Source organism: Prionailurus bengalensis, chromosome B4 (assembly GCF_016509475.1).
Source record: "Prionailurus bengalensis isolate Pbe53 chromosome B4, Fcat_Pben_1.1_paternal_pri, whole genome shotgun sequence".
NCBI lineage: Eukaryota > Metazoa > Chordata > Mammalia > Carnivora > Felidae > Prionailurus > Prionailurus bengalensis.
This window is the reverse complement of record NC_057358.1, coordinates 78462566-78579282: the sequence shown is the minus strand read 5'-3', so window position 1 is coordinate 78579282 and position 116717 is coordinate 78462566. Positions and strand designations below refer to the sequence as shown.

Sequence of the window (116717 nt, the reverse complement as noted above, 5' to 3'; positions counted from 1 at the left end):
CTGTCCTTTCCCCCTTGGGGACCCAAGCCAGTGTGTACTAGAAAATAGCACAGACAGGGGCGTCTGGGTGGCTCAGTCAGTGAAGAGTCCGACTTAGGCTCAGGTTGTGACCTCATGGTTTGTGGGTTCGAGCCCCGCGTCTGGCTCTGTGCTGACAGCCCGGAGCCTGGAGCCTGCTTCAGATTCTGTGTCTCCCTCTCTCTCTGCCCCTACCCTACTCATGCTCTGTCTCTCTCTCTCTCAAAAATGAATAAACATTTAAAAAAAATTTTTTAAGAAAATAGCATGTGGGGCGCCTGGGTGGCTCAGTCGGTTGAGCGGCCGACTTCGGCCCAGGTCACGATCTCACACTCCGTGAGTTCGAGCCCTGTGTCGGGCTCTGTGCTGACCGCTCAGAGCCTGGAGCCTGTTTCAGATTCTGTATCTCCCTCTCTCTCTGACCCTCCCCCCGTTCATGCTCTGTCTCTCTCTGTCTCAAAAATAAATAAACGTTAAAAAAAATAAAAAAAAAAAAAAAGAAAATAGCACAGACAGTGGGATGTACCAGCATGAGGACAAACTATCCTGCACGTCACACTAGCTCCCGTGTGCAGGTCACATTAAACGTGGGTGTGAAACGTCACACTCAGTGACACGCTACCCCAAGGAGCAGGGTCTCTGTTCGGCTGGCGGCTGTGAAAATGAAGCAGGACCTATCAAGGACACAGTGGCAGCCTCACAGCCAGGAGGCAGCCTTCCGGTTCCATCTCCGCCTTGAGCTGGCGGTGGGGCCTGAGGACAGCCCCTTCCCCTCTCTCCGGGCCGTTTCCCAGTAAAAGGAGGGGCTGAGCCATGGTCCCTATAACCCCAAACCGCTGAGTCAGCTTCACCTCACGTCCGATGCACTTTACTGCAGCAGGAACGTCGGTAACAGACTTTAGGAATATTTCCATACACACAGAAGTTTGGGGTCAAACTTCCAGTATTTGAAATTTTACTAAGAGTAACATCTCTTTCCCTCGCAATTCCAGATCAGCAGAAGGTCCTTGCCCGTGGGTCAGATCCCTGCTTCTAAGACGCTTCCAAGCTAAGTGCGAGAAGAGGACAGACAGCCCGGTACAGAGCAAGAGTGTGGGACAGGACAAGAAGGACAGGGACGCAGTTACATCCCGGGCAGGTGGGAGATAGGAGCTGACGTCTGGGACGTGGGTCATCAGGAAAACATGTGCATCACCAAGGAAGATGGTGGGGGACCTGGGGAGAAGAGCTTTAAGTCTCCTACACCTGATGGGGGAGGGAGACACACACAGGCTCTTCTGATTTCCAGGGTGAAGCGGCCGCTAAGAAGCTATGAGGCACATGTCCAGTAAATTAAGATATTCGGAGCCTTATTCTGAGAGGGATGGAGATCCAGCCGATTTCTCCTGTGGTCCCAGAACGGCAGCCAAGTCCCAACGCTGAGCACAAAAGGGCATTAGTCCCCCACGTTCTAAGAAGCTACACACGGACCCGGCCACCACCCTCACGGTCACCAGCTTACCCGGTGGAGAGTGGAGACGGAAGGGTCGGGCCTTGTAAGCACCCAGTAGCATGGAAGGCAAGGTGTGGCCACAGGTCACAAGGCAGCACAGCATCGGGGGACCTCACTGAAAGCCACCCTTGAGCAACAGGCATGTGGGGCCACCACCCACATGGCGGCCATGGAGCCTCCCGCCCCCACCAGCTGTCACCGAGGCAGAGCCCTGTGTGACACTGAGGCAGAGCCCGGCGACACAACACATGTTTGGAAATCTCGAAAAAGAAGGAGGCCATGAAAAGACTGTGCCCCATGAACTGAGCCATTAGAGCCATAAGAGGCTGGCCGGGTGTGGGGGAGGGGCAGGTGGTTTAGGGGCGGGGAGAGAGAGGAGGTTGGAGCAGAGCTTAAAACTGAAATTGTGGGGGCGCCTGGGTGGCTCAGTCGGTTAAGCGTCCGACTTCAGCACAAGTCATGATCTCGCCGTCCGTGAGTTCAAGCCCCGTGTCGGGCTCTGTGCTGACTGCTCAGAGCTTGGAGCCTGTTTCAGATTCTGTGTCTCCCTCCCTCTCTGCCCCTCCCCTGTTCATGCTCTGTCTCTCTAGGTCTCAAAAATAAATAAACGTTAAAAAATTTTTTTAAAAACTGAAATTGTGCCATGACTTTAAAATGTCTTAAATTCTGGAATAAGATGAGTCTCATCATAGGAAGCGGTTACAGACTATGAAATCTAGCCAAGACGTCTGTTCTGGGAACTGTAGCTGTGTACTAAACCACCCCGAAACTCAGCAGCTTTAACAACCAACATTTGTTGGGGTGCCTGGGTGGCTAGGTCGGTTAAGCATCCGACTTTGCCTCAGGTCATGATCTCACAGTTCATGAGTTCAAGCCTTGCGTCGGGCTCTGTGCCGACAGCTTGGAGCCTGGAGCCTGCTTTGGATTCTGTGTCTCCTTCTCTCTGTCTCTCCCCATTTCACACACACACACTCTCTCTCCCTCAAAATTTAAAAAAGTTTGTTTTACTCACGCATCTGCAGCCTGGGCAGTGCTCGGCAGGGACAGCTCACTTTTCTGTCCCAGGGAGATCCCGCACCCTCAGGCGGCACCTACAGACGCACGGTGTCCAGGGCAGCGGCCAGCCCTGCCCTCTGCTGCTCAGACCGCACAAGAGGGAGAGCGACCGGTCACAGCCCCCTCGCTGCTTCTAGGGGGCCAGTGCTGGCCAAGACACTCCCAGGGGTGTCAGGGCTCCGGGGGCCCGAGACCCAGCCCTGTGAGGAGTGTTGAGGAAGAGGAGGATGGTTTGGAGTGGGGGGAAGAGCGGAGGGCACACATGAGGCAGCTGAACCGGCAGGCCCTGAGTGAGGACGGGGCTGATGTCATGGGGTGCCCAAAGAGGACAATCAGTGGGCTGAAGTGACAGGGGGTTCAGCTTTGGGCCCTACTTAAAACCCACTCCCAGGGCTTTCCAACCTGCTCCATGGGACAGGGAAGCAGCTACCTGGCTTGGGGGGTGCGGTGAGGGGGGGGAGGGCACAGTGGGACATCGCCCCCTGCAGGGTTCCCCTAGTCCAACAGCTCAGAAGCCTTGCCAAGAAGGAGGACTTTCAGGAGACAAACAGGAAGAAAACTTGGCCCAGAAACACTTATAATTAGCCCTTTCCTGTCTTCTCCCTGGAGCCCATCCAGCTGCATCACACCTGCATGACGTGCGGTCCATTTCACAAACCAAAACCCTGAGCTCTGAGGCTCAGAGAAGCCCACGGGGCTGTGTGAGTCACCCACCCCACTGCTGCAGAAGCGCCTTAGAAGAGACGCATCTGGACTGCCAGGACTGCCACACTGTTCCACTAGAGGGCGCCCTACCCTGGCGGCAGAAGCCACCCAAAGCCCCTTTCCTCCGGGAAGCCTTCCCAGGTTAATGAGCACAAAGTGTGGCTTCCCCAGCTCTTCTTCCCTGCCTGGATTTTTCACGCTTCCAGCAGCTTCCCTGCAAGTACTCAGCACCCCATGGTGCACCCTCCCTGGCGGCCCGCAGCCACCACCCCCGTGTGTTAACTTCCTAACAGATCTGTGTGCCAGGCTTCCCTCCCCCAGTTTATCCTATGCCTTGACAGTCTTAACTCGCTCAAAATCTGCTTCCAAGACACACGTGCCCGGGCACCAAAGGCCGAGCAGAAAGCATCCGACGGTTCCTCAGCCCAGTCCCCAGGCTGGCACAGCAAAGCCATCTCCTAGGCCCTCCCCCACTTTCTTTATCTTATCTTCAGTTGCGCTTTTGGACCTCTTGGGCAGAGGGGTAAGCCTGTGGCATGCTCCTGCTCTCGGCACGGCGTCCTTGCCGGCCCACAGAAGCCCCTCTCGGTTTTGTTCACCTCTTCCCTTCGTTCTGTACCCACCCCACCCCCTCCGTCCCTCTCCACATCACAGGCAATGCGTGTGATGCCCTCACATACATGCTCACGACTGGAAAGGAAGCAGCAGCACATTCAGAGTGTGTCTGTTTGATCTACTGGAGCAGAATGGTTTTGACATGTTCTAACTCAACCCTGTGTGGTCTGTAAGTACGTCCACTTCTAACTGCCTTAATCTGCCTTTACCCACTGTCCCCATCACTGTCCAGTCTATCATCCAGCTTGGCCCAGCTTCCTTCTGCTGCACACAGGCCACTGCTCCTCTCGTCTTATTATTTCTATAGTTTATCAGTTGATTTTGTTTGGTTTTCTTTTTTTTTTTAATTTTTTTTTTTAAATTTTTTTTCAAAGTTTATTTTATTTTTGAGACAGAGAGAGACAGAGCATGAATGGGGGAGGGGCAGAGAGAGAGGGAGACACAGAATCCGAAACAGGCTCCAGGCTCTGAGCAGTCAGCACAGAGCCCGACGCGGGGCTCGAACTCACGCACCACGAGATCGTGACCTGAGCCGAAGTCGGACGCTTAACCGACTGAGCCACCCAGGCGCCCCTTTTTAATTTTTTTTAATGTTTATTTATTTTTGAGAGACAGAGAGACAGAGACAGAACGCAAGCAAGGGAGGGGCAAAGAGAGAGGGAGACACAGAATGCGAAGCAGGCTCCAGGCTCCGAGCTGTTCAGCACAGAGCCCGACGTGGGGCTCGAACCCACAAACCGTGAGATCATGACCTGAGCCGAAGTCAGACGCTTAACCCACTGAGCCACCCAGGCGCCCCTTGTTTTCCCTGTAGCTGTGCAAACAATGCCAGTTCTCCTCTCATGCTGACACATATTTACTTTCTTGGCCAGGAACTCCCGTACGTTAAGCACGGCCTTGAGAGTAGGCATTCTTGCCCTGCCCCCAGTCTTACGGGAGTGTGCCTGAAGTTCATCCTTTAGCGTGACACCCTCCAAGCTCTCCCCGTACTCATCCGCTGCCCTGACCTTTCCCATAGCCTCCTTGGTTGCACCAGCTCACGGAGAGCTCCTCCCTGGGCCGCTGAGACAAGACACACTCTGTCAACCGACCATCCTTCGTGCACTGACCCGAAAAACTACTCTAAGTACTGTCCATGTAACTTGTGCCTGCTTACAAACCTACCTGACCAAGCAGTCAGCTCCTTAGGACAGGGATGTATATTAAACTCCTCTTTCTACCCTCAGGTACGTAGTACGTGTTTAATAAACACCTGTGGAGCACATAAGGGTGCCACGCTTCGTCAGCTCCAGCTCATGGGCCGGTGTGTTGTGAGTTCAAGGCCAGAAGACAAAACTGGAGGCAGCGAGGTCGGAGAACCAAGGCACAGGAGATCCCCCACACCGGGTAGGAGGCGGGTGCACACTCAGCCCCAGTATCCCGTGTGCCGTCACATGCACCACTTCGTTGCGACTTCACAAGGCCCAGGAGGTCCATATTCCTAAAGAAATTGGCGGCTACGTGCATGAAGATATACCTTACACGTGTTCATCACAGTGTTGTTTATTAAAACTCCATTAAGGGGAGGGGCGCCTGGGTGGCTCAGTCGGTTGAGCGCCCAACTTCGGCTCAGGTCATGATCTCACAGTCTATGGGTTCGAGCCCCGCATCAGGCTCACTGCTGCCAGCACGGAGCCTGCTTCGGATTCTCTGCCCCTCCCCTGCTCATGTTTCCCCACTCTCTCTCTCTCAAAAATAAATAAAACATTTTTTTTTTAAAAATCCATAAAGAAGATACAAAAATGAAAAGGCCCGCTGATATGAAGGCAACAAGAAATGCCAACAGAACCAGTGGGCCAGACAGGCAGGTGACAGCCAGAAAATCCCAGTTATAAATAAGGACAAGGGGTTCTTACAATCCCAGGGAGGGAGGGAGGCCGGAATCAAAGGTCCAGAAGGACAGGGCAAGCAGTCACTCCGGGCAGCAGGGACTAGTCAGCCCCCAGGCCGACCCAGGCCAGCTGTGTGGGGAGCAGGCTCAGGGCACAGGCCTGGGTGACCCAACCAGCCTGGGGCTCGACCAGAGCCTTTATAGCCCACGGTTAGGGCCTGGAGCCCAGGTGGACGGAAGCAACCTGCTGCGCTGCTATCCCTTTGTCGGCTTCCTGTCTAAGTCTGTTTTCAAGGGCTCACCCAGTTCGCAATTCTCTTTGTTCTCAGCCATTTACAAATAGGTGCTCTGATTAAAGCTTTCTGATGTGGCTGTGACTGCCTTGTAAAGCTGTTGGGCTATTTTCTGCTTACCAAGAATGGTACTTCACAGCCGGTATAGACTATGCCTTGCAAGGGCCTGCTTAACCAAGACCAGTCACCTTGTTAGTATGGGGTGAAGGTGCGGGTGGCACCTCCCACCTCCAAGCACCCATTTAGTCCCTCCCAGCCGGGCATGGATCTCCGTTCATATTTTACCAGTAAGGCAACTGGGGAACCATTACTTGCCCGGGGTCACAAAGCTAGTCAGCGGTAGAGCCGGGCTTCAAACCATGCCTTTCTATCTTCAGAGTCCACACTGCCATCATCTCCAGTCAGGACAGGGGTCTGGGCTCACTCATGGCTCCCCCAGCCCAAGGAAGTGGGTGTGTCTACACAGAGACCCTCAGTGAAGCGTGCAACTCGACACCAGCCCAGTGGGTTGTAACAGATGGCATGGGTCAGAGCGCAGAGGTGCAATCACCAGCACGGCAACAGAGAGTGCTTCCTGCGAGATTCAGCGCCTTGCATCCCTCAGCGTTTTACCAAGAATTAAATCCCATGTAACCCTTGGGCATTTGAGACAACAGGAGCGAAAAAGCTGGTCCTTCCTCGGATGTCTGGTAGATGCGTAACCCAGCCAACACCCAGCATGAAAGTACCCACCGGCCACGCCTCCCACAGAAGCACTCCAAAATCCCACCACCGGCCACTCAGCTCCTCCCCAGGCCTTGCCTTCTTGGGTGTCTCTCACCCCAGAAGCCCCTACCCCACAGCCCATACCCGCAGAGCTCCCACTCCACACGCGAGAGTCTACGAAAATTTTTCCATAGGGCCCAAGAGGAGGGGCTGGAAGTAGGATACATTAAGATGTTACCCTGCCCCTGACAGATTTCCATAGCACCATCACCTGCCTTCCCAGAAAAGACGGGCCTTCCTTTACTCTGGGACATAAGTGACCCACCTGCCCTGAGAGGACTAAGGAGGGCAATAGGTGAGGCCCTTTTGCATAGAGGGCTATTTTTAGCCCAGCCTGGGTCAGCATGTGCTTGTGGCTGGTCGGTAAACAGGTCCATCAAAGGAGCCATGCTCAAGTACAAAGGCAGTCAAGAATCTTGCTCTCGGAAGGGTTTATGAGCTCAGATCCACAGGTTTGAGGAACCTCCTGGCTTGGTCCCACTGTCCACCCACCAAAGCCATCAGTGGTCCTAGCCCAAAGCGTTGAGGGGGAAAATCATGAGAAATTGGCCATTGGGACGGCCACATGAGCCCCTCACTTCCTCTCATGGCGTGAGTCCTCGGAGGAGAGGAAGTGATGCCATTTCAGGACGCTGGTGACCTCCGTCCCCCCATCTCCAGCACCTTTCATCCTTCCTGGTGGGGGCTTACCCGCCAGTATTCATCATTTAGCTTCCCTGCTGACAACCTAAAGCATCCCCAGAGCCCCGTATCAGATCCCAACTCACTCTAAGCATCTCAGGACCTTCTCTCCACCTTTGGCTTCTCCTCCTCCCCCACTGGCCAACTGTTGCCACCCCTGTGCGCATGCCGCCCTCTCCCACCTCCAAATACCTCAGGCCTCTGCTGGATTCCCAGGACCTAGCAGGTGCACAGTTGGCACACATAAGAATTTTCTGAATGAATGAGAGAGTGCATGATTACACAGCCTAGCCTCCAAATCCAAGCCAGACTCCTTTCTCATCTCCTCCCAACCCTGCCCCCACCACACCCCAGTCCTGCTTCAACCCACCTCCGGGTGGTCTTCCCTGATCAATCTCTATAGCTCTGGGTAATTCTACACTCCTACTCTTGCCCCCTAATCCCCCAGCAACAAGACCCAGAACTCCGAAGAACAGCCCCGGTTCTCTCGTGAACTCTCTGACTCAGTTTCTCCCATGTCCCAGCTGGTGTCCGGTGGCCCATCTTCCTGGGAATACCCAAAGTGCAGAGACCACGCTCCCTCCCAAACCTGTACCCCCACTGCCCTCCCTGACTAGGCTCTGGGTAGGAACAGGGCGGGAGAGACTGATATTGACAGTGGAGAAAGGGACATGCTTCGGAGAGACAGAAGAACGCAAAGGAGCCTCCTAGAACAAGAAGTTGGGACACAGCCCGCTGCTTGGGGCAGGCTAGCCATCCACCCTGAGGCCAGGTCATAGGTCCGAGGCCCATAGCCCAGTGATGACCCTTCCAGAAACGAGAGCAGGCTCCACCCCAGGTCCCTGCACCCATTCCCCGTAGTCAGAGCGTCGAGTCCAACTGATGCTTCCAGGACCCCTTCCCTTTCTCCGCTTCCAGTAGCAATGGGAGGGGGAGAGGCCATGAGGAAGCTTGTTAATAGCTTTGAAGATGAAACAGGCCTGTGGCTGTGGATTGTTGACACAGCTACACTGAAGAGGCAAGCCTGGTTGGCTCTTAAGAGGCCGGGGTGATGCCAAGCCAATAAAACGCAGCTATTGTCTCTTTGCTGCCCCTTTTAATGCCAGCTGCCCCTGGCGCATAAAAGGGCCTGTCACAGCCCAGGGAGCACAAGCCTTTGGCTCTGTCCTCTGCCAGCTTCTCCACTGCTCCCACACCTTCCTATCTCCAACATGACCTGTGGCTTCAGCTCCGTGGGCTGCGGATTCGGTCCCAGGAACTTCAGCTGCATGTCGGCCTGCGGGCCCCGGCCCGGCCGCTGCTGCATCACCGCCGCCCCCTACCGCGGCGTCTCCTGCTACCGCGGCCTCACCGGCGGCTTCGGAAGCCACAGCGTCTGCGGCGGCTTTCGCGCCGGCTCCTGCGGCCGCAGCTTCGGCTACCGCTCCGGCGGCGTGTGCGGGCCCAGCCCGCCCTGCATCACCACCGTGTCGGTCAACGAGAGCCTCCTCACGCCCCTCAACCTGGAGATCGACCCCAATGCACAGTGCGTGAAGCACGAGGAGAAGGAGCAGATCAAGTGTCTCAACAGCAGGTTCGCTGCCTTCATCGACAAGGTGGGTGTCCTTGATCACACCGTCCCTGAACCCGAACCATGGTCAGGACTCCAGCGGGGCACTGAGGAGGGAGTCCGAGGCAGGCATTTGCCCAGAGAAATCCCCAGCCAAGTCCAAAAGGGGAAGCAGTCACACCCCTAGGACACAGACAGAAAGACTAGATAAACCAGAGTGGTTTATCCAAGCCTTGGGGCTCAGGATCCAGGGGTGAACAACAATCCCCACTCTGTGGGCCTTATAGGGGGGCAGGCAGTATATGGTCTGGACGCAGTTGAGCCCATCAGCAGATGTCAGTGTCTGGCTCAAGTCTGCAGCCATCTTCCCCATGAGGGGACGAGGGAGAACTCTCCAACTAGAAAGCAGTTCTGGGGCTGGGGAGGGCTCTCTGGAGCCAGGCTGGAAAGAAGTCACTCTACAGAGATGCTCACCAGGAAGGACCCAAAAAGTCTGGAACTCCTACCAAGGACAGTACCGGAAAGGACTTAGCAAGGTTGTAGCAGTCTCGAGACAAAGGGATCTGAATGAGGAAATGGACCGGCCGGGCCAGCCTCGTGGCAGGGAGATGGAGGTGAAATTTACCCGAGGCCCAATAGTCTGATTATTCTAGCGAGAGAAGAGCCCTCTGTGGGGCAGAGTTTTGAGTCTTTCCTCTGCCATTGTGAGGTCTCAGGCAGTCAGGTAACATCCCTGGGCCTTCAGTTCTGCACCTGTAAAACGGGAGGGTTGGAGTACAGAGGAGGCCTGCCCTCAAATCCCGGGCGACTATCATTCTAATGGCCTTGTTGTTGTAAGGTTTCAATGATTGGCATATACATTATTTTTCAACTTCTGCAGGCAGCCTTTCTAAAAAGGCCAGCCTGCCCATCTGCATGCCGACAACCACAGCTGCCCTGTGTAGTAGCTGTCCGGCCCGCAGGTGCCCAGGCTCACTAAGCCCTTTAGTGAAGTGAGCATTAGCCTCCCACTCTGCAAAGAGGTTAGCTGCTGGGTCCGAGGACACATCACTAACAAGCAGCAGCAGAGTCTGGGCTCGGCATAGTTTAGCACATTCCGTGACAGCCCGTAATGGCCCAGGAAAGACGGAAGCGGGCTCTCAGGAAGGACTTCCAGACGAGCTGATGAAGCCCTGCTGTGGTTTTGACATTACACCGGCCGGGGAGGACTCTGGGTCTGAGAGTTGGGGGCCTGCAGGTCCTGGTGCTGGGATCCCCGCCCCTTGCCCCCCACCCCCATCCTGTAAGAAGAAATTCTCAGGCTCTGCCTCTGGGCGGCAGGTGCGCTTCCTGGAGCAGCAGAACAAGCTTCTGGAGACCAAGTGGCAGTTCTACCAGAACCGCAAGTGCTGCGAGAGCAACCTGGAGCCCCTGTTCGAGGGCTACATCGAGACGCTGAGGCGGGAGGCCGAGTGCGTGGAGGCCGACAGCGGGAGGCTGGCCTCGGAGCTCAACCACGTGCAGGAGGTGCTGGAGGGCTACAAGAAGAAGTGAGTGCTGGAAGGTGCTGGCTCAGGAAAGGGCTTGAAGGAAGCTCCCAGCGCAGGGAGCAGTGTCTGGGTCTGTGGCTGGGACTCTGCCTGAGGATGGGGAAGAATCTGTACTCTCTGTCCTTCCTGGAGGCACATGGGGCCTGCGGGTGGGTCCTGGCCCGCTGGGAGATGGAGTTCACCTGGTCTTCCCATCTGCAGGTCAGGGAAGTGATATTTTCTCCCTTTCTCCATCCACCAGACACTTCTCTTACGACCCCAGAAAAATTAACACCCCCGGTGCCTTTGAATCTAGCCTTCAAGGTCCCGGACGTTGCTTCTCAAGTTTACTCCTTGACTCAACCAGCATTTTCTGAGTGCTTACCAGGTGCCAGGCAGACACCGAGAAGGGTGCAGGCAATCCAGGGGCAAGGCGTGGACACAGTGCCTGTCCTCGTGGGGCCTGCAGTCTGCTGGGAAGCAGGTCTGATCCAGTCACGGCACAGGCCATCTGTCATAAAGTGTGACACAGGATACGGAGGGTGCACACTGGGTGCTATAGGATGCTGGTTTCCAGGGGTGGCTAGTAGCACTCTCAGCCATGAACTTGCCAGACCGCCACACTCCCTGCCTCTGGCTCGGAGCTGGCCTTGCCCACAGAGCAGGAGGAAGTGGCAGGTTTGACTGGTACTGGCTGAGCCCAGGAGGGGGAATGACTGAGAGGGGTTCCCATTATCTATAGCAAAGCCAGGGGCAGAAGAAAGGAAAATGGAGCCCTGGGTGAAAAAAATACTCCCCCACCCTCTGCACACACACTCATGCACGTGTGCACACACCAAGCTTCCGGATCCTGCCCTCCCCCCATCCCCACCGGAAAGATCAGAGGTGATGTGAGCATGGGCACTTCAGTTCTCCAGTGTATCTCAGCAGGCCTGGACAGGCAGCCTGACTTCTTCTTGGTCCTGCCCCATGTCTTCTGGAGGCAGAGGGACGAGCAGGGAGAGGGCCTAGGAATTAGACGTGCTTCATGGCCAAGTTGAGAGCTGCTCAGGCAGCGTCCTGTTCTTCCCTCCCACCTCAGGTATGAAGAAGAGGTAGCACTTCGGGCCACGGCGGAGAACGAGTTTGTGGCTCTAAAGAAGGTGAGTGTCAGAAGCCCAGCCCCACCCTGAGTCCCTGGCTGCCCCATCCTCACTGCCCCGCCACATTGCCGCCAAGCCCTCAGAGCGCCCTGAGGACAGCTGGCCTCACAGCCCCTTGAACCCCACACAGGAGGTGGACTGCGCTTACCTCCGCAAGTCAGACCTGGAGGCCAACTCGGAGGCCCTGATCCAGGAGATCGACTTCCTGAGACGCCTGTACGAGGAGGTGAGGGAACTCTCAGCCGTGGTGGGCATGCCCAACCCCCTGCCCAGCCCCCCAGAGGCCTGCTGACTTGGAAACCCAGGCTTGAGGCTGGAAGGTTGCAGGGGAGCAAGGAGAGGGAAGAAGGGAGGCAGAGGAATGGAGAAAAAAAGGGGACGGGATTAGTAAGGGGCAAGAGAGGGCAATCCCCAGGCCAGCCCACACAAAGCATCCCACAGCCTCAAGCTGTTTTCTCTGGCAACCAATAGCCTTCTTTTATAGACTTGGCCCAGCAGAATGTGAATGGGGCCTGACACAGGGTCTGGGCCCTGGGAAGCATCCACAGCATTCTGGCAGAGCGGGAAGCAGCCCAGGCTCACAGGGGCCTAAATGTCCCTGAAGCAAGCATTTGAAAAGTGGTTGCATCTTCCTCTAAAAGGAATTTCTTAACTGTACATAAAGTCCTACAATTTCATCAGAGGATTATCCGCTCCGCATAGGAGACTTTGGCTCCAAATAGGTCAAAGAAAGTACAGGCATCAGCATCAGCGAGTGACAAAAGGCACAGATAACTTGCTTCTGCTTCTTCCCCCACTCCTCCCCCCGCAGGAGATCCGTGTTCTCCACGCCCACATCTCAGACACCTCGGTCATCGTCAAGATGGACAACAGCCGGGACCTGAACATGGACTGCATTGTGGCCGAGATCAAGGCTCAGTACGACGACATCGCCAGCCGCAGCCGGGCTGAGGCTGAGTCCTGGTACCGCAGCAAGGTGAGGGGCACAGGACACCTGTCTCCTAGACATGACAGCACGGGGGAATCCCGGTATACACTTAACAAAGCCTCTTCTGTATGGGGTTTCTGATCCCTAGGGATGGTGACAGAAGGGCAGAGAGCTCTTAGGTTATAGCTGTTGGGCAGGGCTGCCATGTATAGTTGCACAGGCTGAGCACTGTACAACCTCCCGACCATCTGTGGTGTCTGAATGGGAGGGAAACTGCATCCTGAGCTCACGAGCACCTCTGCTTCCCCCCAGTGCGAGGAGATGAAGGCCACGGTGATCCGGCACGGGGAGACCCTGCGCCGCACCAAGGAGGAGATCAACGAGCTGAACCGCATGATCCAGAGGCTGACCGCCGAGGTCGAGAATGCCAAGTGTCAGGTACGGGTCGCCTGGGGCCTCCCCAGGGCCACACAGGCAGTGTGTGCCCCGACTGGCTCTCACCATTCATGATCCAGCCCATTTTCAGGACTCATGTCCCTGGTTGTGGTCCCTCAGGGGGACTCCGTTAATGAAGGGGAGAGACCTGTTCTTGGGGTGTCCCCAGCTGGGGGAGGGGAGAGACTGGACACATGAGGGAAATGGACCGAGACACCCAGGACCATAACCCACTTTGTTCTCTCCTGGGCCCCAGAACACCAAGCTGGAGACTGCGGTGACCCAGTCTGAGCAGCAGGGCGAGGCGGCCCTGAGCGATGCCCGCTGCAAGCTGGCCGAGCTGGAGGCCGCCCTGCAGAAGGCCAAGCAGGACATGGCCTGCCTGGTCAAGGAGTACCAGGAGGTGATGAACTCCAAGCTGGGCCTGGACATTGAGATCGCCACCTACAGGCGGCTGCTGGAGGGCGAGGAGCAGAGGTGAGGCCCAACCCAGCTGCCCCAGGAATTACACTTGCCTAGATCTGCCCACCTTTGATTCCTCCGTATCCCAGTCTCAGTCCCAAGAACTGACCCCAAGCTAGACTCTGGGGTCTTGGAATCCCAGGTTTCAAAGGACTGGATCTTGGACATAGCATCCAGAGAGAAAAATGAAGGTCAAGTGTCACTGTGAGGTCTAGAGTCCCAGAGAACCCAGGTCCAGAACCAAGATACCCACTCTCTCAGTTTAGAACATCCTCAAATTTTTCCATCCTCAAGTCTTTCAAGATCCACTCACTGCCTGGTTTCTAGGAGGTTACCTTGCCCAAGGGTGGAGTTGCAGGCCAAAGTGTGACACTGGCCTCATGCAACTGCCCAAGAGAACCTTCCCTTTCCTAAAGCTGGACCCATCCAAGTATGCCATGTATGGTTGTACAGGCTATGCACTGCACAAAGGCAGCCATCTGAAGAGCAAATAAGAGCTGAAATCCAGCCCATGCTCTGCTTGCCAAATAGTGTGGCCTGGCATTGCTGAAACTGCCAGAAAGATACTTTTTAAAAGGTATACAAGGGCATAAATATAGACCAAAAATAGACCTGAGATGATCCCTTCCAGCCTAGAGGAAATTTGAGGATCTCATCCTGACTTTTCTCTTTCCTTTCTTACCTTTTCTCCACTCAGGCTGTGTGAAGGTGTTGGAGCTGTGAATGTCTGTAAGTATCTTGAGCCCTGAAAAGGAAAATTTCCTGTTGGCAACAAGAATTCTCTGGCTGTGAGCGTATAGAAACACTGCAGGGAGTGTTTCCAATAATTCCCTCAGTAAATGGTAGTAGGTTGGTCATGCAGCAGGAGCGGCTAAGGTTAGCCTGCAGGAAGAACTAGCCAGCATACATGGGGTAGGGGAATAACAGGTCACTGCAGAACGGAACCTGCGATGTCACTCAATACAACCGCCACCTTGTATAGGTGAGGAAGCCGAGGACCAGAGAAAGGAAGGGACTTGCCCAAGGTCGCAAAGCAGAACGAGTCTCAGAACCCAGGGCTCCTGGCTCTCCAACGAAGAGAGCATGCAGCTTCCATGCAGCTGAAGGCCCTTTGTGTCCTTCCCTTGAGGGTTAGGCAGATCAGAGAGGCCGAAGGAAGGTGGCCAGATGGGGTGGCCAACAGCAAGACCTCCCGACTGTGCCCTTGTGTCCACAGGCGTCAGCAGCTCCCGGGGCGGGGTCGTCTGCGGGGACCTCTGCGTGTCCGGCTCCAGGCCTGTGACCGGCAGCGCGTGCAACGCCCCCTGCAGCGGGAACCTGGCGGTGAGCACCGGAATGTGCGCGCCCTGCGGCCAGCTCAACACCACCTGTGGAGGGGGTTCCTGTGGGCTGGGGAGGTGTTAGGCGGCCCCAAGAGAGAGCCAGAGAAGCCCCTCCTGCCTGCCAGATGTGCCCCTGCCTCCACCTCCAGCTGAGAACAGCGGTGCCTCGGTAGCTCTTCCCCTCGTGTTCTGAGAATACACCATGCGGCTCTTTCCCATCAGCCACTCCTCTGCTCGTCTTGTCCTACTGGAGGGGGCTGCTGCCTGGGAATGGACCCTTCCCTTCCGCTGTGTTGGCCTCTGGCCCCTCCCAGGGAGAAGGGCTCTCCTTCCCTGGCAGGAGCACTGCTGGAGGCCTCCCCTGCCTCTCTGGTCTCTTGTCTCCTGTTTTTCCCAATAAACTGGAGGACCTGCTTTCTGTGCTGTGGTATCTTGCTTTCTTGGCCTGAGCCCACGTCCACTGACCGGTGAGCGCCCTGGCCCCACGGGCCTGTGAAGACTGGGGCAGATCTGAGCTGTCTCAGGGCCTGGACACCTGCAGGACCCGTCCCCAGACAGTGGCATCCTCCCCTGGCCAGGTAGTTTGGGACTTCTTCTTCTGACTGGTTCTGAAGGGAACCAAAGGAGGTCATGGTGTCGGCTGGAAGACAGTTGGGGCAGTTGGTTCTAGCCTCCTTCCCCCTCACATACACCCCACTTTCTTGATACACCCCACTTTCTTGGTACACCCTCACTCTCTCCCCTCCCCCCCCCCACCACCCACCCACACAGCACAGCAGCAACCACCTCAGGTGGCCGCCCTGTGTCAGTTTGGACCCCACCCCACCCCATTCCCACTGCTGCCCATCAAACAAGGGGAGATAAGACCCCTGACACCCACCTCTTGCCCATCCTTCCGCTCCCCCCCCATACACACACCTCTTCAGCACCTGGGACAGCCTCCTCAAAAGCCCCGTAGCTGGTAAGAGCATACCATCTACTCGTTTCCTCGGCTACCCTCCACACTACCCTCATCCTCAGATACCTCAGAGCTTCAGTCCTAAGGCTGAGAGGGCTCCTCTGCCCCCCGCATGGCCTGATCTCTCCTGTTCTCTGTTCAGGAAGAGTGGAGGAGTTCTCAGGAGGAAAAGCTTGAGAGGCCTCTAACCTCATTCAGGAAGAGCCAGGCCTGGAATAGCCTTCCTCAGACCCCAGCCCTCCTGTGCAGTCTACTTCCTTCTCACTGACCCTCTTCATTTGTCCCTTTGCCCCAGCTGTCCCCAGCCCCCATGCTGGCCACTCTTCCTCCAGGCCCTGCTCCTTCCCACTCATCTCCTCAAGCTGTCCTACAAGGACCCGCTACCTTCCCTCACTCCCTCCTGGAATCCCTGGGGCCCTTTCGGTTCCTCACCCAAGCCCCCTAGGTTCTCTGTGGCCCTCTGTCCCTCCCCATTCCTGAGCCCTGAGTCTCGGGCCCTCCACTACCTTCTTCTGCCTGTTCTGCCTTGTTTCAGGCCCTCAGCTGCTCCCAGGCCGAACCTCTCCCTGGCTCATGTCCCTCACCCAGACAACCTTGCCCTTGAACTTTCAGGTGCCTTGGGGCCCTTCTCTCACCTCTCGGCACACACTGCCTGGGCAATGACATCAGTCTCTGGCCTGCAATTACCACCACAGTTAATGGCCTCCTTGATAAAAATCCCCCAGCTACACTTCCGAGACCGGATGACTCCCCCGCCACCCGATCTCATTCCCTAGCTTCAGACCCACTTGCCCCAGTTCCTACAAGACATCTCCACTTGGCACTTCTGGAGACTCTTCTAAGCCAACAGACCTTCGGGCTGAACTCACTATTCGCTCTCTGCCCGCCAGAGCCTCCTCTTGTGTCCCCTGTCAAGATCATTAACACACTTGCCCAGACCTATAATCTCCCCATGCCTGCATCCTCACCTTCAAAACCAATCAACCCCCAAGTGCTTTCATTTTCTATCTCCTAAGTACCCCTCTAAACCATCCCTTTCTTCTCTCTCTGCTGCCACCACCCACGTTCCGGGCCCCCACCATCCTGGCTCGAGTGCCGGTCTTCTCGCCTCCCAGCCCACACCCCACAGCAGCCAGAGGTCTTTATAAAACACAAGTCTGACCTTTCAACGGGTCCCCATTGCCCTCAGGATGAAGTCCAGACTCCTGAACGCAGCACACCAGTCCTATATATCTGGCTTTGACTGATCTCAGCACCTCTCCCCACTCCCTGTCGTCCCTGCCTTCCTCCCCGCCTCTGGCTCAGGATGCTTTGAACACATGTCAAGTGAGGGCTGGCCCAGGGGCTGTGCAAGGGCCTTTCCAGTTCTGACCTTCTTGCGCAGTGACTCTGAACTCTGCTCTGGGATCATAACACTCCCTCCCCAGGGACTTAAGGAGGATACTATAAGGACTGCCAGCCTTGAGATGTCATCCAGGTGCCCCAGAGGATCCCGGGGAGACCCCATGCCTCTGGACGGGATGTGCCTTCCTTCCACCCTGCCAGTTCAAGGCACCAGGCAGGACTGATGCTGCATACTCTCCATCTATTAGAGCCTCCTTTCCTGGGTCCCTGAGCCCCACCTCCTCCATCACCACTGCCACCTCTCCATCAGTGACAGGTGCAGCCACAAAGAGGCCTGGGCCTTGGTACTAGGAGCAAAGGAGAAACATGGTTGTAGGAGTATTAACCAGGGAAAGCTGGCTACCTCCTGAAGGAAGTAATATTGAAGCCGAGACCTAAAGAAAGAGCCAGAGTTTGTTTATTCAATCAACAAATAACTATAGAGCATCTAATATGTACCAAGGACTGTTATACAAGCCAGGGTTCATGGAAGTGATGGAAATAATCACAGATGCCTGTCCTCCAGGAAGCTTACATCTTATGGCAAGAAAGTAAACATAAGTAAGGAGTTAACCAGGAGGAAGAGATGTGCTCCAGACAAGAGGAAGAGCATGGAAAAATCCAGGAACTCTAATAAGTCCTAAGGCTGGTGGGGAGGAGGGGGACCGCTCTCCAGTGCCATCAGAAAGCTTAAGATGAGCCCTTCCTGTCTATACTTTTCCTCCACGGCCCACTCCTACCCCCACCCCCAACTCCACCCCAGAAAAGCTTTGCCCGCGATCATTCCTCATTCCTACTTCCTTCCAGGCACTTTTCACATCATCTTGCAGAGGTAGATGGCATGGGCCAATTCCAGGCTTCACAGAGAGCCCTGTGCCTCCTCTCTGGAAAGTCCGCATTGACTGCGAGGAACATGAGCTATCTGGATGTCAGGCCCCTGTGGGCTGACAAGCCTGAGGTGAGGCCAGCTGTGGTAGTGACCATACCCAGAGTCACAGTCCCTCGGCGTCTGCCTGGCCCTGCCCAGCAGCTGGAGTGAGTGCTCATTCAGTTATCACCCCAAAACATGGAGAAACTGAGGTTCCAGAAGCTGAAAAGCCTTGACCATGCACTCTTGGTGACTAAACCAGGATGAGAACCCCCAAAATTCCAGACTTTCCACACCCAGCCTTTTTCTTTTTTTTTTTAATGTTTATTTTTTGAGAGAGAGAGAGAGAGAGAGAGAGAGAGAGAGTGTGTGTGTGTGTGAGCAAGAGAGGGGCAGAGAGAGAGGGAGACACAGAATCTGAAGCAGAATCTGAGCTGTCAGCACAGAGCCCGACGCGGGGCTCGAACTCACATACTATGAGATCATGACCTGAGCCCAAGTTGGACGCTTAATCAACTGAGCCACCCAGGTGCCCTGCAATACCCAGGTTTTTCAACAACCCTACCCTGCCTCCTGCTGTTTACAGGCTCGAAATGCTGTGCCGTTATGATACCACAGTAACAGTAATAATAATGATGGCAGCTGTCAAGTATCAATTATGTGCCACACTGCACTCTAAACTTTTATTTGCGTGGTCTCACTGAATCCTCTTGTGGTGGCTGTCTTCAGAAATGTCCCCCAGCTATTCCTCCCCCCTCTGTACGTGCCACTCACTCCCCATCAATCCTCATTGCCCCTCCCCTGGATCTGGGCGGGGCCTCCGACTGCTTTGACCGAAAGAATGTGGTGGAAGTGGCACTCTTGGGCTTCTGCACCCAGACCTTACGAGGACTGGCAGCATGTGGAGGAAGACAGAGGCTCCTGGCCATCAGCCCCAGCTGAGCTCTCGGCCAGTGGCCAGTGCCACATATCAACCACATGAGTGAAGCCACTTGGACCTCCCCGAGCCCCAGCCAATAATATGAAGCAGAAGAATCATCCAGGGTTCATCCCAGGGACCATCAGAAATATTGTTGTTTTAAGCCACTAAGTTCGGGGATACTTTGTGAACAGCCATAGATAAGTGAAGAAGAAATCCGTACCTGGAAGGAGGGTGCTACCACGAGAAAACCTAAGACCTGTAACATTGTCAAACCAGGAGATAGAAACTTCACAGAAAGTCAAAAGCTTGTTTTTCAGAGAACTGTTTCTCCCTAATCAGCTACTGTGTCTTTTCTGTCCCCACTAACAAATATGCTAGCTGTCTCTGCAGAAGCCTAGACTCAAGGTCAACTCATATGGTTCCTGCCCATGAACAGGCAAAGCCCTGCATTCCTTACCAGAGACAATGAACCCATCTGGTTTATACCCGTTCTTGGAGCATGCCCACAGTCCCTGCTCCTTGTCCTGAAATAACCTCTTACATTAGGGGCTGAATTTTGCCTCCTTCTGATGCTAAGAGTCCACCCCCAAGTGAACATGGGATGTATGTTACATGCATGTTTGCTCAAGGCGCACGCTCGATCTGTTTTCATGAATAGTCATAAGTTTCCCTGCCTTTCCATTTATATATATATATATATATATATATATATATATATGACCTCAACTCCTATGATTGTAAAAAACTTGTTCTCTCCCCCTTCACTGAAGTCAGTTGGAGGCTTGCCATCATCCTGTCTCTTCATTTGGCTGCCTCTTGAATAAACCTTGTCCTTTCTGCATACTCAGCATCTCAATGATCGGCTTTGCTGCACGTCGGACAAACAAACTTGGGTTCGGTCATGACTGGTTCTGGGACCATGCATCAGACAGAGTCTGAATGTCCTCCAGGAGACCATTAGAGAAAGCTGGACGGACAATGAAGAAGTTACTACTAGATGCTGTAAAAGGTGACCCATATTATGTAGTGGTGACAAGTTTGGCAGTACTATTGCCTGTGGTGACAAGGAAGGTACAAAGGACATCTATGGAGCTGGGGATCTGGCCAGGGTTTCCAGGTAGAATGACCAAGGTGCCACTGGCTTCTCCTAGCTGCCTACGATAAAACACGAGGACAGAGATGGACTGTGGAGTTAAATGTTCGGCTTTTTAACATAACTCAGAAGGACAGTCTTTCCAGTCAGCAAAAGGTTCTCAAAGTAAGAAATGGCTGCAGAACAAAGATCAAATTCAAAGCCCTGCCAGTAAACCACGCCCTCAAGCAAAAGCCAGATGAACACTGTGACTGTTAGATCATTTGCTGAGATCTCAAAAAGATTTAATTCATGGCCTCTTAGACTCACTCTGTGGACCAAAAGTTTTCTAAGCATCTGAAAGGCGCCATCGGAGATATTCTGTCTACTAAGCAACAGGGCTTCCAAGAATCTTTGGCATTGTCCTAAAGCATTGTGACTCTCAGTCTAAGGTTGAGAGGAGCCTATCTCAAAGAGATTTATGGGGATAGCTTCTGTCCAGCAAATTCTGACACAACAAAAACAACATTTTTAAGTTTTTTTAAATGTTTATTTATTTTTGAGACAGAGCATAAGCAGAGGAGGGGCAGAGAGAGAGAGGGAGACACAGAATCCAAAGCCGGCTCCAGGCTCCGAGCTGTCAGCACAGAGCCCGACGTGGGGCTTGGACTCACAGACTGCAGGATCATGACCTGAGCAAAAGTCAGACGCTTAACTGACTGAGCCACCCAGGCACCCCAGAAACATTTTTAAAAGAACTACAGCCATTTCACGAAAAGAAATAGAGATAGTTCAAGATGAAAACAGGCCTCTGGTCCCCAACCTCCTATAGACAGGAAGCAGGCTAAGAAAACATGAGCCACTTGTCATGGAAAAGAAAGAGCGATCCAGAAAACGGAGCCAAGATCCCAAAGGATAGAGCCAAGAACAGAGGAGGACCACTTCCAAAGAGCAAAAGTGGACACTAATGACACTCTACAACGGAAGGAGGTAGCAGGGCCTGGCTGACCATACTTGGAATTGCTAAGAACCAGTGACTTCTCAGTGCCCCCAATTTTTCCTCCCTCTAAATGGGAGTGCCCACTGTGGCTATCCTACCCCCATCTCACCGTTGCAGGACAGGTGTGTGGTAGACATAAAAACTCTTAATTCACAGGTCTTCAGATAGAGATAAACCATAATGGGGGGGGCGGGTGCTGCAACCAAGGAACCATGTCCCAAGAGCCTTGTTCATACCTGGATCTGATTCAAATAGTGAGATCCTGAACTTCAAGCTGATGTCATGACCTGATGAAACTTTGGGGGATCTTGGGAGGGAAAGAAAGGGAAGCTCGGACTGTGGAAGCAGTTTGCCCTAAGTCACACGTCTGGGAAATGGCAGAGGCAGGACGCTGAATTAGAAGCCTAGTCTGACTCCAACCCCAGTGCCCTTTCTCTCCCCCACACTGCTTGTCTCACACTCCTTCCTTCTATTCTCATCTTCACACCTTTCCTCATGCTCTTTCCTCTCCGGGAATGCCCCTGGGGTGGCGGGCAAAATCACCCTGGTGGAGAACTCCTATGGCATACATGGCCATTTCTAGAGACATGTTGGGTTGTCACAATGGATGGGGGTTGGGGAGTGCACCCGGCATCTAGCGGGTAGAGACCAGTGATGCTGCTAAGCACCTTGCAATGTTCAAGACAGCCCCCCAACAAAGAGCGCTCCAGCCCCAAATGTCAATATTGTTGAAGCTGAGAAATCGTGGTCTAGAGAAATCCATGACCACACGTGATTCCCTGCATCGCTGGGTCTTCTTCTGTGTCTCCAAGGCTTGCGTCGCTCAAGATCAGAGGGACGTACCCAGTGCCAGTAGTAACTAAGTGGCTGGAGGGGTCCTGAGGAGGGAGCAGGGAGCTCCTATCACAGGACAGCCCTGGCACTTTGAAAACTCTGAGGCACCGGGTTTGATACGCTACAGTTAGTTTATTGGAAACACAGAGTGAAACGAAGACAAAGGGGCTGGCAGTTACGTCGCTGGGTTTTCAGAAGCTTCTGCAGGCAGCCCTGCAAGGAGATGCTCTTCCCTCCCACAGCCATGGGCCTCACAGAGTTACAGGAAAACCACCGTCAGTGTTCCCCACCTCCCTTCCACAGGATCCAGCGCACTGGCAGATTCCCAGGAAGTGGAGACAGGGAGAGTCTAGGGCCTGCCCTGTCCCGCAAGCTTAGGTGAGGGAGTCGGGCAGGACGAATGAATCCAGCAAACAACACAAAAGGCAGAAGAAAGGATGAATCCTCAAGATGATAAATCCACTACTAGTTAAGACTACGGAAAGAGGCCAAGGTGCCGCCCCAGGTGCACAGGGCTCAGGGCGCCCGGGGGGTGGCGCACAGAGGGAGCACCCAGGGAGGACGTGCCGAGGGTGCACACCTGGCGACTGGTTGTTGGGGGCGGGCAGCTGGCGGTCGTGGGGCAGCGGTGGGGCGATTGGGGTCAGGCCGGGCGGAGGGGGACGTGGCTGCGCGCTGGCAGGGACGCTGCGGCCTCTTAGCACTTCTTACAGCCCACACTGCAGGCCCCGCACGAGTTGGTGCCCACCACCACGTTACCGCTGCAGGGGGCGCTGCAGACGCGGCTGGTGACAGCAGGGGCAGCACCTGAGGCGCAGAGATCGCCACAGACGACGCCACCGCGGGAGCTGCTGACACCTGCATGGGAGGGGGAGGAGAACGCATCAGGCACAGCCACGGCCAGGCTGCTTGGGGGTCGAGAACACGCCCCTCCCAGAAGGCTTGGGGCCCCCCTGACGGGAGCAGACGGGAAGGGAAGAGCTACTTACAGACATTCACAGCGCCGACGCCCTCGCACAGCCTGTTGGGAAAGGAAAAGAGAGAGGTCGGTGCCATGAGCCAGAGGCGACAGGGAGGTCCGTGCCCTCCTTCTGGGCACTTGTTTTGGGGAAGGGGCTATAAACGCACCAATCGGGAAGCCCAGCCGCCACAAGGGCTCTGGAGACAGAATGCCCAGTGCGCCTGGCTGGCTAGCAACCTCAGATTTGCCCTGCCCTCCAATCCACCTGGCTCCTGATCGGGAGTATCTACTCCTAGATCCCCTGTGAGGGTGGAATCCAGGGACCTGCGTAAGGGCTCCGTGCCTGCCACGTGGTGAGCAGTTCAGACCTGTCGGCTGCTATGATTGCTGTTGGTTCCGATTGACTTGTAAACGCATTCGAGGAAGTGCAGATTTAAATTCCTAAATCTGGTCTGACTGCGGTCACTAGAACGTGGGCCTCAAGAGGGCAGAACATTTTGTCTTGTCTTTTCCCCACTGAAGAATCGACAGTGCCTAACAGTGTTCGGCCAATAAACAACTGTCGCATGAATGAATGGGATTTTAGGGCCCATTTAGAACAGGCTGTCTCCATGAGTTCCTTCATTTGACAGGTGGAGAAAGCGAGGCCCAGGGAGAGGAAATAACCGGTGATAGAGGCAGGGCTATAATTTGGGCCACCTAACTCCACTCAACCCTCATTCCCTTCCCACACAACGCGACTCCTTAAGGGAAGGGAACGGGAGTCCCTGTGGTTGCACCATGGCAAAGGGTTGACAAAGTCAGCTTCAGGTGTGGGGAGAATTTGCAGTCCACCACCTACTCACCCCATGCCCAGGGTTCATAGAGGACCCACACCAACGCTTCTGAGTTCCCCGCCCCCATGAGCCCTATGTGGTGGAGGGCTGGACTTCTCACTTTCCAAAGCTAACTCTAGGCCTTCCAAACTCAATCTTGAGATACTCTTCGCTGTGGAATTGTCCGCTAATGAAACTTCCCTGACCAACCGAGGGGCAACATTCTAGGAGTGTTGTATACATAGGAGATGGTCAGCTGCCCTCCAGCCCTGCCACCTCCAACACTAGCAAAAAGCAAAAATGCCCAGAGCAGGACACCGCTGCCTCAAGGGACAGGCCCCTGCTATCTGTCCACTTTCCGCCCCACCTACTGCAATGGACCACCACTTAGGGCGGCCCACTGTGCTTACAATACATAACTGTGAGTTGATAAAATCCCCCATTGAGTCAGTCATTACAGGATAAATATGAACTCCTGAATGGGGCCAAGGCCAGCCTTGAGACAAAAGCTAGATGCTGGATTATGTGCAACCAAGGCCAGGAGGGGAAAGACAAGTTCAAGAGAGGGTGGCTGAAAGCCCAGACTAGGATTCTCGGGAAAACAATCAGGAGGGCCTGACTCCTGGCTCTGAAAGGCAGATTTGCAAAAATACCAATCTCATATGAGCACATAAGTGGGCATGACTGACTCAAAGGAGGCTAGAAACAAACTAAAAGGACTTTCTCAAATTACCTGTAAAGATGCAGGATGGGGAGATTTGGAAATGGGAGTCCAGTGATGCCAGAGGGCACATGGCACGCTGGGAACCCAGGCAGGGCTGGGAGAGAAAATAGGCTATTGTACCCACCTCTGCTCCTCGCCCTCCAGCAGCCGCCTGTAGGTGGCGATCTCGATGTCCAGGCCCAGCTTGGAGTTCATCACCTCCTGGTACTCCTTGACCAGGCAGGCCATGTCCTGCTTGGCCTTCTGCAGGGCGGCCTCCAGCTCGGCCAGCTTGCAGCGGGCATCGCTCAGGGCCGCCTCGCCCTGCTGCTCAGCCTGGGTCACCGCGGTCTCCAGCTTGGTGTTCTGGGGCCCAGGAGAGAACAAAGTGGGTTATGGTCCTGGGTGTCTCGGTCCATTTCCCTCATGTGCCCAGTCTCTCCCCTCCCCCAGCTGGGGACACCCCAAGAACAAGCCTCTCCCCTTCATTAACGGAGTCCCCCTGAGGAACCACAACCAGGGACATGAGTCCTGAAAATGGGCTGGATCATGAATGGTGAGAGCCAGTCGGGGCACACACTGCCTGTGTGGCCCTGGGGAGGCCCCAGGCGACCCGTACCTGACACTTGGCATTCTCGACCTCGGCGGTCAGCCTCTGGATCATGCGGTTCAGCTCGTTGATCTCCTCCTTGGTGCGGCGCAGGGTCTCCCCGTGCCGGATCACCGTGGCCTTCATCTCCTCGCACTGGGGGGAAGCAGAGGTGCTCCTGAGCTCAGGATGCAGTTTCCCTCCCATTCAGACACCACAGATGGTCAGGAGGTTGTACAGTGCTCAGCCTGTGCAACTATACATGGCAGCCCTGCCCAGAGATTATAACTTGAGAGCTGTGTGCCATTCTGTTACTATCCCATGGGATGAGAAACTCCAGACAAAAGAGGCCTTTTTAATAAATACTTGGCTTCCCTCGTGCTGTCATGTCTGAGACAGGTGTCCTGTGCCCCTCACCTTGCTGCGGTACCAGGACTCAGCCTCAGCCCGGCTGCGGCTGGCGATGTCGTCGTACTGAGCCTTGATCTCGGCCACAATGCAGTCCATGTTCAGGTCCCGGCTGTTGTCCATCTTGACGATGACCGAGGTGTCTGAGATGTGGGCATTGAGAACGCGGATCTCCTGCAGATGGTGGGGAACGTGTTTATGCCCCAGCCTCACCCACAACACTGTGGACCCAGTCATCTCAGCCCTTACCTGGTCTCTACCCCAGCTCCCACTACAGCCTCATGGACTGCAGCCCCCACCCAACCCAAATCCATGGCCAACTCAGTCCCAGGCCCCAGCCCCCTCTTCTAGGCTGGCTGCTTCTTTTCGACCTGGACCACGGCCCCTCACCTCCTCATACAGGCGCCGCAGGAAGTTGATCTCCTCGATCAGGGCTTCCGCGTTGGCCTCCAGATCTGACTTGCGGAGGTAGGCACAGTCCACATCCTGGAAAAATGGGGTGTCTGTGAGCTCAGAGGACCCCGGTGCTCATTACCCCAAACACTCCCCTCTCTTCTCTCCCATTCGTGGAGGCCAAGGGAAAGGACTCCCACTGTTCTATTCCCATGCCGTCGCCATACTTTCTGACCTGCCTGGGGTGGGCTTTGCAACCTCCTGCCCTTCTGAGAACAAACCTCTTTGTGCCTGAGATGGGCCGCCAGCCTTTCTCTCCTCTTATGGTCCCAGCTCTGCTTCTTACCCTCCCTATCCCAACAAACCTGCCAGACTGACTCCCTGCTCGCCACCTCGACCCCTCCCTGTCCCCTGGCAGTCCTCCAAGACCACCTGGTCACTCCGGGTTCAGCTCCATCCTCCCCAATACCCCAGGGACTGGGCCCCTCCTGTTGGTCAGACTTGCCCCAGTGCTAGACAGGACGCTGTCCCTCAACAGAGAGACTGGAGCTGCCCTGCCTCCATGGGGTCCCCGCCAGAGACCACAAGTTCTAAAGCACAGTGGGACATCCGCCGGTCAGCCCAGCCATCCCTTGCCCCAGGGCAGGGTGCTAAGGCACAGTCCAAGGTTCTTGCCCTTCATCGGCAACCTGAGTGAGCCTTCCATGACCTGACCCCTGGGATTTCCCAGCCCGATTGGGCCAGGTCGTGTACCCCACGTGGAGGTTGAGACCCTCTGGGTCTCCCCAGGAAGAGTCTGTCATTCCGAGATCCTTGATGTCTGTGCTTCCGGATCCCACGTCACTCACCTTCTTCAGAGCCACAAATTCATTCTCAGCTGTTGCTCTCAGAGAGACTTCCTCCTCATACCTGAGGCAGAAGAGGGCAGAGAGGGAGGTCAGGGAAGGTCGGGTCTCACCAGAGGCCGTCTCCCTTTCACGTCAGTGGAGGGGGCAGTATTAGTGAGCTCCCAACAGCTGGAACGCAGCAATTCTGCTGTCTCCGTTCTGTCTGGTTAGATCTGGAACGGGTCTAGGATCCTGTCTCGACTTTAAATTGAGGGGTCCAGAGAGCTAAGGTGTGGGACCTCCCAGCCCCGTTCCCACAGCTGCCGTGAGGTCACCTTAGGAGGCACATAAGGACTCAACCCCCGGCCCCATGCTAGGAGAGGACAGTGTCACCTCTGGGGCAAGGCAGCCCCAGCCTCCCCTCATCTGGCTGTCCAACCTGGCTCAGGTGTGGGGGCCTATGACACCCGTCCCCCATCGGCACTCAGCACCCCAGGCAGTGGCACACCCAGGGCCCCGGGGCCTGTCAGTCCCAAACCACCAGACGCTCAGGTGCTACGGGTGGGAAAACTGAGAGGTCAGTCAGCAGGAGGCAGCCAGGGAGCCTGTAGAAGCCTCCTCCCCACGGGGCCTGGGGGACAGCCTCTGAGAAGGGAAGGCTGAGTAGGGGACAGAGAGGTCTCCTCTCTGGGCAAGAGTGGCGCAGCTGAGATGACCCTGCCGCGCAAGTCCCCGGCCTGCATGGCCCCTCGTCCTTCTGGAAAATTCTTCTCAAGTCTAACCCAACGGGCTCTAAGCCAAGTCCATTTCCTGTGCCCAGTGTCACTCCGGGCCGCACTCACTTCTTCTTGTAGCCCTCCAGCACCTCCTGCACGTGGTTGAGCTCCGAGGCCAGCCTCCCGCTGTCGGCCTCCACGCACTCGGCCTCCCGCCTCAGCGTCTCGATGTAGCCCTCGAACAGGGGCTCCAGGTTGCTCTCGCAGCACTTGCGGTTCTGGTAGAACTGCCACTTGGTCTCCAGAAGCTTGTTCTGCTGCTCCAGGAAGCGCACCTGCATTCAGGGTGTGGGGAGGGGTCAGACGGCTCTTGGGGTCCCAAAGCCAATTTGGGGTGGGGCTGGGGTGATTGCTTTGGGGGCAAACTCCCAACCCTGGAGCTCAGCAGACATTGGCAGAGATGGGCAGTGGGAGACAAGGTGACTCCTGGATTTCCCTCCTGTGATCGCTGTCTGGATTTTCTCACTCAGGGATGGGAGCAAGGGGCTGGGCAAGGTCAGCGTCTGCTCTCAGGTAAAGTGAGTTCTCCAGACCTGGTGAGTCCAGGTGGCATGTGTATTCTGGAGGCAGGTAGAGGTCTCCGGTTGGCCTCTGGCTCCCCCTGTCTCAGTGCCCAGCCTGAGTGCTGAGCATGGGTGGGCTACAAGATGGGTGTGATCAAGGACAGCCACCCACTGGCTCACCCTGCGGGCCTCTTCCTATTTCTTGTGTCCATTTTGGTGTCTGTCTGTGTGCATGTTCTGCCCTCTTCCTCTGACAGGCCAGTTCCAAGCCTGTCCTTGTGTCTCCGTGGGGACCTGCCTGTCTGGACAGAGGTTGCATATAATGGCAACACTATCAAATCAGGAGCCTCTGCTCTATATCCTGATGTCCTCGGTCCTCATGTGGCCTGGGTGGGTGTCCATTTCGTCCATCAGAGCGGGAGCTCACCTGGACCTCCTGTCTCCTGCCCCTGACTGTCTTCAGTGCCTAGCCCAGGACCCGAAGGCTCAGGAAGGGTGTGATCAAGGACACCCACCTTGTCGATGAAGGCAGCGAACCTGCTGTTGAGACACTTGATCTGCTCCTTCTCCTCGTGCTTCACGCACTGCGCATTGGGGTCGATCTCCAGGTTGAGGGGCGTGAGGAGACTCTCGTTGACCGACACGCTGGTGATGCAGGGCGGGCTGGGGCCGCACACGCCGCCTGAGCGGTAGCCGAAGGTGCGGCCGCAGGAGCCGGCGCGGAAGCCGCCGCAGACGCTGTGGCTTCCGAAGCCGCCGGTGAGGCCGCGGTAGCAGGAGACGCCGCGGTAGGGGGCGGCAGTGATGCAGCAGCGGCCGGGCCGGGGCCCGCAGGCTGACATGCAGCTGAAGGCGCGGCCAGCACAGTAAGATCCACAAGTCATGGTGATTCTTGGGGCAAGGGAGGCTCTGAGGAGGGAGACGTACTAATGGAGGGTACGGTGACTGAAGTGTTCAGGTCTTGGACATCTTTGGGCCCTTTATATATGCGGGGAGCCTAGTGCGTCCACGAGTTAGGAGCAATTAGACGTCTTTATTGGCTTGGGTTGTTTAGCTGCTTTGGCTCCTCCCTTATGTGCTTAATTGAGGGCCAGATGCGGCCAGATGTTTATGGCCTTTTACCCAAAACTGCACAATGTTTATCTTCAAAAGGCCAACTCACCTCTCTCACACCCTCCCCGTACACTACTTTTACGCATTTGGCGGAACTCTTGGATTCGATGATGGGAAGCAATGACTCAGATTAGAATGGAGGGAGGAGAAAGGCGGGGCTACAGCTCCTGTACCGCCCCATTTCAGGAGGCCGCCACCGCTGTCCGTGGTGCTGATTGGACCAGCCTTGGGACACTGGGAGAAAGTGAGATCTACAGAAGATGATGTGAAATTTGGGGTGCGCTTGGTGGTCTCCCTCACACCGATAGCCCATATCTGCCTGGCCAAAGCCCCAATACCCCCATGCCAGCCCCCAAAGCCCTCACCTACACCTATCAACATATTCTGTCTCTATGACTTTCTCTGTCCCTCTCTCTCTCTCACACACACACACACAACCCACTCACATACTGGCCTTGCCACCCATAATCTCTCTTTCTCTCTCGCACACACACACACATACACATGGACACACACTCATTTGTTCATGTGTACACTCGCCCATCTCAGTTTGCATACAGACCAGTCCTGAGGCCAAAACATGAGACCGTTCTGTCCAGCCTATGCTAAAGAGGAGGCATTCCCTTCCTCAAAATCTTCCATGGGGCCTAAGGGGACACACAGTGGCTCGCTGGCTTCAGGAATGCCCAACTATTTCCAGCAAGGCTCCAAGAAAAGATAAGTATGTCTGGTTTTCATCTCAAACTTCCATTTTCCTCTAGGGCCCAGAAAGCATGGGGTAGACACTACTGTCATGAGCCTGTATAGCATTTCACTCAGAATATAATAGAATCAATCTAGACAGAGCCATCAGTAAGGCATCCAGCCCCCTGCCTCCACCTCCCCCCTCCCAGATCTGTGCTGCTTCCTATGCTATACCAACCCTGTAACCCCCTTCCCTTTACAGCAGTTTGTCAGTAATCTTGGCAGATGTCAAAACAGATCCATGTTGGCGTGTGCCGCCTGTAGTGTGGATAGTGTGGGCCTTGAACCCAACAGGGCTGGATGGACATCAAGGCTCTTCCATGAACAGCTCTGTGTGATCTGGGGGCAAGGCACTTCATTCCTCTGGGAAATATATTAAGTCTTTCCTTCCAGCACTGCCTGGGAAAATTACAGAGATGTCCACGTGCTCATTAAACTCCAGAACACAGTACATATGTGTTTTATTATAATCATTAAGAAGCAGGAGGCTCTGGGGCAGCATTTTTTTCAGAGTTCACATTGTGGCCCACTAATAGAAGCAAATAGAATTTTAATGAAGTAGATTAGAACAAAATCAAGCAGAGTGGAATAGAAAATAGCAGAGTGCATCATATGTAGTAAAAAAAAACATTTTATTTCCTTTTTGTCTCAACTGTATGTGGTGTGTGTATGTGTGTGCTTCATGACTACATAAAATCATTTCTTAATATGATTGAAAATAAAAAGTTTAAATACATTGCCTATCAGTTAAGCACACAGACCCAGATTCCAAACTGCCTAGTTTCAAAGTCCAGCCCTGCCACTTTCTAGCTATGTAACCTCAGGTAATTACTTAACCTCTCTGTACCTCATTTCATGATTTATAAAATGGGGATATTAATATCCACCTCATAAAGCTGTTGTAAGGATTAAAAGAATTAATCCATGTAAAGCATTTAGAACAGAGCCTGACACTCTAATTATGTAATCATATTTGTAGTTGTTATTGCTGCTAATGCTGCTGCTGTAGATATATCAGCAGGTTTGGTAGAATGTACCTACCCACATTCTTAAACCACCAATGTAAAATCCCCACTAATGGTGTCTATCTTAAAGGACTAGTAAAAGGATTAAATTGTACATGAACAATGCTTAACACAGCACCTGGCACATAGCAAGTGCTCAGTAAATGTTATCTACTATTATTATTCTACTATGATTTCAGTCCAAGGAACAGGGAGGACTTGAGACCTTTGGCCATGGTTACTTCTTTTATCCTGGAAGAGAACCCAAAATCAAATGCCCCTCCTTCAATCCCCACTCTAGACCAACTGCCCCCAGGGAAGTCCCAGGGAGGATCTCTCCTCTTCGGCAAAGGGACAATGTCAGCAATCCTTAGGCAACTATACTACTGGATGAAAAGAGGCTTGGACAGTCCCAGAAGTCTGTTATCTATTAATAATTCATAAATTTGTATTTCTAACTTGGCCTTAATAGACCACCAAAAATCCTCAGCCATAAATCAATGACATACTCACTTATCTTGCTTCTTTCCTGATCCTGAAGCCCCCTGATTGGTTAGTAGCCTGCATGAAGTTGAGGGTGGGGGGTATGCCATCCATCCAGGTACAGCGGAACTCCAAAGAGAGCAACAGAAGTCAGATTTTCACTGCAGCTGGACAGATGGAAATTGGAGTTGAGGGAAACGTCCCAGAAGGAGAGCAGGTAGTCGTGGTATCCTAAAAAGGTGCTTGCGTTATATCTCCCATTTAGGGAAGTTTTATATAAAAGAGAAAAACCCTTTATTCTGGAGTAGCCACGGTGTTTACAGAAACAGGGTGAACAAAAAAACTTTCATATCAGGAGATTAGAGGCTCTTCTTATAGTCTAAGTGGATCTTGTTTCAAGGGATACCTGGAAAAAAGGGGCAAATCTGGTGGTTTTAACATTAGGAAGTTCTTGTTCAAGCTTCCCTTCAGTACATCCTTCTCCTGTGAAGAATGTTGTAAGACAGATTCCCCCACATGGATGATGGGTTAGATGAGATAACATCTTGCTGGGGAATTCAGGGTTTCTGTGATGGCTACATCTCTGCCATATGCTGAAGTCTGTCTTAATTTTGGAAAAAGGGAGGAAGGCACTAAGAGAAAGAAGGAGACATGGATTCTGAAGTTCCCAATCTGACTGGGAAGGCAGACCCACATTTGTGAGAAAGGCTGGAAGTCTGAAGAGGGCTCCTTTTCAGCTGTATCATCAGATGCTCAGAAATGCAATGTCTACTGAGACTGCCTATTTTTTTTTATGTTTTAATGTTTATTTTTGAGAGAGAGACAGAGCATGAGCATGAGCATGAGCATGAGTGGAGGAAGGGTAGAGAGAGACACACAGAATCCAAAGCACCTCCAAGCTCTGAGCTGTCAGCACAGAGCCCGAAGCAGGGCTCGAACCCATGAACCATGAGATCATGACCTGAGCCAAAGTCGGATGCTTAACCAACTGAGCCACCCAGGTGCCACTGACAGTGCCCATTCTGGGGCAACGTAGAATGCAGCCAATCTGATGCAAAAGGTAAGAAAGGCCCCCTGGAAAGGGTGACAACAGATGCCAGTAAAGAGGCAGTTGGGGCAGTATTGGTGTAAAAAGTGTGCATGGAGGTTTTCAGAGAGTGGACAGTAGGGAAACTTGGAGGACCTTGTGGGAGAGGCAGAGATAGTGAGATGCTGTGACAGAGCCCACTGAGGTAGAGCCCTCAGAAGTAGGGCTAGTCGCATCTCTGGGATTCTGCTTCAAAACTACAAGGTGGGAGGCAGCCTGTAGGTTCCACATCTGGAGGATACCAAAACATCTGCATACCAGGCTTGCAGGTATCTAAGGGGCTGTGCCCTTTCTCACCTTGCAGCTCATACTTTCTGTTCACAGAAAGCAGGTGCAGGCCAAGTTTCAGTGAGGGGAGTTGAGGGGTGAAGGAATGGCTGTTTACATAACACTCAGGCTGTATACGAGGGAGTTGACCCTAGGCCAGCCAGCAGGCAGGATGACTGGATTAATGAGTTGAGAGGCCCAAGTCAGAGTCCTGCCTTCTCAGCCAAGTCAGCCTGGGACAGTGGCCAATTATCCATTAGAATTCACCAGAGGAAGGCGGGGCCAAAGGCTCTTGTGGACTGCCTGGGGGAATGGGGAAATGAAGACTGACTCAGGAACTCTGCCCTTGATGAAATCCATCCCACTAAGCAGGCTGAACCCCTGCATCTCCTCAAGCCCTTCCCTCATCTCTCCCAGTCTCCCCTCCCTCCCATACCCTTCACCCCCAGATGGTCTATGTCCTTCCAAGTAGCCCTAGAGAGTAATGGTCTAAGATCAAGGATCTTCTCCCTTCTTTTCCCTAGAAATCCACCTCCCATCCACTTCTCTCTTTCCTTCCCCAATCCTACCCTTCAGTCTCTGCCCCATGGCTTTCAAGATTCTTGCCCTTGTTGGCTAGCTTTCCTGACCACTCTCATCATTGTTCAGTTCAAGGACTTAACTTTGGTCAAGGACACATCTACTCACTTCATTCCTCCTTCAGGCCCCAGCCAGGAATGTCTCTCTACCCATCCCCCACTCCCAGGAATGGCTGCCCTCTGGTCTGCTACATCTGATCCCCACCCCACCCTACCAGAAAGCTTTGCACAATTAACGACCAAGCTTTGATGGTTCCATTACTCAGCATTTAATAGGCAGCTGGCATTCGTTTCATTCATTCCACAAATATTTATTGAGCACCTACTATGTGCCAAGCCCTTGGAATAGATCCACGAACCAAACACTTGTGCTCATTGGTGTGTTGCAAGGTTTGCATTTTTGTTCACAATCTGCATATGTGTCCAGCTTTTCTCTTAGAACTGGAAGCTCACCACAAACAAGGGTGAGCTCTTCTCTATCCTCTGGCCCTGAACCCTCAGAGCACTGTAAGGGGCCCTGAAGAGGGTCCTGGGGGAAGGGATCAGTGAGAGTGTGTGTTAATGTGCTATATACCAGCACCATCTATTGTGTAATACTTCTAACGATGGTAGAGGGGCAATGAGATAAGCTCATCCCTTCCACTGGGATCAAATATACCAGCAGACTCTGAGTGCCGGCTTTGCCACTAACGACACAAACTGAGCAAGACTCTTAACCTTCTAGACCTCAGTGTCCTCACCTGACACCTGCCTCAGAGGGTAATTGTAAAAATTAAATGCTTTAGTGCATGTTGGGCAATCAGCATAGCATCTAGTAGGAGGTAAGATGAACATCAAGAGATGTTACGATTTTTTAAATTTGGAAGAAGACTCATGAAATGGCTTTCGACACTAAGCATATACCTACTTGCATATTTTTTTTTAAATAACCACATACCCTAGCAAAACCCTTCCACAGATATGCCAGAAGACACGGGAAGAATGTTCATGGCCACTCTGTTCATAATACAGACCCTAGAAACAACCATGAGGCCATCAGGGTGGAGAGATAAATAAATTGTGGCATATTCATACAATGAGTATGAACACAATACAGCAACAGGAAGCAACGCTGAAAAAAAGGAAGCCAGACACAAAAGAATACACACAATACAATTCCATTTACATGAACTTCAAAAACTGGAAAACTATGGGGCGTCTGGGGGGCTCAGTTAGTTACGCGTCTGACTCTTGATTTTGGCTCAGGTCACGGTTTGTGAGACTGAGCCCCGCATTGGGCTCTGCACTGACGGCATGGAGCCTGCTTGGGATTCTCTCTCTTCCTCGATCTCTGCCCCTCCCCCACTCACACTGTCTCTGATCTCTCAAAATAAATAAATATTTTTAAAAACCGGAAAACTAAATAATTTACGGTTTAGGGATGCATACCTTGGTTCTAAAGCTGCTAAGAAAAGCAAGGGGATGAGTAAACACAAAATCCCAGAGAGATGTTGTCCCTAGGCCAGAAAGAAATGGGGTAAAACCAGAATGAGGCTTATAGGAAGCACCTAAGTCACACGTATATTTCATTTCTTCCTATAGGGGGTAGGTACACCGCCTATACGTTCTTTTGTGTGGGTAACATAGTTCTCAATAAAAACTATTTTACCCTTGATAAAACCCATATTGCCAGAGCCAAGACTATGGTGGTGATTCAGCCAGCCCTCCCCCTCTCTTCCCTCCCCCTCCCCCACCACAAGCTTTTTTACTCCAAGAAAACATACAGAACGAATGTCCTTTCAGGTCTTCAAAAATTAGCTGCAATTAATAATGCTGAAATTCAATGAAATGGTGAAAATTTGATTTTCTTATATCTTGTTTCTTTAAATTGCTTCTGGTGTCTTTAAAATTGCTTAGGAAGGGCCAGCTATTAGTAATTAGCTCATGTTTATGCATGTCATTTTTATAAGGAGTTACACTGGTGGAGAAGGTAAAGCATGTGTGAGATGTACCTTGACTCACAGTGCTTCTCCTCAGGACACCAGCCAACTGGTTTGCTGGGAGCACTGCCATGGCTCAACTGTGGGCAGTGTCCAGAATGGCAATGAGGGTATAAAGGGTCTCGGAAGTGCTGGCCCAGCTCCCCAAACACATAAAGTGACAGCAGGTGCCACACCCTCCTGGACAGCCAGATGGCTGACACAGTCCACGAGCCCGTGTTTGTCCTGTCACAAGGCCTCAGCCCTGAATGTTTCACACAAACACACAGAGCCCTACCCCCAGCCCCGGTCTGTTCCCCTCCTTCCTTCTCCTTTCCCGCCAGCCCCACCCCCCTTCCTCCTTCCCCAAGCTGCCCTGCCTACCTTTACCTCTAAGACATGGCAGCTACAGGGGGCTGCCATCCACATCGCTTCTCTTCTCTTTCATTTAATAATGCAAATCTCTGTACTTTATGAGAGAATTCTTCTAGACCTGTTCCCCTGCAGTAGGAGGCTTTGTGGGTAAGTAGAAACAGTACCCTCTGTCAAGATACTCACAGTGCACCAGAGGTATACAAATAACTAAAACCACTCAGTTCTCAGCCACAGGACCCTATAGATCCCCAGCCCCAGCCTCACGTTGCCCCTGTGCTACATTCCCACACCACTGGCCCCTCCTGGTTCTAACCATCCCAACCCCCCGTGACACTGCCCATCTGCCCAAGACTGATTCTTCCCAGCCATAAATTCCACAGATATCCCCTCCTAAACAACTTTCCCTACCCCTCTTGAAAATTTCCAGAGAGTTAGGAAATCTGGGGGTTGTCACAGCGTGTAGGTGAGAAGGCATTGCCTCTCCTGGGCTCCATGACTTAACTAGCTAGGAGATACTGGGCAAGTTATTTAACCTCCCCGAGCCTCAGTTTCTTTATCTGTAAAATGGGGATAATGATACATACTTCGTATGGTTGGTGGGAGAATTAGAGATTGCTTACGACATAAAATATCAGATAGTAGGTGGCCAAAAGAAAAAAAGACAAGAAAATATCCTCTGATCAAAATAGGATATATGTTTTCCTACATTGTTCTTTCTAATTACAAAGGGGAAATGTATGCGAGTGATCCGATTTAGCATCACAGATACTGGAACAGCCTGATATCTTTGTGCTTCTTAGGGTGACATAATAAGAATCATATAGCATTGCTCATGAGGTATTCTGCCCAAAAACATGTCAGTTGAACCCAGACAAGCCTCTAGACCAACACTATCCAGTGGACAAGCTGCGATGGTGGAAATGTTCTGTCCCTGCGCCATCCAGTAAGGTAGTCAGTGGTCCTGTGGTCATGTGGCTCTTGCAACTGGGGAACTCCATTGTCAATTTATTTCGCTTTAACCAATTTAAATTTAAACAGCCGCATACGCCTACAGGATGCCACACTGAACAGGTCAACTCTAGAGTTAACTTCCAGTATCTTTAAAATATAAAGAAAGGATGGAGGGGGCGCCGAGGTGGCTCCGTCGGTTAAGCACCAACTTTGGCTCAGGGTTTGTGCGTTCAAGCCCTGCATTGGGCTCTGCGCTGACAGCCCAGAGCCTGGAGCCTGCTTCAGATTCTGTGTCTCCCTCTCTCTGCCCCTCCCCTGCTCTTGCTCTGTCTCTCAAGAATAAATAAACATTTAAAAAAATTAAATATAAGGGACGGAGCCACAAGACAAGTCACATAAAACCGATTTCTTAAAACTTTTGAGACAATTAGGAAGGCTGAAAATGGAACTGCTAGTAAATGATTCTTTGCAACTGTTGTTAATTTTCTTGCACGTGCAGTGGTACGGTCCTGCTTTCTACACGTGCCATACTTTCTGTAACTGTCAAATATGCGGGCAGGGCTGGCACAGTGTTAACCACTCTTGAATCTACATAACTCAGTGAACATCTCAGGGTGTTTTTATGCTATGCTTTCAACGTTTCCAGATGTTCAGAAACTCTCATGATAAAAGTTGAAAAAGACAAAAACACACACACACATATTTAATAAACCGCTGGCTGCTGTCTTGACAGGAAAAAATGGGATGTATCTCAGCAGCCCGCTAGACAGTCTGAGGATGGGGGGAATGCACATTTGTGGTAGAGTAGCTTGGTGGCCACTACTGGAATGGAAACTTCTGGATGTTACTTGTTAACACCTCAGTCTTTCCTGAGTCCCCTCCTGACCACCCCACTACACACACACACACACACACACACACACACACAAACACACACACACACACACACAGGTGCCCTGAACCTCCCAGCCTCTGGCCTTGCTTCTCCTCTCCTCTCCTGGCCCCCTTCCTCCCTCTCCTGCCCTGCCCTTCTCTCCCCAATCTCCTCAGATGAGTGCATAGACTGCTGGCAGGGCACTTTGAAGATGAAACATACTGAGTCCCCCTACATCCCAGAGGTTGGCATCCTGTACACTGAGGAGGGTGCGGGCCACTCCACCATGAAAGCATGTGCTAAAGAGGGGTTGGACTCAACTAACCGCCCAAGCCCATAAAGCACAAATTGACCGAAATGCACAGCCAAGCCCTTCAGATCTGAGCATAAATAGGACTGAGGTGCCTCACGGAGCACATTGGAGTTTCCACAAGACTCCAGACCTCGGTCCTGTACTCTGCTACCCCAGCCTCCAGGAGCACCATGACTTGCGGATCTGGATTCTGCGGCCGCACCTTCAGCTGCGCCTCGGCCTGTGGGCCCCGGCCCGGCCGCTGCTGCATCACCGCCGCCCCCTACCGCGGCGTCTCCTGCTACCGCGGCCTCACCGGCGGCTTCGGAAGCCACAGCGTCTGCGGCGGCTTCCGCGCCGGCTCCTGCGGCCGCACCTTTGGCTACCGCTCCGGCGGCGTGTGCGGCCCCAGCCCGCCCTGCATCACCAGCGTGTCGGTCAACGAGAGCCTCCTCACGCCCCTCAACCTGGAGATCGACCCCAATGCGCAGTGCGTGAAGCACGAGGAGAAGGAGCAGATCAAGTGTCTCAACAGCAGGTTCGCTGCCTTCATCGACAAGGTGGGTGTCCTTGATCACACCCTTCCTGAGCCTTCGGGTCCTGGGCTAGGCACTGAAGACAGTCAGGGGCAGGAGACAGGAGGTCCAGGTGAGCTCCCGCTCTGATGGACGAAATGGACACCCACCCAGGCCACATGAGGACCGAGGACATCAGGATATAGAGCTGATTTGATAGTGGCTCCTGATTTGATAGTGTTGCCATTATATGCAACCTCTGTCCAGACAGGCAGGTCCCCACGGAGACACAAGGACAGGCTTGGAACTGGCCTGTCAGAGGAAGAGGGCAGAACATGCACACAGACAGACACCAAAATGGACACAAGAAATAGGAAGAGGCCCGCAGGGTGAGCCAGTGGGTGGCTGTCCTTGATCACACCCATCTTGTAGCCCACCCATGCTCAGCACTCAGGCTGGGCACTGAGACAGGGGGAGCCAGAGGCCAACCGGAGACCTCTACCTGCCTCCAGAATACACATGCCACCTGAACTCACCAGGTCTGGAGAGCTCACTTTACCTGAGAGCAGACGCTGACCTTGCCCAGCCCCTTGCTCCCATCCCTGAGTGAGAAAATCCAGACAGAGATCACAGGAGGGAAATCCAGGAGTCACCTTGTCTCCCACTGCCCATCTCTGCCAATGTCTGCTGAGCTCCAGGGTTGGGAGTTTGCCCCTAAAGCAATCACCCCAGCCCCACCCCAAATTGGCTTTGGGACCCCAAGAGCCGTCTGACCCCTCCCCACACCCTGAATGCAGGTGCGCTTCCTGGAGCAGCAGAACAAGCTTCTGGAGACCAAGTGGCAGTTCTACCAGAACCGCAAGTGCTGCGAGAGCAACCTGGAGCCCCTGTTCGAGGGCTACATCGAGACGCTGAGGCGGGAGGCCGAGTGCGTGGAGGCCGACAGCGGGAGGCTGGCCTCGGAGCTCAACCACGTGCAGGAGGTGCTGGAGGGCTACAAGAAGAAGTGAGTGCGGCCCGGAGTGACACTGGGCACAGGAAATGGACTTGGCTTAGAGCCCGTTGGGTTAGACTTGAGAAGAATTTTCCAGAAGGACGAGGGGCCATGCAGGCCGGGGACTTGCGCGGCAGGGTCATCTCAGCTGCGCCACTCTTGCCCAGAGAGGAGACCTCTCTGTCCCCTACTCAGCCTTCCCTTCTCAGAGGCTGTCCCCCAGGCCCCGTGGGGAGGAGGCTTCTACAGGCTCCCTGGCTGCCTCCTGCTGACTGACCTCTCAGTTTTCCCACCCGTAGCACCTGAGCGTCTGGTGGTTTGGGACTGACAGGCCCCGGGGCCCCGGGTGTGCCACTGCCTGGGGTGCTGAGTGCCGATGGGGGACGGGTGTCATAGGCCCCCACACCTGAGCCAGGTTGGACAGCCAGATGAGGGGAGGCTGGGGCTGCCTTGCCCCAGAGGTGACACTGTCCTCTCCTAGCATGGGGCCGGGGGTTGAGTCCTTATGTGCCTCCTAAGGTGACCTCACGGCAGCTGTGGGAACGGGGCTGGGAGGTCCCACACCTTAGCTCTCTGGACCCCTCAATTTAAAGTCGACACAGGATCCTAGACCCGTTCCAGATCTAACCAGACAGAACGGAGACAGCAGAATTGCTGCGTTCCAGCTGTTGGGAGCTCACTAATACTGCCCCCTCCACTGACGTGAAAGGGAGACGGCCTCTGGTGAGACCCGACCTTCCCTGACCTCCCTCTCTGCCCTCTTCTGCCTCAGGTATGAGGAGGAAGTCTCTCTGAGAGCAACAGCTGAGAATGAATTTGTGGCTCTGAAGAAGGTGAGTGACGTGGGATCCGGAAACACAGACACCAGGGATCTCGGAATGACAGACTCTTCCTGGGGAGACCCAGAGGGTCTCAACCTGTGCGTGGGGTACACGACCTGGCCCAATCGGGCTGGGAAATCCCAGGGGTCAGGTCATGGAAGGCTCACTCAGGTTGCCGATGAAGGGCAAGAACCTTGGACTGTGCCTTAGCACCCTGCCCTGGGGCAAGGGATGGCTGGGCTGACCGGCGGATGTCCCACTGTGCTTTAGAACTTGTGGTCTCTGGCGGGGACCCCATGGAGGCAGGGCAGCTCCAGTCTCTCTGTTGAGGGACAGCGTCCTGTCTAGCACTGGGGCAAGTCTGACCAACAGGAGGGGCCCAGTCCCTGGGGTACTGGGGAGGATGGAGCTGAACCCGGAGTGACCAGGTGGTCTTGGAGGACTGCCAGGGGACAGGGAGGGGTCGAGGTGGCGAGCAGGGAGTCAGTCTGGCAGGTTTGTTGGGATAGGGAGGGTAAGAAGCAGAGCTGGGACCATAAGAGGAGAGAAAGGCTGGCGGCCCATCTCAGGCACAAAGAGGTTTGTTCTCAGAAGGGCAGGAGGTTGCAAAGCCCACCCCAGGCAGGTCAGAAAGTATGGCGACGGCATGGGAATAGAACAGTGGGAGTCCTTTCCCTTGGCCTCCACGAATGGGAGAGAAGAGAGGGGAGTGTTTGGGGTAATGAGCACCGGGGTCCTCTGAGCTCACAGACACCCCATTTTTCCAGGATGTGGACTGTGCCTACCTCCGCAAGTCAGATCTGGAGGCCAACGCGGAAGCCCTGATCGAGGAGATCAACTTCCTGCGGCGCCTGTATGAGGAGGTGAGGGGCCGTGGTCCAGGTCGAAAAGAAGCAGCCAGCCTAGAAGAGGGGGCTGGGGCCTGGGACTGAGTTGGCCAGGGTTTTGGGTTGGGTGGGGGGCTGCAGTCCATGAGGCTGTAGTGGGAGCTGGGGTAGAGACCAGGTAAGGGCTGAGATGACTGGGTCCACAGTGTTGTGGGTGAGGCTGGGGCATAAACACGTTCCCCACCATCTGCAGGAGATCCGCGTTCTCCATGCCCACATCTCAGACACCTCGGTCATCGTCAAGATGGACAACAGCCGGGACCTGAACATGGACTGCATTGTGGCCGAGATCAAGGCTCAGTACGACGACATCGCCAGCCGCAGCCGGGCTGAGGCTGAGTCCTGGTACCGCAGCAAGGTGAGGGGCACAGGACACCTGTCTCCTAGACATGACAGCACGGGGGAAGCCCGGTATACACTTAACAAAGCCTCTTCTGTATGGGGTTTCTGATCCCTAGGGATGGTGACAGAAGGGCAGAGAGCTCTTAGGTTATAGTTGTTGGGCAGGGCTGCCATGTATAGTTGCACAGGCTGAGCACTGTACAACCTCCCGACCATCTGTGGTGTCTGAATGGGAGGGAAACTGCATCCTGAGCTCAGGAGCACCTCTGCTTCCTACCACCCCCCCCCCCCCCCCCAGTGCGAGGAGATGAAGGCCACGGTGATCCGGCACGGGGAGACCCTGCGCCGCACCAAGGAGGAGATCAACGAGCTGAACCGCATGATCCAGAGGCTGACCGCCGAGGTCGAGAATGCCAAGTGTCAGGTACGGGTCGCCTGGGGCCTCCCCAGGGCCACACAGGCAGTGTGTGCCCCGACTGGCTCTCACCATTCATGATCCAGCCCATTTGCAGGACTCATGTCCCTGGTTGTGGTCCCTCAGGGGGACTCCGTTAATGAAGGGGAGAGGCTTGTTCTTGGGGTGTCCCCAGCTGGGGGAGGGGAGAGACTGGGCACATGAGGGAAATGGACCGAGACACCCAGGACCATAACCCACTTTGTTCTCTCCTGGGCCCCAGAACACCAAGCTGGAGACCGCGGTGACCCAGGCTGAGCAGCAGGGCGAGGCGGCCCTGAGCGATGCCCGCTGCAAGCTGGCCGAGCTGGAGGCCGCCCTGCAGAAGGCCAAGCAGGACATGGCCTGCCTGGTCAAGGAGTACCAGGAGGTGATGAACTCCAAGCTGGGCCTGGACATCGAGATCGCCACCTACAGGCGGCTGCTGGAGGGCGAGGAGCAGAGGTGAGGCCCAACCCAGCCTGGCTCTGAATTGCCCATTCCTGCCCCTTGAATACACTCCATCCTTTCTTCTGTCTCAGCAATGGCCAGCGGTCTAGGAAAACCTCTGATTCATCACTTTGGGGACGGGGGTGGTTTGGGAGGGCTGTTCCCTCAGACCCTCTGCTTCCACGCTGACCACTTGTCAACCCTGCCCCAAGGTGTGGGGGAGCTCTATCCGAAACTCTGGATGAGTCACTCATGTTGCCTTTTTCTTCTTCCCTCTAGACTATGTGAAGGCGTTGGGGCCGTGAATGTCTGTGAGTAACACAGCCCCTGTGTGGATGGATTTATTCCCTTCCTATAAGGGGTAGCAGAGTCTGGAGGGTGGGGTTCCACTGAAAGTTAAATATCATAAAGTGGGCTGGCATCACAGCAGGAGGGATTGGGGGTCAGAGAGCAGGAAAGACCACAGCTTTGGGCCTAGCATTGTAAGTAAAGATTCTCCTGACTTTAATACATAGTGCTCAGGGCCCGGGGATCTGCATCATCTGGGAGGCTGATGGCTCGCCCCCCCTCCCGCCCCAGAAATCTCATGAGCCTTTGGGTTGTGCAGGTGTCAGCAGCTCCCGGGGCGGGGTCGTCTGCGGGGACCTCTGCGTGTCCGGCTCGCGGCCGGTGACCGGCAGCGCGTGCAGCGCCCCCTGCAGCGGGAACCTGGCGGTGAGCACCGGAATGTGCGCGCCCTGCGGCCCCTGCAACTCCATCACGTCTTGCGGCCTGGGCACCGGCGGTGTGGGCTCCTGCGGCATCAGCTCCTGCGGCGTGGGGTCCTGCGCCAGCAGCTGCCGCAAATGTTAGGCGGCCGAACTCACGCCTCGGGCCTGGGGTCTCTCCCACCCAGCCTCCCCATGGAGCAAGCTCTCAATTACCTCTCTAGCACTTTGAAAGGTCTGTCCCACTCCAGGCCTCTCATGTCTATGTGTGATCCCCTCTTCCTCGGCTCTGCTGCCCCATGCTGGGAGAGGCTACCCCTAAAAAGTCCCCTTGACGCCCATACGAAGGGGGTTGAGGGGCCCAGAGGACCAGGACAAGGTCCTACCCTAGGCTGTCATGGGGCTGATGGCCATATCCCACCCCCAACCACTCCCCTTCCACCTCTGTCATGTTCATCTGTCTTGATCTGTGTTTCCAATAAATCAATGTAGCCACCTCTGAGCCTTGTCTGCACCTCTGTTATCCTCAAGGGTCAGGGTTTGGGAGAGTCCCCAAAGTCACGTGGAACAGAAAAAGGTCTAGTCTGGGGTCAGTAACCGGGGCAGGGCCCCACAAGCTTCCACGGTCCAGCCGGTGTTTGAACCCTGCGTGCACCTTTAGTGGTCATTTCACTAACACACTGTTGCCTCCCAGAAAACATCCCTGTGCATATCTGTCAACTGATGGATAACAAAAATTAGATTCATCAGTCACTCAAAACTTAAGGAAACATCACTCACTGCTTTGCTGGGGAAGACTCATGCCTGAGCAATTTATTAGAATTCCTTAAAGGGTAACTATATGAACATGACTTAAACTTTCAAAAAGCCTTTGATGTGGCTACTTTTTGCTTTTTGAATGGAGTCCTTTTGGGTTCTGGAGACCTGCCAGAGCTGATAAACTACCTCCAGGATAGAAAACAGCACGTAGCAAGACAATGAGGTGGCACAGAGGTAAGGACATAGACTCTGGAGCCAGATGACTTGGGTCCAAAATGGGGCTCTGCTCCTTCCTGGCTGAGTGACCTTGGTTAATTTCCTCACCCTCTCTGTGCCTCAGTTGCCACATCTCTAGAGTGAGAAAGATAAAAGTGCACCTACCTCATGGGTAGATGGGAGGACTAGGCATTTCATACATAACGTGTGCAGACGGTGCCTGCTGCAAAAGAATCATGACATGCGCTTGTCATGAGCCCTATTCTTTTGCAGAATATAAAGTGGAAACCCCTCCAAGGACCAGGGCTATGGCCAGCCTCCTGTGCCCATCTGTAAATGATTACAGGGGCGCCTGGGGGGGCTCAGTTGATCAAGTGTCCAGCTTGGGCTCAGGTCACGATCTCACACTCCGTGAGTTCGAGTCCCGCGTCAGGCTCGGTATTGACAGCTCAGACCCTGGAACCCACTTCGGATTCTGTATCTCCTGCTCTCTCTGCCCCTCCCCTGCTCATGCTCAGTCTCTCTATCTCAAAAATAAACATTTAAAAAAGTTTTTTCATTAAAAAAGTGAATAAATATCTTTAAAAATTTTTAACAATAAATAAATAAACAGATTACATTTCCCTCATATTACACTTAGTTGTGTGATCAGAGACAGCAAACAGAGAAAGAAATCTCCACGTATTCCAGGGCCATTGAGCTCCTACGTGCAGAGAACTGTTTCCCCCGTGACACTATGAGGGTCTTACAAGTAGCAAAGAAAGTAAGGAGATGGCCCCTCCATCTTCCTATGGCGAAGGCAAGTCCCTGAATACATATCTGTACAGCAGGGCAAATCTCTAAACTTCCAGGCCCGGAAAACTGTAGCAGAAATCTAAAACCACCCCCATCCTTCAGGGCAATAGAAATAAATAATATTGAGAGCCCAGAAGCAAGTGGTCTGAAAATACCAGGCTCTTTTAAGGTAGAGGATCAATCCAAGGCCCCCCACCCACTAGTATGTCCCCTCTCCCCTCCTGATGGAATTCTGAGCAGGCCAGGACCCTGGGAGAGATCCAGACTATGAGGTTGTTCTAACCAGCTCTCTGTGCTGTGACACCACACAGCTCAGAAGCAGGCCATCAGGAGTCCAGACCTGAGGCCCAAACCCCAGCTCCATCACTCCATCCCTCCCCAGTTCAGAAACTACCCAATGAACTTCTCATCTCTGCCAACCGGCCCCTCCCTTCCCATCGCACTGGTCTCATCAGCCCAGCTGGGCCCTGATGGCCTTACTTACTCTCAGCCTCCTTCCAGTTCCCACTCCTGGAAAGGCTCAGGAAGCGGAGCAAGAGTGAATGAATCAAGTACATAATACTCCTGAGGCAGAACGGTGACAAAAACGGAACGCCTCGCTGTGTGACCTGTGGCAAGTTACCTCCCCTCTCTGGACCTCAGTGTATTCACTAGTGACACAAAATGTTTGGACCAGATGGCTGCTGAGGCCCCTTACCGATGCAAAAGCTCCATTGGTCCTCAGGAGAGGTGGGACAGGACTAGGAGCTAGAGGTGGGGACCCCAGATGCCATGTAGCCGTGCGGTGTGCGTGCTGGCTATACCTTCTTTCTGCAGAGCTCACCGTCTGTAAGCAGCTGTCTGTGGGTAGAACAGTATGATCGCATCCAGGTACGTGCACATCTCCGGGCATCTGTGTGGAAGCACCTGTGTGTGTGTGAGAGAGACTGTGAGCATTTCTGCATGTGTGATTGTGTGTGTGAATGTGCACATGCCTGTGGGTCCGTGCTGAAGGGGGTAGCTCTGTGGGTACCGCAGTGTGAGTGACAGGCGGACTCATGTGCTGATGGGGGAGGAGGCGGAGAACCGGGCTAAGGCAGGAGTGGTGAGGGTAGGTGCCGCTGGGTGTCATCCTGGGGAGGTGCCCTCTGGCCAGGGAGCCCCAGCTCTAACCCGTGGGGTTCCTTATTTCCCCTCCTGCCCTGTAGACACTCTAGCTCCAGCTGGGGCAGCAGGAGACCAGCTGGCCTTAGACTTGTAGAGCCTTCTGTTAAAGGTGCTCAAAGCCTTTCCCAAGACTCCAGCACCTGAGATATTCATTGCATTTATGTAACTCTTACTATGTTTTAAGGCCTTTGCATATAGTAATATATTTTTCACACAATCCTGTGACAGGGACTATTCTCCTTTTACCGGTCAACTATGGTGCAGAGAGGTTCAGTAAGGAGGAAAATGAAAAGGGACAGATGAATCTTCACCAGTTAGATCCGGGAAGGGCAGGACTGAGACTCAGAAACAGGCAGTGTTTGGGCCAGGGTAACAGCAAGATTGGGAACAGAATCCAGACCCTTCCTTCCTTCCTCCAGACTGGCCTGGCTGATACATTACAGCTGGAATTTCATCAGGAAAGATTGTGTGTAGACTCATCCAGAGACTCCTGAGGGGTTTCCATGGGGGTGAGACAGGTTAATGGTGGAAGAATGACCCAATGCGTCCAAGGCCATAGCTGATCACACAGGACCACAGAGCCTCACGCTACCCATTCACCCATTCATCCGTTCATATCCACTGCATGGCAGGCCCTAGAGACGGGTTGACAAGACACTCACTGGCTCTGAGGGGCTTATATAGAGATGCCAACATCTAAGTCACATCTGTCACGTCTAAGTACTATCAAGCATGAGGCAGGCCGGAGCAGAAGAAGGCTGACCCCCTAGTGGTCCCGTTCTGCTGAGAAGTGATGTCTTAACTGGTGACACCCACCTCCCTTCAGAAGTCACCTTGACTAACAAAGCTTGTAAACAGGCTGGTAAGACTCTCTATAAATGCACCACACAGTTCTCTCCCACCCCAGGCTGGAATGTGGCCCGTGGCCAGGGAAGCCACTCAGAGAATCGGTCCCCAAACCACAAACATGGCTGGTGGCCCACGCAAGACACGCAAGCCTGACCCAGCAGCCCATGGGATCTGGACTGACGTCAGGCTTGCGATTCGAAACGGGAAAACGTGAACAGCCAGCCCTCCGTGGTGTGGGCCGCAGAATGCTCACCATAAACCCAGCCAACGACTCCAGGTGAGAGTTCCCTTGGCACCTCCCTCCAAGTCCTTTCCTTGACATTATCAGCACAGCAGGAGCTGGCAAAACCTGACCTTGAAGATCACAGAACGTCATTACCTTCCTAGCAAAATGCAGGGAACCTGGAGCCCAACCGCAAAATCTCGCAAAGGGGCAGCTCGGCTCTCAGCTGCTTTGCACTGAGAGTGTCCGTAAGAACGTTTGTTTATACAGTTGGTGTCGGTCAGAATTGGCCAAATGGGGCTGATGTGTGTGTCCATTGGGTCCGTGTCCCCTGCCCCCCTGCTGCGTGGCAGTCCTTATGCCAAGTTTCGGTCTCATTCCTCTTGCATGATACAGTTCTGTTTACCCAGGAAGGGGGCCTTTTTGGATACCTGTTTTCTGGGCAGGGACCCAGGAGAACACAGCAGACATAGTGTACCTTAAAAGGTAAAGCCAAGGCCTCTGGCCAATGACGCACCTTAACCCCACCCAGGGACACAGAAAGCAGGAACCATTGTTCCCCGCATGTGTTGATGATGTAACCCTTTGTGCAATAGAAAAGACTGTGAGTTCACCGAGTGGAAGCTTCTCTCGGGCCTGTGTGGCAAAGAGAGAGCCCAGAGATCCAGCCCTTCTCTGGCCACCCACCACCCCCCGCAAACTGGCCTATCTTCTGCCCCTCAAAGTCCAGTTGCCTTGTAAAAACCCACAGCAAACAACACCATAGACCTGGAAATAGAGGCAGAGCCAGAAGCTCCATCTGCTTCCAAAGACATGCTCTCCCAGCCCACCATCGGGTCATTTGTTAAACTAGAACCCAGGCCTGGGCCACCCAGCTGTGTTCATATCCCCCCGCCAGAATCTTCGAGGGCCGTCTTCCCCGGAGCCTGTCCTCAAGTGCCCCTGCCAGGCCGGCAGAGGGTGATTTGCCCTCCTCCCCACCTCCTCCATTCTCTTTGGGGCTGGTTTGGGCCTGCCTCCCCACCAGAACGTCCTGTGCAGGGCCAGAACCAGAGTGCCTGGCTCACTCAATACTGCACCTGACCCTCAGAAGCCATTCGGTAAGTGTCTGTAGGGCGAGTGACTGGATGAATGAAGGCAGCGCTCAGCAACCAGACATGGTGGAATGCGGGCCCCAGGCTGGGGAACAAGCAGGTCTGAGGAGGAATGAACCCCTTCTTTCACTTTCCCCAAGGGTCCTCTGTCAACCCACCACCACCACCAACCTCAGGATCCTGGTTCAGTGACATCACCATAAACTGAAGTCATGTGGACCCACACTCCGCAAGGGGAGGGCTGCTTCCTGGTAGTGTTCGCTCCTTTTCTCCCCTACCCCCAAATCCAGCCAGCTTCGTCTTGGCTCTGTACCTAGCTTGAGGAATCCAGGCACAAACAGCCCAGGGGCTCAGTCCACTGAAGAACTTTTATTGCAAAGGAGGAGTCCTAGGAAAATAAGAGTGAAGGGGTGGGGGCAGGTCAGAGGGACAGGGTGCTGGGTCCAGGTAAGCCACACGGCCTCCTCAGTGGCTCAGCATCTTCACCCTGGAAACCGGGCAGTCACCGTCCGGTAAACTAGATTCCAAGACTTTACGCTCCGGGGTGGGGGCAGGCAAGAGGGAAAGATGAGGTGACGGCTAGCTCCGTGGGAGGGGGTGTCTGAGACAGAGGGTCAAGTCTTTGGGGCAGAAGCTAGGGTTCTTTTTCTCCAGGGCATGGCAAGAAGGTTCAACATCTGCGGGCACCGCTGCAGCCAAAGCCCCCGAAGCATCCGGGGGAGCCGCAGAGCGCGCAGCCGCCGCCAGGGGCGCTCGTGTCCAGGGCGCCGGAGCCCGCTCGGGGAGGCAGCAGGTTGGCCGGGCCAGAGGCTGAGCCCAGCCCGCTGCCCAGGGCTGAGCAAAGCGCGGCTGTCAGAGGAGAAGCCGTCTTCTCCTGCTCCGCCCCCAGAAGACAGACATACAGACTCCTCTCCCAGAGAGTAGCCTCAAAGACCCTCCTCCTCTCCAGGAGTCAGAGGTGCAAACTCCCCAAAGACCAAAGGGTCTTGGTGCAGACCCCTTCCTCCAAGAAACAGACTCCAGAAGGCCCCCTCCCTGAACTCGGACACTCAGGTTCTCCCCACGTGAGAATCAAACAGTCTCTTCCACAAGGACAGACCCACAAGAACACCCTCCCACACCCTAGGGCAAACCAACAGAACCTGCCCCCAAAGAACAGACCACAAGACCTCCCCCTTCAACACTCACAAAGAATCACCCCCGAGAGAATAAACAGCCCCCCACAAAAGGGAGACACACAGAGGAAGCAGATCCCAAATCCCAAATCCCTTCCCAAGAGAATGCACACAAAGGGGCGTGGGAGATAAGATTGAACTCCTCTAACCCAAGCTATGTCTATTATTTACTTACTGAAGCTTCCTGCCCCAAATCCCAGACCAAGCCTGCGGAGAGAAGGAGGAAGCAGGTGAGTGAACATCCCTCCTGGGTATAATAATCCCCATTCTCCAAAACAAAACTTTCCTGGCCCTCCCCGGACGGGCAGAGAGATCTACATGCCCCTGGTTCTCAGATCCTCACAGCCCTTTTGCATCAGACTCCTCTGGAGCTTAAACTCGATCTTTCCTCCTTAAATTCAGATAGTCCGATTTTATCGATGACCTCTTGGAGGAGGGAGAAGGCTAACGACGCTTCCTTTGGCCTAAACTTAGCCTAAGAGGGGAGACCAGGAAGGGAACATTTTAAAGGACACTATAGAGGAGATAGCTCAATCATCTGAAGACTATTGGTCAAGCCACACCCAGTCGCTTTCTACCTGTGTGTCCTTGAGGTGGTCCTTTACCCTGAGACTCAGTTTCCCCATCTGTAAAACGGGGATGACAGCACCTCCCTCCCAGGGGTTTTGTGGGGTTGAAAGATAATAAATGCTGCATGCCTGTTGCATGGCGGGTTCCCCGTCCCTCCCCTCAGCCTGGGGTACCCAGCTGGAGCTAGCGGCCCTTGGGTCTCTACTGCAGTCTGAGGTTAAAAGCCAGGCCCTGCCTGTTCCCATAAACCCTGCCTTCGGGGCAAGAAGGGCAGAACTGAGAAGGCACTCCAAACTGGAGACATTATTCCCCCTAGCTAGGCCTTGGTCCTTGCAGCTGCCTCACTGGACAGACTGGCCCCTGCTCTCTGCCCTTGGGGGTGTGTGACCATGTGTCGTCCCATCCCAGGTGCCCATCCCTAAAGGGCCTTAAGCTGGTGGGGAGAAATTGGCTCCAGGAGAACAAGGCCCTGGATCCCCAGGTCTTCTCTCCCCACCAGCCCCCCTCCCCAGCTGGTGAGGACCCAGATGGTGACCTCCCTGGGCCCCTGCACTCCTCGCCGTGGCCACACCCAAAGCACCGCCCAGCCCCCACCTGCTCTCCTCGTCCTCCAGCAGCTTGCGGTAGGTGGCGATCTCGAAGTCCAGGCCCAGCTTCACGATCATGAGCTCCTGGTACTCCCGCAGCTGCCGGGCCATGTCCTGCTTGGCTCGCTGCAGGGCGGCCTCCAGCCAGGCCAGCTTGCCCTGGGCACTATCTGAGGCACTCTCCTGCAGAGCTCGTGGCTCCCTGGCTCTGTCTAGTTCACAGGGCTGGGGGCGAAGGAAAGAGCACGGATAGGACATCCTTGGCCCCCACCCCCTCCCCCATCAAAGATCCAGACCCTTCTTGGAGGCCAGAGGGCCAATGAGGGATTAGAGATCACTGTATGGAATGGGCCTTCCTGTTCCAAAAAATGTGTCTGTGTCTGCCCAGCTCCCAGTGTGGAGATTTGGGACCAGCCATCCGAGATGGCTGAGACAGAGCCTTTCACGTCTAATATGGTAACTCTTCTCAAAGGAGCTAGGATCCAGGAAGCATCAAATGCTCCTGAGCACATAATGCTAGGTTTATTATTTCATCAGGGAAACTAACAGGAAGGATATCCTTTCCTCACCAGAAACTAGCCTCCGTAGTCTCTGCAGAAATAGAACAATAATAAACGCTGGCCTTGATGAGCTTTGCTTGCTGCTTAGGAAACTGGGGGTGGGGGATTGGGGGACTGTGATCAGAACAGCAGAGGCCGGTGGCAGACTGAACCATGACAGGCCCATCCATTCACTGTGCCACCCCCTTGAACCTGAACAGCTTGTCCCTCCTCACAGTCATCAGTTCCTGAAGAAGGGAGGACCCCTCAGAGCCTCAGACACTTGTATCCACAGAAAGCAGGGGAAACAGGAAGCAGAACCCCTTCCCTCTGCAGGTAAAGTATGAGCCCAAGGGGCTTGACAGGGCAGCTGGGAGGAGAGAGGGGAGATTGAGAGGCAGAGAAGTCGGAAGAAAGAAAACATCCATGTGGGAACCTCTCTTTCCTAAGCCTAGAGCCTGAGCTGCAAACCCGAATGCCTCCAGAGGCCTGGCTGGAGGCATCCCAAGGTGAAGGCCAAATGTTAACCCTCTAGCAATAGTATCCAGTTCCAGAAAGAAATCCGCACATTGTCCGTCTCCCACAATCACCAGGACCTCTTTCACCGGTTTCAGCCTCTCACATCTCTAATTTAGAGACGCGGGTGTTGGTACCTTTTGCCTTCCACAAGGATAATAACAGCACCAGCCAAGATGATGAGAAAATGGCAAGAGCCCTCTGCCTCTGCATCAAAGGACGCAGCTCAGGGTGGTGGGGTCGATGCACACAAAAGGAGCACGGCCTTGTGTGAAGGCGACAGAGAAGACAGAAGCCTCCCTTCCCTAGCAGAATGTTGCCAATTCCGTGCATTATTTAAAGAGAACCCAGAAAACCGGATTTCTACGGAACGTCTTGCGATTCCCAAAGAAGGGCTCAAGTTTAATGCTATGTAGGACAAACAAAGCACGCAGATACAAAATCGCATGTGCGCATGAAAACTGATAGGCAAACAAGTGTACAGATTTGTACGTATTTTACCTACGGGTCAGTTACGTGCCCACATGAACTACTACAGAGTCCCAGGCAAAGGCAGCGTGATGTACACGTGTAAAGCCACACTTTCGTTTGTTCGGACATTCACAAAGAGAAACTCTACCCATCTACTCCAGAGGAGGGGGACGACTAGTCGAGCTGTCATAGATAATGGACACCCTCCCACCGTTCATCACTCCGGTGCGCCACCCCCACCCCCCGCCACCCCCACCCCTCACCTGACTCTTAGCACTGTTCACCTCCGCAGTCAGCCGCTGGATGGCCTGGTTAAGCCTGTTCAGCTCCTCCTTGCTGTGTCGCAGGCCCTGCGTGTGTTTCTGCACGGTCGCCTGTACCTCCTCGCACTGTGGGGCGGAGGCAGCACAGGACAGGGGAGGGTCAGGGCGAGGAGGACAGCCAACAAGGGCACTCAACCGAAGCCCGCAAGACAGCTCCAGGACCAACCCCTCCACCTTCCCTCATGAGCAGGTCATCTGACTACTCTGGGCCTCTGTTTCTCTGTCTGGAAAATGGGGATGATCGTCTTTCCTATTGCCGAGGGTTGACGGGCACACTGGCGGATGCTCTATCGGGTCTAGAGATGCCAAAGGTAATGTCGAAGGGGTGGCACAAAGAACAACGCAGGCCAATAATCTGTCGAGTCATTGGACTGAGATCACATAGGGTTTATCCCAGGCAACAGGGGTAGTTAGACTCTAGCAAATCAGTTATGGTCATTCACATAGGATCATGGCAATTAATACAAACACCATTTTTAAAGATCCAGCAGGGATTCCTAATTTAAAAGTACTTTCGAAAATCTCTGAATATAAAGAAACTCCTTTAACTTGATGAATGCTACTAATCAGCGACAGGGATCCAGATTCCAGCTCCTTCGCTAAACCCAAGGCCACTATGGGGAGAACTCTCTAGAAGGGACAAAATCAGGGGGCCTTTTCCCTTTCCTGCACCTGTCCTCACATACCAGCCCATAAACCGCCTGGGCTCGGTAACTGACGCACAGGGCCTTATTCTCTTCAAGGTCTTCTATCTCCACCGTCTCACCTGGGCTCAAGACCACCTGTGAAGTAGGCCAGGTGGGTGTTACTGTCTCCCTTATCCTTCCTTGGGCAAGCTGAAGCTCATTACATCTACTGTCTGAGGAAGTAGGGACCCAGTGGGACATGAGTGACCCTGCCAGTCGAGCTGAGCTAGACTGCGTCTTAAGTGCATGTTCTTTGCTCTACACCCTGAGGAACATTAAAGTCACACACACTCTTCAACCCAGACAACAGGAACTGTTCACGCCAAACCCAGTGCAAATTGCTTTCCAGGGCAGAGGGGATATGGGAAATGGATATGAACAGACTCCCACAGGCCACCCTTTCCAGGTCCCATTCCCAAAAGCTGTAGACACAGCAGACAAGCTTGTGCCTGGCTAGGTCCAACAGATCTGGGCAGAGTCCAAGACCCCCTCATCCCATGTGACCCAATGTGCCACATAGACAAGTCTCACCATGATGAAAAGAGCTGTCGTCTCTCCAAGCCTCCGGGGCGCACCTAAGCCCAGCTCCAGCCCAAGGAGCTCCCAGAATCCTCGCCTCTGGGGACAAAGCTGCTCCCTCCCAGGGGGCTTTGTGACCTCACCTTGCAGAGTTCTGACAGGGGCCGGAGGGGGCTGTTCTGTCAGCCCAGGTGGGAGAGTGGAGGTCCCTGGCCTGGAATGGGCCTTGAAGGAAAGAGGAGGAGAGGGAAGGAAGGATCCTTCAGGTGGGGGAAATGTGCAGAGCCAAGGAATTTGGGCTTATGGGGTGAGAAATGGGGAGTCACAGAAGGTGCTTGAGCAGACCACCACCCTGGTGTGCGATGCAGTTTAGGAAGGCCCGTCTGGAAGCAGAGGGAAGGCAGACAGGAGGGAAAGAGACTGGGTCTGGGGTTCCAGTGCCAAGACTAGGTAGGCATCTGGGACAGGATCGAGCCTCTTAACTGCAGGAGGAACCAGGAACCAGACAGCACACGCTGGTCAGCATTTTCTTTCTGTTTTATAAACTTCTCATACGTGCAAAAGAATGTGTGCATATAACCTACATTTAATGATTTAAATGGCAACAGTAATAAAAACAGATCCTTGTGTACCTCCATCAGTACCTTCGAAGCCCCACGTGGGACCCTTCCTGATCGTAGCATCTTCGGTCCCTGACCCTATCCCATCTCCAAAGTAACCACTCTCCTGGGGTTTGTAGTGAGCGTTCCTTTGCTTTTCTTTAGCCTCTGGTGTGCATGAGTCCCTCAGCATTTGTTCAGTTTTGCCTAACATTAAGCTTTACAAAAATAGGATTACGTTGTTTTTATGACTTGCTTTTCCCTCCCCGACATTCTGTATGTGAGCTTTTGATGCATACAGCTTGGTTCATTTGTCACTGCTGCGTAGTATCCCAGTGTGTGATTCTCTCTCCATTCCCCTGAGGGTATACATCTGTGCACTTTTGTTTTTGTGCTAACAAACAATGCCAGTGTGAACCTGTAGGTACTTTTCCGCTGTCGTACTTTGGCAAGAGGATGTTTGGGCTACTGGCAGTCAAACTATTGTTTAACCACAGCTCAAAATAAGAAACGGATTTTATATCGTGAATCCGTACCTACCTCCATGCTCACGCACCTAAAGGGAAATAAGTTTCGTGAAGAATTGCTCACTCCTACTAAGCGCGGTGCGTTCTGACTCTCGAACCACTCACCTGTACACGTTCTTTCACTTTGTATGGCTTTATGTTTTATCTTTAGGTTTTCAACAGGACCTTATGTTGAGACTTCACTTCTTATAAATAGTGTGTTGATTTTATTATGTATTTAATATAATGAAAATGAAATACCCATGAAGCCACTTATAGACACAAGAACCAAACGTCCCTAATAATTTACACATGCCTACACACTGCCTCCCCAGCCTGTTTCTGCTTCTTGATCGGGGTGGGGGGGGGGGCTTCCTTGAATTTCTCATCATTCCCTTGTTTTCTTTTCTTCTAGTTTGATTACATGCATGCATGTACCTGTAAACATTATTATTATTATTATTTAGTTTTTCTTGTTTGGTTGGGTTTGGGGTTTTGGGTTTTTTAAGTATATCACTTACAAAAGGGCTTGCTTTTTTTTTTCTAATATTGTACAACTAGGGTCTTTCACTAAGATTCATAGTATTCTATTACGTGAATACAGGACACTTTATATAACTCTATTATTGTTTTGTTCTGTTTTCTCTTACAAAGTGGGTGCTACGAACATTTTTCTAAATGTCCCCGATGGATGTGTGTGAGGATTTTTCTGTGATACACATCTAGGACTGGTATTTCTGAATCAAATAGTGAATAGTACCACACAAAAGTTATTTGCCAAAGTCATATAATAAAGACTTATACTTTGATCAGCAATACATAAAAGATTCGTATCTTCTCTGACGCATCTGATTCTCAATAATGAAATGATATAATCAGTCTTATTTTTGATCTGACTTTGCATTTTCGTGACTCCTATTGAGGCTGAGTATCTCTTTAAGTGTTTATTACCTGTATGGATTTCCTTTTGCCCATTTTTTTGTTGTTGGGTTGTTTGCTTTATTCTTACTAGATGCTAAGTGTTTTTTATATTTCTATATAAATTTATACTTCTAGATATTATACTTTGTCACTTATATGTATCACAAATATCGCCTTCAAATTTATGGCTTGTCTTTTCACTTTGTGAATATTTTGATAAATAAAAGTTCTTAATTTTAGTGTCTAATTTACCCATCTCTTCTTTCAGATTAAGCATTCATCATGCCTTGCGTAAAAATCCTTATTTATACCAACGTCAGAAAGAGAGGGACGCCTGGGTGGCTCAGTCATTTGAGCATCCAACTCTTGATTTTGGCTCAGGTCATGATCCCAGGATCGTGGGATCAAGCTCTGCATCGGGCCCTACACTCAAGCACGGAGCCTGCTTGGGATTCTCTCTCTTTCTCCCTCCACCCCTCTCCCCTGCTAGAGCTTGCCCACACACACTCTCTGTCTCTCTAAATAAATAAAAAAAGGAAAGACATTCACTAATGTTTTCTTCTAAAGATTTTAAAGTTTTGCATTTGAAATTTATAGTTTGCTTGGAATTGATTTTGTGTATAATAGAAGGCAAGAATCCAGTTTCATTTTTTTTCCATGTGGATAACCAATGCCATAGTCCCTTCTTTACTACTGATCTGCAATATCACTACTGTGGCATATCAAAGATACAGATCTAGCTATATATATAACTTTATATATTACATATAACTTTAGTTATATATTTATATATAGTTACTATATTTATATAATATTTACATACAAGAATAGACAAACTGATCAATGAAACAAACTAGAGAACCCCTAAATTGACATATATTATGTACATTACACATAACACATATATATGTTGTTAATATATTCATGCTTTATATAAAGTATATTGTATTACATATTATAATAAAAATATTATGCATAAAACACATCTAATGTGTATATAATATATATGTATAATATATATGTTATTATATATATTGTTACTATATATATATATAAAATATACGTCAATTTAGGGGCTCTCTAGTTTGTTTCATTGGTCAATTTGTCTCTTCTTAAGTGGATATTACACTGAATTAATAGCTTTATAACTACCTCTGAAAGGGCAAATACCATTCAAATGCTCTTTTTTATCCCACGTATTCTTTTTTTTTAATTTTGATTTATTTTTGAGAGAGAGAGAGAGACACAGCATGAGTGGAGGAGGGGCAGAGAGAGAGGGGGAGACACAGAATCTGAAGCAGGCTCCAGGCTCCGAGCTGTCAGCATAGAGCCCAATACGGGGCTCAAACCCACAAACAATGAGATCGTGACCTGAGCCAAAGTCCGAGGCTCAACCGGCTCAACCGACTGAGCCACCTACACTCCCCCCACCCCCCGCCGTGTATTCTTATATAGCGCCTTGACTATTCTTGATTGTTATTCTTCACCATAAATTTTAGAATCAACTTGTTAAGACTTATGTAAATCCTTATTTGGAATTTGATCATAGTTGCATTGACTCTGTATATCAGTTTAAGGAGAATTAATATCGTTATGATAATAAAACTTCCCATCTATGAATCTGACATAGCTCTTCATTTAGTTAGAGCTGCTTTGTTATCTTGCATTTCACATAATGTTTATATTTCTGTAGGTATAGGTTTCTCCCATATGTATTAGACTGGGTTTTTAAGTCATTATTTTATAAATTTTATTAAGATAAGATATACCTACAATAAAATGCACACATGTGAAGCGTGCAGTTCAACAGGTTTTGGCAGATGCATCAGATGCGTGCCCCACTTAACCACCACTGAATGAAGATACGGAACATTTGCATCATCTCAGAAAGTTCCCTCATGCTCCTCTGCAGTCCAACTCCCAGACCAGCACTGATCTAATTTCTGTAGATTAGTATTGCCACTTTTGGAATTTCATATGAATAGAAGCATTCGGTATGTGCTCTTTTGTGTCTGATTTTTTCACTCAGCATGGTTTTTTAAATCTTTTCAAATGTATTTATTTATTTTGAGCAAGAGAGCAATGTCGGGGGGGGGGGGCGGTGCAGAGAGAGAGGGGAAAGAGAGAATCCCAAGCAGGCTCTGCACTGTCAATGCAGAGCCTGATGCGGGGCTCAAACGTGCGGGACAAGATCATGACCTGAGCTGAAATCAAGAGTCAGACGCTTAACCAACTGTGGCCCCCAGGGGCCCCTTCACTCAGCATGTTTTTAAGGCTCATCCATGTCATTTTATGAATCAGCAGTTCATTCCTTTGTGTTGTTAGGTGATATTCGGTTGTACAATTATATCTCAGTTTGTCCATTCACCTGTTGAAAACATTTGGGCTGTTTCCAGTTGGGGGCTTTAATAAATAAAGGTCATATGAAAGTCATGTACCAGTCTCTATTTCAACCTGCTTTTCATTTCTTTTGAATAAATATCCAAAAGTGCACTTGCTTTGTCATTTGGTAGCGTATGTTCAGCTTGATAAGAAATTGCCAAACTGTTTTCCAAGGTGACTAGACCATTTTATGCTCCATGAAAGCTCCAGCCGCCCCCCACTTGGAATCGTCAGTCTCTTGAATGTTAGCCTTCCAGTGGGTGTTGAGTTTTTCCCAGAGTAGGTTTCCCTGATGACTAATAATGATCAGCAAGTTCCCACGTGCTTCTTGGCCCTTAATACATCTTCTTTTGTAAAAGGCCGATTGAAGTCTTTCACCCATTTTAACTGAATTGTTTGTCTTCTTGTTATTGAAGGATTAGTTCTTTCCAGGAACAATGAATGTAATTATATATGATTGGATTTGAGTCAGCCATCTTGTTCTTTGTTTCTCATTTGTCTCACGTGGGGTTTTTGTTGTTGTTGTTGTTCCTCTGTTGTTCCTTTCTGCTTTCTTTGGGGTTCATCAAATAACTTTTAAATATTTGATATCATTTATCCTGTCGAAATCTTTCGGTTTACTTTATCATAATAAATGTTTGTTTTTAGTGATTGTTCTAGAGCTAATGCTCTACATACTCCCTTAGTTATCAAAGTCTATTTGGAGTTAATACTGTGTTGCTCCCCACTTGGCAACCGACAAGTGTACACATGACAAACAGTGCAATTCAGTGACCCGCCTCCCCATCGTCTGTGTCACTTGCCAGATCTTTTACTTCTACAGACGTTACAAGCAATATCACTATTTTTGCTTTAAGCAGCCAGTATTCTTGGGCACCACAAGCGTTCTTGGCTCTGTAAACTGATGTTTTTCACCAAATATGGGAGAGTACTCCTTCAAACACTTTTCCACATCACTCTCACTCTTCTCCTTCTGGAACCCCAAGCGTACATATGCTAGATGATTCTAGGTCTCTGAGGCTCTGTTACTTTTTCTTCAATATTTTCTCACTGTTGTTTGGATTAGAAAACTTCCACTCCTGTCTTCAAGACACCAACCCTACCCTCTGACATCGTCAGTCTTTGGCCAAGCCCCTTCGTTGAATTTTTCACTTCCATTCCCACACTTTTAGATCCAAGAATTTCTCGTTTGGTTCTTCTTGACAATTTTCCATACCGTCTTGCTAGCTCAATGATGCATTAAAATGTAGTTTTAAGTGTATTTTCCACAATTTTAGGTGACTAATGGCAGAAGGATGTTTCAGAGTTCCTAGTCTGACATTTTGCAAGAAAAGAAGGTCTTGGTCGCATTTTTCAACGGAAAAAAAATAGGCAGGATTCTGTGACTCGTTGGGTGGGGAAAATAGGTATGAAAGAGTTTTAAGCTGGAGATATTAGGCGGAGCTGGCAGAAAGAGGGAAAGCTGATGGAGGGGCATCAGTTCAGGGGGAACTGACAAACTGATTTTAAGGCATTTTGAATTCCAAATATCAGGGCAATATTCAAGTGAAGATGCCCTGTGGGAAACTGGAAACCTTAGAGATGAATTCATTTGTCCTCTTGACATGGCTGAGTGTCTGCTACAAGCCAACACTGGGCCAAAAGCTTCCTGGCACTGAAGCACTCCCTCAGGGAGCCCAGAGCCATCAGAACACCCCTCCTCAATGTCCCCAGCCTTGACACTCAATCAAATAAATAGCTGGCCTGGCTTTGGCAGCCCCCACCACATTGAATGCCTTCCCCCCAGCCGGAGATCCCACCCACCCTTCCTAGGACTGAAATAATGGGCAGAAAGATCAAAAGCATGACAGGAACTAAGTGACTTTATCTTAAGCACCAACAGCAAGGAGGGAAGGAAGATTCAGGAAAGGAAGGAAAGAGCAAGAGTTCAGGGAAGGGCAAGGTTAAGGGGTGGGGGCTGAGAGACGGTCCCCTTCATGGGTCAGACAGCCCAGAATCATCCAACAGAATATATCCCTGTGCCTCTCCCAATACCCTTTCTCAGCCTCAGAAAGGCAGGAGACAAGGAGGGAGAGTCCCACACAACAAGAAATGAGAAGTGGACAGCAGGGAAGATGGGCCAGAGTGAGATCAAGGGGTTACACCCCACCACCAGGGCCAGGTTGGAGAGAGAGCCAGCTGGGAACCTCGGGAGGACGAGAGCGCCAGAGGCTCGGTGTTTCATCAAACCCTGCCAGCTTCACACTTCTTAACCTGTTACCACAAACTTCCATCCTACAGGATCTGATGCCACAGAAATGGGTGACTGAGACATCCCCCACATACAACTCCGCCTGAGAGCGGCTGACACCTGCACAGGGACGATAACAAGTCAGAACCTTCGGCAGCGTGGGGACCAGAACTCCCACCCTACCAGCCAAGAGCACCCAGATGGCTGAGATGGTTCTTGCTTATTCACATCTCCAAGGATAAAGAAAGCCTACCTGAGCCTCCCTGTGGCCTGTCCCAGCCTTTACTGGAAGGAAGTCCATCTGGTGGTTTAATCTCAATCCCTTCTTAATCTAGTCTTCCGTCACTGACTTCAGGAAGACCTCCCTGGGGACAACCAAGCTGATGAAACACCTGTTTTAGTCCAGAGAGGTATTTGACATCTTGAACGTGGACACATGTGCTTGGACAAGGAGAAAATGAGAACCTCCCAACAATGGGAAAGTAAGACTTCCACTCCGATGGGTATGGCATGAGGAGTTATCCCCCTCGTGACCCAAGGTCAGTGTTAGGACTGGGCACTAGCTCCCGACAGTGGTCCCAGAAATAACGTGGTCACCAGCTCTGAACCCAGTCACCAAAGGAATCACTCAAGTTTTCCCAGGTCAGAAAAGAAGATCTGGGGTGCAGACCCCCCAGAGGCTCAGCATCTCCCCAACCCGGTTCCAAAAGAACATAAGGGTCAGGCTCTCCCAGACTCCTCTGGGAAGTGGGACCCGCCAAATGCAGCAGGACACAGAGATCCCTCCACCTGCCCAGGAGTCCAGCTCCGGGCTGCCTCCCCACCCACACTGACGGGCTACATGATCACGAACAATCCAGTCTCCCCGAATCTTTCTATTTGCCCTTTCAGTGTGAGGCCTCTTTTTACCCTGCCTTCCAACCAACAGTGTTCTGGAACCAGTTCACAGAGCCTGTTTGACACATTTCTAGCCAACCCTAAATGCAGTCACAGCCGGCCATGCCGGAAGATTTTACACCACCGAAACTGGCAAACCCTGTAAATGGGACTTTTGTTTCCTTCCGAGAGCTGGTTGTTAAACATTTACCCGCAAGCAATTGCCCCTAACTAAATTATACAAGAGGCGTATTGGAAATCAGGCAGTAGACCTCAGCTAAAAGTATTCTCCTTGGCCTCCCCTCAGGGCAGGGAGGGTCCCTCCAGCTTGGTGTTCTGGGGGCCAGGAGAGAACAAAGTGGGTTATGGTCCTGGGTGTCTCGGTCCATTTCCTGGATGTACCAGTCTCTCCCCTCCCCCAGCTGGGAACACCCCAAGAACAGGCCTCTCCCTTTCATTAACAGAGTCCCCCTGAGGGACCACAACCAGGGACATTTGTCATGCAAACGAGCTGGACTGAATGGTGAGATCCATTTGGGGCACTCACTGCCCCAAATGTGATAGGGGGAGGGAAGTGGGGGGTAAATGACCCACACCTGAAACTTGGCATTTCAACCTCATTGGTCCGCCTCTGGATCACGCAGTCTGCGCAGTAATCTCCTCCACGGCAGGGTCTCCCCACGCCACATCACCATGACTTTCATCTCCCCATATTAAAGAGAAGCAGAGATTCTCCCGAGGCTCAGGACGGGGTGTCCCAGCAATTCAGACACCACAGATGGTTGGAGGTTGTACAGGGCTCAGCCTGTGCAACCATACATGTTAGTCCTGCCCAGCCACTAAAACCTCAGAGCTGTGTGCCCTTCTGTTACCATCTCTAGGGATCAGAATCCCCAGACAAAAGAGGCTTTTTAATATATGCCTGGCATCCTTCCCACTGCCATGTCTAGGAGGCAGGTGTCCTATGCCCCTCACCTTGCTGCAGCACCAGGACTCAGCCCCAGCCCGGCTGTATCTAGCAATGTCATCAGAGTTAGCCTAGATCTCAGTCACAGTGCAGCCCATGTTCATGTCCCGGCTGTTATCCAGTTTGGTGATGACTGAGGTGTCTGAGATGCGGGCTTCGGTGACTCTCATTTCCTGTGGGGCCGACAGCCATTCATATCACCTGTACCATCGAGAGCCAGGTAGAACAGAGCTCACATTCCCCCTCACACACACACACACACACACACACAGAGCCACCATTTCAAAGCCTTTATGCCTGCAGACCCCTCTGTCCGCTTCCTCTGTTCAAAGTTTAGCCTGGGACAGAGTGAAGACGGATGACTAATGTCCTCCCTGCCAGTGCTCACCTCCCCCCCTACGGTGTTCTGGAAGCCGATCTCCTCCACCAGGCCGTCAGCATCGGCCTCCTGGTCTCCCTTGCGCACGTAGGCACAATTAAGCTCCTGGAAACAACCCACAGGCAGTTGCTGGTTGTTGCAGAGATTTTCCAGGGGACTGTACCTCCCCCAGGCCAACCCTGGGAAATTTCCAATCCCATTTTCAACCCTACAGAGCCAGTCATGGGCATAGATCCAGAAGTCAAGGGTTGGGGAACTAAGCTCTCACTCTCACTCTAGCAAAACATAGTATGTGACTTTGGGGAATTCTTTTATCTCGCTGGGCCTCTCTGTAAAGGAAGATCCAGAGAATCTCTGCCCTGTGGGTCTCCCAGGGTATAAGGAAGAAAATGCCTTTCCATGGGTAGAAATAAAATATGAGCTTATTAACTGACAGACGGAGTACCGGATGCCCCTGAGGGCTGCTGCACGCAAACCCACTCACCGGCTTGATTCTGACAAGCTCATTCTCCGCAATGGTCCCCAAAGTGACCTCCTCTTCCTACCTCCACAGGGAAAGGGGTTTGGATCAAGAGAAATTATCAGAGATTTGGCTAGCAGTGGAAGGAAGCAGAGAGGACCCCAACATGACCTATCACCTCCCCGCCCCCAGGATGTCTGAAATATCCCTTTGACCCACATCTCTGATAGTACTTAACTTAAATGAGCATTACTCATTCTAAAGAGCTTGGTTTTGTTATTACTCTAATAGAATAAACTGACTGCCCAAGCTTCGATCCAGGACGGTGGGTGGAATTAGCAACATGCACCAATGAGTGTGAACGGTGGAGAAGAGGTGACGTCATTTCTTTGCACCCCTAGTAGCTAGCATAATTTTGGAATAGAGTTAAGTGCTCAGAACAGGTCCACAGGGTAGGTGGACGAGTAGGGATAGGGCCCCTATCTTACATTCATAAGGCAATGGGGAGAGGCTCTTAGCTGATATTTTAGCTTCTCTCCCCTTCCTGTGTCTGCCTGTCACTGCCTCTAATGCTGATAAAAGCACAAAGTGGGTTCACGAAGGAAGAAGTTTCCAAGGCCAGACCTTCCCCCCCACCGACTCGATTCTTGTAGCCCCAGCACCTCCTGCACGTGGTTAGGGCAGGGGACAGCTGTGATGCAGCAGGGTCACAGGCCAAGGTGCAGGTGAAGGTGTAGCCAGAACTGTCTCTTCAAGTGATCAGGCGGGAGCTGGATTTGAGGACCTCATTAGGGGAGCTAAAGCAAGATGATCCACAGGTTTTGGTGAGCTAGGCTAGAAGAGTTAAGGCCAGAGGGAGAGGAGAAGGATTCTGACCCCTCCTTGACCGCCCCTCCCTTTTATAAACGCGGCCCGGCCACGTGGAGTGGCCATTTTGTCACCTGATCAGGCTTGGGAGACTTTGCAGCCATTTCTCCTCTTTCCCGGGGTCATGATATCGAGCTCCACACTGGGGTCCACGCTGAGCATGGAGGCGGCCAAAAATTCTATCACCCCCTCTGCCCCTCCACTTTCTCCCCCCTCCCCCGCCATCTCCCTCCCTCTCTCAAAATAAATAAGGGGCACCTGGGGGGCTCAGTCAGTCAAGGTCCAACTTCAGCTCAGGTCCCGATCTCCTGGTTCGTGGGTTCGAGCCCCGCATCGGGCTCTGTGCTGACAGCTCAGAGCCTGGAGCCCGCTTCCGATTCTGTGGTCTCCCTCTGTCTCTCTGCCCCTCCCCCGCTCGCAGTCTGTCTCTCTCTCTCTCTCTCAAATAAATAAGCATTGAAAAAAAAAATTTTTTTTAATAAATAAATTAAATAAAGCCTCCATGCTTCAGGGTAACTCCGTTTCTTCTTGTGAGGGAGACACCAAGGGAAGACGTGTCCAATACTACCATTGCCTGGAGAAAATTGGAGAACAACCTGTACCGAAGCCATCAGTAACACTACTGGCAACCCTAGCTAAAGCTGGGAGTGGAAGCATAAGACACTGGAGTGGGACCCCCACCCCCACCCCACCCCACCCCCCACCCAGAGGACAGCTCTAAGGTTAGGCAGAAGCCCTGCAAAGTCAAGGCTAGACCAAAGGGATTCAGACCCACAAGGGTGTTGGGAAAGACAGCAGAGGGGGCAGAGGGGCACTCTCTAAAAATGGGTTGCCAGACAGCCCAACACCAGTCAGAGCTGGCCAGGAACACCTCTTGGGTTCCAGGATTTAATTACCCTTTGCATAATAACAACTTATATTTAAAAGCAAAGGAAGCTAAGGATGATTTGCATGCTTTTCTTTAATGCTGCCTGCTGAGTTCACATTCTAGTTTCCCCTGCCCATAATTGGACGTATAATTAACTTCCATTATAATGGGCTATGGCTTTCTAGAATTGGTGGCCATGACCAAGTCCCAGTTGAGGGGAAGGCTTTGGATTGGGCCTATTTTTCTAAGAGCCCAAAGCCTAGAAGCCTGGGCTCCCTCCTAGGAGAAGAACTCAACCCTCACTGAGCCCCCAAAGACTCAGACCTCCGAGGGGCTGGCATGGAGGAGGGCTGGAAGCCTCCTTTCAGATTCTGAATCCCCTCCTCCATAGAGCTTTCTGCGCTTGACCTTAAGCCACTGGACCACTCTGAGCTCACCTTCCCAATCAGGTGAATGGGCACAATAATACTGACCTTGGAAGGATGCCCAAGGGTAAAGATCAGAAAATGCATCATAAAGCCCTCACACACTGGAGGCACTCCTTTAATGCAACTGCCTGAACTGACCCCCAGGAGAGTGGAGAGGGGTACAGGAAGCAATGTGGGGGACTAGGGAGTGGGGGCCCCACACTTACTAGGAAAGGAGCCATGAGCTGAGTTCGGAGCAACAGAGAAGGGAAAGTTTTTGCCCAAAGGGACATAGGATGAATGGCAAAATAACAATGGTAGAATAAACAGAACAAGCAAATAAACAAACGTTTATGGAGCTCTTATTAAGTGCTAGGTAGGGCCCTAAACGCTTTCCTGTCCATTATCTCCTTAGGTCCTCCCAAGAGCTTGCAGATGGGTACTATTTATTACTCCTGACTCTCACAAGAGGAAACTGAGGCTCCGAAAGGTTATTCACTTGTCCAAAGTCATGACAAGAATCTGTAAGACCGGCTTCGGAGACCCCTCCCCTTCGACGCACACACTAGCTCCCCCACTCGGTGGTGCACACGAGACCAAGGCTAAGCCGGCCCCCGCAGGGCGGTGGCGCCCGGCAGGGACCCCAGCCGCGCGGGGTGTGCCCAGCTGGCCAGCCCCGGAATGGAGCCGGTGACGATCCAGCGCCTCCGGGGCCCAGTCCCGGCCGAGGGGCGCAGAGGGGGGGCGCCCCGAGGCCGCGGCGCACGGCCCGCAAAGGTGACCAGGCGTTTCCCGGCCCCATAAAGCTCGGGCGGGAGGTGAAGCCGTTTTATGGAGGCGGCCGGCGGCCCGGCCCGCTTTGATTCCCGCCTCGACGAGGCGCGCGGGCCAACCTCCAAGCTCGTAAACGCGTTGGCCGCGCGCTCCCGCCGGCCCGGTGGGCCCCGATATAAGGCGCAGCGCGGGCCCCGGGCTCCAGCCACCCGCCGCCGCCGCCACCGCCGCACCATGTCCTGCCTCTCCAACGGCCTCGCCGCCCCCTGCGGGGTCCGCGCCTTCAGCTGCGCCTCGGCCTGCGGGCCCCGGCCTGGGCGCTGCTGCATCACCGCCGCCCCCTACCGCGGCGTCTCCTGCTATCGCGGCCTCACCGGCGGCTTCGGAAGCCACAGCGTCTGCGGCGGCTTCCGCGCCGGCTCCTGCGGCCGCACCTTCGGCTACCGCTCCGGCGGCGTGTGCGGCCCCAGCCCGCCCTGCATCACCAGCGTGTCGGTCAACGAGAGCCTCCTCACGCCCCTCAACCTGGAGATCGACCCCAATGCGCAGTGTGTGAAGCACGAGGAGAAGGAGCAGATCAAGTGTCTCAACAGCAGGTTCGCAGCCTTCATCGACAAGGTGGGTGTCCTTGATCACACCGTTCCTGAACCCCATCCATGCTCAAACTCAGGCTGGGCGCTGAGGGTGGAGTCAGAAGCAGGAGGGATGTGACCCAGGTGAGCTCCCAATCTGATAGAGGAGATGAACAAACGTCCCGGGCACAGGCAGACACAGAGAAATGAGTATAGAGCAGCAGCCCCTCATCTGATAACACCATTATTATATACAATCCCTATCCAGACAGGCAGTCTCCACAGACAAGGGGGGATGTCCTTGATCACACTCTTCCTGAGCCTGGAAATCCTGGGAGAACCTTGGAATTCCCAGGCCAGTCTCTGGAAATGGGGAATGGGGGGGCTGGTGATATTTTATGTGATCATATTAGGTGGTGCATTAAAGCACTAAATAACATCGAAACATCTGATGGGAAAATTCATCTTTTCTCATGTGTGTTTCAGTCCTTAAGATTAAATCTCATTAGGTGCTAACATGTCTTCAGTATCCCTCAAATACTTACTGTTCCCTTACCCTTTTTCTTTAATTTTTAATGTTTATTTATTTTTGAGACAGAGAGAGACAGAGCATGAATGGGGGAGGGGCAGAGAGAGAGGGAGACACAGAATCCGAAGCAGCTCCAGGCTCTGAGCTGTCAGCACAGCTGTGGGCTCGAACTCACAGACTGTGAGATCATGACCTGAGCTGAAGTCGGACGCTTAACCGACTGAGCCACCCAGGTGCCCCTCTCTTACTTGTAATAAAGAGAGCAAGCCTCAGGTTCAGGGTTGTCTGGGACAACGGTTTCAGCTAGAATTTAATGTTTTATGATTTGCTTTTATGTATGCCTACTGATTTTGGATTTACGATATGGTGGTAATATCCAGTTACCCCTGAAGCCCCACTGGAGTGTAAATGCTAAGCAAATCCACTTAGAGATAAATCATGAGTCACACAGTACAAGGGGATGGCAAATCCCGAAGTCGGCCTGTGAAGGCTTCCCATTTGAGAATCACTGCCACCAGTCCAGCCCTTTGAACGTACACAGAAGACAAGAGACACAGGGACATAAGGCAGGGGGGCCTGCCCAAGGCCACGGGGAGTGGGTGGCAGCCCAGGACTCCAAACCTAGGCTCTCTCCGGCTCTCCAGGCGCCTGGGGCCTAGAGGATCCAACCCGGGAAAGGCAGCAGGGGAGTGGAACACGGAAAATGTCCTGGCCCGCCAACAGGCAGCCTGGGCTCCACCTCCAGTTTCTCCCACCCCCCACCCCCCACCCCAATCTGCCGGGCGACACTGGGCAGCGGCTCCCAGTCTTGGCCCCAGAGCTGTCCACACCAGAGCTATGTGTGGTGCAGGGTGTGACCTTGAAAGGAAAGATGGGGGCCAAGGCAGCCATCAGCCTCCCTACCATAGCTGGTGCCCTGTCAGCTAAGACCCCCTGAAGTGAGCCCATATAACATCAGCAGTTCCCATTCCCCTTTTCTGGAAGTTCCAAGTAGGGAAATTCCCAGCTGCCCTGGTTAAGTTGGGTGGGAGGACACCAGGGCTAAAAAGCGAGGTAATGTCTCAACTGCAGCTCAAATGTACGAGCTATGGAACCCAGGAGGCCGGGGGGGCCTCGCCTTGTTTGCTGACCGCCTCTCCTGCAGTGTGTCGTTGCCATCACAGGTCTTCAGTGCGAATGACCTCCAGGAAAGGCTTGCGTGCTTCCCTTCCCCGCAAGTCTTCACCCTCCCCATTTGCCAGAATCTCCCCCCATTCACACCATCTGCCTGGCCTCCAGGGACCCAAGAGCGTCCAACACGGGAATTCAGGCCGCCTAAGACCACACACATCCCCCTTCCTCCAGCTGCAACCATCCTGCTCAGCTCTCTCTAACCTCCCCAGTCGGGTAGCCCTTCCCACCTTGACCATCCTTTCAGACAACTGCTGGGCAACCTCCTGCTGAGCATTGAGGACAGAGGATGAACCCTGGTCCCTGCCCTGAGGGGAGCTCCTCACGAAAGGCTTTCATCTTGCGCTACATTCCTTTCCTCCAGGAAGCCTTCCTTGATTATCATTACCCGCCCCCTCCCCCGCCCCACCGTAACGCCAGCGCAACCCCAATGCCCCTCAGTTTCTCACTCACCCCATCCAAGCCCACCCTAACAGACCCTCGCTCAAGCCTGAACAAGCTTGAATGCTGAAACAAGAATGCTCCCGGTGCCTCCTCGGGCCAGGAGGGCCCAGAGAGGCCATGCTGTCTGTCCCTTACCGCCGCACACTTCCCGTTAGTTCTGTGTTGACTCTACCTGCTCTCCCAGGAGGGCTGGGGATCCTGGCTTCCCCCACTGACTTTTCCCCCCACTTGCTCACCAGGTGCGCTTCCTGGAGCAGCAGAACAAGCTTCTGGAGACCAAGTGGCAGTTCTACCAGAACCGCAAGTGCTGCGAGAGCAACCTGGAGCCCCTGTTCGAGGGCTACATCGAGACGCTGAGGCGGGAGGCCGAGTGCGTGGAGGCCGACAGCGGGAGGCTGGCCTCGGAGCTCAACCACGTGCAGGAGGTGCTGGAGGGCTACAAGAAGAAGTGAGTGCGGCCCGGAGGATAGTCTCAAGAAACGAAATGGGATGAAGTCAGAGCAGGATAGATTTGGGCTACAGCACCAGAGGAACTTTCCAGTAGGAAGAAGACAGTGACCGGGAGCCTGATGAGGGAGACTTTTCTTTTCTGGGTTGAGAGTTTAAAGCCCCGGAGAGACTGGGAGGGGCTCCAGCTACCTCATCAGCGTGGGTTTATTTCCTTAATTCAGCAAACGTTTATTGACATCTACTCGATGTTGCAGGTGCTGTGTTAGGCCCTGAGTAGGGAGGCAAGGGGGGGAACCAGAACTAGTGTGGGGTTCCTGCCCCCACCCCCGCCGGGAGTTACAGCCCAGAAACAGAGAGAAAGCCTACAAAACTGCGCGCGCGCGCCCACTTCAGGAATGAGAGTCCCTAAAACAGGAAGAGCATTGGGTGACGGAGTGGATTGAGAGCCCCAAAGAATGGGATGGACAGATCCCTTCTAGTCCAACACTCTGTGATTCTGTGACTACCTCCAAAAGATCCAGTTCCTGGAATATGTTTGTCTGGGCCTTCATTCTCTTTTTTTCCCCCCCTCTTCAAAGCCCAGACTATTAAAGTTCTGGCCACTGAAACTTGTGCCCTTTGTCTCCAGGTATGAAGAGGAGGTGGCACTAAGGGCCACCGCCGAGAATGAATTTGTGGCCCTGAAGAAGGCGAGTGACCCCAGAATACTTGTCCCACAACTCAGAAAGCAGGGCAGAGGCAGGAGGGAGCACTCAGGAATTCAGAGAGGCTGAGCGACTCCCCCAGAATCGCCTAGCGCAACCCCTCCCCTATTTCCTTCCCCCACCCCCAGCACCCCAGCACTCCCCGGGTGGCCCCGGACATTGGAGTACATACACTGCCTGCTTCAAGCAGGGCACCCTATTCCTCCATCGGAGGTAACCCCCATCTGGCCAATGGCTTCCCACGTCTTTCTGCCCTGTGCCTGCCAGAGAGCGGGCATTCCTAAATACTGTGGATGAAAGAGCACACCAATGCTAGGGATGGCCACATCCTGAGGCCGCCAACAGCTGTGAAGTGCTGGCGTGAACGGTGTATCGTCCCTCACCTCTTAGACTTGATTCGCCACAAATGCCATCATGTGGACTCCCACCAGGTCCTTGCAACCACCTCCATAAGAGGAAGGCAAGGGTTGCTGTGAGGAAAGTGAGGCACAGAGGTCAAGGGTCTTACCCTGAGTTGCCCTGGCTTGGAAGAGGCAGAATTGATCCCTAAGACCTCTTCTTCTGACCACAGATCTAGATTTCTTTCCATGAGGTGTCAGGGCAGAAAGGGCTGGGGCATCATTAGAGCCGACCCATTTTGCTGCAGAGCCTAAGTTTCAGTGATAATGCAAGGTGTGGATTCTGGAGTTTTCTTTCGGGTAGGTAGCGGAGAAAGTGCCTGGAAACCTCATAATCCTACTCCCTTCCCCAAACCTGCTTCTGAGCCCTTTGACTGTAGAAAGGACTTCAACAAGGCCATGATACGAGGCACTAGAATGAGCAGCTAAGGAAGGTCTCCGGGGAGTTTGTCCAGCCTGGTGGGGTGCCCTCCTGGGAGCGGGGGGCAGCGGGGGGGAAGCCCTGTGTTGCCTTTCCAGTGAGACTCTTTTGACACCCTCTCCCCTTCAGGACGTGGACTGTGCCTACCTCCGCAAGTCAGACCTAGAGGCCAACGCAGAGGCCCTGACTGAGGAGATCAACTTCCTGCGGCGCCTGTATGAGGAGGTGAGGGGCCGTGGTCCAGATGGAAAAGAAGCAGCCAGCCTAGAAGAGGGGGCTGGGGCCTGGGACTGGCCAGGGATCCCTGGGCAGCTGGGGGAGGGGGGGGCCAGGGGTTTGGGCTGGGGGCTGCAGTCCATGAGGCTGTAGTGGGAGCTGGGGTGGAGACCAGGTAAGGGCTGAGAAGACTGGGTCCACACTGTGGTGGGTGAGGCTGGGGTGTAAACAGTTCCCCCACCATCTGCAGGAGATCCGCGTCCTCCACGCCCACATCTCAGACACCTCGGTCATTGTCAAGATGGACAACAGCCGGGACCTGAACATGGACTGCATTGTGGCCGAGATCAAGGCTCAGTATGACGACATAGCCAGCCGCAGCCGGGCTGAGGCTGAGTCCTGGTACCGCAGCAAGGTGAGGGGCACAGGACACCTGTCTCTTAGACATGGCAGCACGAGGGAAGCCAAGTATTTATTAAGAAGGCCTCTTTTGTCTGGAGTTTCTGATCCCGTGGGATAGTAACAGAATGGCACACAGCTCTCAAGTTATAATCTCTGGGCAGGGCTGCCATGTATAGTTGCACAGGCTGAGCACTGTACAACCTCCCGACCATCTGTGGTGTCTGAATGGGAGGGAAACTGCATCCTGAGCTCAGGAGCACCTCTGCTTTCCCCCCAGTGCGAGGAGATGAAGGCCACAGTGATCCGGCACGGGGAGACCCTGCGCCGCACCAAGGAGGAGATCAATGAGCTGAACCGCATGATCCAGAGGCTGACCGCCGAGGTCGAGAATGCCAAGTGTCAGGTATGGGTCGCCTGGGGCCTCCCCAGGGCCACACAGGCAGTGTGTGCCCCGACTGGCTCTCACCATTCATGATCCAGCCCATTTGCATGGCTCATGTCCCTGGAGTCAGGGGGACTCCGTTAATGAAGGGGAGAGGCCTGTTCTTGGGGTGTCCCCAGCTGCAGGAGGGGAGAGACTGGACACATGAGGGAAATGGACCGAGACACCCAGGACCATAACCCACTTTGTTCTCTCCTGGGCCCCAGAACACCAAGCTGGAGACCGCGGTGACCCAGGCTGAGCAGCAGGGCGAGGCGGCCCTGAGCGATGCCCGCTGCAAGCTGGCCGAGCTGGAGGCCGCCCTGCAGAAGGCCAAGCAGGACATGGCCTGCCTGGTCAAGGAGTACCAGGAGGTGATGAACTCCAAGCTGGGCCTGGACATCGAGATCGCCACCTACAGGCGGCTGCTGGAGGGCGAGGAGCAGAGGTGAGAACCACACCCCTGGGGAGAATATGTCTTCAGTCTCCCCCACACTATGCTTTGAGCCAGGAACATGTTTGCATATCATTTGCATCTAATTTGCATCCAGATTATGTGGGGATCAGAACTAATTTTTGTCTCTGCTCTCCCCACAAGGTTGTGTGAAGGCGTTGGTGCTATAAATGTCTGTAAGTAACCTATGCTGTGGGTTCTGAACTGAGGGCTTGGGGTTCCTCTGGGCAAACTTTTTCTTCAAGGGCCAGATATTAAGGCTTGCGAGCCATCCAGACTCTGTCTCAACTCCTGGACTCTGTCACTGCAATGTGAAAGCGGCTACAGCCATAAGCAATACCTAAGGAGTACATATGGCTTGCTTCCGATAAAACTTTATTTACAAATATAGGAGGCCAACACAGGCCATAGTTTGAAACCCTGAAAGGAAGGAGGGAGTGTGGCAGTGAATGATTATGAGTTAAAAAGCTATTTCTGCCCACAGGGAGGGCCTGGGAGCACGGTTTATCAAGGACACTTGCGGCCTGAGTGCAGGAAAGAGTACCCAGGGGTGAAGGTGTTGGGGGGAAGGGGGGAAGAGAGGAATAGAAATGAAGGGGGAGGCGCTCTGAGCAAGAGCCAGTAGGCAGGGGCCGCCAGCCACGACCTCGCACGGGGACTAAGCCCTGCTCTCCTCCCGCAGGCGTCAGCAGCTCCCGGGGCGGGGTTGTCTGCGGGGACCTCTGCGTGTCTGGCTCGCGGCCAGTGACCGGCAGCGCGTGCAGCGCCCCCTGCAGCGGGAACCTGGCGGTGAGCACCGGAATGTGCGCGCCCTGCGGCCAGAAGTGCAGCGGCAGCTCCTTGGTGCGGTTCGCGTAGCGCCTCCCGCCCTGTAAATACTCGGCTCGGCTCTCGGAGTCCGCAACCCCTCCTCCAGCGGCGGGTCCGGGAGCAGCCTTAGCCCTGGGGCTTGAAGCGGAAGGGCTTGGAGAACCTGCGGGCCTGACCCGTCCACACTGCAGCCTTATCTTCTTGCAACTTCTCCGCCTTCTCCCCCTCCTTCGCTCTTGCTCTTGGGGAGGGGGGCGGATTCCTTCCGGAGAGGGCCGGCCTCCCTGTCCAGCTGGCCCCAGGAGTCTAAATGCCTGCCTTCCAAGCAGCCTTGGGCAGGGAGCCAATCCTGACCTGCTCGGGCTGCTCTGGGAGCTGGCCTGGCCCAAAAACCTGTGGCTTCTAAGGCACAGATTGGCCCCAGGTCCCCTGGGCTGTGGACGTGCCTCTATTCCACTGGGCCTCCCCTGCCTTCCAAACCCTGGCGGTGACTGAGGCCTCGGCTTCACGAGGACATCTCTTGGCGGCCGCCTGGGCTCCCTCCCCCTCGTGCTTAGTGTCCACGTTGCCAATAAAGCTCATGGATCATACATAATGCGCTCAGAAAAGCTCCCGTCTGTGCCTACACATGGGGACGTCCAGCCCGCTTTGGGCCCCTCAGAGGCTGACAGAGAAGCTGTTCACAGCCAAAGGGGAAAGAGGACTATCTCGGAGGCACCCTGTCCGACTGCCACATTCACACTTCCTGAAGGCTGCAGGGGGCTGGCCGGCAGCCCCAAATACCCAGACAGCGTGAGAAAGAGCTGGAAGCAGAGGGAGAGAAAGGCAACCAGGAGGAGACTTAGCCAGGAGGGGCAGGGCCCGGCTCTCCTGACACCTGTAGGGGGGCACCTTATCACTCACGGCTGGCGGGACACCGACGGTCCACTTCCCCCACTCCCCATCCCACCCCCACCTCAATATATGAAAATTCCTGACCGTAGGATCGAATATAGACTCCTCCTCCCCCAAAAACCAACACTCTCTTGATAGCCCCCCTTATATACACCACCATCACACCCCCCAGGTGTCCTAGACACAAGAGACCTCCCCACTACCCCCTCCCCACCATCCATCATATGTGCTGTTGCAGGAACAGATATCCCCATAGACCCTAAAAACACCCCCACACGCGTACAGACACACAGACCCCCGACCCCAGACACAGAGATGCTCTTATCGAGCAGCTGACACACAAATGCCCCTCCCCCCACCAGGGAGCCGGATACACACACAAGCCACCGCCCAGGCACAGAGCCTCCTGCCAGGGGGTCCAGATTCTGGGACTCCTCACCCCTCCACCTCCCAAACACACACAGGCCTCCTCCCACTGCCATAATCACCCGCACAGAATCCCAGACCCAGAGAGCCCCGGCCAGGACCTGAGGGCCGGGCAGACCCAGCACCAGCAAGGGCCAAGGGCGCGAGCTGGCTGGTACATCCGAAACCCAGGCCTGCGGCAGCTGAATGTCTGGGCCTTCTCACAGCAAGGAATGAACTCTGGCAGCACAGGGCATGGGGGTGGGGGTGTGCAAACAGCCCTCCACTCCCTCAGCAGGAGAAGGCTTCAACACCCACTTCCTGGCAGAGCCAGACTTCCTGGGATGTTTCTGGGCTTCAGGAGAGGAGCTGGACTCAGTCCCAGCCCTGGGAGGAGGCCAAGGCCTCACACCGGCTAAGAGCCACGCCCCTCAGAGCACCACCACCAGGTCACCAGTGTACTTTCCCAGTCACCTGCACAAGTGGCTTCTCCGTGTTCACAGCAGACGCCATCCTCTCTGGGGCCCCTTCCTCCCCATGGCTCCCCAACCAGCTGATGAAGCCAGGATCCCAGGGGCCAGGATGGGGCTCACCCTGGCTTCAGAAAGGCTGCTTTATTGGAAGCTATTCTGACATCACTTTTCAGACTGCCTGGCCCTCTTGGGACCCGTGATGGGAGTCCTCCTGTGACTGGGGGGGGGGGGGGGCGGGGAGGGGGGGCAGGGCTGTGGGTCTCCACACAGCAGAGCTCATTTTCGGATGCTCCTGTGGGTGGTGGCTGAGGTCCTGGTGGAATAGGACTTGATGGCCCCGGGCCCTCCGCCGCTCGAAAAGCTCAGGGCATTGCTGCCCATGGTTCCCCTGAAGGACAGCCCTGCCAGCCCGCTGCCACCTCCACCGGTGGAGTTCACCACGGCTGCGAGAAACAGGAGGAGGGCTCATCAGCACGGGCCCACCACCTGAGGCCCCACCCCTCACTCCACCCTCCCCTCCTGCAGTACCTGCCCCTCCCCCTCCCCACTGCCTGACCCCACCCCCCACCACCCTCTTCGAGCGGGCCCAGAAGGAGCCTGGGACAATGCAGGGGATAATGCACCACGGGTTTCCCCCGCCCCACTCTGCCCTCTTGCACGCCTTCCCTGGGCCATTGAGCCCAACTGGCTGGGAGCCTCAGGGCACCTGCTAAAAGCTGGTGAGGGAAAGAAGCTCCTGTCCCAGACAAGGGCAGGCCCTCAAGCCGACATGCCATCCTATAAGACCCAGTCTAGCCCGGACAGCGCAGGAAATGGCCACAGCCAAGGACTTACAGATGTTCACAGCTCCTACTCCATCTCCGGCCAACCTGGGGGCAGAGGAGAGAGACCTGTGAGAGCGACTCTTTCCTCAGAGCTGGAGGAAGCAGTCCCAGGCCCCTCCATCCAGGCACCAGGCAGGACCAGTATTCCTTCCTCTGTCCCCACTGCGGGAAGGCTACGTGACCTTGGGCAATGTCTCAGAGCCTCCATTTTCTCACTTCTAAACTGGGGCCAACTTAGTCCCAACCTCAGACTTGTTTGTGAGGGCTGAATAATATCATTTACCTAGAGCCCTGGGCACACAGGACTCGGTGGATGGGAACTGTTATTATTTATGAAGACAGCTGCCTCCCCTAACCAAATCATAAAATCCTCAAAGCAGGTTGTAGCTTATTGATTCTTGGATCTCTGGCCCCTTGCGTGAAGTCTGGCATGTAGTAATTGCTCAGTCTGTATTGAAATAATTAATGAATTGGAGATTTCACGAGGGTCGCTGAGGCAGGGACGGAGGACGGAGCAGAAGGTGGTCAGGATGGCTTTAAGCAGACTATACTGGAAATAGAAAAGCCAAGGGAGACAGCTGGACGTGTTTGTTTTGTGACTCACTCCATTGTCACCAAGCCCTTGGCCTTAGGGTTGAGTTTACTCTGCAGTGAGGAGGGGAGACCTCACTTTGGTAGAAGGAGTGAGGAGAGCCCAGCTGGCCTCATCACCCCCAAGTCCAGGAAGGGGGAGGAGCAAAGGCCAAGTTCAAGAAAAGGATATGCCAGGAAGCTTCCAGGCCCCTTGCTCAACTGGGCCCTTCAAGCGCTGGGAGTTGCTAACAGTTGTGGGTGGGGAGGGAAGCCAGGTTGCAATTAGGCAGTGATTTCATGAAACAGTTTCTGGTGCCATGCCTGAAGAACTCAGAAGGAAGAGACCTGAATGTCTAAGACTTTAGTGATTCGTGTGATTTTTCTTTTCTCATCCTAACTAAATATTTGTTTTTGTGCAATTGTGTATTTGTAACTCTGTATTCTTAAAAGAAGGCACCCCAAAGTGCATGAGTTCCTAAGACCACAAATCCTAGACCTGCCCCTGGGAAGAGTCGAGGGGTTAAGGGATAAACAAAAACAAAAAAAACAAGGAGTCCCTCTCCATGTCTCCTAAGAGTGGAGAGAGGACCGTTTCCTCTCAGAGAACCAGGATCTAAGCCCCGATGGTAGCAACCGACGCTGAGATTAGGCTTTCAAGGGGGAATGTTTCCACTCTCCATGTAACCTTGGCCATGCCACTCACCATCCCTGACCTTCAGCCTGCTTGTCTGCCCACGGGAGGAAAAGGATCAGGCCCCATTCTAAGGGTCCCCACCTCTGGCTCTATGAGGAAAAGAGACCCACGGTATGTGTTCCCAAGAGAGTGCTGTCCCTGCTCCTGTGGTGGAGAAGGGTGCAGAGACAGGCATCATAGCTGGGACAGTTGGGCTCTGGAAGTGCCCTGTGCCCCAGATCAGCTGCTCTCTCTTCCCAGAGGCCTTTGGTGTTCAATTCCTCTTCCCACAAAGGCTGGATGCCAACCCAGGTAGGTTACGGGTCAACTGTAATGGCAGAGACCCTTCCTCCTCTCCTTCCCCAACTCATATTCTTAACCACGCTTCTTCTCTTCCTCTTCCCTGCCTCCAGGCACTCTACCCTAGCACTCTCTCATTCCCCAATTCCTTCCTCTCCACTCCATCCATCCTCCAGCCTCTCTCTCCAGCCCCTCCGGAATAATGCTCCCAAAAGAAAAAGTTTGTGTAAATTCAGCATTTTACCAATGCAACTGAGTGGTCTCTAGGTACTTCCTCTGCAAATGTTTGGTCTTCTCGGCCCATGTACAAGCTCCCCAAGGGCAGAAGCGCGTCTTACATATTACTTATCTCCGTGCTGGCTTCCAATAAGGCAAGCCCTGATGAGTCCTACTTCCAAGCCTTGACCCACGCTGTTCCCTCTCACCCTCTCCAAACCCTAGCCTTCGCCCAAGGCACAACTCTAAAGCCTTGCAAATTGACTGAATGAATCGACCAACCCATCAAGGTGAGAACGAAGGCCCGACTTCACGGACATAGGTTCCAAGTCTTTCACGAAGAATTCCTGCAACGCTAACCCAGCCCGGCCTGCTCTCTGGCAGCAGGTATGCAAATATCTCGGGGACCCCACGACATTCAGTCAATATCCTGTGACTTGGCATTCAATTATGCAGTGAGAAGCAGCCTGGCATCATGGACGAGGCTTGGACCAGGAATCAGCAGAGCGTGACTGCACACCTGACTTGCCCCCTCAAGTCATAAAACCGAACCGCAGTTTCCCCTCCGTAAACTAGAAACAGTACCTGCCCTGCTTACCTGAATGTGTTGTGAGGGTCAAATAAGATGACCCTGGCCACCCATATGAAGTGGCTGTTATTATTCCAACTTTTTCATTGAGCGTTACACCACGTGGTCTTTCCTACTGCCAGGTCATCTCATCAGGGGCAAAGAAGCAAGCACCAGCTATACCCTCCCTGCACTTCCCGCCCCCCCGCCCCGTGCCTTGCAGAAAAGAGTACACAGGAAATGTCTGTGGGCGAATGAATGGCAAGCCCCAGTCCCCACTGAGCCCCAGAAGGATCCCCTTCCTGGCTGCTGTGACCTCACCGGCTCTCCTCGCCCTCCAGCAGCTTGCGGTAGGTGGCGATCTCGATGTCCAAAGCTATCTTGACGTTCATGAGCTCCTGGTACTCCCGCAGCTGCCGGGCCATGTCCTGCTTGGCTCGGTGCAGGGCGGCCTCCAGCTCCTCCTTCTTGGCACGTGCATCCTTGAGGGCCAGCTCCCCATGTTCTTCGGCTTCTGCAATGGCAGCCTCCAGCTTGGCACACTTTAAGCGATAGTGCAGCTGTGAGCTGGGGGGCAGGCCTCGCCAGTCACTGCCTCCCTGCCTCCCCGGCCAGCGCCAGGGCAACTCACTCACAGTGGCTTTCCTGGCACCAGCCTACTCCCCCAGCACCCGGGAATCCCAAGGATTAAATACATGGGCTCTGTCAGGGCGCCTGGGTGACTCAGTCTTGTTGGGCGTCCGACTTCGGCTCAGGTCATGATCTCACAGTTCGTGAGTTCGAGCCCCACATCGGGCTCTCTGCGGACAGCTCAGGGCCTGGAGCCTGCTTCGGATTCTGTGTCTCCCTCTCTCGCTCTGCCCCACCCCTGCTCATGCTCTGTCTCTCTGTCTCTCTCTCTCTGAAATAAGTGAACATTAAAAAATTTTTAGAAAATAATAAATGCTATTAGGATTTACACGTGCCCATCCCCCCAGCCCCCAGCTGGAGGAGATCCAAAGCCACAGGATCTTCATTGAGTCCCCAAATTTCAGGCAGCTGGCAAGAACAAAAACCATCTTCAAAACAGGCCCAGAAACAGGGGGACTTGGAGCAGAGAGACACTGCTTGGAACCCCCAGACCCAAAATGTCTGATCAACAGCCCCCCTGGTTTGGGCCAGGTTGGTCGGATTCACGATGGATCCGAGCACCAGACGCCACTTCCGGCCCAGCATGAATGAGCATTCCTTCTGTTTGCAGCTAGTCCTTGCCCCAGAAGCCTATCTAGTCCTGGGCCTCCTCTCGTGCAGCTCAGAGAGCTGCCACTCCCTCCCCTGCCCAGCAGCCCAGCACTCCCCCTGCCTCTTACCGGCCACTCCCTGCCTCAGACCCTCCCTTGTCTCCAGTGAGCTCTGCCTCCCTGCCAGCCTTCCCCATCCTCCGATCCTCCCGGGAGACCCTCTCGTGTCCACCTGTCGGTGCCCTTCCCTATCACACCGGTGCCCCCTTGGCCAGGGACTGGACCCCACCCCCCTCCACCGGCTCCTCAACACCTGCCCCTTGCCAGCTACACATCCTCCCTTTAGCCTGTCTTCATGGGAAGCCTCTGCCCCAGCCCGTGCTGAGAAGGAGCAGTGAGTCAGACGAATAGGGTCCTGCTCTCCAGGCATTATTTATATTTCAGTGAAGGTAGGGGACAGCCAACTACTTCATTAATAAGACAGAAAACTTCATATATTGATAGATGCTTCAGGAAGCTTCAGACACACTGCTGACAGAGTGGCTGGTGGTTGAGGAAGCCACCTCTGAAAAGGGGACTTGTGTCCAAAACCCCAGGGATGACGAAGGGGTGGCCATGTGCTGAGCTAGGAGAGCCACATTCCACACGGAGGGAACACCAAGTGCAAAGGCCCTGAAGCCTGAACGTGTCTGGCAAACGCAAGATACAAGAAGCAGGCTAGTGTGGCTGGAGCACAGTGAGAGGCAGTGGTAGGAAGTGAGGGACAGGACCTTGTGAGCCACACTAAGGGTATCTGCTGGCCTGGGTCCCACGAATCCCTGCAGATTGCAGGCTCCCAGGTACAGCACGTTGCACCCGGAGAGAGTTGCAAGGAGAGTACCAATTTGGTAACGAATTTGGTAACGAATGATGGTTTTTCTCGGGCTGGGAAGTCTGAGGCTCCCTCCACAGGCTCTGTGCCCAGCTAGGACTCTTCTTCTCCCTTTGGCCTGAGCCAGGACCTGGCCACGAACATTCTCTCCTGGAGATCTCACAAGGACCCTCGAGATCTCACAGGCCCGTGAGACTTGAACTGCACCAGCCTTAGGCCGGGAGAGCCTCCTGCTCCCCATTCTCGGATGGCTGCCCTTCATGTACCCCAAGAAACAGGGAGGAGCAGGGAGGAGGGCTTGTTCCCACCTGGTTCTTAATGCTGTCGATCTCAGCCTGCAGCCTCTGGATGGCACGGCTCATCTCTGCAATCTCATTCCGGGTATTCCGGAGGTCGTCCCTGTGCTTCCCAGCCTGGGCCTGGAGGGTCTCAAACTGGAGGGCCACACAGAGATGTACGGTGAGGGGATGGTCAGTGATTACAGGGAACTCATCCTTTGTCCCATCCACTGAAGGCCCAAGGTTGTGAGTGATGAAACCTCCTAGCTTATCTTCCCAGGAAGCCACGGTCTGACCCCCAGCAATCTTCACGCCCTGCCAGCAAGCAGGGGGGTATAGCAGAGGTTTGCTTTCCTCCCAGTCAGGACAGGAAGGGCGAGGATGGCTCCCTGGGGCCCACCGCCATTGGTCCTGGGCCTCCGCCCATCCCCATCATGTCCCAAGTGCCGGAGAATCACTAGAAGTCTGAGATCCTCACCCGTTAAACAAACCCCTATTAAAAACACACTTATTGGGGCGCCTGGGTGGCGCAGTCGGTTAAGCGTCCGACTTCAGCCAGGTCACGATCTCGCGGTCCGTGAGTTCGAGCCCCGCGTCAGGCTCTGGGCTGATGGCTCAGAGCCTGGAGCCTGTTTCTGATTCTGTGTCTCCCTCTCTCTCTGCCCCTCCCCTGCTCATGCTCTGTCTCTCTCTGTCCCAAAAATAAATAAACGTTGAAAAAAAAAATTTTTTTTAATAAAAAAAAAATAAAAACACACTTATTAAAAACATCAGCACCACCCATTTTACAGATGGGAAGAATGAGTCCTGGAGAGTGGGAGCCACTGCCCAAGGCAAGTCTGAACCCAGGTCACCTTGTTGGCATGCCTGTGCTCTCACCTATGTCCCACGGATGATTCCCTATCTCAGCAGAGACATCCCTCTGCTGCTCTTACATGCTGCCTCAGGCTCCCTCTTCTAGAACACTGGTTTACCCCAGCACACTCCCTCAGCACCTGCACAGTCAGCTCCCCTGCCTCCACACAGCATGTGCAATGATTAAACCTCCCCGGTCTGGAGGCCTAGGGCCCAGGATCTAGTCCCTACTCTTGCATCTACTAGCTGTGTGGAGTTAGGCAAATTGCTTAACCTCTCTGTGCTTCAGGTTCCTCTGCCCTGTCCCCCATCAGGCTGGGATCTCTTCCTGGGGAGGGACTTGGCCTTCACATCTTCTTCTTCCCAGGGCGCTGGAGAGTACCTTAGACTTAACGCTGGTGCCTGCCAGGACAGTGGGACCCAGGCCCTAGAGGCTTGGAGACAGGTGAGGAGTAAGGGAAGCTGACACCGAGGACCTTGCCAGGAAGAAAAGAGTACCCTCAGCAGCCTCACACCTTGGTCTGGTACCAGGCCTCAGCCTCAGCCCGGCTGCGGCTGGTGATTTCCTCGTACTGGGCCTTGACCTCGGCGATGATGCCATCCAGGTCCAGGGAGCGGCTGTTGTCCATGGACAGGACCACGGACGTGTCCGAGATCTGGGACTGCAACTCTGCCAACTCCTGCCGGGACCAGACGGAATGTCAGGACTTGGGGCATGACCCCACCCTGTTCCCACAACCCATCCTGGGACCCCCCCCCCCCACTGCCACACTAGAGGAAGGCAAATGGAGAAGAGGGAGAGGAAGGCAAAGTGGGTGTGGGTCACCAGGAGGGGACACAGACCCAGCACCTGCTAAATAGTCCACCCACCCCTGGCAACCCAGAGAGCCCATTAGTAACTTCTCAACAAAAGAGTCTGGTGGGATCACAGCCGAGAGAGAAGCGACAGAATGTGGTGAACGGTAATGTCTCCTTCTGGGAACTCTGCTGTGGCAGGAGCTCGGTCGTGAAGTGGATCACTAGGGGGTGTGGGTAAACTAAAATATCCCACCCAATAACGGAACTCTCTCCAGCCTTCAAAACGGATGATATGGCTGTACTTATAGCTATGGTACGTCATTACATGAAAAAAAAATACACTCCTGTTTTTATTTAAAATACATATGTCTAGGGGCGCCTGGGTGGCTCAGTCGGTTGGGCGTCTGACTTCGGCTCAGGTCATGATCTCTCAGTTCATGAGTTTGAACCCCGTGTTGGGCTCTGTGCTGACAGCTCAGAGCCTGGAGCCTGCTTCAGATTCTGTGTCTCCCTCTCTCTTCCCCTCCCCTGCTCATGCTCTGTCTCTCTGTGTCTCAAAAATAAATAAAAACATTAAAAAATAAAAATAAAATAAAATATATATTTTTGTATCTCTGTGTGTATAGGCACAGTTCGCAAAGTCTGAGAAGGTAGGCACCAAGATGATAAGAGCACAGACAAATGACCTGTTTTGTGCTTTACTCAATTTTCTGGATTTTTGGCCATGAGCGTGTACTTCTTTCATGATTAGAGGAAAATAATTAAATACACATATACGTATACGTAGGCACGCATACATACATAGACGTGCATATATATAACATACAACAGACGTATGAAGGGCTGCAGAGAGATCAGAATACCCGAAGGAAACCCCAAGGAGCCAGCCCCTGCATTAACACATGTGGAAATTTCACTGAGGGGCTAATGGAGGCTGGACGTTCACAGAAGCTAGACTGAAAGGAGTTGAGAAGTGGTCTATAATTAACCTCATATATAATAAAGTCGCAGACCAGCCCTGCCAGATGACTGGCCATCCTATCTTCCGCTGAAGGCCAGAGATTCCCACTGATAGGAGTGGAGAGGTTCTAAATCCCCAAGTGGAAAAAGAATTGAAAGCCCAAGGCAGGGGAAGAAGGAGAGAATCAGACCACAGGGGTAGACAGTGGCCTGTACTTGGGGGCCACCCATCCAGTCCCTCCGGGCGTAAACTCCTAGGCACCACAGTCTCTCCTGACTCAGAACCCCCTGCCCACCCCACCCAGCCCACCTCTGAACTCCATCACAGCCCAGGATTCCCTAGACATTCTCCTGGTTCCTTCCAACCCCTCCCAACACCCCTCCTAACAAATGGTCATCCCATGTCTCTGGAAGGCCAATCCTATCTGACCCCACCCTGCTCAGCTACCCTCAGCCCCTCCTAAACTCCCTGCCCACCATGGATTCCTGAATCCAGAAAAATTAAAGAAGAGGATAAGGCCTACACACACACTCAACACATACCAAGACGGCCCAGAGGCAGGGGGTAAACCCCTTGATTAAGACACAGAAGACATGACACGTCTCCCATATCCAAGGTCCTTACCGTCTCATAGAGGGTCTTGAAGAAGTTGATCTCGTCATTCAGGGCATCCAACTTGGCCTCCAACTCCACCTTATTCATGTAGGCAGTGTCCACATCCTGGGGGCGGGGTGGGGGGGTGGCAAGAAGGGGTAGAGAAACACCATGGCTTCATACACGGACCATTTAGCTGGGATGGGAGCAAGCCAGCTCTGTCCAACCCACAGGGTCAAACACCAGGGCCCTACCAAGAAACAGCAGTTCTCCAGGCCATGTGACCTGGCCACAGGACGTCTCCTCTACTGGGCCCTCCCAGGCTGCGTGAGGAACATCATTTCCATGCATCATTCCAGGAACCATACCGGTGTCTGCCTTCCCAGCACCGGAAGCCCAAAGCAGCCCGCAGCCCCAAACCTAGCACTCTCCCAGCTCCTGACTGGTGGGTTGGACACAGCCCTGGCTCTACCACCTACTAGCCATGTGACCTTGCACAAATCACTTCAACTCCGTGAGCCTCAACTTCTTATGAAATAGAAGAGCACAAAATCATCCAGACTCCAAGATAAGGCTCATAGATGTGGAGGACCTCCAGCCTAAATGCAGCTTAGGTAACTGTGATACAGGTAAGCCACAGATAACAGTGCAAGCCCAGGTGTCACTTGGGAGCCACACATTCTTGTGCCCAAACTCCCGTGGGTAAGGCTCACTTTTATTCATCCCCAAAGCTCCTAAATCTTGAAAGGCCCAGCACCCTGGGGTAGGTTGTCTTCACGTGGGTGGGCCGTGAACACAGTTGCCCAGAGAGTGGACTGAATCGGGATCTGAAATCAAGCCCTTGTAAGATATTCCTAAGGCCTTCTAACCTTGGCTTGCACTTCTCCAGGGACAGGAAGATCGCTCTGCCTCAGGCAGCCCATCGCATTCCTTCAGCAAATATTTCAGCCATGCCATTTGCCAACCTTTGTCTGTCATGCAAAGTTCTGACTGTGATAGAGCACTTCCCTATTTGGGCTTGAAATCTCCCCTTCTAACCTCCATCTTTTGGTCTTAGCTCTAACCCCTCGAGGCCAAAAACAAGTCTAGTGACTCACCGACGTGCACACAAACACACACACACGTATCTGTCCTTTTCCAGGCTCATCACTCCCTTCTAGTACTCGGGCCAGACTTTGGCCACAGGTCCCTACTGGCTGGCTGCTCAGGTGAGAGAGCCACGTGGTCCCCTGGCCCATGTGTTTTCGGACAATGCCCCCACACCGGCCTGTCTGCCCCCTCACCTTTTTCAGCACCACGAACTCATTCTCAGCAGCCGTGCGACGGTTAATTTCATCTTCATACCTGCAGGAGAAGGAGGGTGCGTGGTGTGGGTGCAGCTTTGCCTCTGTCCCCCCTCCTCTCCAGGTGTGGAACTCTGCCCTGCATTGGCTTCACCCCCCCTTAATGACACGCCTGGGAAATTGGGTGTCAGCTGTGAAACCAAATGTCCCTGACTTTCCCTTATAGCTATTCCTAAGGCTAGGAATCTCGGCGCAGGATGAAAGGGGGGAGAGGAGGAAATATATATAAAGTAAAGGACAAAAACTGCACAATCTAGGAGCAAAAAAGCAATAGTCATAGCCATGCTTAGGGATCCTTTAAATGGGGCCTGCAGTGTTAGGTGCTTCCCATGGATTAGCTCACTTAACCCTCACGACAACCCTGTAACAATGGTACCACGATCAGCAGGAGGCACAGAGCAGAACATAATCTGTCCAGTCACTAAGCTGCTAAGTGGCAAAGCCCAGACTTAAACCCAGGCAGTCTGACTCCAGGCCCATGCCCTAACCACTGCCTAATCCCACCCTCAGGAGGCAAAGAAGGAGCCTGAAGCAGAGGCAATTTATGAAATCAGGAAGAGGGTGCAGCCAAGTTCTGGGGAAGAACCAGGCCCCAGCTAGGTGGTCTGGCGCCAACCCTACTCCCACAGGGCAACCCCCCCCCCCATCCCTCCTTGTTCCAAGAGGCCAGCCCCACCCATAGGAGGACACTGGCAATTCAGGACACAGAGCAAGAGAGCACTGGAGCCTGACCCAGCATTTATTTGGAAACTTTTTAAAAAAAGGTGTCAGAAGCAGGAACTCAGCAGTGCCCGAGGGCTACAGGAGGGCAGCAGGGCAGCTATGATGGGGAGCAAGCAGGCCCCTCCAGGAGCCCAGACCCCCAGCGCCCCGCTCCCTGAGGTTCTATAGAATAGTTGTGGAAATATCCTGAAGGCCATCTGTTCACTCTTGACTCAGCACCATGCCACTGAAAGCAGAGGGCACACAAATCGGAGCTCACTGGGCCCTTCCATGTGCCCTTTCCAGGCCTCCCTGGGCCCCAGTCCTGAGCTCAGCCTGGCATGTAGGCTCTGGAGTGAGGGTATATGTGAGCGCATGCACACACACACACACACACACACACACACACACACACGACAACAGAGGCTCGCTGGTTGCCCTGCACCTGTCTGCCTCCACCTGCTGTGGGATTATTGCTGTTGACTGTCGCTCTAGGCTGTCGCTCTAGGGAAGTAGGGGAGTGGGCACCCTCCACAGAGGCCTTTTTGTTTGTTCTACCTCCGGTCACAGCCAGTGTCCCTGCTCGGCTTAGTCATGCACCTCCAGGGCAGAGCACAGAACTCACTCACTACTCCCAGCACCACTGGGCAAGTATGCTAGGGTGGGGCCCAGCCCAAGCCTCTGGCTTCGGTTTCCGTTCGGTGACAAAAGAGAATTCAGTGGGCACCTCAAAGGCTTGTCCTTAAACCCCCAGTCTTCCAGGCCCCTGCAAGCCCCGCCCACCGCCGACCCCCCCACCCCCGCCCCACCACAGCCTCCTCTCTGGTTCCTGCGTTGACCAGAGCCACCCCTCAGCCTCTGCAACCCTCCCATGGCTCACAACGCTCCCTCCCTCTCCTTGCTTCTTTCGGCCCCAAGTCGGCTCTGTGTCTCCTCCTGGGAGTCAGGGGCCCGACATTCAAGTCCCAGCTCTCCCAGTGACCTGCCACATGATCTCCATCAGGACCCTGAATCTCTCTGGTGTCTAACTCCTCACCGAAACAGAGGGGCTCTTCTAGAACATTCTGTGAGGGTCGCGCACGTTCTGAAGCACACCGGTCACAGGACACCTCTGTCCTACCCTCTCCTGGGGCCTTGGTCAGGCACCCAGAGAGAACAGCGTGGGTCAGGGCTGAGCGGGGATATTTCCCTGGGAGTAAGTCGGAAACAGCCCCCGGGAACAAAGAAAGGAAGGGAGAGACAGGGAATGTGTCGGTCAAGGCCTTCCCTTCAGGGGTTGCTGTACTGAGCGGCTACACACTTGATCCCTAAGCCCAGAGAAGGCCTGCTGAGGATCAGCCGATGACGGCACACCCCTGCCCCCCACCCCCGCCAGGGCACACCACACTAGGATCAGTACTTGTTCTTGAAGTCTTCTACCGCGTCCTGCACGTTCCGCAGCTCCACCTCCAGGCGGCCTCCTTCGAGCTGCAGCCCCTCAAGCTGCCTCCGCAGGCCAGCAATGTGCGCCTCAAAGATGCTGGGGAGGCCGCTGCTCTTGGCCGACCTCTGCTCCTGCAGCAGGGTCCACTTGGTCTCTAGCAGTTTATTCTGCTGCTCTAGAAACCGCACCTGACAGTAAAAGAGAGGAGGAAACTCATGAGGGGCAGGCCGTGCCGCCCACACTGGGCTTGGGAGGGTCTCCGCCCACCCCGCACAGCCCAGGCTCCCTTACACCCCCAGTCTTCCAGGCCCCTGCAAGCCCTGCCCTGCTTGGGCCCTGGTGGGCCGTTCCACCAACCGGGGACCACAGCCCTTGGTCCCCTCCTCCAGGGCTCTCTGTCTTACGTGTCTTAAAGCCTGACCCAGGGGTCAGGGCTACCCGGTCACCAATGTGTTCCCTGCCACCTATGTTCCCTGCCACACTGCAGATGATCTTTCCCCCCACCGTCCCTGAAGGGTTGCCCCCTCCCTGTCTGTCCTGGGCCACCTCCCTCAGTATCCTCTCTCTGCCTCCCCTTTCCTCCAAAATCTCAGGACAGGGTGCTACAAAATGAGCACCTACTAGATGCTCAGCTTGGGGTCCAAAAGTCCCCTTGGATGCTTCCAGTGTGCCTGGGAGTGGGAAGCAACCTCCCCAAAACTAGCAACTCGGAGCAGCAGGACCTGGGGGGCTACAGACAGTAAGGTAGAACCGCTCAACAGCAGGGGAGGAGCCTGGGCCTGGGGAGGCTTCAGGAGAAACTTAAAGATGTATACGGTGTGAATGATGAAGGAGAGGGCATGGGGGCGGGGGAAGGAGAGAACTACAGCCAAACAGGGGAGGGAAGGTCTGGTCTATACCCAGGAGGCAGGAGGCCCTGGCCAGAGGGGTCCAGCTAAGCTAGCCCTTAGTTCCTGATCCAGCCCTACATCGCTCCCTTCCTAGACCCTCCAGTCAAGTCTGCTCCTCTCCTTGCCAAGTCCCACTCTCTCTCCCCCAACTCCCTCCCCCAACCCTGTGGGACCCAAACATCCAGGAAAAAAACGCTATCAAATGGCCCTTCCCCAGGGCCTCTCAGTGTGCTCCCCACCCCCATGGGGCGCGGGGGGGGGGGGGGGGCGCCAAATGGGCTCTCTCCAAGGGCGTCCCTTCCACCACCAAAGGGAGTCTGGAGGACCAGGTAAGTGGGCAGGCACGTCAGGGAGCCTCCCTCCCTCCCTCCCTCCAGCCCTTGATTTTCAGCATCTGCCCCAGCAGAAGCAGTAGGAGGAGGGAGGACCTTCTCAGCTGGGAACAATGTATCACCCCTACCCCATCTCTGACGCCACACGGCCCCCTCTCAGAGAAACTCCTGGCCCTGGCCTCTGGAGCTCCCCACCTGAATCAGCCCAAGAAGCCAGCAGCCCACTCACAGACGCGCCAGCCGCCGCCAGCCGCGGCTGCCTGACAGACTGAAGCACACATCCTGGGAAGAAAAAGCAGGGCGATTTGGGCAGCTCTCTGGAAGAGGAGGCTTGGAGACTGAAGGGGAAAAACAGCCACAGGCTTCACGAGAAAGAGAAAGGTTTCTGATAGTGGCGGAAAGAGAACACGCCAGGCCTCCGGGCGCCTGGCCCGCGCGCGGGCTGGGCTGGGTGGCTGCCGTGGCCCGGAGCGTGGCTTGGGGCCGGGTACGGCGACTCACCTTGTCGATGAAGGAGGCGAACTTGTTGTTGAGGGTCTTGATCTGCTCGCGCTCCTCCTGGCGCACCTGCTGGATGGTGGGGTCGATGTCCATCCGCAGCGGGACCAGCAGGCTCTGATTGATGGTGACCTCGCGGATGCCGGCGCCCACCGGGCCCCCGTGGGTGGAGCGCACGGGCACACGCGCCCGCGTGGCGCCCAGGCCGTAGAGGCTGCTGCTGCTGAAGGCACCGCCGCCGGGGCGCACGGAGCTCAGGCGCACCTGGGCGCCGCGACCCGGGAAGGCGGCGGAGCGCGAGCTGAAGACCTGGGAGCTTAAGTGGATGGACATGTTGGCGGGACCGGGCTGGACCTAGCGGCGGGCGCGAGGGAGCCGAACTCGCTGACCTCCCGCGGCCGGGTCGCTTTTATCCGCTAGGCTCCGGTGGCGGATCGTCTTACACAGGTAGGGGCGGGGCTGGCCGCCGGCCACCCTTCGCTGCCCGCCGGGCCCCTCCCCGGGCCACGCTTCCGCTCTCCGCCCTGGCCGGGCTTTGGGGCCCAAGCCGGAAGCTCCCAAGCGGGGCGCAGGGCCATAGACCCCCAGAGCCCCGGATACGGGCTGACCTGCAGAGTGGCGGGAGGGAGACCACCAGCTGAGCAGATCTGAAACAAGTTCAGTGTTCCGGGAGGAGGCTTGGGCAAGATTCCTGAGGCCAGAGCAGAGAGATCAAGCCGTAAAAGACTGGGGGAAGGGGTGGGCAAAAAGTTCTAGTCCGGGAGTCAGCCCCCAGCTCCCTTCCCCAGGCATTCCAGAAAGGCATTCCCTGACAGCCTCCAACCCCCAAGTTCAGTTCCTCCTTGAGGGATCAGCTCAGTTCTTGAGTAATCTGACCCCAAGGTGCCCTGGCCTGGCTGGTTTCCCCGGCAAGTCCACTATATAGAAAGTAGGCCAAGTGGGGCACGACCCCTCTTCTGGTCCCTCTCCTCACTCCAGTGGGCACCTGAAGCCCAGAGACACTGTGAGAATGGTCGCCTTGGGGCCGGGCTTCCCCCTACCCCTAAGTCACATTCCTATCCACTTATTTTATTTGTCCCTGGAGAGGAAGGGGACACCTGCGTGTAGTTGGGACACTTTGTGGATGTCTACACTTCTGTTGTGTACAGACCTGCAGGCCACTGGGCTTCTCTGTGTGCTCACCTGAGACGTGTGTGTGTGTGTGTGTGTGTGTGTGTGTGTGTCTGAACGTTCCTGTACAGGTGGAAGTCTGTCTTCAGCGTGTGGCAGGGTGTCTGTGGACACACAATTGCACACTTCTGTAGGCAGGTCTGTGAGCATGCTTGTTTGTGTCTGCACGCAAACACTCCTCCCCATCTTCCACTGCTGCCATTTTCCTGTTTAAAGGTCCCCCGCTCTCATCGTGTCGCCCACCAAACAAGTCCCAGCAGTGTCAGACCCAGCCCAAGTTAGGGAGAAACACGGCGCTGGAACAGGGGGCACTGGACAGAGACGGCTCCAGAGGCTTCGTTTCTCGGAGCCTCCAGCCACGCTTGCCACGCACCCTCTGTACGGCCCCGCCCTCATTCTCCCCAGACCCGGTTCAGCTAGAGGGGCCACCTAAGGAGCCTTTGGAAAAGACAGCTGACAGGCCTCCAGCCCCTCCCCAGTGAGCCCACCAGCTTGTCACCTCAGACCAAGCCCTCGGGGCCATCCTGGGTGGAGGAGGGTGGGAATGGAATGTCCTTCCTGGTTTTCACTTCAGTTAGATAAGGATTTCCAGTGAAGCTGACCTTGCAGCAGCCCCTACTCAGGGTTCTCAGTAGAGGCTCACGCCCCCAGCCCTCCCTCTCCTCCGTGTTGGTGTTGAGACAGCTCAGGCCAGAAGCAGAAGGATGCCCAGGGAGACCGCCGGTGGACTCTGCTATGGGGTGTGTGTGTGTGTATGTCTGGGAGAGAGAGTCGTAACCTGGAAGCTGTAGTTTGAAGAACACACAGAATTCCTGGCCTTGTGATATTTGCCGTCGTGGGGAGCCCACTCGCCCCCAGCCCCCACCCCCAAGCAGGCTAAAGAGACCAACTGTTTCCTTTCCACACGCTCACGCACATACCCTGTCATTCATACACACACAGATACACACGCGCGCGCGCACACACACACACACACACACACACACACTCCCGCTTCCTTACCCCTCAAGGTTCATTCTCAACTCTTTTTCCCCCCGCTACCTCCCACCCCGGGCTCCTACCCCTCGGCCCCCACCTATGGTCTGCAACCCTTCCTGCCCCCTCCCACCTGCAGCCCCCACGGGACCTGCTCCCAGCCACCCTTGCACTTCTCCCGTAGAGCCTGGCCTGAGAGATCTTTGCAAACCAGAACACTGCCAGTGACCTCCCTCGTGACCCTGGATAAGTCACTGCCCCTCCCTGAGCGTGGTTTCTACACCAGAGAAGAAACCCCAGCGTTCCATGGCAAGAGGGAGCTGAGAGGACATTCAAAGAAGGCTTGGCGGATCCACCCCTCAGCCTCCCCATCCCCTCCCTGAAGTATTCCCGGCAGCTCCAGCCCTGCCCACCTGTCTCCCCCCACCTCTGCATCTCCAGGCCGGCCCCGCAAGCGCACTCCGTGCCAGGCTGCACACATAAGCACCCTCTGGACGGCTTCCTGAGGAGCCGTCCACACCGAGAGGCTGCCGAGTGCATTCTGGCCTGCACGAGTGCACAGCACGGCGGGCCATCTGAACGGAGTCTCCCACCGCAGCCCATGGCTCTGCCGGCTTCACAGACCTTCCTTAGGACATTTGGGGCAGAATCTTAAGACAAGATAATCCCCGAAGCCTTTCCTAGTCGGCCCTTCCCTGCGCAGCACGCCAAGCACACCCACCAAGCACACGCTCAGTGGCCCCCTCCCTCCCGGCCTGGCTTCCCACCGAGCCTCTGGAGAGCTAGGAACCAGCAAGTGGTTTGGCTGCACTAAACCCGCGGAGGGTGGGGGACACTGTGGTGCTGCAGCTCCCCCCCTCTGCCCCGCAGGAGGAATGAGCTGCTCTTCTCCACGGAGGCTGAGGCGGAGGCGGTGGAGACGTTCTTTTGGCTCCTGGCTGCACTTTCAGAGCCATTGCTCACCGTCCATCCCCTGGAAACACAGCCTCTGATTCCTAAAGAAGAAAAAAAGGCATGATCGGTTTTCATTAGCTTGGAATGCAAATGTTTGCGATCGTAACAAAAAAAAAGAAAAACATTTATCATGTCTGCACGGAATGTAATACTTTTTTTTTTTTAATCAAATACCGAAAGACAAGAAAGCAACATAAATGACAGCCAACAGGCTACTTTCCTGACTATGTGAACCTGTAAAAAAAAAAAAAAGCCAACGCAGCAGGAAAGTGGGTAACAGACGCACATAATATGAGCCAGCAGTGTGCACAGGATACTTAATCTACAGGTGCCTGGCGCTGTCCTAAGCACACAGCATCTGTTCACCCGTGAAGTTCTCACAACAGCTCCTCAGCCCAGTGTCATCGTCCCCATTTTAAGAGAGGGGGCAGAAGCACAACAAGTTTAAGAAAATGGGTCAAGGTCACACAGCTAAGATGTCGAAAATCCAGGATCTGAACTCTGGCAGTTGAATCACTAGATTACTTACAAAGAAAAAGAAAGAAAGAAAGAAAGAAAGAAAGAAAGAAAGAAAGAAAGAAAGAAAGAAAGAAAGAGAGGGAGAAGGGAGGGAGGAAGGAAGGAAGGAAGGAAGGAAGGAAGGAAGGAAGGAAGGAAGGAAGGAAATGGAAGGAAGGAAGGAAGGAAGGGAGGAAGGAAGGAAGGGGAGGGGAGGGGAGGGGAAGGGAGGGGAGGGGAGAGGAAGGGAAGGGAAGGGAAGGGAAGGGAAGGGAAGGGAAGGGAAGGGAAGGGAGGAAGAAAATAGCAAATATGAAAAACAAAATGCTCCACCTCACTCAGATTAAAGAAATACAATAAGAATAACATACGGAAAGTCACATGCCCCCGTCACATTGTCAGGCTGCAAAGCTTGGTAACGGTGATGGCGAGCATGTGGCCTTGTCCCTCGTTCATGGGATCACCCACTGGCCCATCCTCTTTGGAGGGCAAGTTGGCATAGCTCTCGAAGTTAAAGCCATTTGCGCTTACCTCAGTCAACAAAACAAATAAAATGAGTACACTTGTCCTTGACCAAGTACACCCACCGCCAAGAATTTATCCTACAGATGCTCTCACCAAAAGTGCACACACGTGGTCTCTGCTGCCCTTGGTTTCCATCAGCGAAAAACAGGCAACAACACAAATGCCCATTAGTGGGAAGAGATTCGGTGGGTTAAGCTGTGTACATTCAAAGGGTGCTATTTACTGGGAAAAAAATCCTTTCTATGCTGATTGAGCTTTTGCCTTTCTATATTGGTGGCACAGATCACTGCAGTTTTTTAAAACCCAAGAGGCTCATGCTGTCCAGCTACACCACGTCTACCCCCTCCCCTGTGGCTGGCCCCTGCTGTCCCCACAGTCACCTCCTGACCTCCTGGCCACTCCCTCACACTCGCCAGGGACTCTGACACCTGGCTCCCGGGGCTCCTCTCCAGCCTGGCACCCCCACTCTCCAGGTAACAACCTGCCCAGCATCTCACCCTGACTGTTCCTTAAATCCTCAATTCCAGTGATGTTCCCATCCAAACTTTTCCTCTTGTCTCTGCCCGTGGCCACGCTCTAGACCCTAAACTGCTCCATCTCTTGGAGAGTCTGCCCTCACGCTACAGGACTGATCATAACTATCTCACTCAGCAGCTGGGTTCTTCAGCCTCTCCAGCATCCCCAGGCCTGAACCCCATTCTTGTTTTCTCCCCACCCACTACCCTCCTTGAGACTTTGTGTCCAGGTTGGACCTCTCAGACCCCTCAGTCTCTGAGGCCTGACTCTGCTCAGCCTCCTCCACCTGAACCCTCAGCCCGGCTCAGCCCCGCTCACCCTAAATGCTGAATCCTGCTTGAGTTCCAAACTGTAGAGCATCTGTGAAGACCATACCATCAAGATGTGGTGTCACCACCAACTCACAGTCCCCAGGCTCAGCCACATCCTCTCTGCTACTGGGCCCCTCTCTCTGCTTTGGGTCAACAAGCTTTTCCAGTCCTCCCAGTTGCTATGGCAAAGCTTCTCCACTCTCTTGTGTCCTCCCCCCTCCCCCCTTATCTTCAACAAAGTAACGTAGCATTCTTCTTCACTGAGAAAATCAGGCCATCTGGTAAAAACCTCTTACCTTCACTCCTCTGCCCAAACTTACCTCCCCACCCACCTTTTTCTTCCTCCCTCCAGGCTCTGAGGACAGACAGTCTCTCCACCAGGACACCAGCCTCTCTCACCTCCTCAGATAGAGCATTCTATTCTTTGGTCACCACTTCTTAATACTGTCACCCTCTCATTCTCCTCTCCCTCTGCCTGCCTTTCCATCTGTCTGCATGCACTTCAGTGGGGTTGTGGGGGCAGAAGACAGGTGTCAGCAGGCTGCAGTTTGAATGGGGCGAGGGAGTGGGAACAGTAAGTACCCACTACAATGTCTCACGCAGTTTGACAGTAAGAGAAAGTAAGGGGGGGGGTGGTTGGCTTGCATGGAAAGCGAGGTAAAGGAAAGGATTCCCATGGGATGGAAAGACTTGATGATGCAGGTTGGTGGGGGGAAAGGAGAGAGACCATAAGGAGAGGTGTTAAAGATGGGGAGGGGGGGCGGTAGCTAATTAATTAGGGTTTTGGCTTTAATGGATGGGGCCAGCCTGGCTCAGAGGAGAAACACCTCTGTATGGCAGGAAGGAGCTAAGGATGGGCAAGGATATGGATAGATACTCAGAGGTGGGCAGAGGAGGCTAGTCCAGAGAAGTTTCTACAGACGATGAGAATGGCTATTTCTGCCTCCAGGGGTGACAAAAACAACATTTTGTGAGGTTGTTCTGTCCCAATCCTCTCCACGTGATCACCCTATGCATGTACTCTCTCTGGTCTCTGTCAGAAGTTACTCCCCTAAAAGAGATCAGCGGTCTTAGTGGAAACCACACAACACCAGTGTGGCCCTCTGGTTTCGCTTGGACGTCGTTTCCCAGCTGCACAACCTTGTAGTTCACCTCTGTGGGGCTCAGCTGCTTCTTCTATAAGATGGGAAGTGAATAGTGCCTGTCTCGTGGGTTCTTTTAAGCAGTGAAGAAGAGAGTGTTAGAAAACACACTTAAAGACTCGGTGTATGCGAGTTGTTGCCGACGTTGAAGTTATTGTGACAGATGGCCATTGCCATGCTCTTGGAGATTCCTATCCTCTCTTTTCTGGTAGGAGCCCCAGAACATTAGGACTTGAGATACCCCCTCTCTGGGTTTATCCCTCATTTGCTAACTCTGTGCTACTGGGGGTGTCTGCAGGGTCTTACATTACCCATGGTGGTGCCACTGCCCCCACCCTGCTCTCCTCCTCCATCCCCGGGGTTTGTGCTCTCTTTCCTGCACACCAGGAGTCCTCAGCCACCTTCTCTTTCAGGCTGTTGCATCCTGGTACATCTATTTCCCATGTTCCTGCTGAACCTTCTGGGCTTGTGGAACCAGATATGCAAAAAAATGGTTCCCCTACTTCTCGAGGAGGTTCACCGTGATGTACAACGAACAGATGGCGAGCAAGAAGCGCGAGCTCTTCAGCAACCTGCTGGAGTTTGCGGGCCCCTCCAGGAAGCTCTCTCTGCTGGAAGTGGGCCAACTTCAAGTTCTACCCGGCTGGATGCAGGGTGACTTGTATCGACCCCAACCCCAACTTTGAGAAGTTCTTGATCAAGAGCGTCGCCGAGAACTGACACCTGCAGTTCGAGCGCTTCGTGGTGGCTGCTGGGGAGAACATGCAGCAGGTGGCCAATGGCTCCATGGATGTGGTGGTCTGCACCCTGGTCCTGTGCTCCATGCAGAACCCGGAGCAGATCGTCCAGGAGGTGTGCCAAGTGCTGAGGCCAGTGAGTGAGGAGGAGGTGGAGGAGAGCCATCCTCACTGTGAGCAAGGCTAGATACCTATGGGCTTCAGGCACAGCTCCCACTGAGGGTGACCTTAGGCAAGTCCCTTCACTCATTCATTTATTCACCTACTTTTTTTTAACGTTTATTTATTTTTGAGACACAGAGAGAGCAGCAGAAGGGCAGAGAGAAAGGGAGACAACAATCTGAAGCGGACTCCAGGCTCTGAGCCATCAGCACAGAGCCCAATGGAGGGCTGGAACCCACGAACCGCAAGCTCATGACCTGAACCGAAGTAGGATGCTTAACCAACTGAGCCACGCATTTATTCACTTATTTATTCAACAAACATTTGGAGAATGTTGACTATGTGCAGCAACCCAGTATTTCTGGTGTGATCGATTCATCTCAGAGAGGTCAAACGACTTGCACAGAGGCACATAGCTCACAGAAATGGCAGAGACACAACTAAACTTCAGGCACGTTAACCTCTAGGTTAAGAACTAGGCCAGAGAGCTTCTCCCCGTGCCACTGCTCTGGTGTCTTCCAAGTCCTATCACAGAATTCGGTCTTCTAAAGATGAGAACAATGAACCCCCCACAGGGCATGCCAGAACATAGCCCTTCTCCAACAAAAGAGAACTTGCAAAGACGCAGATAGCTATCTTTATTTATGGAGCATGTTCGGTTTCTACTTTGGGGCCTCGGGAGTTATCTGCATACCATGGCCTAGCCTTTTTTCTGGTCAGTCATTTTTTGTTTGTGAAAAAACTACCCTGGGAAAGAAAGGAGGAATTGGGGAAAGCAGTTTCTCTAGAGACATGGCCTCACCTTACACCTTTGAACACTGTTAACTTTTCAGCGTTTCTTACTCCATGGTCTTTAATTATGAAGGCAATTAATCAGTGCATCCCAACTGTTCAAGAGAATTCAAAAAATCAAAGAAGAACATGGGGAGGGGGGAGGAACGCAAGTTCTCCTTTATTTGCCTAAATCCCTCTCCCTGATCCCGGACCCCTAACTCTTTAATTCCCTACCCTCCTCCCCTCTTTGCTCTTGACCCCATCAGTGTCTCCATCCCATAGCTGAGGCTTGGTTGAAATAATCTGTAACTTTACATTCTGGGGCACCTGGGTGGCTCAGTCGGTTGAGCATCTGATTTGGCTCAGGTCAGGATCTCATGGTTTGTGAGTTCGAGCCCCAGCGTCAGGCTCTGTACTGACAGCTCAGAGCCTGGAACCTGCTTCGGATTCTGTGTCTCCCTCAGTCTCTGCCCCTCCCCTGCTCGTTCTCTCTCTCTCTCTCTCTCTCTCTCTCCCTCTCTACCCCTCTCTCTCTCAAAAATAAACATTAAAAATTTTTGAAATAATCTGCAACTTCAGGTTCAACCTATTACTAAAAGTTTTCCCCCTTGTGTCCTGTTTCAAAGATCTTTGCTAAATATAGAACATAGCTTAGAATCCGTTTATCTCGTCCATTTATTTGCTACAGATTCTAGTCGATTTACTGCTCTCCACTGTTTCCCATTCTCTTTGCCTTTCTCTACCTTGAGGTTATTTTGTGTTTTTTCAAATTTAATTTTCATTTGTCTTAACTACCTTCTTGAGTCGTTTCTTGAGAAACGGTTCACGGAGACATCCTTGGTCTGAAAAATGTCTCCTCCCTCATGCTTACATAATATTTTGGCCAAGATTTGTGAATCTGAGTCCTTTCCCCCAGAAGTGGTGAGGGAGCATTGTCCCATGAGCCTGGGGCTTTTCAAGTTGCAGGCGATAGTCTGATTCTCTTTCTCTTTCCATTTCAGGTCACCTGTGTTTATTGTTTGTTGTTTTTATGCAGGGAGGCTTTTAGGATTCTCATTTTGGTTTTCTTTTCCTCTTTTTCTCTCTTTCCTTTTTTTTTTTTTAAGTCCTGAAAATTCACCAGGAAATGATTAGGTATATATCTTGTTTGTATTAATCTTGCTAGGCATTCAAAGAACAGTTTTTACGTTAGTACTCAAGTCTTTCTTTTAGCTCAAAGAAGTTTTTCTTCTCCTGTTTCTGTCTTTATTAGTTCTTTTCTATTTGTTGTTTTCTCTTCTTCTGGAGCAGCTGCCATTCAGATAGAAGATCCGCCTAGCTTTGGCATCCTCGCGTTTATCTTTACACTCATAATTTCCATTTCTTCATGCTTGTATTCCATGTTGTAAGATAGCTCCCCCATTTGATCTCCCAGAAGACTTCGCCTGTCACTCAGCAATATTTGTTCTACTTTTCATTTTCTCTATTGAATTTTAAACTCAAGATTTTTTCTTAATTGCCAAAACCTCTTTCTTAGTCCCAGACCATTCTTAGCAATATGCGGTTGAATCCTCATAAAAGTATTTCTGTTGAGGGGCGCCTGTGTGACTCAGTCGGTTAAGCACCTGACTCTTGGTTTATGCTCAGGTCATGATCTCACGGTTGATGAGTTTGAACCCCACGCTGTCAGTGCGGAGCCTGCTTGGGATTTTCTCTCTCCCTCTCTCTCTGCCTCTCCCCTGCTTGTGTTTTCTCCCTTGCTCTCTCAAAACTAAATAAATAACTTTTTTTAATTTTTTTAAAAAGAAGTATTTCTGGAGTGCCTGAGTGGCTCAGTCAGTTAAGCATCCTACTTCGGCTCAGGTCATGATCTTGTGATCTGTGAGTTCGAGCCCCACGATGGGCTCTGTACTGACAGCTCAGAGCCTGGACCCTGCTTCAGATTGTGTCTCCCTCTCTCTCTACCCTTCCCCCACTCACATTCTGCCTCTCTCTCCCAAAAATAAACATTAAAAAAAAGAAGAAGAAGCATTTCCGTTGGGGGCGAGCACCTGGCTGGCTCAGTCAGAGGAAAATGCAGCTCCTTTTTTTTTTTTTTTAATTTTTAAGAAGAAATTTGTCAACGTTTATTTATTTTTGAGAGACCAGAGAGAGACAGAGAATGAACAGGGGAGGGACAGAGAGAGAGGGAGACACAGAATCTGAAGCGGGCTCCAAGCTCTAAGATGTCAGCACAGAGCCGGACGCAGGGCTCTAACTCACGAACCATGAGATCACGACCTGAGCCAAAGTCAGTTGCGTAACTGACTGAGCCACCCAGGCGCCCCAGAGGAGAGTGCAACTCTTGATTTTGGGGTCATGAGTTCAAGCCCCACATGTAGAGATTACTATAATAAATAAATAAATAAACTTAAAAAAAAAAAGAAGTATTTCTGTGGGGGCACATGGTTTTCAAGTTCTATTTGTTCCCTTCCCATTTTCCCCAGTAGGAGGCACTGACTCTGATTGTGCACATCGGTGCTGTCTCTTCAGGCTGGCAGCGAGGGGGCAGGTAGACATTTCTCCTTGCCTGAAAACTGGAGAGAGCTTTTAGGTTCTTCGGGGGCTCCGGGTATGAACAGATAAGGGCAGTTTTGTCCCAGCTCAGGCAGAGTGGGTCCTCGCTAGGGCGACCACTGTCAGTAGGTTTAGGGGGCTTCTCCCCAGATCTTTTGCACAGTGGCCAGGGCTGAGTCCTTTCCTTGCCCTGAAGGAGTGGATCTACTCACTGAGATGCCTCGGGGGTGGAGGGGGTCTTGGCCCTGCTAGGCAAATAAGCTTCTACCCGGCCTCTGGTTCCTCCTTTGCTTCCTGTGTAGCCCTCTTCTTTCCCACCACTGGCTCAACATTCACCTTGTTTGCCTTAATTAGTGTGTTTAAAAAAACCTACAGTTCTCCTCCTGCGTGTCCCCTTTACTACTCACACAGAGTACTTCACTTCTGACACTTCCAGTCACAGGGAGTGGGAGTCTTTCCCATACAATGCAATTCTGTGACACCAGCTAGGTGTCCTGTGACCTAACTCCATTCTGACCCTATCTAGACTTGAGATGGTGTCAGCTCCCACAGGCTAAGGGTTCGGTCCTACCAGGCTGTCCCTCTTCAGAGATCTGAGGCTTCCATGGCCCCCTCCCTGGATTCAATTTGCCAGAATGGCTCACAGAACTAAAGGAAACACTTATGTTTACCAGGTTATTAAAGGATGTGATAGGGGCGCCTGGGTGGCTCAGTCAGTTAAGCGTCCGACTTCGGCTCAGGTCATGATCTCACGGTTCGTGGGTTCAAGCCCCGCATCGGGCTCTGTGCTGACAGCTCAGAGCCTGGAGCCTGCTTCGGATTCTGTGTCTCCCTCTCTCTCTGCCCCTCCCCCACTCATGCTCTGTCTCCCTCTGTCTCAAAAATAAATAAAAACATTAAAAAAAAAAAAGGATGTGATAAAAGATACGTATGAACAACCAGATAGGGCAAAGGGCAAAGTCTGGGAGGGTCCTGAGTCCAGGAGCTTCTGTCCCCATAGGGTTGGGGTATGTCACCCTCCCAGTACGTGAATATGTCCACCAACCTGGGAGTCCCCTCAAAACCCCGACTATTAGGATTTTATGGAGGCTTCCTCACATAAACACGATCAATTATTAACTCCATTTCCAGCCCCTCTCCCCTTTCTGGAGGACAGGGGTGAGGCTGAAAATTGCAAGTTTCTAATCATGCTTGGTTTTGTGGTCGGCCCCCATCCAGCAGCCATCCAGGAGCCCATCCAGAATCGCCTCAGTAGAATAAAAGATGCTCCCTAGTGCTCTTATCACTTAAGAATTTGGGGCGCCTGGGTGGCTCAGTCAGTTGAGTGTCCGACTTCAGCTCAGGTCATGATCTCACGGTGCATGAGTTCAAGCCCTGCTTCGGGCTCTGTGCTGACAGCTTGGAGCCTGGAGCCTGCTTTGGGTTCTGTGTCTCCCTCTCTCTCTGTCCCTCCCCCACTCGTGCTCTGTCTCTCTCTCTCTCTCTCTAAAAAATAAACATTTTAAAAAATTTTAAAAAAAGAATTTACAAGGGCTTAGGAGCTGTCCTAATGTTCTTGTCCCTTAGGAATTTACAAGGGTTTTAGGAGTTCTGTGCTGGAAACTGGTATCAGAGAGCAATACACATTTTTTTTGTGTTATCTCACAGTTAATTACGATTTGTTCTACTTTCTAGCTTCCAGAAGCATTCTACAATCATCTCCTTTGCTGTTTTCTCGGTCTTATGTGTAATCGGTTCTGCTATAACACAACATAAGCATTCCTAAAAAACACCCCACCGTGCAAAACCCTGCAACACGACCACAGGGCTTATGAGGGAAAAAATAGGGCTCGGAGCACAATACTTAAAAACTTCATCAGTGACACGTTAAAAAAAGATAAGAACCTAATGAAAATGATAGCACGGTTTTACACATACGAAATGGTTAAGAAACACATAAAGACTACAATAAATTAGGCATTTTACCTGGAAAGAGACTCAGTTGGCTTGTGGACGTGGGCATGGGAAGGGTTGCAGCTTGTTAGCTATGGTGAGGTTACTGCAAGTTACCCGCGAGAGGAAGGTTATCTGCAGTCCAGTGAAGGGTGGTCCCGCCTGGTGTGGGTGGGTGGCACTGGATAGATGTTACAGTTGTACGCATTTTGTTATTCCTACACGACCCAGTTAGACTAGGTGCAGTTTTCTGTGTTCATCCATGTTCCTCACAGACAAAATTGTGCATGAGGACACCTGAAATGCATACTACGCACGAATTGATCCATAATATATCGTGTCAAAACCAATTCTCATTTTCAAAACAACAACATCTAAATTTTTATTTGTTTTAATTATTTATGTTTATTTATTTACTTTGAGAGAGAGAGAGTGAGCACAAGTGGGGGAGGGGCAGAGAAGAGAGACAGAATCCCAAGCAGGCTCCACGCCATCAGTGCAGAGCTCGATGCGGGGCTCGAACTCACGAACTGTGAGATCATGACTGAGCTGAGATGAAAAGTCAGATGCTTACCAACGGAGCCACCCAGGTGCCCCTCAGTTTTTAAAATAAACAAACCTCACCTCAGTGTCGTGGGTTTCAGAAGGGAGCAGAGTTAAATATGTGTGTTCAATCTGCCAGATTTAACTGGAAGCTGTCGTTTTTTTTTACCCGAATGTCACCCACAAGTAGACAGCGGGATCTTAGGGCCTAAGGACTGGTGACTCTATCTGCACGTCCCCATTGTCTGGCACAGCATCTGACCTTCATTTGGTGCTCACTAATGTTTATTAAAAACAATTGACAGGAGGAGAGCCTGGGTGGCTCAGTTGGTTAAGCGTCCAGCTCTTGGTTTCAGCTCAGGTCATGATCTCCTGGTTCATGGATGGAGTCCTACTCAAGATTCTCTCCCTCTCCCTCTCCCTGCCCCTCCCCAACTCATGTTCTCCCTCTCTCCCTCTCTATCTCTGTCAAACATAAACGTTTTATTTAAAATCTGTAAAAAAAAAAAAAGTTGACATGAAAGTTGTTGTGTAACCATTGAATGCATCAAACACAAAATATTTGTGTAAATTTATGAAGACTCTTTTCAATAGATTCCTGTCTCCAGGAGATGCCCTTGACTTCAAGGAACATACAGCCGCCAAACGTTCCAGCTGGAATTTCTCCAGTCAACAGTCCTTCAGCCCAGCTAGACACTTCCTGTTTGAAACCTAACAAGAGAGACCCAGAATGCTCTGGAAGGGGCTGCCTTCTCTCGGCCAACATTGCAGCTCCCACAGGCCCACTGGCAGAGAGCTATCTCTTCCCGGTATCTCCACATACACTGACATGGGGAGAAAGCACGTAGGCACCCCATGAGCCTCTGCGCATCAGGGCTCAAGGCCCACCTCTGTCAGTCAGGCTCCAATAAGGAGACAGCAGTCACACTATTTGAACAGAGAGAACTCAATGTAAGGAATTGTTAACCCGGTGTAGAGTGTTGAGCGGGCACTTGAAAGGGTAAAAAGAGATATGATGGGTCGGGCCCAAGGGGAAGCAGCTACCATAGCTAGGTCTGAGGGAACAAAGAAAAGAGATTAGGGTTGTGTTCCCAGCAGGAGCAGGCAGGGGCCCTGCTGGTGCAGTAGCCAGGGGAACCAGGAGAGGGCTTCCTTTCTTCCTGCCTAATCCAATTCCAAAGCTACTAGGTGGGAAAGCAGGCATCCAGGCCAAGGTTCCTTGGGGGAGTTTCTTGTCCCAACACAGAAGACATCTGTGCCGAGGACAGTGGCTGCAAGGGGAGATTGGTTGTACGCAAAGGAATGCTGGAAGAGGGAAACTAGAATGAACCATGTGGTACTGAGATTCAGATTGAAGGTGTAAGCGTGCTCATGACCTTCAAGATAGACAAATACATGAAAATACATAGATTTTGGGGTGCCTAGGTGGCTCAGTTGGTTACGCGTCCGACATCGGCTCAGGTCAGGATCTCACAATTGGTGGGTTTGAGCCCCACATTGGGATCTGCACTGACAGTGCAGAGCCTGCTTGGGATTCTCTCTCTCTGTCTCACTCTCTCTCTCTCTCTCTCTCTCTGCCCCTTCCCTGCTCTTCTTCTCTCTCAAAATAAATAAATACACTTAAAAAAATTTTTTTAATCACAATAGACTTTAAAAAAAGAAACTACATAGATTTAAACTGTATATGTGTGTATACATATACACATATGCATATATATACATATAGTCCCTTACTTTCTCCATTGATGATGTTTTAGATTTTATAAAATATTATGTTTACTCTATATATCATATATTTCCATTAAGTCTCTTTATCAGTTGATGGGGGTGGGGGGAGGGGAAAGTGGGTGATGGGCAACGAGGAGAGCACCTGTTGGGATGAGCACTGGGTGTTGTATGGAAACCAAGTTGACAATAAATTTCATTTTTTAAAAAAGTCTCTTTGTCTCCACATTGTCCACTACCTGAACAAGTTTAGAATCACTGATCTAGAATGTTGGTCTAGAATGTGGGAGCTTGAAGGTATACTCATTCCTGTCTTAAGGGTCAAAAACTCATGGACAAGATTTCAAAAGCCATCAGCCCAGATCATGATTTCTAAATACCATTCCCCCCACAAAAGAAACCAAAGTTCCTTGGAGAAATGGCTAATTCCAGTGCTGGCAGCAAAGACATCACAAAATGATTCAGGATCATCTTCATCCAGAAAGTTAGGAAGTGTTTCAAGAATGGAGGGGATTAAAAAAAAATTTTTTTTAGGGGCACCTGGGTGGTTCCATCAGTTGAGCGTCTGACTTCAGCTCCAGTCATGATCTCATGGTCAGTGAGTTTGAGCCCCGCATCAGGCTCTGTGCTGACAGCTCAGAGCCTAGAGCCTGCTTTGGATTCTCTCTCTCTCTCTCTCTCTCTGCCCCTCCTCCACTCACACTCTGTCTCTCTCTCTCTCTCTCTCAAAAATGAAATAAAAACATAAAAAAATTTTTATATTTATTTTTGAGACAGAGACAGAGTGCCAGCAGGGAAAGGGCAGAGAGAGAGGGAGACACAGAAAGAGGGAGACACAGAATCTGAAACAGACTCCAGGCTCTGAACTGTCAGCACAGAGCCTGACGCAGAGCTCAAACTCTGGAACAGTGAGATCATGACCTAGGCCGAAGTCAGACACTTAACCAACTGAACCACCCAGGTGCCCCTTCACAAAGTGCATTTTATTTTATTTTATTTTTTTTAATTTTTTTCAACGTTTATTTATTTTTGGGACAGAGAGAGACAGAGCATGAACGGGGGAGGGGCAGAGAGAGAGGGAGACACAGAATCGGAAACAGGCTCCAGGCTCCGAGCCATCAGCCCAGAGCCCGACGCGGGGCTCGAACTCACGGACCGCGAGATCGTGACCTGGCTGAAGTCGGACGCTTAACCGACTGCGCCACCCAGGCGCCCCACAAAGTGCATTTTAAATACAAAGAGGAAAGGGGCGCCTGGGTGGCGCAGTCGGTTAAGCGTCCGACTTCAGCCAGGTCACGATCTCGCGGTCCGTGAGTTCGAGCCCCGCGTCGGGCTCTGGGCTGATGGCTCGGAGCCTGGAGCCTGTTTCCGATTCTGTGTCTCCCTCTCTCTCTGCCCCTCCCCCGTTCATGCTCTGTCTCTCTCTGTCCCAAAAATAAATAAAAAACGTTGAAAAAAAAATTTTAATACAAAGAGGAAAAAAAGTAACTTACAGTAGTGGAACCTGGAAGACAGTCATCAAAGTTAACATCACCAGGGAGGCCTCGGGTGGCTCAGTCAGTTAAGCGTCCAACTTCGGCTCAGGTCATAATCTTGGAGTTTGTGGGTTTGAGCCCCACATCGGGCTCTATACTGACAGCTCCGAGCCTGGAGCCTGCTTTGGATTCTGTGTCTCCTTCTCTCTCTGCCCCTCCCCTGCTCATGCTCTGTCTCTGTCTCCCAGAAATAAAAAAACATTTAAAAGGTTTTTTAATATTAAAAAAAAAAAAGTCAACATCACCAGAAATGGAATAAATTGAAATCGTGCACTGCGTGATAGAATTCAGCACCTATCACTTCTGCGATACTCCTGCCAAAAAGGCATAACACAAGTCTAATCACGACAAGACATCAGACAAACCCAAACCAAAGGACCTTCTACAAAATAGCTGGCTTGTCATCCTCAGAAGTGTCAAGGTCATGAAAATCAAGACTCAGGAACTATTCCAGACTGAAGGGGACCAAGAAGACTGACAACCAAATACACTAAGGCCTGATTTTGAATGGCATCCTTTTGCTAAAAAGGACGTTATTGGGACAACTGGTAAAACTCGAATAGGGTCTCAGGATCAGATGGCAGTAATGTATCCATGTTAATCTCCTGATTTTGATGGCTGTAATGTGGCTAAGTGAGAGAGAGAGAGAGAGAATGTCCTTGTTTGTAGAAGATACACATTAAAGTAGTTGGGAGTAAGGAGACATCAGGTCAGCAACTAACTCTCAAATGACCAAAAAATTTTTTTCTTTGTACTATTCTTGCCACTTTTCCATACATTAAAAATGATTCCAAAGAAAATAAATGCAAAAGTTTATTTCAGCTGTGGCCAAAACTCTGATGCTTTATCTCGCGAAAAACAAAGACTGTAGCCAGTTTGATCAGCCAAACCTGTTCATCTTGACGGTCTGGGTCAGGCTGCCAGGCGTGGGCTGGGCAAACAGTTCTCTGTCCAGAGGCTCAGACTGGAGGTAGGGCCGGGGAGGGCTGGAATGGCAGCTTGAGCCATGGTTTATGCAAGGAAACTCAGTACTGAGCATTCAGGAGGACGTTAGAAGCTATGGCCTCTAGGGTTTGGGATAGGAGAGGAAGCAAGCCAGGATTCTTTCCACACCCCACTAGGACTAAGCTCATCCTATCAAGCCCCAAAGGCTCAGAGAATGAGGAGCCCAAGGAAGAAAAGGGGAGATAGGGAGAGTGGAGAGAGAATATAACCTTTGATTTCTGGTATCGTCACACTGTTGACACATCAGTATGTATTTAATCCATAAAGTCATCAAATTCTGTTGTCCTTGGACCTCTGTGCCATTTCCCTGGGTTGTGTCCCCAGCAGGAGCAGGCAGGGGCCCTGCTGGTGCAGCAGCCAGGGGAACCAGGAGAAGGCTTCCCTGAAAGCAGGCATTCCAGACGCTAGTCACGCAGGGTTTAAGAGGGTTTTTTTCTTTCCACCAAGCAAAGCTGACACTTCATTTTTGCATGTCTTTAACAGGTTTGATAATTTCCCAGAAATAGTTCTGCAAATTTCATAAATGGGAAATAAATACGTGTTTGTTGATGTGTACCTCTTCGGTGCAACTGAGAGCCACCGTAAGGCCAGAAGAATGCAAGGACAACCTCATGTTGCACACTTCCCACTCCCTCCCAGTCCCTAACAAGGGCTGGTCCACAGCAGGTGCTCAAGGAATGATTTTCTTTTCCTGTCTGTATGTGTTTTAACTGACTTTCTTCATGTTGGGGTGGCAGAGATCAATCAAATCACTACACCACTTCCCATGATTTTTCTGCCTGCAAAGGCTCTCTAGGGCACCTCATGCTAATCCCACCGTGTATGTGAATGGCTAGAATGGTGTGTTTAATTACTGAGAGACGCAGCCGCAGCAATTTCTTACTTGACACATCCCCAAAGGCAAGGGAATTAAAAGCAAAGATGAACTATTGGAACCTCATGAAGATAAAAAGCTTCTGCACAGCAAAGGAAACAATCAACAAAACTGAAAGGCAACCAACGGAATGGGAAAAGGTATTTGCAAATGACATATCAGACAAAGGGCCAGTATCCAAAATCTATAAAGAGCCCACCAAACTCCACACCCAAAAAACAAATAACCCAGTGAAGAAATGGGCAGAAAAACATGAATAGACACTTCTCTAAAGAAGACATCCGGATGGCCAACAGGCACATGAAAAGATGCTCAACGTCGCTCCTCATCAGGGAAATACAAATCAAAACCACACTCAGATATCACCTCACACCAGTCAGAGTGGCCAAAATGAACAAATCAGGAGACTATAGATGCTGGAGAGGATGTGGAGAAACAGGAACCCTCTTGCACTCTTGGTGGGAATGCAAACTGGGTCAGCCGCTCTGGAAAACAGTGTGGAGGTTCCTCAAAAAATTAAAAATAGACCTACCCTATGACCCAGCAGTAGCACCGCTAGGAATTTACCCAAGGGATACAGGAGTACTGATGCATAGGGGCACTTGTACCCCAATGTTTATAGCAGCACTCTCAACAACAGCCAAATTATGGGAAGAGCCTAAATGTCCATCAACTGATGAATGGATAAAGAAATTGTGGTTTATATACACAATGGAGTACTACGTGGCAATGAGAAAATGAAATATGGCCCTTTGTAGCAACGTGGACGGAACTGGAGAGTGTGATGCTAAGTGAAATAAGCCATACAGAGAAAGACAGATACCATATGTTTTCACTCTTATGTGGATCCTGAGAAACTTAACAGAAACCCATGGGGGAGGGAAGGAAAAAAAAAAAAGAGGTTAAAGTGGGAGAGAGCCAAAGCATAAGAGATTCTTAAAAACTGAGAACAAACTGAGGGTTGATGGGGGGTGGGAGGGAGGGGAGGGTGGGTGATGGGTACTGAAGAGGGCACCTTTTGGGATGAGCACTGGGTGTTGTATGGAAACCAATTTGACAATAAATTTCATATATTAACAAAATAATAATAATAATAATAATAATAATTACTGAGAGATGGATAGTTAGCTGCCCTAAGAAACCAGTACGTTCTGGCTCTTGGAGATAAGAAGCTGACACTGGGGATAGAATAGTATGGCTGAAATATTGACTACTGCTAGGCTCACAGACCCTCCTCCCCACCATGGCCCACCCAAGTGGGTCGCTGTCCATTGTGCTGAATGGTCAGTTTGCTGCAACAAGGAAGGACAGATCCCCTGCCCAGAATCAGGAGTATAGGAGGGAGTTGAAAGTAGGCTTTCCCCATCATAGATATTCCCGAAAGACTGAAGAAAGCTCAATGGGCCCTGATTGGAAACTGCTGGAATCTAGATAAAGGAGAGAGGTTCTCAGGGAACCAAGATGGAGCTTCAGATCTGGCGAGCTGGATTTGGGAGCTCTGAGGGCAGTGAGGGAGTCCTCAGGCTGGGCCCATCCCCAGGGCTAGGGGTTCTGCCCCCGGGAGCAGCAACAGCAACAATGAACACAATGCCTTCTAGGACTTGGCTGGGCCCTTTTCAGGCGGTTCTATCTGAAAAGCATCTGCATATCACAGAGCCCGAGTCAACAACACCATCAGCCCACAGAGGTAGGGGTGCTCAGTTCAGCCCCAGGACCTTACCCTCCCAGCCCTTGGGATCCAGTTACTGGCAACGGACATCACATATATCCCATCCCATCGTGATAAGGTGGCAGCCAGGCACGTGTCTGCTCCTGCCTGGGTCCAGCATCTGACCCCAGTGTGACCTTTCTCCTCCCCAACCTGGGCCTGACTCATGCCTCCAGAATGGGAACCTGGGGATTCCTGCTGCCCAGCAGTAGCTGACTCATAGCTAGGCCAGGGGTAGCTGTGGAAGGGACTCAGGGCGGCTGTCGGCAATCAGGGAGGAGATCCCTGTCATGTCCTGAGTATGTACCGTGTACCATGTACTGCCACATTTCATTGGTATCCTGGGGGGGCGGGGGGGGGATGGATTTCTGCCTGTTTTCTGCATGAATGAATGCCATGTTATGCCCTGTGGTCCGCACACGATTCCCACACTCATGTGCACCCTGGACACACACGTGTGGACTTTGGGATGCCTGGGTTGCGAACAGGAGGAGGGAAGGAGCTGAAGCTGGCAGGAAGCCGCGATCCCCAACCTCGCCTGCAGAGGCCGCTGCCGCAGACGGGAGCTCCAAAGGGGAAGAGCTGGCCTAGGGCACAGTCCTCCCGCTGGCCTGAGGCAGCAGGTGGCACCGTGGGGCTGCAGGCGGCCTGCTAGTCTTCAGGAGGAGGGGGGCATTCTGGAGAGAAGACAGCCTGATTCCCTGCATTATCTGGGATGACTTCCTGCCAAGATGGGCAGGGGGCTCCAAGAGAAAGGAATAGACAGCTTAAACTCGGGAAGGGGAGAGTGGGGAGGAGGGGGGGCAAGTGAGTGGAATTGAACCCGGGGGAACAAGGAGGAGATGAGAAAGGGAAGAGGAGGAGGTGTGGAGGGGACGGAGGAGCCAGGGGAAGGATAAGGGGAAGAAGAGCGAAATAGAGGGAGCTAGAAAGGAAACCAGAGAGAGGAGTAAGGAGGGTTGTGGGAGAGAAGAGGAAGAAGAAAAGTGGAAAGAGGATTCGCAGAGATGGCACGAGGAGCCTGAGAGAGTGCCTTTTCCAGAACCAGGAGCTGTCCTGGCAGACCTCCCTTTCCCCTCTCCTGGGCTAGTCAGACAAGACCACCGTCCACCTCGCCCCGCCAGCAGCATCCCCCGGGGGCTGCACTCTGCCCCAGGCCCATGTGAGGACAACCTCCAAGGAAACACGGGTGGCCGGTGCCCCAGGAGGGCAGAGGCGGGGGCACTGGGTCAGGGCATCTCTCGACCTCACTCACTCAGCGGCTCCCCCGGGGTGGGGAGAAAGCAGGGACCCCTGAGATGGAGCTGGAAGTTCTTCTTATCGTCAGAACACCATTGGTCTGCTCTGGGTGGGTCCCTTCCCTCCGATTTCTGCTTCTGCGGAGTCAGAAGACGAGCAGTAAATTGCAGAGATTTGGAGACTTTCGGAGCTAGGCGAGTCCAGGTTTCTCACCCCTTTGTGCCTAAACTGTCATCCCATCTTCCCCATCCTCCCAGCCCTGGGGGCCTGGGTAATGAGAGAGCAGTTGAGGCCGCAGAGGAGAGAAGGAGGTCTCGGCCAGGACTGCGTCCACTGCTTTTCACTTTGGACGTGCCCCCAGCCCCTCCCAGGGCACTCCGAGAGCTTAGTGAGCATGCCCAGAGCCCACCCCCAGCCATTGTGTGGCTAGCGGAGGCCTGTATGTCCATGGGCTCTTCCCCTTCCGGTTTCTGTGCCCTGGAACCAGGCCCAGGTAGAGAAAGCGTGTTCTTTTTTTTTTTTTTTTTTCAACGTTTATTTATTTTTGGGACAGAGAGAGACAGAGCATGAACGGGGGAGGGGCAGAGAGAGAGGGAGACACAGAATCGGAAACAGGCTCCAGGCTCTGAGCCGTCAGCCCCGAGCCCGACGCGGGGCTCGAACTCACGGACCGCGAGATGGTGACCTGGCTGAAGTCGGACGCTTAACCGACTGCGCCACCCAGGCGCCCCGAGAAAGCGTGTTCTTAATCGGCTACTCCAAGTGGCAGGGAGAAAGTTGCCCCACTCTCCATGTCTCAGATGAGAACACCGAGGTTTTGAGAAGCAACCTGTCTTATCTAAGGGCCTGTGGAACAAACCAGCCTTTGAGGCTTACAGGGGAGAGGTGATAGAGCCAAGGCCATGGTGGGGACCCTGGCCTGCTCTTCCTCCAGCTCTGGCTCCCTGCCTCAGGGTCAGAGCCTGGCTCAGCCCCCGTCCCCAGATCCATACCCGCTCCTCAATCCTCCCTCCCTGAAACCTGAAGTCGGATCACCCCATCCTTCCCCATTCCCGTAGCACTGCAGACCCTGCATCTGACCACAGCTCTCCCCGGCCTAAAAAGCCTTCAGTGGCTCCCACCTACCCTTGAGACACACTACGAACTCCTCAGTGTGGTCGCCAAGACTGCTGGGCCACTTTCTGGCCTCATCTCTACCCACTCCCGGCCCAACTCCCCCCAGGGCCCTCCAGCCACACAAATGCTTTCAGGTCCCCCAGCTCAGTCTGCAGGGCTCCGCTAAGCCTTACTCCACACAGCCTCACATCACCATTCTGGGGGGTTCGAGGGCAGCCTTCACAGCTCCTGTAGCCCGCCGTGCTCCCCCTCTGAATGCCTTTCTGAGTCCCGCTCTATGCAGGCAGGACCCACCCAATCTTTGCCAAACGATTGTCCTCAGCCCCTGGCACTCTTGCTCAGCACTTAGTAGGTGTTTTATAAGTTTTGTGTAATAATGGTTAGACTCTGTTGCAATGATGGTGTGTGTGGCGCCCCTCTCCACCAGCACAGGCCAAGGAGATGCTCAGGGGGGTGGGGTAACCGGCAGCCACTTTCCTCTTGCCCTCCCCCCTCCCATGCTCCCTCTCTGGGCACTAAGCCTGCCCCTCCTCACAGGCTCACTGCAGTGCCGGAGGCCCTGAGGTCTATGTCCGGGACAGTTGGCTGGACAGTGAGAAAGTTGGGTGCACACCTCATCAACGCAAAGCTCCCTGCACGCCTCAATCCTCTTGGATACTATGGTGGGTGGCCGAGACCGCCTGAGACTCCCCTCCCACCACCTGCCGGCAGGTCTCTGGGCCTCTGCAGAGCCCCCCCTAGGGGCTCCAAAGGGCAACATCACCTTGTTCTCAAGAGCTCTCCCCCGCTTCACTCCCTGGAGCTGCCAGAGCAGGGAGATGATGCACGCAGGCCCCACCCTTGGGAAGCTTCCCGGCTGGCTAACGAGGAATGAGCCCGTCACCCTGGGCCCAGACAGACCCAGCGACAAAGCCAGGCCAAGATGCGGGCAGACGGGTGCTGTTGGATGACAACAGCCCACAGTTCTAATGGCTACTTCTCATTAAGCACTTACGAAGTACAAGGCTCCACGCTAAGCGATTTATAGATGTTTTTGCACCTACTCTTTCCCACAAGTCTATGGTGTAGCATCCTGCTTATTTTTGCAGATTGGAAAAGGAAGCTGAGAGAGCTCTAGCAATCACCCTGGTTAGGCATCACACAGCTAACCAGTGGGAGGGCCGAAATTCAAATCTAGGTCTGCCAACTCCAAAGCCTCTGTGCTTCCATCCACCCCAATTCATGGCCACCCCAAACTCTAGGTGGTGGTGGGGGGGGGTCCAGAAAAGCCTCAAGGACTCCTCACTGCCGATAGCGTAACCTATCCCAGCCGAGGTGCCCCACAACCTGGCCCCTGCCTGCCTTTCCACCGTCACCCCGCCCACACCCACCACACCTCAGATTTCTATCTGGACTTTTTCCAAGTCGAGCCCCCCAAGCTTGCTTCTGCTATTCACGCAAGCTCAAATGCCTGCCCCATTTTACAGATGAGAAAACAGAGGATTAAGAAGGCTAAGTAACTAGCCCAAGGTCACAGGGTTGCTTAGAACCCAGGTCATTAGAGCATCAAGTAATAAAGCATTAATTTGTGTTACAGACAATTAGGGAATGGGAATTAGCAGGACGTGCTGCTAATGGGGCAGAAGAAAGTAGAGGAGAGAGATCAGGTGAATTCCAGAGTGGAGGGGACCAGGCCAGGCCTTGAGGAATGGCAGGAGACAGATGGGCTAACTTTAGAGAGAACAGTGTAAGAAAAGTATAGGAGCAAGAGAAAAAAGAGAGGGAGAGAGAGCGTCTGGGAGGCCCAGTCCGTTAAGCATCTGACTCTTGATTTCTGCTCAGGTCATGATCTCACGGTTCATGAGATCGAGCCCCACATGGGGCTCCGTGCTGACAGTGCAGAGCCTGCTGGGGATTCTTCTCCCTCTTTCTCTCTCTCTCTCTCTCTCTCTCTCTCTCTGCCTCTCCCCTGCTGGCATGCACATACACATGCACTCATGCTCTCTCTCTCTCTTCCTCTTTTTCAAAATAAATAAATAGACTTTTTTAAAAAGCTTTAAAAGAGAGAGAGAGGTAGAGTAAGGGGTGTCAAAATTAAGAAGGCAATGTGACATGGTGGCAAGAGTAGTGGCATGGGGGCCAGGACACCCAATGTGTCCCACAAACAACTCTGTGATGTTGGACAAGGCCCTTCCCTCTCTGGGAGATGCCTTCTCTGTAAATTAAAGACTGATGAGCCGTGGTGGTCTCCAGAGTCCCACCAGGCCCAGTCGTCCTAGGATTCGGACTGTGTGTGTTGCCACTGGGCCTCAAAACACAGGATCTAACCCCAGACTCACTGACGTGGGGCACAGATTTGGACACCAAGTTCAGGCAGGAGCCAGCAGCCAACATGGCACCTGAAAGGACACACCGGAGGGCTGGTCCCAGCTACACACCAGGAGCTGTCCCTGTATCCCCCTTCTCCATGAATGAATCCGTGCTCTAAGCATGTCTGGGCTCCCCACAGCGAGTCCAGTCCTGGAACAGAGGGGTGAATGAGTCAAGGCGGAATTGGGTGCTCTGCCCACCAGTAGCTAAAAGCTTGGACCCCAGTTTATCCTTAGGAAAGGGGAAGAAAATGGGGATCGTTGACAAAGGGACAGAGAAAACTTCCTGGGAGTAAGGAGGGGGTATCAGGACTAGAATAAGCTGGAGGACATTTGGGGAACAAGAATGGTCCCCAGTCAAGACAGCACTGCACCCAAGTACAGACTACGTTCCAGAACGCTCTTCCTTGAGTGTCTGCGGTAGAAGAAATGCCACTGGAGGGCTCCGAGTCAGCAGGGGCAGCAGGTGCATCACTAGAGACTGCGGACACGCACGTGTGTGTACACACACACACACACACACAAGCATCTGCACTAAGACCCCCATGTCAAGTCGCCCATCTCCCCACCTCCAAACTGAGCCCTTCCGACTTCTCCCACTGTCCAGAGAACATGTCCCTCATGTGCCGATGACAGGGAGCTCTGGAAGCCAAAGATCTCGCTGCCTCACCCTGCTCCCTAGAGCTGCAATTCTGATGCATTTGCTTCCTTTCTGACTCAAGAGGCGCCAAACAGAAACAGGCCCACCCACCTCTGCGTGGCTGACTTCCACCCTCTGGAATGTGCACTCACCTCTTATCTTTCCTGCCTGTTTGACCTCCCAGTCTTGCCCTCGAGAACCCCGTCTCACTCACCCCTGAACGCTCAGTGAAGAATGAATGAGCCCTCGGGAGCCCCGCTCCCTGGATGCTTGTGATTTATCAGAAGGTCGGAGACTTGAGTGCAAGTACCAGCTCCTTCACTTACTGGCGGTGAAAGCTGTAGCCTGAGTTTCCAGGTCCTACGGTGTCATGGTGAAGGCCACAGTGCTGCCCACAAAGCACGTAGCGCAGAGCCCCCAAACAAGCGCAGAATGAGCCCCGAATGAAGAGTGCTACACTTATTGCTGACACGCATCCTGAATTTGAACTCCTTCCCTTGTCCCACTTGCCCGGCTCTTGAATGGGAAGTCCTTCTTGAAGTCTAACCTCAAGCCTTCATGACAAGGCACAAGCCAGTGTTCCGCCTCTGTTGGAGTCTGAGGACAGAGGCAGACGAGACTACACTGGCTGTTGGGAGAAGCCGCCTCCCTGCAAGGGGATGGGGCCAGGAGGGAGATTATGGAGGCGCCGGGCCCAGGGCTCCGCCATGCACCTGCCACGGCTCCAGTGAAGATCAGGAACCTGCCAGCTTACCCCACCCCATGATCTCATGGCTGTGCCTGCCAGGTGCTGGCTCAGGGAGCAGGTGCTGATGGCAGGGCCTGGGCACAGAGCCCAAGGACAAGAAGGCGGGAAGGCTGCGAGGGCCAACAACAGGGCTGTCCCCGAAGGGCTCCAACGCCAGGTCCCTCTGACCTCCGTGTGCTGCAGTTGGCTAGTGACCCACCGTCCAGGCTCCTCCTCCCAGGCCCCCTCCCACTGCGCAATCCCCTAGACCAAGGGATACGGGGAGGAGAGGCTCCCTCTTCTTCCCCAAGCGTCAGTCTCTCCCTTAGCATCTCTTTCAGCATCTCCCTGCCCCCAACTGCTGGCCCCCGGGCGGGATGCCACTGTTTTAAAGCATGGAGTTTGTTGGGCGGGAGACGAATGACCAAATCCTATCATTCCTGAGGCTAAGTGCCAGTTTATAAAGTGACTATGAAGCCCCAAGTAGATGCCTCTGTCCCAGTTTCGGGGCGTCCTTAGAGGTGAGGACTGGGCAGGAGTCAACCTCGGTCCCGTGTTCTCCCGTGTCTTGCTCCTCAGTCACTCCTTGCCCAAAGCTCCCCTCCACCCACCGCAAAATCCACAAAATCCATGACTGAGGTCGAGACGCCCTCCACCCAGCCTCAGCTGGATAGGCGGCAGCCCGTGGAAGGCAGCAGGGGGACACCTGGTGGTAAGCCCAGGCCTTGGCCTTCCTGATTCCATCCCAGGGGTGAAGGGTCACCAGGGGCTCTGGACCACCAGAGGCTCCATTTGCCTCTTGATTCCAAGGTGAAGCCCTCAATCTGGGCCCAGAGCTCTATCCCTCAGGGTACTCGTTCTGTTCCCCACCTCACTGTCATCTCAGCCCGGCCCCCTGCCCGTGCCTCCCTCCCCCCACCAGGGAGCTCCTACCCAGCCCCCCACCTTCCAGCAGCTCGGCCCTTCTTCTCTGCCCCATCTCCTCCAGGGTTTGCCCCTCTCCCTCCTCAAACACCACACCAGCGCCAGTGCCCAGCTGTACCGCGGCCCCCACCTTGGACTGTGGGCTGAGATGTGCCAGCCACCTTCCAGGGAATCCCCGAAAACCATGACAGCGCCCTCCCTCCAATCCTGGCTGTGTCCTCATCCCCCCTCCCCCCCCAACACACACACCAGTCCATCCTCCCCTCCCTACCCCTGCCCTCCAGTCCCTCTCTGTAAAGGAAGGGGCTGGACTGAGGGCCTCTCCTGCTCAGGAGCTCTGTGAACTTGGTACTTCTCTACACTGCCCCAGGCCCAGGCCCAGGCCCAGCCCCAAAGCAGCCGAGCATGGAGACAGGTTGACTGGGGGCCTGCTATCTCCCCATTAGCACCCTGGCCCCCCTGAGAAGGAGGCAGCAGGCCTGATTAAGCACCCCCTGCACTTCTCAGAATCCCCCTCCGCCTCCCCAGGGGCTCCATGCTTCCCCCTCATCTCTCTCCCCAGACATCCCAAGGGAAGACAGGGAAGACAGCCAGGCAGACCTGGGCCACACTCCTGGAGAGAGAACCTGGCTCAAGGCCGCACCATATTTCCATGTCATTTCCAAGTGGCCCCAGGTGGGCTGGGCAGGCGTGAGGCCGGACAATCCCCACCCAGGAGGCAGGGCAAATTCTCAGGGTAGCAGGTCACTGAGCCAAGGCTCTGGGGCACGGCTCCTAGGGACTGGCAGGTTCCAGAATAATGATGCTGCTGGGATGCGAGGTGCTTGCTGCTCCCCCTGCCTGCCCGCACCCCAAGGAAAGCCTTGTCCCTCCCCAGCCTGGTCCACACACACCCCTCACTTCACTCTGGGAAGCTTTCCCCAGCCAACCCCACCCAGCTCTTACCACCGCTTATTTCGCGTCCCCTTGGCAATTAGACCAGAGTTTTCCCTGTGTTCAGTTGTCCTCGGTTTATGTGTTGCTTTGCAAACGTTCTCAGAAAGCTTCATATTCCACAGTCATCACTAGCTGTGAGTCCCTCTCTCTGTTAATTAAGCCCGTTTTGCCGGGATATGAGTCCCTGACCTACAGAAGTGCCAAGAAAAGCTCTAGAATCGAAGTCACATCTCTCTTCCTGCAACTTGTTTCTCTTGAGAAGCAACCCACCTCAGCAATGAAATTCTCAAAAATCAGCAGCTTCTCCCCAAGTCCAAGTTCCTGCCTTGATTTCCAGAGAGACCCCAGATAAGGTTGCATCAGAGCAGGAGTCTCCGGGGAGAACCTGGCAGGGGTCCGCTCTTCCTCAAGGGAAGCTTCTCCCTCCGGAGCACTGCAAACCTTCAGAGACCAGATTCCCCCTTCCTGGCTGCTGGAGCCAAGCTGAGTGCTCATGCTGTGTCCCCACCACCACCACCCCTAGGTCTGCAGTAAGATGTAAGGACAGCCTGGCCTGGCATTGAATCTGCACCCTAGCACTTGCTAGTTGTGTGGACTTGAGTGCTCTGGACCTCGGCTCCCTCCTCTATAAAATGGGCACAATAATAAGAACACTTGGAGAAGGTGGTCAAGACCGGAGTTGACATGCGTAAACCAGCCCGAAGCAGGCACCGTCGCGTCCCCATTTTGCAGAGGAGGATGCTGCGGGTCACTTCAAGGTGACACGGCCGGTTCAGGGGGGTGCATTCATTAACCCGGAAAACCGTCAGTGGGGCCCCACTGACCCCGTCAGAGTGCGAAGCTCATCTGCTTCTGCACAGAAACTTACGGCGGGAGGAGGCAGACCCGTAAGTTAGAACCCTCCGTAGGACGGAGCAGGTGCAAAACTGGAGGAGAGTATGAACGAATTGTGGCGGGTTCGCAGAAAGCCCCCAGCGGCCCCTCCCCGGCTCCCTCATCCAGTCCAAAAGGCTATTTGAATTTCATTTCAACCATAGCAGTTGGATCTGTGG

The 116717-nt window shown here is 53.1% G+C and overlaps 6 protein-coding genes, 1 long non-coding RNA gene and 1 pseudogene across 9 annotated transcripts; 5 read left to right on the top strand and 3 right to left on the bottom strand.

Moving 5' to 3' along the window:
* Window positions 1-8632: 8632 nt before the first annotated feature.
* LOC122473437 (keratin, type II microfibrillar, component 7C) lies at window positions 8633-15255 on the top strand. Its single transcript, XM_043564002.1, has 9 exons — window positions 8633-9090; window positions 10365-10573; window positions 11634-11694; window positions 11825-11920; window positions 12506-12670; window positions 12935-13060; window positions 13314-13534; window positions 14217-14248; window positions 14736-15255. The coding sequence occupies exons 1-9, from the start codon at window positions 8707-8709 to the stop codon at window positions 14921-14923; spliced, it is 1482 nt and encodes a 493-aa protein (XP_043419937.1). The 5' UTR covers window positions 8633-8706; the 3' UTR covers window positions 14924-15255.
* Window positions 15256-21990: 6735 nt separating this feature from the next.
* On the bottom strand, window positions 21991-28804 carry LOC122473438 (keratin, type II cuticular Hb6). The gene is made up of 9 exons (XM_043564004.1): window positions 28369-28804; window positions 27417-27625; window positions 26596-26656; window positions 25745-25840; window positions 25364-25528; window positions 24977-25102; window positions 24503-24723; window positions 22868-22899; window positions 21991-22736 (listed from the first exon to the last, which is right to left on the bottom strand). The coding sequence occupies exons 1-9, from the start codon at window positions 28735-28737 to the stop codon at window positions 22576-22578; spliced, it is 1440 nt and encodes a 479-aa protein (XP_043419939.1). The 5' UTR covers window positions 28738-28804; the 3' UTR covers window positions 21991-22575.
* An 8914-nt stretch (window positions 28805-37718) lies between these two features.
* On the top strand, window positions 37719-43230 carry LOC122473433 (keratin, type II cuticular Hb1). The gene is made up of 9 exons (XM_043563997.1): window positions 37719-38139; window positions 38892-39100; window positions 39861-39921; window positions 40677-40772; window positions 40990-41154; window positions 41437-41562; window positions 41816-42036; window positions 42301-42332; window positions 42629-43230. Exons 1-9 carry the CDS (start codon window positions 37771-37773, stop codon window positions 42871-42873), a joined length of 1524 nt encoding a protein of 507 aa, XP_043419932.1. The 5' UTR covers window positions 37719-37770; the 3' UTR covers window positions 42874-43230.
* A 4929-nt stretch (window positions 43231-48159) lies between these two features.
* On the bottom strand, window positions 48160-53461 carry LOC122473441 (keratin, type II cuticular Hb1-like). Of its 3 annotated transcripts, none has more exons than XM_043564010.1 (5): window positions 53209-53461; window positions 51932-52057; window positions 50150-50367; window positions 49161-49192; window positions 48160-48644 (listed from the first exon to the last, which is right to left on the bottom strand). In XM_043564010.1, exons 1-5 carry the CDS (start codon window positions 53209-53211, stop codon window positions 48481-48483), a joined length of 543 nt encoding a protein of 180 aa, XP_043419945.1. In that variant the 5' UTR covers window positions 53212-53461; the 3' UTR covers window positions 48160-48480. The 3 variants fall into 3 exon arrangements, with proteins under 3 accessions (XP_043419945.1, XP_043419944.1, XP_043419942.1); XM_043564009.1 differs by lacking the exon at window positions 53209-53461 and adding an exon at window positions 52678-53087 and having other exon boundaries at window positions 51953-52057; XM_043564007.1 differs by lacking the exon at window positions 53209-53461 and adding an exon at window positions 52678-53085.
* A 34-nt stretch (window positions 53462-53495) lies between these two features.
* LOC122473443 lies at window positions 53496-60091 on the top strand. The gene is made up of 3 exons (XR_006294669.1): window positions 53496-53714; window positions 57043-57216; window positions 59885-60091. It is a non-coding gene; the product is annotated as an uncharacterized LOC122473443 (long non-coding RNA).
* A 5225-nt stretch (window positions 60092-65316) lies between these two features.
* LOC122473431 (keratin, type II cuticular Hb1-like) lies at window positions 65317-73018 on the top strand. The gene is made up of 9 exons (XM_043563995.1): window positions 65317-66050; window positions 68387-68595; window positions 69226-69286; window positions 70250-70345; window positions 70587-70751; window positions 71016-71141; window positions 71387-71607; window positions 71758-71789; window positions 72296-73018. The coding sequence occupies exons 1-9, from the start codon at window positions 65490-65492 to the stop codon at window positions 72469-72471; spliced, it is 1647 nt and encodes a 548-aa protein (XP_043419930.1). The 5' UTR covers window positions 65317-65489; the 3' UTR covers window positions 72472-73018.
* A 1272-nt stretch (window positions 73019-74290) lies between these two features.
* On the bottom strand, window positions 74291-88576 carry KRT7 (keratin 7). Its single transcript, XM_043564006.1, has 9 exons — window positions 88118-88576; window positions 86371-86582; window positions 84210-84270; window positions 82957-83052; window positions 81089-81253; window positions 79749-79874; window positions 77671-77891; window positions 75030-75064; window positions 74291-74638 (listed from the first exon to the last, which is right to left on the bottom strand). The coding sequence occupies exons 1-9, from the start codon at window positions 88445-88447 to the stop codon at window positions 74472-74474; spliced, it is 1413 nt and encodes a 470-aa protein (XP_043419941.1). The 5' UTR covers window positions 88448-88576; the 3' UTR covers window positions 74291-74471.
* Window positions 88577-91976: 3400 nt separating this feature from the next.
* Window positions 91977-95254, top strand: LOC122473442 (annotated as a pseudogene).
* The last annotated feature ends 21463 nt before the right edge of the window (window positions 95255-116717 follow it).

Excerpts from the sequence above, each read along its gene's own strand:
- LOC122473437 (XM_043564002.1), top strand. The coding sequence starts at position 8,707 with ATGACCTGTGGCTTCAGCTCCGTGGGCTGCGGATTCGGTCCCAGGAAC. Across the intron at positions 11,695-11,824 it reads AGTTTGTGGCTCTAAAGAAG|GAGGTGGACTGCGCTTACCT; the intron begins GTGAGTGTCAGA and ends AACCCCACACAG. Across the intron at positions 11,921-12,505 it reads TGAGACGCCTGTACGAGGAG|GAGATCCGTGTTCTCCACGC; the intron begins GTGAGGGAACTC and ends CTCCCCCCGCAG.
- LOC122473438 (XM_043564004.1), bottom strand. The coding sequence starts at position 28,737 with ATGACTTGTGGATCTTACTGTGCTGGCCGCGCCTTCAGCTGCATGTCA. Across the intron at positions 25,841-26,595 it reads AATTTGTGGCTCTGAAGAAG|GATGTGGACTGTGCCTACCT; the intron begins GTGAGTGACGTG and ends CCATTTTTCCAG. Across the intron at positions 22,900-24,502 it reads CTGGAGGGCGAGGAGCAGAG|GCTGTGCGAGGGCGTCGGCG; the intron begins GTGGGTACAATA and ends CTTTCCCAACAG.
- LOC122473441 (XM_043564007.1), bottom strand. The coding sequence starts at position 52,878 with ATGTCCCACTGGGTCCCTACTTCCTCAGACAGTAGATGTAATGAGCTT. Across the intron at positions 52,058-52,677 it reads CCCAGGCGGTTTATGGGCTG|TGCGAGGAGGTACAGGCGAC; the intron begins GTATGTGAGGAC and ends TCCGCCCCACAG. Across the intron at positions 48,645-49,160 it reads ATTTGGGGCAGGAAGCTTCA|CCCTGGGCAGCGGGCTGGGC; the intron begins GTAAGTAAATAA and ends CGCTTTGCTCAG.
- LOC122473433 (XM_043563997.1), top strand. The coding sequence starts at position 37,771 with ATGACTTGCGGATCTGGATTCTGCGGCCGCACCTTCAGCTGCGCCTCG. Across the intron at positions 38,140-38,891 it reads TCGCTGCCTTCATCGACAAG|GTGCGCTTCCTGGAGCAGCA; the intron begins GTGGGTGTCCTT and ends CCCTGAATGCAG. Across the intron at positions 41,563-41,815 it reads TCGAGAATGCCAAGTGTCAG|AACACCAAGCTGGAGACCGC; the intron begins GTACGGGTCGCC and ends CCTGGGCCCCAG.
- LOC122473431 (XM_043563995.1), top strand. The coding sequence starts at position 65,490 with ATGGAGGCGGCCGGCGGCCCGGCCCGCTTTGATTCCCGCCTCGACGAG. Across the intron at positions 71,142-71,386 it reads TCGAGAATGCCAAGTGTCAG|AACACCAAGCTGGAGACCGC; the intron begins GTATGGGTCGCC and ends CCTGGGCCCCAG. Across the intron at positions 71,608-71,757 it reads CTGGAGGGCGAGGAGCAGAG|GTTGTGTGAAGGCGTTGGTG; the intron begins GTGAGAACCACA and ends TCTCCCCACAAG.
- KRT7 (XM_043564006.1), bottom strand. The coding sequence starts at position 88,447 with ATGTCCATCCACTTAAGCTCCCAGGTCTTCAGCTCGCGCTCCGCCGCC. Across the intron at positions 83,053-84,209 it reads AGTTCGTGGTGCTGAAAAAG|GATGTGGACACTGCCTACAT; the intron begins GTGAGGGGGCAG and ends CCCCGCCCCCAG. Across the intron at positions 75,065-77,670 it reads CTGGAGGGCGAGGAGAGCCG|GTTGGCCGGAGATGGAGTAG; the intron begins GTGAGGTCACAG and ends CTCTGCCCCCAG.